At 50.7% G+C, this 121,896-nt stretch overlaps 9 protein-coding genes across 20 annotated transcripts in view; 2 read left to right on the forward strand and 7 right to left on the reverse strand.

Moving 5' to 3' along the window:
- LOC114607923 (GTPase IMAP family member 9-like) overlaps positions 1-4,890 on the reverse strand; it is an 8,017-nt gene extending 3,127 nt beyond the window's left edge. Inside the window, exons 1-2 of one of the 2 annotated variants that reach the window (XM_077916671.1) lie at positions 4,717-4,890; positions 1,097-1,161 (exon numbers count right to left, since the gene is read on the reverse strand). In XM_077916671.1, the coding sequence (XP_077772797.1) occupies positions 1,097-1,136 (40 nt within the window). In that variant the 5' untranslated portion in view covers positions 1,137-1,161; positions 4,717-4,890. Of the gene's footprint in view, positions 1-1,096; positions 1,482-4,716 lie in introns of those variants that run through there. The other variant, XM_077916670.1, reaches the window with a different exon arrangement.
- Positions 4,891-17,188: 12,298 nt separating this feature from the next.
- LOC114607294 (GTPase IMAP family member 8-like) lies at positions 17,189-21,851 on the forward strand. The gene is made up of 2 exons (XM_077916652.1): positions 17,189-18,034; positions 19,417-21,851. The coding sequence occupies exons 1-2, from the start codon at positions 17,227-17,229 to the stop codon at positions 20,058-20,060; spliced, it is 1,452 nt and encodes a 483-aa protein (XP_077772778.1). The 5' UTR covers positions 17,189-17,226; the 3' UTR covers positions 20,061-21,851.
- A 1,457-nt stretch (positions 21,852-23,308) lies between these two features.
- Positions 23,309-31,201, reverse strand: LOC114607316 (uncharacterized). 4 transcript variants are annotated; one of them, XM_028750419.2, is made up of 2 exons: positions 30,800-31,201; positions 23,309-27,552 (listed from the first exon to the last, which is right to left on the reverse strand). In XM_028750419.2, the coding sequence occupies exons 1-2, from the start codon at positions 30,882-30,884 to the stop codon at positions 26,645-26,647; spliced, it is 993 nt and encodes a 330-aa protein (XP_028606252.2). In that variant the 5' UTR covers positions 30,885-31,201; the 3' UTR covers positions 23,309-26,644. The 4 variants fall into 4 exon arrangements, with proteins under 4 accessions (XP_028606252.2, XP_028606251.2, XP_028606253.2 ...); XM_028750418.2 differs by lacking the exon at positions 30,800-31,201 and adding an exon at positions 30,617-30,793; XM_028750420.2 differs by lacking the exon at positions 30,800-31,201 and adding an exon at positions 29,827-30,594.
- An 11,266-nt stretch (positions 31,202-42,467) lies between these two features.
- On the reverse strand, positions 42,468-48,232 carry ZNF775 (zinc finger protein 775). Its single transcript, XM_028750361.2, has 3 exons — positions 48,132-48,232; positions 44,758-44,851; positions 42,468-44,295 (listed from the first exon to the last, which is right to left on the reverse strand). The coding sequence occupies exons 2-3, from the start codon at positions 44,837-44,839 to the stop codon at positions 42,611-42,613; spliced, it is 1,767 nt and encodes a 588-aa protein (XP_028606194.2). The 5' UTR covers positions 44,840-44,851; positions 48,132-48,232; the 3' UTR covers positions 42,468-42,610.
- A 2,997-nt stretch (positions 48,233-51,229) lies between these two features.
- Positions 51,230-62,600, reverse strand: REPIN1 (replication initiator 1). Of its 2 annotated transcripts, XM_028750364.2 has the most exons (5): positions 62,303-62,600; positions 61,217-61,336; positions 60,736-60,862; positions 59,009-59,113; positions 51,230-54,947 (listed from the first exon to the last, which is right to left on the reverse strand). In XM_028750364.2, exons 3-5 carry the CDS (start codon positions 60,767-60,769, stop codon positions 53,464-53,466), a joined length of 1,623 nt encoding a protein of 540 aa, XP_028606197.2. In that variant the 5' UTR covers positions 60,770-60,862; positions 61,217-61,336; positions 62,303-62,600; the 3' UTR covers positions 51,230-53,463. The 2 variants fall into 2 exon arrangements, with proteins under 2 accessions (XP_028606197.2, XP_028606196.2); XM_028750363.2 differs by lacking the exon at positions 61,217-61,336.
- Positions 62,601-69,458: 6,858 nt separating this feature from the next.
- Positions 69,459-87,072, reverse strand: LOC114607286 (uncharacterized). Of its 6 annotated transcripts, none has more exons than XM_028750343.2 (6): positions 86,976-87,072; positions 81,912-82,063; positions 80,594-80,706; positions 79,401-79,511; positions 78,856-78,969; positions 69,459-77,657 (listed from the first exon to the last, which is right to left on the reverse strand). In XM_028750343.2, the coding sequence occupies exons 3-6, from the start codon at positions 80,622-80,624 to the stop codon at positions 76,027-76,029; spliced, it is 1,887 nt and encodes a 628-aa protein (XP_028606176.2). In that variant the 5' UTR covers positions 80,625-80,706; positions 81,912-82,063; positions 86,976-87,072; the 3' UTR covers positions 69,459-76,026. The 6 variants fall into 6 exon arrangements, with proteins under 6 accessions (XP_028606176.2, XP_028606174.2, XP_028606171.2 ...); XM_028750341.2 differs by lacking the exon at positions 86,976-87,072 and adding an exon at positions 86,632-86,938 and having other exon boundaries at positions 80,594-80,703; XM_028750338.2 differs by lacking the exon at positions 86,976-87,072 and adding an exon at positions 86,632-86,938.
- Positions 87,073-89,989: 2,917 nt separating this feature from the next.
- Positions 89,990-95,749, forward strand: RARRES2 (retinoic acid receptor responder 2). The gene is given in 6 exon segments (XM_028750439.2): positions 89,990-90,083; positions 90,086-90,255; positions 91,991-92,095; positions 94,229-94,333; positions 94,613-94,722; positions 95,537-95,749. Coding segments are annotated over 6 exon segments (570 nt in total). The 5' UTR covers positions 89,990-90,004; the 3' UTR covers positions 95,538-95,749.
- A 2,238-nt stretch (positions 95,750-97,987) lies between these two features.
- Positions 97,988-106,641, reverse strand: LRRC61 (leucine rich repeat containing 61). Of its 2 annotated transcripts, none has more exons than XM_077916668.1 (2): positions 106,499-106,641; positions 97,988-101,631 (listed from the first exon to the last, which is right to left on the reverse strand). In XM_077916668.1, exon 2 carries the CDS (start codon positions 101,381-101,383, stop codon positions 100,598-100,600), a length of 786 nt encoding a protein of 261 aa, XP_077772794.1. In that variant the 5' UTR covers positions 101,384-101,631; positions 106,499-106,641; the 3' UTR covers positions 97,988-100,597. The 2 variants fall into 2 exon arrangements, with proteins under 2 accessions (XP_077772794.1, XP_077772793.1); XM_077916667.1 differs by lacking the exon at positions 106,499-106,641 and adding an exon at positions 106,223-106,411.
- Positions 106,642-110,348: 3,707 nt separating this feature from the next.
- Positions 110,349-121,630, reverse strand: ZNF467 (zinc finger protein 467). The gene is made up of 5 exons (XM_077916613.1): positions 121,007-121,630; positions 117,020-117,131; positions 115,658-115,771; positions 114,640-114,744; positions 110,349-112,998 (listed from the first exon to the last, which is right to left on the reverse strand). Exons 1-5 carry the CDS (start codon positions 121,028-121,030, stop codon positions 111,038-111,040), a joined length of 2,316 nt encoding a protein of 771 aa, XP_077772739.1. The 5' UTR covers positions 121,031-121,630; the 3' UTR covers positions 110,349-111,037.
- Positions 121,631-121,896: the final 266 nt, after the last annotated feature.

Here is a 121,896-nt window from a genome sequence, read left to right on the forward strand (position 1 = left end):
CAAAGAATTTTTTAAGAAAAAATTAAAATCCCAAAGGGGTGATTGAAATAAAAAAATTAAGGTCTTATATATGCAGTCATACCTCAGGTTAAAGAAGCTTTGGGTTAAATCTTTTCAGGTTGTGTCCCCGTGGCGACCCGGAAGTACTGGAAAGGGTTACTTCCGGGTTTTGCCACTCGCACATGTGCAGGCGCTCAAAATTACATCATGCTCATGCGCATGAATCATGACCCACGCAGACGGGCAGACATGGGTTGCGTTCTGCTCAGGTTGCGAACAGGGCTCCGGAATGGATCCTGTTCACAACCAGAGGTACCACTGTATAATAAATGTTCATAAATGTACCAAGCAAACATGTACATAAATATATAAACCACATGTCTGAAGCAGCACAGGAAAACAGCCATGAAGCCATTTTGGTTCCCAAACTGACCAAATGTTTTCTCTGCAAGGTCAAAGGAAAATGGAAAAGCGTCCCCTTTGTCTTTTCCTTCACAAATCCTGTCTTAAGGGTATGTCTGTGTGAATAGGGTGAGCCTGTGACCTGGCTCAGGAACTAAGTATTTATCATTACAAAAGACTGGCCAGGCTCCCCAGGGTATCCAATCAAGTGAGCATTAACAGGTAACCTGCCAGACAGGAGATAAACAACCCACTCAGATTTCTGTTGTAGACCACCCTTTCTTTGATGTAGGTATGATGTGTCTGGGGGTGGTCTGGGACTCCAAGGCGGGCAATTTAAAAATGTCTATATAGGGGCGGGCACACCTGGGTCCTGGGTCCTCCTCCTTTCCTGCATGAGAGGGGAGCAGCCTGTTGCAACAGTTCAATAAAGATCAGGCTTACGAGCTGCTTTGCTTCTCAATATTCTCTGGTTGGCCTCTGTTCTTTTCTCCGACCGATGGAGAACTTACAAAGGACTCTGTAAGGGCTCTTGTGTCTCCCATAAGGGAATAAGGGCAGATTTTCGTTTATTACATGTGTTTCCCCTGGGCTCATCCTTCTCTGCCAGTCTCTGCCATCTTGAAGTCATAAGCAAACCATGCAGAAATTTGTGGTGCTACCTCAGGATGGTCAGTATCAGGAAAAGACTCACCTTTGGCCATGTTGCCTGTCGCAGAAAGACAAGCTGCCATCAAGGTTCACAGTGGTCCAGAAATCCTGCATTAAAAACACCAAAAGTCATTTGCAGAACTCCTGAGGGTCTCTCAGTGTTGGAAACTCAGTTTCTCTCTGTGGACTTTCCTGCTACTGGAGTCCTTAGCCAAAAACAAAGTTTGGGGAATACGTAAATCGGTCCTCTCTGATACCTAAGACTGGTAGCTAAGGAAGCAACATTCAATGAGATAAAGGTTGCTGGCCCTCTACCTTGGCTCCAGTGAAAAAACATTGAACTCCTTGTGAGGGGTCCAAGTCCAAAAGGGAACCATAGAAACTGGAAGAACCAAAACTTAGAGGTCCTTCCATTGCTACTTGTTGTACAAGGCAAGAACATTTGCAGTGTAATAAAAAAATTCAAGGGTTATATATATATATATATATATATATATATATATATATATATATATGCAGGTTTTGGTGTCCTCGGGTGTCTTCCCGTGTAAAAGTTGGGGTGTCTAGGCGACGTTTCGACGAGGTCTCACTCGTCATCTTCAGGCTGGTGCTTTCGGCTTCTTGTTACTGGAACAGAGCAGGATCTCAGTGTTTGAGTTCCTATAAATACTGTTGAGGAGGTGTGGTGTATAGCCTCCAATGTTCTGGGCAGAGAGGAAGTTCCCAGGCTAGTGTGCCTTTTCTTCTTTTGTTCCTTAATTGCTTGAGGGATATCTTGAGTGATTTCTTGAGTGATATCCTGAGTACCACTTAGGTGGGTCATTAGGTGTGGATTAGTTGCTAAAGCCTTTGTGTCTTGACCTCTTGAACTTTGTGAAGAGTTTTTCTGAGAAGATGGCTGTACTGCATTTAGTTGTGCTCTGGCTTGGCTTCGTGTATAGGGGCGAGCTGTGGTTTTGTGGCCTGTGCCAGCCAGATCTGTGTAGGGATTGCAGGGGGGTGCAGCATCCGGAGGTGCCACCATGGTTTGGCTACTGGATGGTGTCTGTAATTTATCTGTGGAGAGGGTCTGGGTTTGGGTCTGGTGTGGTTGATTGGTGATGGCGTTCTGTGTGCCTCTGGATCTGGTGTCAGTTTTTGTGGGGAGGGCTAATTTCCAGATGTCTGGCAAGCGGGATGTGTCGTCACGCTTGTTCATGTTGTGAGGGTGTTTCTCTATCTCGATGGCTTCCATGATTATTCTTTTGTGGTGATGTTCCATGTTAGAGAGCAATTTGGAATCTGCAAAATTAATTTCGTTATATATATATATATATATATATATATATATATATATATATATATATACATACACACTAAATGTTCATAAATGTACCAAGCAAACATGTACATAAAAATATAAACCACATGTCTGGAGCAGCACAGTCCTGAAACCATTTTGACTCCCAGACTGACCAAATGTTTCTCTGCCAGGAGGGAGGGGGTGAGGGAACCTCCCCATTGTCTCAGGAATTAAGTGATTACCATCTCAAAGGAATGGGCAGACTACCAGGAAAGGCAATCAGATAAGGCATTATCAGATAACCTGGCAGACAGGGAAAACAACAACATTCAAATTTCTGTTGTAGATCACCTTTTCTGTGGTGTAGGTATGATGTTTGTGGGGAGTGGTCATGGATAACAGGGCAGGGAATTTAAAATGTCTATATAAGGGCAGGCACATCTTTGCATGGGGTCCTCCTGCGTGTGAGGGGAGCACCCTGTTGCAGCAGATCAATAAAGGTCAGGCTTACTAGCTGCTTTGCTTCTCAGTATTCTCTGGTTGGCCTCTGTTATTTTCTCCTACCGATGGAGGACCTACAAAGGACTTCCATAAGGGAAGCTCAGTTCTGGGTAAACAGGGTTACATATCAAACTCTAAACCGAATGATTTCACCTGAGAACGCCCCTTCTACATTCTAGTCAGTTTCACAAGAAGATCAAATCAGTCAACCCAATCTAGTCACTTTTACTGTGGGGTCAGTAAACTTGGCAGGCTGATTTTCAGCATTTCTTAATTGTGCTATTTTACAACAGCAGAACAATGAACAGAGGAGGAGAATGAGGAGCCCGCAAATCAGAGCCAGAGGACTTACAACCTCACAGGTTTGCAGCCTGAACCCCCAAACCTGTACTTTAATGTCACACCGGAGAGGGAGCAAGCTTGTTTTCTGTTGCTCCAGAGGGCAGGACCCAAACCGGTGGATTTGATTTACAAAAAAGAAGATTCTGACTAAGCCTTAGGAGGAACTTTCTGAAGGCAAGAACTGTTTGATGGTGGAACAGACTCCCTCAGAAGGTGGTGCAATCTCCTTCCTTGTAGGTTTTTTAATGGTCTGGGAATCGGGGGGGGGGGGCTGTGCCTTTTTGGAGGTAGGGCGTTTGTGGAAGCTTTTACCACCTGACCTCTCCTTCACACGCCTCCAAAAAGGGGTGAATGCTTTTTGTACATCCTGGACTTGTGACTTACAATTTGGCTGGCATGCATGTCTTTGGTATGGAAAGGCGAAAATTTATAAAAGTTTTATGGACCATATCCTTAGGAAGAATCTGTATAGAGTTTGGGAGAAATATAAAAATCTGCTGGAAAGGAAAACACCTTTATGGCTATCTCCTATCAAGGCTATTACAATTAAGAGAGTTAATATGGATAGACAGTGGGTGACTTACAGGGAATTGCTGTATTTTACAGGGGCAGAACCTAAACTGAAATCAATGGAAAATGTAAGGAGCCATATTACGGATTGGTTGCAATACCATCTGTCACGTGAAATGTTTAAAGTAGATAGAAAGAATGGTTTTTCAGACTAAAGCTCATAATTCAAAAAAGAACTTCTACAAAACGAAGAGGAACTTTTGTTTAAAATGTATAATCTGTTATTAGACTGGGAAACAAAAGACGAGTCCTTTCTGTTGGGGATAATTCAGACGGAAATTCCCAGGTGTCCGAAAAGGTTGTTTATGTGTGCCACCACTGCGGCCCGTGTTCTGTTAGCCCCTAATGGAAAACGAGCGAGATCCCAACCAAAGAAGAATGGCAACTTAAGTTGACAGAATATGCACAACTTACAGACTTAACATATAAAATAAGAGAACAAGAAGAACATACATTTAGAGAAGATAGGAAAATGTTTATTGAATATATGGGAAATAATTGTGTACAGCTGAAAACGCTGGCAGCATTAAGATAAATTCAGCAGTGTAAATAAGTCTTGATGGATGCAATAATGGAATACCGAATGGTTTAGTTTTTGTAAAATATGCAGGGATTTATGATATCCAAAAGGAACCTTGGAAAGAAAAGAAGGGAAGTCACTGATATTTTAAAGATGTAAAATGAGTATTTTCAATTGTAAAACAGAAAATTTAATAAAAATTATATAAAAACAGAAAGGGGTGAATCCTTGGCATGGATTGTGCCCCCCCCCTTCCCCTTCCTTTTAGAGCATCACCCAGAAGGGCAGACTTTGACTCCAACTACCAATCGCCCCTACAAAATCAGATGTGGAAGGAGCATTCTGGTATTTGTAAAATATTTTGCCATCCCCCACCCTCCATTTCCTCCTGCAGGAGGGATCCCCACCTCTGCTTAATTCCACCAGAACAGAGGGGTGTTTTCACTACCTTGACTTCTGCTGGACAGTTTTCTCAGCCTGGAGGTGTTGCTGGTCTGGCTGTTTCTCTCTGCAGCTTCTGGCAGCCTCTGACTCTCCCCGTCCCTCTCAGAGCTCTGAGTCTGGCGCAGGTTTTGAGTGCACATTAATAGCCGAATGTTGGACATATGGAAAGCGAAAGTGTTTTTTTTCTCAGTTGATTCATCCAGTTGCACATCCATAAAAGGAGAACACAATAGCATCGAAAGAGTCCGGCTGGTGGGTCAGGCAAAAGGGGTCTATCATTGTCCAGCAGCCTGATGGCTCTGCAAACCAGATGCCATGACAGGAAACTCACAAGCAAGACGTAAGCTCAGTGGCTTTCCCCACACTTGGTGTATTCAGAGGCAGTGTACTAAAAGCAGTGATAAAAGCCTGAATATAGTGGAAGCAACACAAAATATCCTCGATACAGCCGATGAGGCATCCCCGAAACTGAAAGCCAAATCCCAAGTTCCCCCCGAACCATCGTTAGATCAAAAAATGGAGGAACTAATGTTAAAACAAATTTCGGAATTGGCCTCGGGAAATATTAAACCTTCGAAAGACTCTTATCCTCATTCCCATGAGACAAATGAAGAGGATCTCTCAATCATCAAATGGCTAGTGCTCCTTACTGAGGACATTGAATCCATAAAGTCCTACCTGGACATTTGCACAAAATTTTTTACCATCATGGCTGACTCCTGTAAAACTCTCTGGAGAAAACACGCCGGAATGCCTGCAGAATCGGAAAGTAATCATGGCCTCACCTCCACCCTCTGTAGGAGTGGCCCATTACGGAAGGGTAAGAAAACCTGCAGAGCTAATGCTTGTAACAGGAGATCCATAGTTGTAAAGAATGTTAAAAAAAGTAAAAACATAAAAAATTTTAAGACAGTGCATTATAAAAAAATGGTTTTTAAAAAGCTTTTTAACTTACTTGAGAGCACAACAGCCTCTGGGACTAGAGGGAACCTGGTGAAGTCTTTAGCCAAGAAGTCAGTTAAACAGGATTTGCCCCCAAACGTCTGTGCTGATAAAGCTCTGGATTGTCTAAAACCCTCAGCGCATGCTCCACCACCAAGCGCTAAGCAAGACCTATTGCCCCAGGATCCATGGTCCTACGTTTTAACCATAGACAACTCCAAATCCAATAAGGAGAGCATTTCAACAAATAAGAACTGGAAGCTGGTGTTGCTTCAAAACAAGCTTGTTTTTTCAAGCTATCCTAAGCCTCCAGGATTTATATCACAAGAGGATCGCAAAGTCCATTTACTGAACTTCCTTAAGGCATATATGCCAGGTACTTTGAGTAATCCCTCGGAGTTGGACAAAGTGGAATATCTATATTTTGATGGCTTGTTTGCCAGGGCGGTGGCTACATTCCATGATCGGAGATTGGCAAAACTGATATATAAACACAGAGAACACCTAAAGACAAGTGGTGTAAAAATATCAAGATACTTTAAAAATGTGGCCTCTCCTATCCCACTATTCCCCAGTCCTGCAACCTCGACTGCAGCACCTCGTCAAAAGGCTGAACACCACACTTTAATTGATATAAAAGCCACTGAGCACTCGCCTAATCACCACCCAGAGTTACTTACTAATGATCTTCAAAGACCAGACTCTCCTGGGACTTTATATGAGGCGAGCCAAGGTAACGGGTTCGAAAGTTTTGAAAATAACTTAATTAACTCCTACTGCGCTCTCCCCCAAGAAACTCAGAACAAAATACTCTATAGACTGAATAACCTTCGTTCTTGTCTGACAAATCTGACGAAGGACCAACAGGGACTACACAACCAAAACATATCTGATTATGTCCCAGATCAGGTTTCATGCTTCTATCGTCACGAGCTGGATTTATGGGTCGGGAAACCCTCCGTCACCCCAGCCGATTGGTTGTTGCGGAGATGAATCCATCCTCTCAGATCTTGGAGCCGAAACGCCCCTCCTATAACCCAGCTCGCATACAACCCATCTCAGAGGCAAACCTGGTCACTACATTAGCATGGGATAAAATGAGAGAATTAAATGAGACTGAATTGGGCTCCCCAAATAAAGTGCCCAGCATGGGTGCGCCAGGTTGCAATCCTAGCATTCCACCCTCCTCAAATGTGAGCATACTGAATAAATCTTTAAACATCATTGAATTAGCATCTGAACTATCTGAACCCGCTGAAAGGGCTAATAGTAAGAACCAGAGGAACTTGGTGTGACATCCGGAATGCACCACGCATACCTCACTAGCACCCTTAAATCAAAGATCTTTCCAAACTCTTTCTATTATGTCCTGGAATGTAGCTGGACTCTCATGTAAATTAGCTGATTCTGATTTTATAAATTTTCTTGGGTCTTATGACATAATACTTCTGCAGGAAACCTGGGCTCTTAAACCTTTAAATATTCCTAATTTTATTACTTATAATTTACCTGCTACTAAAATGTCAACAAAAGGTCGCCCTAAAGCTGGTTTGATCTGTGGTATCAAACAGTCTTCTAACCTTAAAATTAATTATATCAGAAATATTGGACAGTATGCTCAACTGTTATCATTTTCCATTGTTTACCGGGAAATTATTCTTTTAAATATATATTTTCCTCCCCTAGAGTTGGAAAGTAGTCCAGATTATGGTTGGAATGTAGTCTCTGAAGAGTTGTATTTAATACGTAGTAAATCCCCAAATATCCCCCTGATTGTAATGGGAGACACCAATGCTCGAATTGGATCAGACAATACAGCTCTCTATAAACGCTATGTCTCAAATCTAGCTGAAGATGCCCCACTTCCATTGAGAATAGGGAGGAATTCAAAGGACATCATTATTAATAAAGCAGGAGGAAAACTCTTACAATTGGTTTTAGAATTTAACCTCTCATTTTTGAATGGCTCAATGTGGCCGGATATTCCAGGAAATTTTACCTTCAGCTCCAAAAGGGGTAGGAGCGTTATCGATTATTCTCTAGTTTCCATTGAAATGTTAAATGAAGTTGCCTCTTTTACAGTTGTACCTCGCTCAGAAAGTGACCACTTCCCAATAGTTTTAGAGATGTACAGGAATCCTAGAAATAATGGTATTAGTCCTCTTATTAGTATTGATAAGACTGTCTATGCCAAAAGAATTTATATAAGTGATAAAAATAGGGAGGATCTATTAGCAGTATTTGAAAATAACCCAGTTATTCTCGAACCTGCGACTAACCAAAATTTGATGCCCTTGGAGGATAATGATTGTTATTATAAGAGTATCCAGGAATTATTTTCTTCTTTTTTAGACCCTCAGTTCAGCAACAAACCTTCAAATAAGTATAACTGGTTTGATAAAGGTTGTATTAACTATAAGAAAGAACTTAGAACTTGTCTAAAAGAAGCCTATATTACCAACTCTCAAGGTCTCTGGAAGACTTATTTTGAAATGAAAAAGGCTTTTAAGAACATGCTCCTGGAAAAAAAATCTGAGTTTGCACTAGCCAAATGGTCTAAAATTGTTACTGCATTAGAAATTAAAGATACCAAAACCTTTTGGTCACTTCTCTCAATAAAAGATATCACTGATTTCCCTAATATAAGCGATGAGGCTTGGATTTCACATTTTACTGCTGTTTTTTATGATCACCAAGTTTGTAAAAAGGAAAATTTTAAATCTTCTCTGGCAAAAACCACACAATTTCAAATTACTGTTGAGGAGATGAAAAGGATAATCTTTTCGTTTAAGCAAGGGAAATCACCTGGTATGGATGGCATTCCAATAGACCTGTTGAGATTAGATGTAGAATGGTGGGCCAATAAACTTGTACCGCTTTTTAATTCTATCTATCACTCAGCCCTTGTACCTAAGTCGTGGAACAACTCAATAGTGGTACCGATCTTTAAAAAAGGTGATAGGAATTGCCAAGAGAACTACAGGCCTATAAGTTTGTTACCATGCATAAGTAAGATATATGCCAAATCTCTGCTTATTAAATTGGAAGAATGGATGCTGACAAAAGGTCTACCTGGTAAAGAGCAAGCTGGTTTTAAGGCAGGCTCGTCAACTCTTGACCAGTGTCTAGTGTTAAGTCATCTTGTGGATAAATATGTCATGAGAAATAAAAGAAAACTCTTTGTGGCATTTGTGGATTTAAAAAGTGCCTTTGATTCGGTCGACCGCAATAAACTATGGACTAAACTAGAACACCTTGGTATCGACCCATATCTACTTACACTGATTCAAAGTCTACATTCTAATAACCAAATATATGTTAAAGTATCAAAAGACGGTAGACTTGCAGGTCCTATTCTGAATAATCGAGGAGTTAGGCAAGGCTGTATCTTGGCCCCTACCCTATTTAATCTATTTTTATCTGACCTACCATTATTTCTTCAAAACGCAACCACTCATACTCCTTATTTAAACAAGAGCCCACTCTTTTTATTACTTTATGCAGATGATGCTGTAATTATTTCACTCTCTGTTTTGGGTTTAAAAAAATTATTTAAGAGTTTCTCAATCTACTGCTCTCTCAACAATCTCAAAATTAATTATGATAAGACAAAGATTATGCAATTCAGAAAGAGAGGGAACCCAAAAGGCTGTATAATTAATGGACATCTAATACAGGAAGTTAAGCACTTCAATTATCTGGGAATCACATTCAAAAATAATATGAATTGGAATACACATATATGTGCTGCAATAGTTAAGGCCAAAGTGACAGCCCACCATATTAAATCCTATTTTTTTTCTCAAGTAGGAAACCGATTTATTCCAGCTGTATTGCAAGTGATTGACATGAAACTCTGTGCCCAACTTCTATACGGCACACCAGTGTGGATTTCAGGTGACCTCAAGAGGTTGGATAAATTTCACGCATCCCTTCTGAGGTCATTATTAGGACTTGCAAACTCTGTAAAATATGAAACAATATGTTGTGAGCTGGGAATACTGCCTTTATCAGTAAGAGCATGGCTGAGGACCTTGAAATATTGGATCTTCCTCCATTATAGAGCCCTATCCCCTAATTCTATACTTTACGATCTTTTAAGTGATAGTGCAATCTACAATCTATCATTGATTTGTAGGAGAAAACTGGATTCGATAGGGCTCACTCTAACTGATTTTGAAATCTCTGATCCCAAAGATATATGGGAAATTATCAGGAAGACCCTCACAGAAAAAAGTGTTCTCGCCATGCTTGAGGTTGCAAAGCACAGCACCTGCTCTCCTATCCACCTAAATCTCCCTTTGTGTAGAGATTTCCAAAAGGGATACATGACAAATCTGAAGAAACATGAATTGTGTAGGCTGTTTATGTTGGCCAGATTTAACATGTTTCCCTCGGCGGTAGTGAGAGGAAGATACTTAGCTATCCCAGAATCAGAGCGTCTCTGCAAATGCAGAAAACAGGAACCCGATACTCTAGAGCATATATTCTTTTCCTGTGATTTTGGCAGCTATGCCAGAGGACAATTATTTGAGGCCCTAAAATTTAATAGACAGATTTTTACACAACCAACTGTTCAGGACCTGCTGGCGGACAGCGATGATCAAATTACCTTAATAACGGCTGAATTTTTAAGTGCTGTCCATGAAGAAAGAGTGGGCCATGGTAAAGAGACTTAGTGGTTTTTAATGGTAGGTGATGTTGCTGTGTTGTATTATATTATGTATGTACATCGATTTATTTCTTGGAGTTAAGAATAGGTCTGAGATAAATTGTGTTCACTGAGCCCGTATTTTATACAGTCTGTATATGATGTTTGTTTGTTAATGTGAGATGCGATATGCCTAATAAAGGATTTTGAATTGAATTGAATTGTATTCAGAGGCATAGGAGGCAGCCTTATACAGAGTCAGACCATGTGCCATAGACTCGTTTCTGCCCTTGATTGGGACACTAGACTTCAGTGGAGGCAGCGTGGAATAGCCTTAGCCTTTTTTGCTGCTGCATCACACTGTGGGCCCATGAGAAGCTTGTGGTCTGCCAAGGAAGGAACTGATTGACCGTCTCTTCTGTTGTGCCAGTTGCTGTCGGGATGCCATTCCTTTCCAGATGCCAGAGCACACCTGGAATACTGTGTCCAGTCCTGGGCGCCACAGTTTAAGAAGGATGTTGACAAGCTGGAAGGTGGGCAGAGGAGGGCGACAAAGGGGATCAAGAGTCTGGAGACCAAGCCTTGGGAGGAACAGTTGATGAGGTTGGGGATGTTTAGTCTGGAAAAGAGGAGACTGAGAGGAGATAGGAGAGCCATCTTCACATATCTCAAGAGCTGTCCCATGGAAGATGCACCAAGCTTATATTCTTCTTCTCCAGAAGGTATACTGGGCTGAGGCCATTTAGGGCTTTAAAGGTCAACACCAACACTTTGAATTGTGCTTGGAAACATACTGTGCAATAGAGCTAATTCCCAGGCTGCAGATCCCAAAGAGCAAGCTCTTTCCACTCTGGGAACGTGGGCTGGTTGCTCCATGAGAAGAACTGGACAAAAATCTCCAGAAGGGCTCATCCACCCTTCCACTGCTTGTGGGGACAACCATGCAGTTTGTAAAGAAAACAAACACAGAGGAGTCTTGCACTGAGTTGAAAAACCTCAACCGGGTCCTCAACCTGCAGAAGCTTCTCCCCACCTTTTTCTGGGTGTTTGTGCTGGTTGTGCAGACTCAAATTCGCCACTGAGTGCGTCCTGGAAAAGGATCTGTGGTCAACCCCACCCACACACCAGATAGCCTTCTTCATGTGCCTCCTCCACAAGAGGGTGGCAACATGAGGACAGGGCCTTTTCTGCAAGGGCTCCCCATTTGTGAAATGCTCTCCCAAAGAGACTCACCTGGCACCTTCATTATGCATCTTTAGGTGCCAGGCGAAAATGTTCCTCTCCAACAAGGCCTTTGGCAGATTGACATCCAAAGCTCTTTTATATGTGTTGTGCCAGGGGGGTTTTTGGTTTTTGTTCTTATTTTTATTATGTATTTCATCATCATCATCATCATCCTCATCAATGCCACTCTGACGAATATACCTGTATGCCAGATACGTTTACAAACACACATTTGTTGCCTTCACAGCGCATATGTTTCACTCTAGTTCTATGCATGTGAAATAATGTTTGTGCACAGCTGGAGTTAGCGACAGCTGGAGGCAGCGATGCTTCTGAATTGCAGCTGCTGGAAACTACAGAAGGGGAGAGTTGTTCTTGAGCTCAGCTCCTGCTTGCAGGCTTCCCTTGGGAGCATCTGGCTGGTCACTGTGAGAACAGGAGGCTGGACTGGAGAGCTCTGTTGATTAATGTGTGGTGCTGCAAACGCCAAGGTTGCAGGTTCAATCCCCGTGTGGGACAGCTGCATTGCAGGGGGTTGGACTAGATGATCCTTGGGGTCCCTTCCAATTCTTCAGTTCTATGAGTCTGTGACTCGATGGGCGGCTGGCCAGGTCCAGAAGGGCTCTTCAAATGTTCTTATGTTCTTACTGTTTGCCAAGAGCAGAGAGATTAGTATCCTGTTTTGCATTGAAAGGTCACCCAAACAAAAGAAGGAAATGGCCAGCAAGAAAAGCAACACACCCTTCCTGACTGTTGGTTTCTGGACCCAAACAGGGTGTTCTTTATAATCATGTGATTTCTCAGAAATGGCCCATGGCTGATCACTTTCGCATTCCCTCCTCCCAAAACCAACAAACCAACAAACCACACACACACATTTTTAAAAACCAGTTAAAACCATTAGGGCAAGACCACCCCCCTAGAAGACTTTGAGGAGGTGCTCCTTGCCCTTGCTCTCCCCCAAAGTAGATCTTCCCAAAGGGAGCACCTCCTTTGGTTCTGTCCTTTCTGGGGGCTCTGTCACCCATGTTGGCCCAGGATTTAATCTAGCCCCCCCTCCTCTGGTGGATTGAGGCCAGGTGGGCTCTCAAGCTGCCAGTCCTCATGGGGTGGGCAGGGCAGGCTTCTCTCTGATGACCAAAGGTGGGGAAAGACTAGCTTCCTCAGGAGCAGGAGGGCCAGGTAGGCAGATCACCTTCTCGGCTGCTCCGAGAGCAGAGAGCCAGGCCTCCCTGAATAGACCGTCCCCAGGAGAAGCCGTGGAGTTCCTCAGCTCCGCTCTAACAAACCCATAATGCCACCTCGATACTTTTTTATTCTTTCACTTTTCAGTGGAGGGGAAGTCAAATGTGAAACGGATGTCTACCTGCAAATTATGTATCCTCTGGTAAACTTTTGAAATTCAGGATTTATTTATTTTTTAAGATATAATGCAGTAGAAAAGGTTTGTGGGGAAACACAGTGGAAGGCGGGGTGGGAAGTCAATATATGAGACAATGTAACTGTTGGATATGCAGAATATTGTGAAAATGTTTAAAATTTTAATTAAAAATTATATTAACCCCCCCAAAAAAATTTTACTGCTCTTTTCACCTGAGAAGAGGTGGCCCTGTTGCCATAGAGACAAATGGATGGGCCTTTCATCCCCTTACCTGGCTCAACCCCACGTCATCCTAGGATGGAGAACAACAGGTGAGGGGGGCTGTGTATGGGAGAGTCAGGTGTCGGAGCTCAGCTGGTGCTGGAAGCAGGAGACACAGAGATCTGTCTTGCTCTGTGCTGGACCCAAAACTGACTTAGGGCTTTCCTGGAAAGCTAATGGGGACGCAGGATCTGTTGGGGGGGGCAGGTTTTTGCTGTGAGCCCCCCAAGACACCATGGTCTCCGTTGACCTTCATTCCTGGGTAAGTGCAGACATTCCTGGAGTCTCTTCCCTCTCAGAGACGGGGATGCACAAAACAATATTTCAGCTAATAGTCCTTGAATCACACTGTCCAAAATACTGAATGCTCCCCATGCATGGTGAATAGGCTGGACATGATTTCTGGAAAGTTTTGCACCTCTAGAGGTGGAAATCAGGTAGCGGACTTGCAGCATGATTTTGCATGAGTGATGAAAGGGGGGTGCCTGAGAGAGAATCTCCCACCCCCTTCCTTGCCCAGCTGCAACACAACAGCCCTGCAGTGCTGCCCATGGGTCTTATTCTCCAGGGGTTGCTGCTTTCAGCTCAGATGCAGAGGGACCTGGGATGCAATACAACTACTTTAAAAATCAATCAATCTCCTAGCCAGTGAACCCTGCGCTTTTGGGTCCAGGGGCTCCCAAACTGCTGGGGAGAACAGGGCCAGTTTCCAGCTTGGTTTTCAGAACAACAGAGAATCTGGAATGGCCTTCAACTGGGTAGCTGAATTACAGCAGCCTGCGAGGGCACAGAGACAGCTGCTTGCAGCTCTGACAGGAAGGGCGCTAGATTCAAGGCTGCGCTTGAAAGTGAAACTAGAAAGCATTTATCTCCGCGGAGTTCGCAGCCCAGAGAGAGAGAGAGAGAGACGCTGGAGAAAGATTCCCTTAGCAGAGATGGACAAATTGTAAGAAGGTGTTTAATTCCTTTTCATACACTTTGCTATGGGAGGGTAAATTTGTACAGGGGATGCGGAAAATACCCGACTAAAATAACTAAAAATATACAGGTGGAATTACAATGAGCAGACTTGCACTTCTGGAGCCGGACTGAGTGGTTTGAAGCCACAGCAACCTCCTCCTCCAGATCCAAGGCCAGTTTGGGATTCTGCTCAAAACAGAAGGGGAGGCTGAACTCCAAATCTCTCTTCCGGGGGCTTTTTGTAGATCAGTAGTTCCCAAAATGGGTGGGGTTATTTAGGGGGCACTAAGAGAAAGAGGGGGGAAGCAGGGGGGAAGGTGCAATTGACTGACTTTGAAAAGCTGGTGGCACTGGATCAAGTTCATCCATTTTGCTGAATTAGTTAAACTAAATAGTTTTAACTGGGTTTCAGACAAAGGTGGAATTAATTCTTACTCTTTTGAATTTCATTATGTTGTTTCCTTCCTTAGTGGGTCATGCAAGCCAATATTATGAATTATGCTTTGGGCAGAATAGGGCAGAGGGCACAGAGGATGGGTTTACAGAACCAAGTGGAGGGTGGCCCAAAACCGTTATAGATGTAAAAGGACAGGGCAAGGGGGGGCCACCCTGTGTTGGGTTCTGCTAATGGGACCTGATCTGAGACCCCACACCTGCAGCCTTAAGAACGTAAGAAGAGCCTTCAGATCAAGCCGGGGGCACAGCTAGTCCCACGTTCTGTTCTCACAATGCCAGCTGGGTGCCCCAAAGTGAAGCCCAGAAGCAGGATTCGAGCCCAAGAGCCCTCTCAAGCCTTCTCAGGCCTGAAGCCCTTCAGGAAAAAAACATAGAATGGTAGAGTTGGAAGGGACCCCGAGGGTCATCTAGTCCAGCCCCCTGCATGAAGGGATCTTTTGTCCAATGTGGGGCTCAAACCCACAACCCAGAGATAAAGAAGCTCACACTCTACCGACTGAGCTACAACTGTCATCACAGGAAGAAACCATGTTGGGAATTGCTAAATATACCACAATCTCTTTGGGTGAATATTGTAAGAGGATTATGAAACATAACATGACATGACATTTCCCTATAAGATACAGAAGGATATACTTTGCCCACAAACTGGTTCTGTACACAACTGCTTATTTCCCCGGTGAAACGTTAAATGGTCGAACATCTTGCTGGGTGAAAGGCAAAGCCCCCTCCTCATTCTTTCTTCTCCTCTCTACTTCTAGGGTTACAGGACTCTGGTCTTACATTTGCAGCAAGCTTGGTAAGTTTTTCCTCAAGAGTTTCCTCAAGAGCCCCCGAAGGTCATATGCAAAGTGTGGGGTTTCCTAGGGAGGGGTCACTACAAGGCAGGGGGCAGCAGCCGGGGCGCTAGAAGAGCAAATGACTATCGGACTCTGAAAAGTTGGAATTGCTGGATCAAGTTCATCCGTTTCATTGAATTAATTAAATAGTTTTAATTGGATTATGTGCAAATGTGCAATTGATTATTACCGTTTTGAATTTCGTTGTGTTATTATCTTCCTATGTGTGCCATGCAAACTGCTATTCTGAATAATGCTTTTGATAGGGTAGACTAGGGAGCACTGGGAATGAGTTTGTGGCCCCCAAGGAGGCGATGGCCGGAAAAAGGTTGGGAGCCACTGATCTATTCCATTAGACAGAGAATTCTCGTAATAATAATAATTAATAATAAATAAATGTTATTTATATCCCGCCCTCCCCAGCCAAAGCTGGGCTCAGAGCGGCTAACAACAGTAAAAACAGCACAGTGTACATAAAATCATAGTCAATTAATTGAAATACGTTCTAATCAATTCAGAATCAAATTAATGGCAACCATTGGGCTAGAGTTTTATGAGGATTACAGAAGGAAGGGGGTCAGACTGTGCCTTGGCCAAAGGCCTGGTGAAACAGCTCTGTCTTGCAGGCCCTGCGGAAAGATGTCAAGTCCCGCAGGGCCCTGGTCTCTTGTGACAGAGCGTTCCACCAGATCGGGGCCACGGCCGAAAAGGCCCTGGCTCTGGTTGAGGCCAGCCTAACCTCTCTGTGGCCCGGGACATCCAGGATGTTTTTATTTGAAAACCGTAAGTTCCTCCGTGGGACATACCAGGAGAGGTGGTCCCGTAGGTCATCAGCAGGACGAGGCTAGTGATCTTCCTGGGGTCAGCTAAAACACTTTTTTCAGGCCACAGACAGGCTGCGAGGGGAGGAGCAGAGCAAAGACTGGAATGAACTCTGTGCCAATCTCATCTAGCACTGATGAGAAACTAAGACAGAAACGAGACAGATCTCGAATACACACAGCCAGCAACTTTTCCCTGAGTGTGACTCTGGTCAAGGGAAGCGACATAATGAAGTTTCTAAGCTTCGGATAAATCACTGCAGAGGGTTAGAGACATCCATCATTCCAGTTGTGCATCTTTTGTGGGAACAGATTTGGAGCGAATGAACTGCCTTACAGAATCACAGAACCATGGAAGGTTCCCACAAAGATCCTCTAGTCCAGCCTTTCTCAACTTGTGGGTCCCCAGATGTTGTTGAACTACAGCTCCCATCACCCCTAGCTAGCAAGGCAGGAGCCTCTATAGCCGCGCGTCACCTCTCCAGCCGGGAGAGTGCGCGCGGGGCTAAAGAAGCCATAGAAGCTTTCTGCTGCTCCCCGACCTGCTCTTTGGGGCTGGCGGAGGGAAGCCCACCACCAGCCCCAAAGACCAGGTCGAAAGGAACCTGAAGCCTGGAGAGCGAGAGGGGTCAGTGCGCACCGACCCCTCTTGCTCTCCAGGTTTCCAAGGTAGCCACCTGAAGGCGACTGAACGCACCTTAAACGGCACCTTGTTTTAGAGGGGGAAAACAAGAGGGGGGCACTGGGCAGAGAGGGGGAGAATTTTTTTTTTTTCTTGTTCTCCCCCCTCTAAAACAAGGTGCGTCCTATTGTCCGGTGCGTCCTATGGTGTGAAAAGTATGGTATTTATTTTTTGCAAAACAAATGGACTTCTTCCATCTCTGCTTACAAGATATAACTTAGAGGGTCCTCATCCTGGGACCCCTCCTTCAAAACTACAGGGAAAACACCCCCATGCAAACCCCCCAAAATCAATTAAATGCACTGGTTTCCTACACAACCTTCGTTGCACCCTCTAATACCTGAACTTTCCTCAACAGCACCAAATCCTGAGAACCAGATTCCGACAGAGAGCAATGAAGTGCGGATTGTCCTCGTGGGGAAACCAGGAACAGGAAAAAGTGCCACAGGAAACACCATTCTCGGGCAGGAGGCATTTGAGGTTGGCACCGTGACGAGATCCTGCCAGTTAGGAATCGGGAAATGGGAGAAAAAGCGGCTAGTCCTCATTGACACACCTGCTGATTTTGACCTGGGGAGCGGCACAGCCAAGGATTCCCCTGACTCCCAGCACTGCCTCCGTCTATCCAGACCGGGACCACACGCTTTGTTGCTGGTCACCCACCACTGGAACAAAGCAGACTATAAGGCAGTAGAATGGGTTCAGGAGATATTTGGCTGTGAAGCCATGAAGTACATGATTGTTGTGCTCACTGGGGAAAAACTGGACAAAGCAGCTTTGGAGGAACATCGATCTCGCCCAGAATACCAACGCCTTCAAAAAAAGGCTGGTGACTGCAATTTGCAGTGGTTCTCGGTCAACAACCACAACCAAAACGAGAGAGTTAAACAGGCTAAGGAACTGCTCTCCTTGGTGATGGCCATGGTGGAGAAGAACCAGGAGAAGCCCTTCTGCAGGCCTGAAAGGGTTGGGAGTCCTACCTCGATCCCAAATGAAAAGGACCTTTCTGGGCACCCACCAGAGGAAGAGAAGCCGCAGGAGGCCGTGGAGATTCCAGGAACTGAGGGGTCTGGAGTGGGAGGAGGAGAGAGCCCCCCTGTTCAAAGTAAGCACTCCTGGCAAGGTTTCCTTCCAGCTTCAGCCTATTCCCCCTGTTTTGCAATGAGCCCTGCTGTATGTGTGTAAAGTTTTTTTTTAAGAAAAATAAAATAAAATAGCATATTTACTTCCCATATAATAGATGCTTTCCTAATCTACCTCTTCCTCGTTTCTCTCCTTTCTGGCAATATGTGCCAGAATCGATGTGCAAAACACTTCTGAACCCTTGGAAACAGGACTACAAGGGGGTGGAAGGGAAGAGTTCGTGATCATCATATTCTGTCTCAGAGTGACATCTAGCAGCCCTGGAGGGAATGGCAAGGAATGACATTGAGCACTGTTTTGAAATTAGTAGTAGTAGTAAAGGTAAAGGGACCCCTGAGCATTAGGTCCAGTCTTGGCCGACTCTGGGGTTGCGGCGCTCATCTCACTTTATTGGCCAAGGGAGCCGGCGTACAGCTTCTGGGTCATGTGGCCAGCATGACTAAGCCGCTTCTGGCGAACCAGAGCAGCACACAGAAACGCCGTTTACCTTCCCGCCAGAGTGGTACCTATTTATCTACTTGCACTTTGACGTGCTTTCGAACTGCTAGGTTGGCAGGAGCAGGGACCGAGCAACGGGAACTCACCCCGTTGCGGGGATTCGAACCACCGACCTTCTGATTGCCAAGTCCTAGGCTCTGTGGTTTAACCCACAGCGCCACCCGTGTCCCTTAGTAGTAGTAGTAGTATTTCATTATTTATATCCCGCCCATCTGGCAGGGTTTCCCCAGCCACTCTCAGCGGCTTATAGCACATAAACAATTTTAAAACATTAGACATTAAAGGCACAGGCTGGCCAGAGCAAGTGACACCTGCTTCACAGTTTAAATTCCTGTGTTTAAGCTTTAAAGCCAGTGGTTCCGAGGCTTTTGGGGCCACTGCTCTCTTGGTTCTGTAAACTCATTCCCAGTGCCGCCTTCCCCAACCCACTAAAAACATAATTCGGAATAGTGGCTTGCACCACCTACTAAGGAAGAGAATAACGCAATGAAATTCAAAACAGCAAGAATTAATTGCACGGTTCAGAATCCAATTCCCGTATTCAGTCAGTCAGTCTCTTTATTACTGTCCATGACCAATAGTCAAATAGAATCTTTGCCCAAATATGTAAAATAGTACCAAACAGAACAAAAGAGAGAACTTTAACATTAAAATTACTAGCAACTGTATCGTGCTGTAATAAAGAGATAGGTTGAACTTTCTGCATCCCATTCTATAGTTAACTGCTTGGGCAGTTCAGGAAATTCAGATTGCAAAAGTGACGCTTGACAAGGGCTCTAATCAGTGCAAAGTGTTGATCCCCAGGAGAAGCTTTAGGATTCCTCAGCTCTCTTCTTCTCTTTTCAGCAACATTAACAGACGCAGCTGTTTCAGCAGAGCAAAAGGAGCTTTGCATCGTCATTGTCGGAAAGTCCAGGGTTGGCAAAAGTGCGACTGGAAACACCATCCTTGGGAAAAAGAGGTTTGACTCCAGGCTTCAAATGACCCCAGTTACAAAGTCTTGCTGGTTAGGAATAAGAGAGTGGAAGGGGAAGCGGGTAGTTGTCATTGACACGCCTGCGATTTTTGACTCTGATGGAGCCCGAAATTCTACTGAGATTGAGCACTGCCGACGTCTCTCCAAGCCCTTCCTGCATGCTCTGGTTCTGGTCGTCCCAGTGGGCCGATTCACAGAGGAAGACCACCAAGTGGTGCAGCGGGTGAGGAAGACATTCAACAGTAGCGACGACCAGGAGCGCATGGTGGTTGTCTTCAGCCACAAAGAAAGGTTGCAGAATGAAAGATTGGAAGATTACATATCTTCCAGTGACAACAAAAACTTTCAGAAACTGAGAGATCAGTGTCGTGGACGGTTTTGCAGTTTCAACAACAATGAAACAGGAGGAGCCCAAGCTGAGGAATTGCTCTCCATGATTGAGAAGATGGCAGAGAAGAATCAAGGCGATCCTAAGATGACAAAGTTGGACAAAGTTGCTGAGGCAAATGCATAAAGAACATGCTCTGGTTTTCTCCCGCTTGGACTAGCGCTCTCTCTGTGGAGCTACCTTTGAAGCTGACTCAGAAACGACAACTAATCCAGAATGCGGCTGCCGGACTGGTGACTGGTGGCATTTCAGATGCGCCAATAAATGCAGAACACAGCGGCCAGGATTTTCACTTGCGCATCTCACTTGGAAAGAGCATTAATGGGTACCTATCCAATTCTGAACCCTTTTCAAAGCACTGGTGTTTACCTTTAAGAAATTGGGGGTCAAAGGCATGGATGAGGTCATCCAAGGTCATCCAAGGAGGTCCTTGTTCTCTTCATGCCTCCCCTGCTAAGAACCTTAAGAAGAGCTCTGCAGGATCAGGCCCAAGGGAGCAGTCCAGCAGTCTCTCCCCACAACGATTGACCAGATGCGCCCGAATGAAGCCCACAAAGAGCATGGACTTTGCCTCAATAACTGGGGCCAGCAATGACTCTGAATCCTGAAGAAGTGTGCATGCACACGAAAGCTCATACCAATAACAAACTTAGTTGCCCTCTAAGGTGCTACTGGAAGAAATTTTTTGTTTGTTTGTTTCGACTATGGCAGACCAACAGGGCAACCTACCTATAATCTGAATCCTGGCTGCTGGAAGCCACAGGATAGAAATCAGATTCTGCTTGCTGGTTTCCTACAGGCCAGAAGGTTTCAACCTTTTTGAGTCCACAGCTCCCTTGACCAACCTTCTTTCTGTGGCCCCCCTGTGGGACTCAGGAGCCCAGTTATGCCACCCCTTGCCTGCAGAGCCAGCAGCCCCTCACCCTTTTTCGAACACCCTTCCTTGTGGAGTATTCCCCTGGCCTCTTCCCTCTCCTTGGGAGTCCTCTGGGCAGCTGCAGCCCCTGGTCTCTGAGCTGCCCCTGTGCCCCATAGAGAGGTCCCTCCTCACCCTGCCTCACAGGGTCTGGGACTTGTCTGTCCATTCCCAACAGCAAGGGCTGGCGGACTGGCTGGCTGGGCTCCCTCGCCCGCTTGCTTGCTTACTCTGAGGCCGCCTCAACTCCTGGCACCCAGCACCCCTGGCCAGCCCCAGAGGCACCATTTGCATGGGGACCTTGTCGCCAGGGCTGCTGCAACAAACAGCCTTGGGGAGGCAGAGAAGCAAGAGGGCAATAGAAGAGGAAGGAAAGAGGGAGAGAGGCCAGTGTTTCCAGCGGCACCCCTGACCATCCTTCAAGGCACCCCAAGGTGCCACCACACACTGGCTGAAAACCACTGGCTTAAGGCGATTGGTTGCCCATTGTGAGAATGGAATGCTGGACTTGCAGCCATATCCCATGATGGACTTGTAGCTTAACAGGATAGGCCCCTCTGTCCATCCTGCTTGCCTTATCTTCCCTTTATTTACCTTCTCTGTTACCACCATCCTGTCAATCTGCGGAGTAAAAACTTAAAAAGCGATGCAGATCTTTTCTCTCTGTGTGAAGAGCCTGCCAGAGAGTTGATGTTTTGCTTAAACCTTCTGGGAAGCAGCTGGTTTCCTCTGCTTCTGTTATCTCTTCTGCAAGGTCACGCTGACTGGAAGAGTCAGGCCAAGAAGAGCCTGGGCTTCACTTCTGACTTTCTCTTTCTATCGCTTTGTTCTGATGTGATGTGGTGTGTTCTGTAGATAGTGTTAAGAGTTTATGCTTATTTTAAGTCCTTAGTTTAAGTTAAGTCTGCTGCAACTGGATTTTTATGGACTCTGCCAATCCTGAATGTATTGGATTTGTGACCATTATGCCTTCAACAACAGTAAAGCTCTTCTGGATGAAATATTGCCTCTGGTCTATATTTTGGGGGACTCTGCTACGTGTTTTTCTTCCTCTGGCAACATTTGACACATCCTCCTCCCGCATTTGCTGAGACACCCAGGCAGTTTTCTTTCTCAGGGTCTCCCAAGTGCCACCACTAAGGGGACCATGCAGGAGACATTCTGGCAATGACCATGTCCCTTACACCCATAAAACTGTTTTGATCCGCAGAAATATGAGCTTAAGATGCGGATACCAATGGGAGGTAGGATCAGGGTGTTGTTAGAGGAGACCCCTGCCCCCATTCCCTTCACAGGGACTGACTGTCAAGACCTCCTGCAAATTGTACCTCTGTGAGGGGAATGTAGGCCTCCGAACAACTCTTGGCACCCTCAACATGCTACAGTTCCCAATCCTGGCTTCCACCAAAGAACCCTGGGAGTTGTAGGGTGCCGAGTTGACCAGAGACCCCTTTGCAGAGCTACAATTCCCAGAGGTTTAACAGTAAATCACCTTTCCCAGGAAAGTCTGAGAGTTATAGCTCTGTGAGCGGCTCTAGGGCTTCCTAACTCCCAGCACCCTTAACAAACTACAGCTCCCAGAATTGTTTAGGGAAAGCCGTGACAGTTTAAAGTGGTATCATAGCACTTTATGGTGTGAATAGCGCCTTGTCACATGCATATTGCTTGACAAACTCACACAGACTTCCTGGGCTGGAATTCCCAGTCCCCCTGGAAAGAGGAATTTGTTAAAACCACTCTGGGAGGACAATATAAAGGACCGTCTTGCAACTTTTAGTACCCATAACAAACAACACAGAATCTTTGGGGGAAGAAGCCATGATTGTTCAGTGGCACTCTAGCGCTTTAAATTTACACTGCTGGACTGATGACTGAGAGCAGCCAAGACCACTGGTCCTGAAAGACCTACATTGGCTCCCAGTATGTTTCTGGGCACAATTCATAGTGTTGGTGCTGACCTTTCAAGCCATAAACAGCCTCAGTCCAGTATACCTGAAGGAGCATCTCCACCCCCATCGTCCAGCCCAGACACTGAGGTCCAGCTCTGAGGGCCTTCTGGCGGTTCCCTCATTTTGAGAAGTGAGGTTACAGGGAACCAGGCAGAGGGCCCTCTTGGTGGTGGTGCCTGCCCTGTGGAACGCCCTCCCATCAGATGTCAAAGAAATAAACAACTATGACTTTTAGAAGACATCTGAAGCCAGCCCTGTTTAGGGAATTTTTAAATGTTTTATGTTTTATTCTGTTTCTAATCTGTTGGGAGCCGCCCAGAGGGGCTGGGGATACCCAGTTAGATGGATGAGGTACAAGTAATATAATTAATAATAATAATAGTTATTTTTACTGCTACCAATATTATGGCATGGATGAGTTGAGAAAGATGACAGGGAACCATCAACCGGTGAAGAGTCAGGGATCCTTCTGCTCATTTAAGAGAAATCACCACAGCCAGGAGCCGAAGGAAAGGCAAACTTAATTTTATTCAACAAAGAGGATCAAGCAGTTGGGGGAATAAGGTGCATCATCCAAGCACTAGAGTTCTGCATCAAGCGTCTTCTGGGGAGAGACAGCTCTTGGCTCTCACGGCAGGCCAGAACCACCCCTGGGGAGCTGATCCACGTTGCCCTGAGGGGCAGAGAGGTCTTGCTCTGGGCCAATCTCTGCTCTCCAGCCACCATTAATGCTGTGCGCGTCCCGTCTGAGTGGTCGCCATCTGGGTGTCTGGAGAGGGCGCAGAAGGAGGGGAAGGATATTCCCAGGGGACCCAGAAGGCAAAGCGACAAAGGTTTGACGTGGCGTTCTTCTGCAGAGGATGCCGAGGGGTCAGGGAGAAGCGGGGAAGGGTCTCTCTCTCTCTCTCTCTCTTACTTACACACACACACACACACACACTGGATTTGACATTTCTCTCAAAGTTGCAACCTGAGTGACTATCTCCCAGGAATGTCTTCCCCCAGTAATTTTTAGGTTTGGGGAGAGAAACCAGAAGGCAACTTCCATCCCTGCCTTCTCCAGGCAGGACAACACTTCTAAAATGGACCTGGGTTGGAAATTTCTCATTTTCACAGCACATTAAGATGATCCTTCTTTTCTGCAAAACCACATCGCCATGCCAGTTTTGAAACGGCCACATCGACAAAAAACAAAACGAAAACCACTTTTCAATGTTGCCCTTTGCCTTTTAGAGTAAGAAGAGGCACTCCACAGATTGCTGTACGTGAATAAGCAGTATAACCACCAGGAGTTTCTTGTGATGGGACCATCTTGGGAGGCCGGTCATATGACGTTCCCAAAGGTGTCTCTGCAGAGGGAAGGCTGCTTCCTTGCCCCATCCATCTTCTGAGCCAGCAAAGGAAACCTTCAGCAATGTGGAAACACTCCTGAGCTTGTTTTGGACTACAACTGGCTGGGGGCTGATGGGAGTTGTAGTCCCAAAAAAACCTCAGAGGGCACCAGGTTGCTGAAGGCTGTGCTGAATGGAGACCCCTGACCACCCATATTGGATCACAAGATATTTGACAACCACCACCTTTTTTGCAGTTGCAGAAAAACAGCAAAAAAAAAAATGTGGTTTACCAAGGACCTAGTGAGTTATATTTGGACACAAAATATTCCCTGGTGGATATGTGGACAAGCTCACCTGTTTACCAGGACCCATCCCTGAAATAGGTTCTCATCTCACACATCAGTTAGGAAACCTTTTTTAACCTGTTCTGGCCACCCAGCAAAGGACACTGAGCAATACCATATCCATTCTGCATCAGGCACAACCCCTGAGGTCCCATCAGGTCCCAACACCAGGAAGGCCCTGCCCATCCTCATACAACACTTCTCATTCAGCCAAACCAAGAATGTGCCTGCCCAATAGCTTGGCACAGCCGCTGCCAATCTGGTGCCCTCCAGGTGTGTTGGGAGTACAAATCCCATCAGCTACCTGTCGGCAGGGCCCAGCACATTTGCAGGGCACCAGGTTGCAGAAGTCTGGTGCTGCGCTTTGGATTGAAACTTTGGATTGAAACTCTTTAAGTGATCGGTAACATGCCATGTGCAGATCTCCACAGAGGTAAATAACACTTGTTTTCTTTTCTTTCCGAATGCTGCTGCGGTGTGCAACTTCCACAAAGATCTCCACCCGTCACGCACACTTTGAAACAGGAGTGCTTAAAAACGCTTGAAACGTACGTTAACATGTTGAACGCTCAAGTTAAGCCTTGTGTAACAGAGAAACTGAATGCAGGGGAACATCTGCACCGTAGAAGACAGAGTCCATTCCAGGGAGGGAAGGACAGAGCTCAGTGGCACAACCCTTTTGCAGCTGCTGGGTACTAACCTGGTCAGGGGAGATCATCCGGGGAAGCCCCCTCAAAACAGGGTTTAAGGTTTAAGGATGAGAGACCGCCCCCCTCCCACAACTCAAAAGCATGAAGCAGGCGCATTTCTCAATCAGATCTTCGGAGCTCGCTTTTGCCACCCTCGCACAACCCAGATGTTTTCGACTCCCAGCAACCCTTGCTGTGTGATGCTGGGGCTTCTGGGACCACATCTGGGCCTGCTGGGGGAGAGGCTGGGAGCTCCAAAACATGTGGAGGACACAGCCTCAGTGAAGGCCACTCTAGTGTTTGATGGAAGGTTCTCTCCCGGCTCAAAACCACCCCCAAAATTCAGGGCATCTAAGTGGTTTCAGAACATTCAACTTTTACATTCACTTCTTTTTCTCACATTAAGCTATCCAAAAAGAGTCTAAACTCCCACGTGGTTTTTTCCTTCCGTGGATCTGGAAACCAGGCTCTGGAAACCAGAAGCTCAGAAGAGGATGTTGCTACAGCTCTTCAGAATTCCTCTCTCCTCCAAAGACGTTTTCCAGCAACAACCGGCAAACACATCTGCCCTCTTCCATGGGTTCTCTGGCAAATGTGTGGGTTCTCTGGTACATAGTGCAATCGCTCGCCTTCCTCCAATGTGTTCAGCAAGACGCAGCTGTCAACAGAAGGTTCTCCCCTGAGCTGCAGGTTCAAATCCACAGGAAGACGACGCACAGTGGGGCGAAATCTTCCGCAATCAAATACAAACTCTGTGTACCCCCGTTCTGTTCCCCCGGCAACCCCCGAGTTTGTGTCGACTATCTTTGGCACCAATTTCGACCCGCCCAGCCCCCCAAACCAGACGACTCTTCGTCACTCTGCTGTGGGACCAAAAGAACAGGGAAGGCTGTAGCTGGACATGCTGCGTGGATCTTAGGGGAGGGCAGGAATTAACCACCAAACGGGGTTTGGGGAAATAAACCTGGGCATCCGTACTTGTAAAACGGGAAGCAGAACGTAAACGCTGGGAAATCCCAGAGCGGAGGTAACGCTGCGTGGCGCAATGGCTCAGAACGGGAACTTAAGAGGGGACAACGTCGCGGCCCAAAATGGAAACCAAACAATGGCAGGGCGTGAGAAAAATCCCACCTATGAAGGTTCAGGGAACATCCAAGCTTGAAATGCAGCCGATGTGTAGAAAACGGGCTTTTGCTTCAGAAGGGAAGAGGGGTCCCCAAGCAACGTTTCAATGCCCCCGTCTGATGGGATCCCAAGTTCTTGGAGCGGTTATGGTCCATATCCCTGGCAGGGCAAGCACTGCCCTGCTGAGAGGCCCTTGACCTGCCCTTCTCAGGCATTATCCCAAAGTCCCCATAGCCCCTCCGTGATCCCACATCCCAAACAGGCCCTTCAGCTTCCAGGACCCCCCACGGCCGCCCCCTTCCCCCTCCGACCTCCCCGCCCTGGCGAGGCCCATCAGAGCAGCAGCCTCGCCCTCAGCCGAGCGCCTCCTGCCCCAGATGGCTCTTGCGGTGCGCGGCCAGGTTGCCCTTCTGCGCAAAGTTCTTCCCGCAGGTCAGGCACTGGAAGGGGGAGTCTCCAGCGTGGAGCCTCCGGCCGGGGCTCGCGGGGGCCTCCTTAGGGCGCCTCCGGCCCTCCTCGCCCTGCGGCGGCAGCGGCCTCTCGGCCTGGTGGTGGGTCCTGCGGTGGCCAGCCAGGCTGCTCCGGCGGCCGAAGGCCTCGCCGCACTCTGGGCAAGGGAAGGCTGCCCCGTTCTGGCGAGGTTTCTGCTGGTGCTTGACCCGCAACGGCCTCTGCACGTCGCCCTCCTCGCTCGGCGCGCGGGGCCTCCCCCGGGTGTGCATGCGCGGCGGGGAGTGTGCCCCCGGCTTCTCCTGGGCAGGGGGCCCGCAGCCGCCTTTCTGGCGGTGGGCGAGGAGCAGGCGCTGTTCCCGGAAGGTCTTCCCGCAGACGGGGCAGGAGGGGGCCCCCTCTGCGCCCCCGCCATGCACCCTCTGGTGGGTCAGGAGGTTCTGCTTGAGGCTGAAGCGCTTGCCACAAACGCCGCAGCCGAAGGGCTTCTCTCCGGTGTGGATCCTCTGGTGGATGATGAGGTTGTGCTTGAGGGTGAAGCCTCGCCCGCACTCGGGGCACACGAAGGCCCGCTCACCTGCGTGCTGCTGCTTCTGGTGGCGCAAGAGGCTCAGCGGGTGTGGGAAGCTCTCGCCACACGCCGCGCATTTGTGCTCCTCCTCCTCCACCTGGCTGTGGATGACCAGGGCGTTCTCGTCCCCGGAGCCCTCCTCCCAGGCGGGGAACGGGAAGGGGTTGTCACCCCCCGGCGGGGAAGCCTGGTGGCCCCGGGCAGGTGGCTCCTTGTCTCCCTCCATGCGGCCCTCGCTTCCTGGAGGCAGAGAGAAGAAAGAGAGAAAGCACAAGGAAGTTATTTCATTTTAATTTCTTCCCATATTTCATTTCACTTTTAATCTGCATGCCACCTTTCTCTAGTACAGTGGTACCTCGGGTTATATACGCTTCAGGTTACAGACTCCACTAACCCCGAAATATTACCTTGGGTTAAGAACTTTGCTTCAGGATGAGAACAGAAATCGTGCGGCGGCAGTGGGAGGCCCCATTAGCTAAAGTGGTGCTTCAGGTTAAGAACAGTTTCAGGTTAAGAACGGACCTCCGGAATGAATTAAGTACTTAACCCAAGGTACCAATGTACAGTGGTACCTCAGTTCCCAAGCGCCTGTTGTCGTACATTTCTGTTCTCAAACGCTGAAAATCCGGAAGTAAATGCTTCCATTTTCAAACGTTTTTTGGAACCCGAACGTGCGACGTGGCTTCCACCGAGTGCAAGAAGCTCAGTTTTCGAGCGTTTCAGAGGCCGAATGGGCTTCCGGAACGGATTCTGTTCAAGAACCGAGGGACCACTGTATTACACGCAAGGCGGTTCACAAGCTGCAGAAACAACAATGATCGCACGCCTTATAACAATCTGGCCCGATACAAAAAGTAATAGAAAACATAACTTTTTAAAAAAAAACAGCTTATGTCAAATAAAATAATATTCAATAATCAATTAAGAGTAGAATAGTACACAATAAACTTAAACATCTGCAAATAATATTTAAACAGAAATTCACTCTCAATAAAAACAGCAAGTCTCAGTGCATAAAATAACACAATACAAATTGAGAAGCAAAGACACACAAAATTGTGGCTTTTTAAAAAAAACATCCGTGAGCTCCTCTCTTTGCAGCTGCTTCTGCTGTTCCTCAAGTCATGGCCTGGAAAAGGCTCTCAGGGCTAGAGGGTGGGGGCAAAGAGGTGGAAAAAACCACTGCCTGGTGAAGAACAGAAAGTCTCTCTCCCCTCACCATATGATTTTGATTGATGTTTTAAAAGTCTGAGAAAAGGCACCAGGAAAAGAATAACTACAGTAATGCAGGCGTCAAGGCAGTTATGAAACATGAGCGCAGCAGAATAGTTCCATAGAATGGTGGGGCTAGAAGGGGTCCCCCCAAGGACATCTAGCTCAACCCCCTGAAATGGAGGAATCGCAGGTGAAAATTCCCTGGCAGACAGCCAACTTCTGCTTCAAAACCTCCAATGAATCATAGAATGGTAGATTCAGGCAGGTGGCCGTGTTGGTCTGACGCAGTCGAAATAAATAAAAAAGATTGTCCAATAGCACCTTAGAGACCAACTAAGTTTGTTCTGGGTCTAAGCTTTCGTGTGCATGCGCACTTCTTCAGTGTGTATCGGTGCTGCTGCAGAGCTCCAGTCCAAAATAGCCGAAAGGGACTGACAGCTGACAAAACCTCTCCAGGCGTGGTCAGGGGTCGAGACACCCGCAGGCCCACCCCAGCCCGCATTTTCCCAGCTCACCCAAAACCTCCCCTAAATGTTAATTACAGGGGGCACGCTAACAATTAATTTTAATTTTTATATTTAAATCCTTGTTATTGTCATACTGTTCCTTGTATTTCTGATATTTTTTATGATCTGTGATATTGTGTGTGTTGAAGCTGGTCTGTGACCGTATTAATAAATTCATTCATTCATTCATTCATTCACCCAAAACCTGGATTTTGGGGGGCAAAGTAAACAGGATAATGTCGAACGCAAACGAGTCCAGTTGCAGGATGTCTGGGCTAGGTCCTAGCCTCCAGATCAGGAGAAAACCAGCTTGTTTCATCACACACACCGCATCTCCACATAGTGCCAGGAACACACACATTCCAAAAGACTCGGAGAGCTTCTGCCAGTCAGAGCATGCAACACTCACCACGTGGTCTGACTCGGCACAAGGTGCCAGCTTCCTAAATCCCAGCAGCTGCACCTTCAAGGGACCCCTGGCCCCCACCCCACCCCCGGCACCCGAGGCTTGGTCAACGCTCCTTTTCCCCGGGCGGAAGGCAGACCTCGCAGGGAGGGCGCTGCCTGCAGGGAAAATTGTGCCAAAAGCCGCAGGGCTTTTGCAGAACCAGCTCAAAGTCAGAGAGCGCCAAAGCTCCCTCCTTATAAGAAATCATGATTATATTTTTAGATATTTATGCGCACACACCTGCCCAGACAAGACTCCTCCAGCTTCCACACAACCTGTCCTCCTTCCTTTTTCCCAAGGGGGGGGGGGATAAGTGTGATGACGTCAGCCAAATCACAGCCTCACCTTAAGTCCAGGGAGGGGGGAGAAGAAACTGCAAGTCCCAGAATGCAACCGGGCAGCTCTACCTGTGCGGCTGGATTTGCAGCCAGGCCTCCGTGGGGCCTGCAGCCTGTGGGGCTTTTGGGGGGGTTTTGCAAGGGCTGTGGAAGATTCCTGCCGGCCTTGCGCCTTCTCCAAGGCTTTGCACAGCGGGTCCTGCTTTTGCCAGTTGCAGATGCACCACCAAAAAATAGGGGGGGTGCCCAAATGCACACCGTGCAAGAAACAAATCCGCCCCCGGGTTCCGATTGATTGATTGATTGATTGATTGGCAAAATCGGGGGGAATTGGGGCCCCCTCGCCTGCGCGCCCAAGGCGGAGCAAAAGGGCCCCTTGCCAGGGCCAAGGTGGCGCGGCGAGCCGGTGGCAGAGGCGCCCGCTGCTTGCTGCTGCTGCCGTCCTCCGCGCGAGGCTGGAGACTGGGCGGAGGCCGGATTGCAGCGAGGCGCGGGCCGCGGGGAAGGGAAGGAAGCGTCGCCGGCCGGCCACGTGCGCCCGGAGAGGAGGCAGCCCAGGCCCGAAAGGAAGAAAGGGAGGAGGAGGAGGAGGGGAGGCAGCCTGGGAAGAGGAAAACTGGGGGGGGTCCACTGCTTCTATCCAACACCCCCCCCCCAAAAAAAATAGGCTCGCTCCGGATCGCCTCCCCCACGCTCCGTTCACACGGCAGCTGCGAGGAGGGGGGAAATGGGGTGCAAAGGGGTGAGAGAGGAAAGAGGGGGCGACCCCTCCGTGTCCCCCCCTAGCGATGCCTCACCGTGCCCGGGCTGCTGCTGCTGCTTCTCTCCGGCCGCCCCGATCCCCCGCATTGGCCGCCGCTGCTGCTGCTCCTCCGCTTTGCACGAGGCACTGCAGGCAGGATCCGGCCCGCAGGGGAGGGGAGGGCCGGCGCTGCCTCCCTTCCTCGCCCGCTCGCCTTTTATTTGCTGCAACAACGTACCTTTTGCAGCAGCGGCAGCAGCTCCGCGCTCCTCCTCGGCTTCTCCCAGCAACGGCCCCGCCGCGCGAGGTTGCTTGCAAGACATCCCAGGCAGGCAGGCGGCGGCGGCAGCAGCAACTGCAACCGCAGCCTCGGGGAGGTGCCACTTCCTGCAGCTGCGGGAGAAGCCGCGGCGGCTTCTGGCAAGAGCTCTGCCCTCCCCGCGCCGCTTTCCTCTGCTGCGCTGCGCCCGAGATGCCTGACGCCCAGTCGCGGTGCCAGTAGAGCTCAGTGGTGCCACACGGACCGGCAGCAGCAGCGGCTCGCCAAGGGTTGGGCCATCAGCTCTGCCCCAGTCCCCTAAATATTCTAGTCCTCATGATCCCGAAGAAAGGGTTGAGCTATTAAGGCTTTGCATCAAGTCAGAACCACTGGCCTAGCCTACCAGGAGATGCTGAGGTTTGCACCTTCTGCTTGCAAGGCTCCACCACTGAGTTACGGCCCAGGAGCCCCCCCCCCCCAAGGAACTGGGGGTGTCCACAATGCCCCACAAGCCTATAGGATTGTAGCCTTGGAAGGGGCACCCCAAACGTCTATCCCACCCACCCGCTGCAGTGCCATATTGAGGCTTTGTAGGATAAAGCGATCTGCAAGTCAGAGCCAGGCAGTGTGGGGTAAGGGTTAGAGCAGGGGTCAGCAACCTTTTTCAGCCGTGGGCCAGGCCATTGTCCCTCAGACCTTGTGGGGGCTGGACTATATTTTTTTGGGGGGTGGGAATGAATGAATTCCTCTGCCCCACAAATAACCCAGAGATGCATTTTAAATATAAGGACACATTCTACTCATGTAAAAACACGCTGCTTCCCAGACCGTCTGTGGGCCGGATTGAGGAGGTGATTTGGCCGCATCCGGCCCTTGGGCCTTAGGTTGCCTACCCCTGGTTTGGAGTGTTGGACTAGGACGTGGCAGGGACCAGGGTTCGAATCCCCAGCTGGCCACGAAGCTCGCTGGGTGGCCTTGGGCTACAGCCGCTTCCTCTCCAGCGAAGCCTGTGTTTTGTTTAAGGCTTCAAATCCGAGCAGAAACCTTCCTGTGTGCGACTAGGCGAAGTGTTTTGTCCTTGTCCTTGACACAAGGGAGCAGATTCGGCACACCGCCCCCCTCCCTGCCATCTGCAGGCTCTGCCAGGGTGCAGCGCCGTCACGTGTGCCAGGGCTGCTGATCCGAAGCCTTGGCTCTGGGGAGGGTGGCCTTGGCAAGCGGGAGAAGGACTGGGCCCCTCGCTCAGGGTGATGCAAGAAGCAGAGGGAAAACAGCATCTTCCCAGCAGCATTTCGCCAACGACCTCGCTCCTTCTCCAGGCAGACAAAATAAAGTCTTTGTCTGCCTGTTTGTTGCATTTATTTCTCACTGTTCCCCTCGCTGTGGCTTATCTGCTTCTCCCTACTCCTCCTTTAATTCCCATAAGGACACCGTGAGGTCGGTGGGGCCGAGAGAAGGGCAGAGACTGGCCCCCGGGGTCACCACTGAGTGGGTGGGGGGCCATCTGTCATGGGTGCTTTAGCTGAGATGCCTGCATTGTACGGGGGTTGGACTAGATGACTCATGGGGTCCCTTCCAACTCTAGGATTCTAGAATCCTTCGATTTGTGGGAAGGGGGGGGTTAGGCTGAATGGGGTGTTAGGGGAGGGGTCGTACCTCTGGGTCATGCTCCTTCTGGGATGGTGGCTCCCAGATGCTCTGTGCATGAGACAGCGGCCCATCCCAGGAATGGCTTCGACTGGCTGGCTAGACCAGGCATAGGCCAACTCGGCCCTCCAGGTGTTTTGGGACTACAACTCCCATCATCCCTAGCTAACAGGACCACTGGTGAGGGATGATGGGAGTTGTAGTCTCAAAACATCTGGAGGGCTGAGTTGGCCTATGCCAGGGCTAGACCAAGTGAGGGTAGCCAAGGGGTCTTAAAGCCTCAGTGAGTTAGGGGCTTTCCCTGTCTGTGAAGGCAGACTCCGGCGGACGGCGTGGACGAGGCCAAGCGTGGGTCCAACAGTCAAGAAGGCGGTTTCTGCACTTGTTGTAGACGTGGGCATGGCCAATCTTGCCCCTCCAGATGTTTTGGGACAACAATTCCCATCACCCCTGACCACTGGTCCTGTTAGCTAGGGATGATGGGAGTTCTAGTCCCAAAACATCTGGAGGGCCGAGTTTGGCCATGCCTGTGTAGAGGGAAGGGAGCCCAACTAGGAGAAGGAGAAACCTCTGCTGCCTTGTGGGACACCTTTAGGAGAGGGAAAAAGAGTAAACCATACACAAATCTGGACTCCCAAGATGGTGGGATGACGCCTTGTACGCCTCCTTCCGGCAATTTCCGCAGCCAAGCTGGTTCCAAACATCTTGCTCTGCTTTCCTTTGGACCCCATCAGCGAGGCCAAGAGGGGGGTCTTGTTGTCTGGGCAGCCCAGGACCTCCAGACACACTGCCCAGGCCTGCACCCCTGAGAGGTCACCTCCAGGCTGCTAATGCAGCAATCTGACTTCACCCCTGGAGGCGCACTCCATTGTCTCTGGAGACAGGAATGCCAAACACTCCCCCTTCTGACTTCCCCTTCTCATTCCTGGACCCAGTTGCTGGGATGGGCAGGCCAGGCTGCTAATGGCCTTCTAAGTACTTAAGTCCTTAAGGAAACAAAGAGTGCAGCTCTGTGCCAGAGGGCAAACAGGTGGGCTCCCTTTCTGGGTTAGTTAGAAAGACAAAAGGGAAGAGAAAAAAAAAAAATCCTTCCAGTAGCACCTTAAAGACCAACTAAGTTAGTTCTTGGTATGAGCTTTCGTGTGCATGCACACTTCTTCAGATACACAGAAGTGTGCATGCACACGAAAGCTCATACCAAGAACTAACTTAGTTGGTCTTTAAGGTGCTACTGGAAGGATTTTTTTTTTTGTTTTGACTATGGCAGACCAACACGGCTACCTATCTGTAAAAGGGAAGAGTTGAGAGTTGAACTGTGAGCTAGAAGCTGGAGGCCGGAAAGGCAGAGAAAAAGCCATGCCTGATTTCTGCTGATTTCCAAGGCTGTGGCCATGGGAGAAGCAAGGCCTTCTTGGGGTGTTAATTCTGTGAACCCCTCCATCGTAGGCTCAGGTTGTGTATATGCGTATACTATAAATCTTAGAAACACCACATTCTCCCCTATCCCTCATTCCCAAAAGGAAACACAAACCGTGGGGGAGTCCCGGGAACCCCTGGAATCTTCCACCGCTCAGAGATTGGTGTGTAAGGAGAGCCTGCAGGATCAGGCCAAAGGGGGCCCAATCTTGTCCAGCATCCTGTTCTCACAGTGGCCAACCAGATGCCCGTGCGAAACCCGTGAGCAGGATTCAAGCGCAAGAGCAGCACCCTCCCCTTCCCGTGGTTTCCAGCAACTGGGATTCAAAAGTATTGCTGCCTCCGACCGTGGAAGCAGGGTAGAGCCATCGTAGAGAGTAGCCATCAACAGCCCTCTCCTCCTCCATGAATTTGCCTAATCCTGTGGGAGGGAGTTCCGCAGTTTAACGATGCACCAGCCTCATTGGGCTTCATGCATTGGTCTGTGATAAGAATTTTAAAGTCTTAGATATATAATGTTGTTGTCGTTTAGTCGTTTAGTCGTGTCCGACTCTTCGTGACCCCATGGACCAGAGCACGCCAGGCACTCCTGTCTTCCACTGCCCCCCACAGTTTGGTCAGGCTCATGTTTGTAGCTTCGAGAACACTGTCCAACCATCTCGTCCTATATATATATATAATAAATGTTCATAAATGTACCAACCAAGCACGTACATAGATCAGCTCAGGAAGACTGACCTGAAACCATTTTTGATTCCCAAACTGACCAAATGTTTTCTTTGCAAGGTCAAAGGGAAATGGAAAATCCTCCCCATTGTCTTTTCCTTCACAAATCCTGTCTTAAGGGTATGTCTGTGTATGAATAGGGTGAGCCTGTGAACTGGCTCAGGAACTAAGTATTTATCATTACAAAAGACTGGCCAGGCTCCCCAGGGTATCCAGTCAAGTGAGCATTAACAGGTAATCTGTCAGATGAGATAAACAACGCACTCAGATTTCTGCTGTAGACCGCCTTTTCTGTGATGTAGGTATGATGTATGGAGGGGTGGGCTTGAGCTCCAGGGGAGGGAATTTAAAATGTCTATATAAGGGCTTGCACGCCATTGTTCGAGGTCCTCCTCCTTTCCTGCGTGTGAGGGGAGCACCCTGTTGCAACAGATCAACAAAGATCAGGCTTACTAGCTGCTTTGAGTCTCAATATTCTCTGCTTGGCCTGTTATTTTCTCCTACCGATAGGGAACCTACATAAGGACTCTATATGGGCTCTTGGACACCCCATAAGGGAACAAGGGCAGATGTTTGTTTACAACAGGTCCAAGCCCTTTTCCACACTGCTCAGGCTGGCAGCCAACGCTGCCTTGCTGTGAGTTGTTCCCAAGAGACCGGCTGCCGATATTTCACAAGGTTTTCTTAATTCCCTACTAATTGGGATTCTCACGGAGGCAGCGTTGGCCAACCTGTTGCCCTTCAGCAGTTTTGGGATACAGCTCCCAAACGCCCCACCCCCCCCCAGCCGTGGGAAAGAGGAAGGCACTGCCTGAGCCTGTGGCAACAGGAGATCTGGGCTGGAAACACACTGGCGGGCGAAAATCAACGGTGGAGATTAAAAATGTGCAGGAAAGGGCAAGCCAGAGGATTAAGGAGCAGCTCCCCAGTGAAGAAAGGCTGGAACATTTTGAGAGTTTAACAAATAGAGAGGAAGCCAGGAACTGCCAGTGCTCCTTCCCTGAGTCACATCCCTTCTCCTAAAGCCATTACAGGTCAGGAAGGAGCCAGGGGGTCTTCCCTGGCCCCCATTGCCCCTGCAGTGAGGCCAGCTCCCACCCAGTGAAGCAGTGTTGGCCTTACCCTTCAGCCCATAAGAATGTGAGTCTTGAGCCTGATAGCTCCATTGGTTGGAGCGCTGTGCTGAGAAGGCCAAGGTTGCAGGTTCGATCCCCATATGGGGCAGCTGCATATTCCTACATGGCAGGGGGGTTGGACTAGATGACCCTGGGGGTCCCTTCCAACTCTACGATTCTATGAAGAACCTCTTGGATCAATGGCCCATTGAGTCCAGCATCCTCTTTTCACAGTGACTGACCAGGTGCCCATTAGGGGAAACCTGTAAATAGGATGCGAGCACCAGAGCATCTCTCCCCACCTGTGGCTTCCAGAAACTGGTACCCAGAAGTGTTTGCTGCCTCCGAGGGGGGAGGGCCCAGCAGAGCCATCATTCTGGCCGGGTTACCTGCTGGAGGGTTATTTGTCCACCTCCAGGACACTCTCCTATGCTGGGAATCCCACAGGGCAAAGCATCTGATACCCCACCAGGTGATTCTTCCTCCTCCTCCTCCTGCTCACCTTCCTCCATTTCGTGGGGCCTGGATCCCTCATCCCCCGGGGGCCCAGGGACTGCAGCGGCAGCTCTCAGGCGGAGCTGACTTGCTTGCCAACCGATTTACGCTCAGAATTTGGAACTTGCCTTCCAGGCCAGAGCCAATGCCCAGGGCTCTTCACACAGATTTATAAACGACACTGATTTATAAAGTCCTCACTGCAACCGAGGATTTATTAAAATATGCAAAGGATGCCATCCATTAGCATATGCAATGCAGGTTTTGAAAGACTGTGTTTGTCCTGCAGAAGTTATTATCCGCCCTCCCTTCCCCACAGGTGGGCGGGGTTTGCGGCACAAAGCGGGACTCACCTGGGCAGGTGCCACCCACCTGCTTGAGCCGGCCTTTGACCCGCCCTCGGCCAGGGAGGACAATGGACAGCCGGCCAAGAAAAGAGGCTGACTCCGTTGGCCAAGCATCTTTTGCTGTTCTTCCTTCCAGGATCACCCACCCCCCTCCCTCAAATTAATAATTTCTTGCCTCCATAATTTCATCCTAGGTCAGCGGTCTTCAAGTTAATGATTCTTTCCTTACAGGCTAATATTTTGCAATCAAGGTCAGCGGGCGCTGCTGCGGTCGTAAAATGGTTGCTGTATTCAGAACCGGGAAGGAATTTCCCCCGCATTGTCAGGTTTCGCCTTATCACAACTTTGGCAGTTTAGGCCTTGACAAGGTATCCTTTAGTCCAACATCAAGTTGGGGGGGATGCATTTATGCTCCCCCCCCCCCATGCGGTGGCGCTTGCAGGGCCCGTTAAATAATAATAATAATAATAATTTATTATTTATACCCCGCCCATCTGGCTGGGTTTCCCCAGCCACTCTGGGCGGCTTCCAACTGAATATTAAAAACAGTACAGCATCAAACATTAAAAACTTCCCTAAAGAGGGCTGCCTTCAGATGACTTTTAAAAGTAAAATAGTTGTTTATTGCTTTGACATCTGCTGGGAGGGCGTTCCACAGGGCAGGAGCCACTACCGAGAAGGCCCTCTGCCTGGTTCCCTGTAACCTTACTTCTCGCAATGAGGGAACTGCCAGAAGGCCCTCGGCGCTGGACCTCAGTGTCCAGGCAGAACGATGGGGGTGGAGACGCTCCTTCAGGTATACTGGACCGAGGCCGTTTAGGGCTTTAAAGGTCAGCACCAACACTTTGAATTGTGCTCGGAAACGTACTGGGAGCCAATGCAGATCTCTCAGAACTGGTGTTATGTGGTCCCAGCGGCCACTCCCAGTCACCAGTCTAGCGACCGCATTCTGGATTAATTGCAGTTTCCGGGTCACCTTCAAAGGTAGCCCCACGTAGAGCGCGTTGCAGTAGTCCAAGCGGGAGATAACTAGAGCATGCACCACTCTGGCAAGACAGTCTGCGGGCAGGTAGGGTCTTAGCCTGCGTACCAGGTGGAGCTGGTAAACAGCTGCCCTGGACACAGATTTGACCTGTGCCTCCATGGACAGCTGTGAGTCCAAAATGACTCCCAGGCTGCGCACCTGGTCCTTCAGGGGCACAGTTACCCCATTCAGGACCAGGGAATCCTCCACACCTGCCCGCCCCCTGTCCCCCAAAAACAGTACTTCTGTCTTGTCAGGATTCAGCCTCAATCTGTTAGCCGCCATCCAGCCTCCAACCACCTCCATGCACTCACACAGGACCTTCACCGCCTTCACTGGTTCTGATTTAAAGGAGAGGTAGAGCTGGGTGTCATCCGCATACTGATGAACACCCAGCCCAAACCCCCTGATGATCTCTCCCAGCGGCTTCATATAGATATTAAAAAGCATGGGGGAGAGGACAGAACCCTGAGGCACCCCACAAGTGAGAGCCCAGGGGTCTGAACACTCATCCCCCACCACCACTTTCTGGACACGGCCCAGGAGAAAGGAGCGGAACCACCGTATAACAGTGCCCCCAGCTCCCAGCCCCTCTAGACGGTCCAGAAGGATGTTATGGTCGATGGTGTCAAAGGCCGCTGAGAGATCCAGCAGAACTAGGAAACAGCTCTCACCTTTGTCCCTAGCCCGCCGGAGATCATCAACCAGCGCGACCAAGGCAGTTTCAGTCCCATGGTGAGGCCTGAATCCCGATTGGAAGGGATCCAAATGGTCCGCATCCTCCAGGCGTGCTTGGAGTTGTCTGGCAACCACCCGCTCAATCACCTTGCCCAAGAATGGTAAATTTGAGACTGGGCGATAGTTGGCCAAATTGGCTGGGTCTAAAGATGTTTTTTTAAGAAGCGGTTTAATGACCGCCTCTTTCAGCGGGTCTGGGAAGGCTCCCTCATAGAGGGAAGCATTCACCACCCCGCAGAGCCCATCGCCCAGCCCTTCCCGGCTCGCTTTTATCAGCCAGGATGGGCAAGGATCCAGGAGACAGGTGGTCGGTTTCACTTGTCCAAGCAGCCTGTCCACATCCTCGGAGGTAACAGATTGGAATTGATCCCATGTAACAGGACCAGACAGAACTCTAGCACTCTCCCACCCTGGCCCTGCTCCCACGGTGGAGTCTACCTCCTTCGTTAAAGGGCAAAACCAGGAGTCCCTGGCCCTAGAGCGGCGGCATGTAGGTCAAACTCCCCGGACGAGGTCGGTGGAAGGGCAGGCTGTCTAAGTTTGCGCTTTGCAGTCCCCTCTCACTGGACCTCATCTGCCTGCACATCCTCAGCCAGGCGGACTGAGAGGGTTGGCCTGCCAAGGCCTGTGCCAAGTTTCCCAAGTCTGAAGCTCAATAAAGTTGTGGCCAATTTGAACCCATACTCTGGTCTCTTGTCTCATCATTTGGGGTAAAGGGGGTGGACACCACAGACAGGGTTTAGCGCATGTGTCCGCAAGCAGGGTTTACTACCTCTTGACATTATTATTTTTTTTAAATCCCTCTTTCTCCTACACAGGCATAGGCAAACTTGGCCCTCCAGCTGTTTTGGGACTACAACTCCCATCATCCCTAGCTAATAGGACCAGTGGTCAGGGATGATGGGAACTGTAGTCCCAAAACAGCTGGAGGGCCAAGTTTGCCTATGCCTGGTCTTCCAGTTGATTGCAACCATCTCAATCACTTACTTTAAAAATATTTTGCAGATAATTTTTATGTTTCTCTCTTCCCTCCCTCCCCGGCTACCTGCCCGCTAACTGCTTTCAGGGTTTTATTCCAATGAGGCAGGTTTTTCATTTTGTTCAGTAAATAAGTGTCTATTTGAGAGGCAGGGTGGTGTAGTGGCTAGAGTGCCAGGCTGTGACCTGGGAGGGACCCGGGTACGAATCCCCACTCGGCCAGAAAGCTCGCTGGGTGGGACTTTAGGGGCCAGCCACTTCCTCTCAACCTCTTGCCTCCCTTGCAGGGTTGTTAAATGAGGCCATGGAGAACCATGTGGACCATGTTGAGTTCCTTGGAGAAAAACGGTGGCCTATAAATGCAATAATCAATCGATCTAGATTGCATGGTGCAAATGTGGCCCTAGAAAGCCAAGATTCTGGCTCAGCTCCCCATCAATCCTGAATCTAGTCCACGGTTTCCCAAACTTGGGTCCCTGGCTGTTTTGGGACTACAACTCCCACCATCCCTAGCTAGCAGGACCAGTGGGTCAGGGACGATGGGAACTGTAGTCCCAAAACAGCCGGAGACCCACGTTTGGGAAACCCCGATCTAGTCTTATTAACGTGGATCCTAAATGTCAGTCCTGCCTGTGGCCTCCCCAGCCGCTCTCTGGCGTCAGCGGGCAGCAGATGCCCCACCCTTGTGGATCTGGTCCAGGAACTGGCGGCCACGAACACAGAAGGCGGGAGCCCCAATACCACGCCTGCGGGGTTGGCCTTTGGACATGCCAATCAGGGGAGGAATCCAGACCATCATCCTTGCATGCCAGCCCAAGCTATGTCTCCGCACAGTCGCCCACAATCAGGGAGACTTCAGAGGTTTTTTGAAAAGGAAAATCAAGGTGGTTTTTTTTGGTCTATGCAGCTTGGAGGGGCCCAAATGACAAGGGATTATAGATGAGATGGAAGACCTCTGGGAAGGTGTATTATATTATTATTATTATTATTATTATTATTATTATTATTATTATTTACTTATACCCCGCCCATCTGGCTGGGTTTCCCCAGCCACTCTGGGCAGCTCCCAAGAGAAGAAGGAGGAGGAGGAGGAGGAGGAGGAGGAAGCGATAAATCATCAAACATTAAAAACTTCCCTAAACAGGGCTGCCTTCAGATGTTTTTTAAAATGTGCTGCACTTTCCCTGCTACACAAGGCAAGAGTGGGGAGCCTTGGGCCCTCCAGTCGCCGCTGTACTACAACTCCCATCAGCCTCAGCAAGCATAGGGGCGGAATCATAGAATGGCAGTTGGGACCCCCAAGGGGCATCTAGTCTAACCCTCTGCAAAGTCTAACCTCGCTGCTAAATGATGATGGGAGGTGTAATCTGGCACACCCGCGACTAACAGAGAAGCAAGATCACCTGTGTCCTATGCTCAGGTTGTATATATGTGTAAATAAAACCATATACCCTGAAGACATCGCGGTCTCTGCTGACCTTCCAAGGAAACTGAACCTTGGGCTCAGAACCCCGGGGGTCTCTCAGCTCTCAGAGATCGGGGGGGTGGGGGCGAAAAAGTAGCAGGAGAAACAGAGGCACATTTCACAGATGTTTTAATGGAATCTCCACCCACCCCCCAAGGAAAGGCCCCGCTCTCAAGTGACCGATGGTCTCCCTGCGGTAAATGCACTTGAGGCACGGATTCACACATGACAGAATGAAGGCGTGTCTGAATGAGCAGGAGTGGATCTGCCCTTTGGAAGAACGTCGGTCCTCTCCGCGGGTCTGAAACGAGCAAGTTGTTAAGATTTCTTTCCAATCTTTAGAAATGTAACGCTCGATGGGCACCGAAGACTCTGCCCTAAGGTTCGGAAGAAACCTTCCTTCCTTCCAGAAGGGGGTCCCAGTGGGGTCAGCGATGTGAGGAGCCGGGCAAAGTTTGGAGTCTGTTAGAAACTAGGAGCGCCAAAACTCCGAACTTTTGCTGGATGCGGAAAGGATGCAAGAGGCAAGTTTTAAAAAGGAACTTTTAACAGCCTTTCCGTCTTTCGCCGCTTGGTTCCCTACTAAATGCTTTGGACTACAACTCCCATCATGCTGTGCTGGCTGGGGGCTGATGGGAGTTGTAGTCCAAGATACCTCAGAGGGCACCAGGTTGCTGAAGGTTGTGCTACACTGAATGTAGCCCAGCCAGAATGGATCACAACACTTTTGACAACTACCTTATTTTCGCAGTTGCAGAAAAATGGCAAAAAACAGGTTACCCAGCTCCTGGTGAGCTATATTTGACATGGTTGGTCACATGCAGTGCCCTGGTGCCTGGTCTGAGGTGGCTGTCCCCTCCATACTTCAGTTAAGCTCAGGGATATGCGGACAAGCTCACCAGGAAATAAGTTCACACCTCACACATCAGCCAGGAAACTTCTTTTGACCTGTTCTGGCCACCCAGCAAAGGACACTGAGCAAGACCATATCCATTCTGCATCAGGCACAACCCCTGAGGTCCCATCAGGTCCCAACACCAGGAAGGCCCTGCCCATCCTCATACAACGCTTCTCCTTTGCGCCAACCACGAATGGCCACCCTCCAGATGTGTGGGAGTACAACTCCCATTAACTGACACAGCTCAACACACCTGGAAGCTGATGGGAATTGTAGTCCAAATCTTTTGGACCACGCTCAGGCTGCTTAATGTTGTGACTACTATTTGGGAGCCCTTATGCAAAGGACATGCTCTTGACCTAAGTCTGGGGTGGGGAAACCTGCAAAAGAGCAGCAGCTGAGTCCATGTTGTTGCCCTTTACCCAGACCTGGTATCCCAACACAGCATGGGGAGGCAAACTAAGGCCTGGGGGCCAGATCTGGCCCAATCGCCTTCTAAATCCGGCCTGCGGATGGTCCGGGAATCAGTGTGTTTTCACATGAGTAGAATGTGTCCTTTTATTTCTGGGTTATTTGTGGGGCCTGCCTGGTGTTTTTACATGAGTAGAATGTGTCCTTTTATTTAAAATGCATCTCTGGGTTATTTGTGAGCATAGGAATTCCTTCATTATTTTTCCCAAAATATAGTCCGGCCCCCCACAAGGTCTGAGGGGCGGTGGACCGGCCCCCGGCTGAAAAAGTTTGCTGACCCCTGTGGTACAGCATTGGCGCAGCAGATCCCGCAGCAAGACCCCACTCTTGCAAACCACAAACGCAAAGTAGAAGATTACAGTTGAGCAGAATGGACGGACGGACGGACACACACAAACGCACACGCACACTCTTTGTCCTGGCCTGCAAGAAAGTCAAGTTTTGGCAACGACCCGCCGAGCCGGCGGTCCCTATCGCGCCTCCACCTTCAGAGCGGGTGCCGGCCCTTGTGGGGCGCCCTTCCTGTGCACCCGCTGATGCTTGGCGAGGTGGTGCTTTTGGACGAAACGCTTCCCGCACTCGGCGCAGGGGTAGGGCTTCTCCCCCGTGTGGTAGCGCTGGTGCCGGACAAGGTTGGGCTTCTGGCTGAAGCGCTTCCCGCACTCGCCACACTGGTAAGGCCTCTCGCCGGTGTGGATCCGGCGGTGGATGGTGAGAGCCGACCACGACACGAAGCCTTTCCCGCACTCGTTGCAGATGTACTGCTTCTGTTCCGGGGCGGGGGGCTTGGGCAGCTCGGGCTTCCAGAAGACCCCCTTCTTCGTCTGTGAGAGAGCCAGTGGCCGAGTCCCCGGCTCGACGATCAGGACCGGCTGGCCGTCATCGCCCTGCGACCCAGAGACCTCAGCGGGACGGAAAAGGCCCTGCCCGCCGGCCATCAGCGATTCCACCACTGCCTCCAAGCTCTCTGGGTGTCCCAGAGCAAAGCGCCCTGCGCCCCGCTCCGCCAGGGCCTCCGACCCCGCGTGGCCATCCCTCTGGTGCCCCGTGAGGCTCCCCTTGGTGGGGAAGGTCTGCCCGCAGGCGTGGCACTGGAAACCCTTCTCCGCCGCGTGGGTCCGCTGGTGCTTGAGCAGGTGCTGCTTCTGGGTGAAGCCTTTTCCGCACTCGGCGCAGGCATGAGGCCTCTCACCGCTGTGGTACCGGAGGTGGCGCAGGAGGTTGGGCTTCTGGGTGAAGCTCTTCCCGCACTGGGCACACGGGAAGGGCTTCTCACCCGTGTGGATGCGCTGGTGGATGCTGAGTGAGGACCACCAGGTGAAGCCTTTGCCGCACTCGCTGCAGATGAACTTCTTCACCCCCCGACGGCGCCCCGTGGGCCGCGCTGGCGCCCAGCCCAGGCTGGCCCGCGCCTCCTCCCGCTGCCTGGCCACCGTCTCCCGGTAGGCCTCCTTCAGCTCCTGGAAAACCAGCCGGCGCTGGCGGGCGTGGGTCCGTCGGTGGAGGCGCAGCACCACCTTGTTGCTGAAGCTCCGCTGGCACTCGGGGCAGGCGCTTGGGCTTGGCCGCGCCCAGAAGTGGGTCCGCTGGTGCTTGGCAAGGTGCTGCTTCTGGCGGAAGCGGCGCTCGCACCTGGCGCACTGGAAGGGCCGCTCCCCGGTGTGGTGGCGCAGGTGGCACAACAGGTTGGGCCTCTGGCTGAAGCGCCTCCCGCACGCCTGGCACCCAAAGGGCTTCTCCCCGGTGTGGGTGCGCTGGTGGGTGTTCAGCGATGACCGCCAGGCAAAGCCTATCCCACACTCCCCGCAGGTGAAGTCCCCCTCCGCGGCGCCCGTTCTCTGGGTCGCTTTGCCCTGCCCAACTCGGATGGCGCTGCGCAGCTCTTCACCCGCCATGTCCGCTCTTCCTGCGCCATAGGTGCGCAAGCCCCTGCTTCCTCCGGAGTTGGGGTCGTCTTCTTCCTCCTCCTCCCCTGGGGGCATCTTCTGGTTCCTCACGGCCAGTCTGTGCCATCGAGGGAAACTCCTTCTCCGGCTGGCGAACTGGAAAATGGCGCCTTTCACTGCCCGCTTCCTGTCGCTGGTTCCGTTTGGTTTCTTGGCCTCTTCTGCTGGACAACTTCCCTCTTCGGTATATCTGGTCGTGCAGAGGACTTCTGGAAGACAAAAGGGAAGTAACAGAGCCGGAGGCTGGTGGTTGTCCTTTCGAAGGAATAAAAATAAAATAAAAAGGAATAAAAATAATAAAAATAAAAAGGAATAATTAGAAAAGGGAGGGTCTCATTCCTGCGTACCAGATAGAGCTGGCAGACAGCTGCCCTGGACACAGAATTGACCTGCGCCTCCATGGACAGCTGTGAGTCCAAAATGACTCCCAGGCTGCACACCTGGTCCTTCAGGGACACAGTTACCCCATTCAGGACCAGGGAGTCCCCCACATCTGCCCGCCTCCTGTCCCCCCAAAACAGTACTTGGGTTTCTAGAGACAGAGGTGTACCCAGGAGAACCTCCACGCTATGCAGTTGCTCCTTCAGAGGGAGCGTGACCCCAATTAATATGGGTAACTTGCCTCCCCGCTGGGCATGGGGGCTCCCCACATCTTGGAGGACAACACAAACCTGAGCTGACGTTCCGGGATGCTTCGTTTTCTCCAGAATCTCTCTTACGCAGGAGACCACCATTCTCTCTCCTCTCCTCCATCCTCTGGGAAGCCTGGAAAACGAAGGAACAGCCATTAATTTGGGAGGAAGAGGCAGCCCACCGTCTCTTGCGCGGTCAGGAGAAGCAACTGCAGAACGTCATAAGAACCAGAATGGCAAAGTACAATGACGAAGAGGACGGTAAATATAGGCCTGTTCCTTGGATGGACCACGTCAGCTCTCATAACAAATTCTTCCCCCATGAACTTGTCCAATCCTCTTTTCATAGAATCATAGAATCCTAGAGTTGGAATAGACCGCAAGGGCCATCGAGTCCAACCCCCTGCCAAGCAGGAAACACCATCAGAGCACTCCTGACATATGGTTGTCAAGCCTCTGCTTAAAGACCTCCAAAGAAGGAGACTCCACCAAAGCTATCCAGGCTGGTGGCCATCATAGCTTCCTGTGGCAAGGAGTTCCACAGTTTAACAATGCAGTGCATGAACAAGTCCTTCCTTTTCTACATTCTGAATCTTCCAACGTTCACCTCCACTGTATGTCCATGAGTTCTAGTGTTATGAGAGAGGGAGAACAACTTTTCTTTTTTAGTTTTTTATTTATACTTTTCAAATTTATACATTTCATTAGTTTTACAATCAATCTGACATTTCAAAAATCGACATTCTTCCCCCTCTCTTTTCTCTATCCACTTTCTCCTTGCCAGGAGTAATTTTACAAACTTCTAGTATGTTGACTCTTCCTCACCTTTTCCCTAAACTCAAACCAAACGCTGCGCCCTTTCCTCATCAGAGAGTCGCTCCATCCCCTCAATGTATTTATTTGCCCTTTCCTGAACACTTTCACAACTCTATAACATCATTTTTGAGGCGAGGCAACCAGAACCGAACCCAGGGCTCCCAATGCAGCCACACCATAGATATGTTTCACAGCATTACTATATTGGCAGTTTTAGTTTCAGTTCCTTTCCTTACGATCCTAATGTTAAAGAAACAGGAGTCTCTTGATTATCCAAAGATAGAAAACATTGCCTGATCTCAACAACTCATTAATGGTGGAATGAGATATGGGAAATTGCATTACATGAAAAACTTACCTGGTGGTACACCTATTTTCTTGAAAGGCAAAACAAAGGTAACCTCTTTTGTCTCTCTTTGGTGGGATTTAACTGAAGGAAGGAAAATGCATTTTCTCTTCCACAAATCTCTCAAGAAATTTGGAATAAGTAACATCAAATTGGTTGAATTTCTTTTCCTGGTGTAAGATAGAGCCTTTTCTTCTTGGTGCTCCTTATGTCTCTAAAGATCGCTTTTAAGGTTTCATATTTTTATGTTAGGTGTGCTCCATCTCTTGTTCTCTCTCATTTCCTATGACGGTATCTTCCACTCACCTGTCTGCATCTCGTGGCAAATATCCAGGTAACCAGCTTTATAACTTCTTCTTGTGAATGTAACATCCCATGGCGGCCTTGGCTTGGTTGTGGTTTGGTTTTCATGTGTTTATCCCATAAAGTTCTATTTTGTTATTTGGGCTACATTGATAAAATGGAATCATTATTTATATATATAAAAAATTAAAAGGTCCAGCAACCACCTCTGGGCCAGGAATCGTAGCTGGAGAGACCTTTGTGGACCTTAGTGCCCAATGCTGGCACAACGACAGCCATTTCTGCACCCTCTGCAAGTGACCAAGGCAGCAAGATAAACTAAAATATAATCTGGCCAGCTGTCAAGCACGACAGGTGGACGTCCCCCCACCATGGAGAAAGCTCCACCTGTTCGAGTCCTCCTTGTCCTGCAGCTGTCCGAAGTCACAGTGCCTCTGTCTAGGGAGGGGAAGTGGCAACCCCCGTGAGGTACCTCTATAGCCACAGGCAAAATACGCATCATATAATCATATATAATGTTTAACATACCACTGTATTTTAATACTTTGTTGGAAGCCACCCAGAGTGGCTGGGAAAACCCAGCCAGAAGGGCGGGGTATAAATAAATTATTATTATTATTATTATTATTATTATTATTATTATTATTATTATTTTGGAAAGGACCCCAAGGGCCAATCTAGTCCAACGCCCTTCAAGGCAGAAATCTCAGCTAAAGCATCCATGACAGATGGCCACCCAACCTCTGCTTAGAAACCTCCACAGGTTCGAGTCCCACCCTCTGGAGGAGGAGAAAACATGCTTGCTACATTTTCCAGATATTGGAAGGTGGCTCTCCTATCTCCTCTCCGTCTCCTCTTCCAAGATAAACACCCTCAGCTCCTTCAAACGTTCCTCTTAAGTCTTGACCATCCTGGTCTCCCTCCTCTGCACACCTCCCAGCTTCTCCAAACCATCCTTAAACTGTGGTACCCAGAAGGAGACACAGGACTTGAAGGCAGAAGAGAGCGGGGATGCGACTTCCCTTAATCTGTACACAAGACATCACTCCCATATAGACTCTTAGCAGCCTGGCTCAAAATCCCCCTGGGGCAGCCACAAGGAGCGAGGCTTTTTTCTCCACCACTGCGGAGAAGAAACAAGGGGAAGGAATGGCTTGAGCGGCTGAATTGATGGCTGTCAGAGCAACTAAGGTCCTGGGCCAGAAAAGTTGACAGCGCGAGCAAGAGGACACCTCCACCGTTTTCCAGCTCTAAGGACAATCTGTTTTGGGCATGGGGAGTGCCTTTTTAATTTGTGGCAGATACACAGCATCCTGCATGAAGCTCCGGCGCTGCTGCCAGTCAGTGCTGACAATACTGAACTCAGTGGAGGAATGATATGGCTCTGCATAAGGCTGCTTCCTATATTATTACATTACATTATATTCTTATTAGGGAAGCTTGGTGGTAGTGGTTGCTTAGCATGCAGAAGGTTCTGAGTTCGAATTCCTGTAGTATGTCCAGGTTTGGGTGGGGTGGAGACTCCCCTGCCTGAAATGCTGCCGGTCAGAGGAGGCGGCCCTGAGCTAGGAGGACCCATATGGTCTGACTCTGTAGGCTGCTGCCAGCTGGGCACGACCTCCTCCGCCTCCTGCACGGGCTGGCAGCCCACACTCATCGGTGCCAGCTGAGCCCGGAGAGGAGGCTGCCCCTCTTGGATCTGGCAGCTGCTGCGAATCTGCAAGTGCCCCAACCAAAGGAAGTCGCCGGAGGACCCGGGAGCCAAAGGCCGAGAGCACCCGCTTGGCTCGGCTGCGCGCCTGGGCATGGCAGGCTCCCTCCAGGCAGCCAGCAAAAGGCTCCGGGGGCTTTCTCCTTGGATCCCTCCCAACAGATCCCGGGATCCTGCTGGGATCCAGTGGATCTGCAGCGCTGAGCATGCCAAACCCCCCCCCCTACCTGCTCCTACCTGGTGACTTGGGCTCTGCAAGGCAATCCCCGCCTTCTGCAGCCAGCTGGCTCCTCTGTTTGCACTGGCCGAAGAGAATGCAGTGCCACCTTAAGCAGCTCCGGTGCAATGATTGGCCGCGGCGCCTGCCAATCTCATCCCCGGGGGGGGGGCGGGACCGCGGAGGAAAGACTTCGCGCAGAAGCGAGAGAAGAGAAAGGACGCCGGCGCGCAGGGAGCAGGAGGCGGCGCCTGCGATTGGCTGCGGCGCACAGCCGGGCCGGCGCCATTGGAGAAAGGGAGGGCCAATAGGAAGGTGGCTTGTGCACCTCGCTCCTCCCCCTCCTCCGCAGGTCAAAGCTTAACCCCTGCGCGTCCAGCGGAAAGTGAAACTGAATACAAGGAGCAGAATCGCGAAAGGCGTAGGAGATAGATGATAGATAGATAGATAGATAGATAGATAGATAGATAGATAGATAGATAGATAGATAGATAGATAGATAGATAGATAGATAGATAGAGATAGATTTCCCGCAGATTGTTATTATTTTAATAACCTTTTAAAAATAACTTTTAATAACTTTTAATATTATTTTTAATAACTTTTAAAAATAGAATTGTGAAGTTGGGACCCCCAAGGATCATCTAGTCCGACCCGCTGCAATGTTGGAATCACAGCTAAGGAATCCTTGACAACCTCTCTTTAGAAACCCCCACAATGCTGCCTGCACGCCTGCGTCCTTGAACCTTGGGGCCCCAGGTGTTGTGGGTCTGAAAGCCCCATCGTCCCCAGCCAGCATGACCAATGGTCAGAGCAATGGGAGTTTTACTCCAACCACATCTGGGGACTCAGGGCTGGAGAGCAATGGAGTCTGCACTGGCTGGCAGCAGCTCTCCGGGGTCCAGGCAGGACTCTCTCCCAGGGATTGGACCTGGGACCTTCTGCTTCGCAAACAGATGCTCTCTGCCACTGAGCTATGGCCCTTCTGGATCAATGGGGCTGGACTCCCTTCAGTCAGACCTCCAAGAGTGAGGGGTCTGCAACCCAGGAAGCCCCCTGTTCACAATCCCTCTGCCATGAACTCAGACTCACAGGGCCTTGGGAGAGATCACCTTTTCTCAGCTTGCAGCTCCCGTCTGCTCAGGTGGGGCTAAGAGGGCATTCTGCATTCTCATTTTGTATTTTCCTGATGTGGACTGTTCAGATGAAGGGCAGTAGACTAATTAAATAATTAAATTAATAACGATGATGGTAATAATTATGTCTGGATGGAGAACCCGCAAACCCCAAAGTAGTCCGGGCTGATTTCTGTTGAAGAAATGTGGGCTGGCACTGACATACACAACATCGATGCCAAGTATTCTCACGATCAGCCTCTGTGCTACACAGCATTCTTTAGCAGGAAGGCGACTGTGGGCTTCGTAAGAACGCTGGCATTAATGCAAAGGATATTTATCGTACAGTGGTACCTTGGTTCTCAAACGCCTTGGTACTCAAACAACTTGGAACCCAAACACTGCAAACCCAGAAGTGTTCCAGTTTGTGAACTTTTTTCAGAAGCCGCACATGCTCCTTTTTGAGAGTTAGGCTGACGATTTGAGTGTTACGCTGAGGTCTGTTTGATTTTGCTATTTATTTTGCGGTTTTGCGGCTTTCTTGTTTTGTTTTTGTGACTGTGTGTAACCCAGTTCAGTTCCTGATTGATTGTGTGACTGCAGTAGAGTGTTTATTGCTTTCATTTTATGAATCAGTGTTCTCGTTAGATAGCAAAAATCATGTTAAATTGCTGTTTTAGGGGTTGTTTTTAAAATAAGGTTAACCGGGGACAGTCCCCAGTTTTACCAATCAGTCCCCTGGCAAAATCCATTGAAGTTGAAAAGTGTCCCCAGATTTTCATTGAAAAAAATCTGGTAACCATATTTTAAAAGTCTGAAATGGATTAATCCTTTTTGCGTTACTTTCTATGGGAAAGCGCACCTTGGTTTTGGAACGCTTTGGTTTTGGAATGGACTTCTGGAATGGACTAAGTTTGAGAACCAAGGTACCAGGAAGAAGGCTGCCTGTGCACAGACTTTTAGCGCCACTGTACAGATAAACTTGACCCACAGGAGTGATCCAGGTTATTGGGAATCTTTATGAAGAATGCTGTGCAACCCGGAAGCTCACATCCCCTCATTGCTGTGTTTCCTCCTGTTAAAAAGAGGTCCTTCTGACATTTCCGTGGTGGGATTGGGGGTATTCCCGTTAATTCAGAGATGGGGAACCTACAGCCCTCCAGATGTTTGCTGGACTCAACAACTCCCATTAGCCCCACAACATTTGACCACGCTGGAAGGAGCTGATGGGAATTGCAGTCCATTGCATCTGCAAGGCCCCCCAAGGTAATAATAAAAAATTATTATTTCTACCCTGCCCATCTGGCTGGGTCTCCCCAGCCACTCTGAGTGGCTTCCAACAGAAGGTTAAAAATACATTAAAACGTCAGTCTTTAAAAACTTGCCTAAACAGGACTGCCTTCAGATGTCTTCTAAAATTCAAATAGTTGTTTATTTCCTTGACATCTGATGGGAGGGCGTTCCACAGGGTGGATGCCACTACCGAGAAGGCCCTCTGTTTGGTTCCCTGTAACGTGGCTTCTCGCAGCGAGGGAACTGGCAGAAGGCCCTCAGAGCTGGACCTCAGTGTCCAGGCAGAACGATGGAGGTGGAGACGCTCCTTCAGGTCTACTGGACCGAGGTCGTTTAGGGCTTTAAAGGTCAGCACCAACACTTTGAATTGTGCTTGGAAACGTCCTGGGAGCCAGTGTAGGTCTTTCAATACCTGTGTTATATGGTCTTGGCGGCCGCTCCCAGTCACCAGTCTAGCTGCCGCATTCTGGATTAGTTGTAGTTTCTGGGTCACCTTCAAAGGTAGCCCCACATAGAGCGCATTGCAGTAGTCCAGATGTTTGCTGGACTCTGCAACTCCTATCAGCTCCACAACATTTGACCACGCTGGAAGGAGCTGATGGGAATTGCAGTCCATTGCATCTGCAAGGCCCCCGACGTGGCTTTAATTCAACTGGTTTTGGGAAGAAAGCGCGAGGCCACGTGGCCACAGTCGACACACTGCAAGGAGCTGTGTTTTTAAAATTAACATCTACCGCTTTATTCGTTTTAAAAGAGTATACAATAGGAAACCGCTTGAAAATGAAACTGGCTTGTGTCTAAAACAAGGGCACCTAGAAAGGGCAGTGTTACTACCTTGCATTAGGAGTTTAGGCTGTGGTCTCCTTGTCCACAAGTCTTGCACACACGCACACACACACGACCCAATCCCATAGCCTGCCCTGGGTATAAATAATGCCGAATTAAGCAAATAGATGCAGAGAAGCTTTTCCCCCTTGCTCCGTTTGCATGCGGTGCTGCAGAAGCAGAAGGTAAAAAGTTGAAGGAGGCTTTGAGGACAGAGGTAGGACAACGGGACTTGGAAGTCAGGCGAGAGGAACAGGTCACCATGCAAGACCGGCCGGCAGCTCCTCCTCGCCGTGGATTTTGAACCTCGTGCAGAGACGACACACACATCTTCGGATCGTGTCTCGCCAGGAATGAGGACTAGCCACCTGCTTATTTTCTAAAATAATTAAGCTGCAATCCTAAAAGGGGGAAAAACAAACCAAAAGAATCTTGCCTGCTTCTGCGCGGAATTTCCCCCAAAGTCACGACAAGACAGGCCTGCTTCTAATTATTTTAAAAATCTATCATGCTGTGTCAGTTGTGGATGAGAGTCCTTTTTCTCGCTCCCTCGCTCTCTGTCCACAGGCACATCCCTGCCCCAAATTCTGCCGTTCACATAAACTGTCCGTCTGCAAAGAAGCAGCAAAGGTCCGGATTTTTTATTTTATTTTTAGAGCTCAGGCTGGCTTTTGTTGGCTGCAGGGCCTCTGCAGTCCCTCGACTCTCGTAGTTAATCTGCGGAACTCCCTCCCTCAGGGGACGGCGACAGTCGCCAACCTAAATGGCTTTAAAAGGGGATTAGACAAATTCTTGGAGGAGGAGGAGGAGGAGGAGGAGGAGGAGGAGGAGGAGGAGGAGAGAGCGAGGATGGTTCTGCTGTCCCACCACTGCTGAAGCCTCTCTCCCCAAGCATTTAGTGGCCATCGCTGCCGGAAACAGTAGGAGGGCGTCTTATGGACAGCGGAACCTCCATGCCCAGGGGCAGTCTACCTCTGCATAACCAGATACAGTGGTACCTCGGGTTAAGTACTTAATTCGTTCCGGAGGTCCGCACTTAACCTGAAACTGTTCTTAACCTGAAGCACCACTTTAGCTAATGGGGCCTCCTCCTGCTGCTGCTGCTGCCCCGCTGGAGCACGATTTCTGTTCTCATCCTAAAGCAAAGTTCTTAAGCCAAGGTACTATTTCTGGGTTAGCGGAGTCTGTAACCTGAAGCGTCTGTAACCCGAGGTACCACTGTAATGGGGGACAACAGTTGGAGGGAGTTGCTGCCCTCTGGACCTGCTTGCTCTGGTCAGCCGCTGTGAGAACCGGATGCTGCGCTAGACGGGCCGTTGGCCTGATCCAGTAGGCTTCTCTTATCTTCTAACCTTCCCAAGTCTTCCGCTCTCGATCTCAGTCTGCTTGCTGCCCCTGCTGGAGACACCGAGCAAAGGAAGCCCCCCAATTCGAACTCAGCCCACAGGACCAGAGCCGAGAGCCGCCCCCTCCCCAGATCCATTTGAGTGGAGATATCGGGGACTGAGGCTGCAAATCCTGCGCCCCACCTGGGGACCCCTGCTCCCTTTTAAGCCACGTGCCCCCTTCTCCGTCAGAAAGAAGAGCGTGTCGCCAAACACGTCCTCAGCAGCCTCTCCAGGACAGCAGGAAAACACTCCCAGGAGGCCAGACCCATGGCGACTCTCTTTCCAGAAAAGAAAGTCTGGGGTCCTTCCTGCCTTGTTTGATTTCTCAGGACGGGGCAAAGTTTGCCAAAGCAAAATTCCGAAGTTAAGGCAGGGTGGGGGCAGCGAGAGGAGAGGACATCTTTCTGGTGGGAAATCTGCAGACTCACCAAGGGACGGAAGGGCACCCCAGCCTTTGCCCAGTTCACGCGGACGCAGGAAAACGTGGTTGTGTCGTAGATCTGGAGTGTTGGGACACCCCGGAGGTCATCCAGCCCAACCCCGCTGCGATGCAGGAACTGCACCAAATAGAAACATGGGTGCACCGTAGAACCGTAGTGTTGGAAGGGGCACCCCGGAGGTCATCCATCCCAACCCCGCTGCAATGCAGGAACGATTCCCCGGCAGGCAGGGAGGGCGGAGGGCCAAGAGGCAGCGGCCAGCCCAGCTATGGAGGAGCAGGCCCCAGAGGCCTAGTTTGGCGGAGGCGGTGGGGGCGGCTGGATCTGCCTCACCACATACCCCTGTCGGAGGCTGACGCCCGTCTCTCCCGGGGCGGCCACGTTCCTGTGGCTCCTCTGGTGGGCGCGCATGTTGGAGCCCTGGCTGAAGACCCTGGGGCAGAGCGGGCAGGCATAGGGCTTCTCCCCCGTGTGCAGGCGCTCGTGAGACACCAGGTTGGACTTCTGGGAGAAGCGCTTGGGGCAGCGGCTGCAGGCGTAGGGCTTCTCGCCCGTGTGGATGCGGATGTGCGCCACCAGGTAGGGCTTGCAGCGGAACTGCTTGGCGCAGACGGGGCACACAAAGGGGCGCTCGGCCATTGCTGCGGGAGGGGGCGGCAGCACGCCGGGCAGCGGCGGCAGAGGGGTGTCGCCCTGCGCGCAGGCCAGGCGGGCATCGGTTGGCACCGGCGGCACCGGCGGCAGCGGCAGGGGCCGGCGGAAGGCGTCCAGCCCGAGGGCGTCTGCCGCGGTGCGCGGGTTCTGGAAGGCGTCTCCCTCGAAGGCGTCCAGCGGGTGGCTGGGCGGCAGGGGCTCCCTGGTGTGGATCTTCTGGTGGGAGATGAGGTTGGGCTTGTGGCGGAAGCTCTTGCCGCACTGGGCGCACACGTAGGGCTTTTCGCCGGTGTGGATGTGCTGGTGCGACGCCAGGTAGGCCTTGCTGCCGAAGGACTTGCCGCACTCCTGGCACTGGTAGCGGCGCTCGCCCGTGTGCACCTGCCGGTGCGCCAGCAGGTTAGGCTTGTGGCGGAAGCTCTTGCCGCACTGGGCACAGGCGTAAGGGCGGTCGCCCGACAGCTGCGCCAGGGCTCCCGCTTTGGGCACGGAGCCGGCGATGCCCTCGGCCGCCATGTGCGCCATCTGGTGTGTCACCAGCTCCTCCCAGCCGTGGAAGCTCCAGCCACACTGGTCGCAGATGAACTCCCCGTTGCTGGGCAGGCCGGGCGCCTGGTGGCCGGGCAAGGGCTGGGGACCGTAGCCCAGCGACCAGGGGTTGAAGCCATGCGTCAGAGGAGACTGCTGGTGCAGAGCCATCTCCGGCCAGAAGGGCAGGGTGCCCTCGCCCTGGCTGCAGGGGAAAGGGCTGGGGCTGGCACCCGGCTGGCCTTCCTGGGGCACGGCAAGCTCCGGCGCCTGGGGGGCCCTTCCCGCGCTCTGGGGGCCCGGCCGGGGCCACTTGCGGACGTGCAGGCGCCGGTGGGCGGTCAGCGCCAGGCGGCCCAGGAAACGGCGCTGGCACTTGGGGCACTTGAAAGGCTTCTCCCGCTTGGGGGTCTTTGACCGGTCTGCAGGGGCCCGGCCGGCCCCCGAGGGCTCCCGCGTGGCCTGCGACGCCCCTCTCTTGGGGCCCTTCTTGGCAGCCCGAGGGCGGGGGGTCTTTGCCGAGTCTGGACCGGGTCCCTCAGAGGCCACTGGGGTGTCCGGCCCCTTTTGGGGCTGCGTCTCGATCACGTCAGCTGCAGGAAGGAAACAGGAGAGAGGGGAAATGTGGCCATTAATCTGGACACCTCCAAAGGGGACACTTACACCGTTCCATCGCCTAGTCTTCTCTAAAAGCAGAAGGCAGACCCTCCAAGTGCCCCTGTTTTCCAGGGACATTCCTGAGTTTCTCATTTGATCACGGAATGTCCCGCTTTGTCTTAAAAGGTAAAGGTAAAGGGACCCCTGACCATTACGTCCAGTCGTGGCCGACTCTGGGGTTGCGGCGCTCATCTCGCTTATTGGCCGAGGGAGCCGGCGTACAGCTTCCGGGTCATGTGGCCAGCATGACTAAGCCGCTTCTGGCGAACCAGAGCACACACGGAAATGCCATTTACCTTCCCATCGGAGCGCTACATGCACTTTGACGTGCTTTCGAACTGCTAGGTTGGCAGGAGCAGGGACCGAGCAGCGGGAGCTCAGCCCACCGCAGGGATTCGAACTGCTGACCTTCTGATCTGCAAGTCCTAGGCTCTGTGGTTTATGACTTATTAAATCCATCCAAAACTATAATTCAGAAACAATGGGAATGCTTAAATGAATATTTATACAAGCAGGGCTCAAGGTTGTGCTTAGACTAACCTTGTGAAAAATATAGAGAACATAAAGATTTGACTGATTATGAAAGAACCCAAGGAAGGGAAATGATTCAAGAACAGATGCAAAGGCAAGCAAGATAACTAGGAGACGTGTGGTGAACGCGGTGGAAGTCTTTTATCATATTTTAACTAGGATGTATAAATTGTAACGTTTGAAGCATGAATTTGGTAATATTATTTGTTATGAAAAGGTTTTTTTCTTTTTCTTTGTCTTTTGTCTTTTTTTTAGTTTGCATTTTGGAAAACATGTATATAAATGTGTTTACAGTGTTATGTATTGTTCTTTGTTTCTCTTTCTCTTTCTTTTTTCTTGTAAAATTCTATAATTATTTTTTTTAAAAAAAGAGGCTCTGCAGTTTAGACCACAGCACCGGACGTCCCTATTTTCATTGGAGAAATGTTGGAGGGTATGGAGTTATCCGACCCCCGAGCCAAGGAGATAAGGAAGTATACAGCTTTTAGAAGACATTTTAAGGCAGCCCTGTATAGGGGAGTTTTTAAATGTTTAATGCATTATTATGTTTTTATATGTGTTGGAAGCCGCCCAGAGTGGCTTGCGCAACCCAGGCAGATGGGTGGGGTACAAATAATGAAATTGTTGTTGTTGTTGAGTAGGACATCCCTACGTTGAGTAGGAATGTTGGAGGGGATGAGAAGGGGAGCTCTTTACGTGGATCAGGCCCAAGGGGATCCATGCCCTGGAAGCCACAGGGGGTTTGGCATGGGTGTGACTAGGATTTTTGTCATAATAATAATAATTAATAATAATAATAATTTATTATCTATACCCCACCCATCTGGCTTAGTTTCCCCAGCCACACTGGGTGGCTCCCGACAGAATGAAAAGCACATTAAAACATCAAACATTAAAAACTTCCCTAAACAGGGCTGCCTTCAGATGTCTTCCAAAAGTCAGATACAGTGGTACCTCGCAAGACGAATGCCTCGCAAGACGGAAAACTCGCAAGAAGAAAGAGTTTTCCGTTTCTCGAGGTGCTTCGCCAGACGAATTTCCCTATGGGCTTGCTTCGCAAGAAGAAAGCCCATAGGGAAATCTCCGGGGACCTCTTTTAAAATGCTGGCGGTCGGGAGCAAAGACTTTCGCCCACCGCCGGCCTTCAGAAGAGGTCCTGGACCTCTTCTGAAGGCTGGCGGGGGGCAAAAGTCTTTGCTCCCCCCCGCCTGCCTTCCCGGGACAGCGGAGACTTCTCCTCTGTCCCGGGCGATCTTAAAATGCTGGCGGGCGGCAGCGAAGCCCTCCTGTTCCCGGAGCTTGCGGGGCGGGAGGTGGGGAGAAGGGCTTTTCTTCCCACCGCCAGCCTTCAGAACAGTCTTCTGAAGGCTGGCGGTGGGAAGAGAAGCCCTTGTCCCCCCCCCCCAGCCTTCAGAGGAGGTTGGGGGAGAGACTGTCCCCGGACCTGGTCTGAAGGCGGTTTCCATAGGAACGCATTGATTGATTTTCAATGCATTCCTATGGGAAACCGTGCTTTGCAAGACAAAAAAACTCGCAAGAAGAAAAAACTCGCGGAACGAATTAATTTCATCTTGCGAGGTACCACTGTAGTTGTTTATTTCCTTGACATCTGATGGGAGGGCGGGCAGGCCCTCAGCCTGGTTAGGGGGACAGAACCTCAGTTTGCTATGATTTTTATTGATTTTTATTTATTGGGGGTGGCAGCTGCCCCTCCCTGCCCCCGGGCTACGCCCATGGGGAGCGGTGCAGCAGTAAAACTGCCAGCACATTTGCAAAGCTAAGCAGGCTCTGGCCTGGTTTCAAATTGGATGGGGAAGCATGTGCTGAGATTGCCGCTTTGCAGGACTAGAGAACCCTCAGTCTCTCTTCCAGATTGACAGTTCTATTATTCTATGGGGTGCTGAAGACAGATAAAGTAAAGTCCTCCTTCACACAGCGCAGCGTTAATCTGCGGAACTCACCGCCACAGGATGCAGGAATGGCCGCCAACCCTGATGGCTTTAAAAGCGGGTGAGACAAATTCATGGAGGACAATAAAGCCATTGATGGCTCTTAGCCAGGACGGCTCTGCTCTGCCTCCACATCTGGGGAGAGCGGCTCCTGGGTTCAAATCCTGCTGGTTCCCCCCGGGCATCTGGTTGTCCACTCTGAGAACAGGGGGCTGGACTAGGTGGGCCGTTGGCTCGATCCTGCAGGCGCCTCTTATGTTCTTAAACTCACAAACCGGACCTGAGCGGAACAGCAACACCCTCCCCACTTGTGAATCGCAGTCACCATTATTCAGGGAGCAATATTTGGCCCCTGGGGCTACCAGGAGACATCGATCGCCCTCTCCCCCATGAATTAACCCCACCCTCTTTTAAAACCACCCAAGGGGGTGCCGTCACTACGTCTTGTGGGGAGTGAATTTCAAATTTTAGCTAAGCACTGAGTGTAGAAAAAAAGTCCTTTCTTTTGGTCTGCCCTGAATCTTGCAGCATTCATCTTGCACTGCCTGTCCCAAGTGTTGCTACGACTGCAGAATAACTCTTCTCTGTCCCCTTTATTCATGCTGTGCATAAGTTTATACATCTCTCTCAGGTTCAGGGCCGGTGCTTTCTTTAGGGCAGGCACCCCCAAACTCGGCCCTCCAGATGTTTTGGGACTACAACTCCCATCACCCCTAGCTAACGGGACCAATGGTCAGGGATGATGGGAGTTGTGGTCCCAAAACAGCTGGACTGACTGGAAGAGTCCGCGACCAGAAGGAGGAGGAGTACCAGGAAGAATGGAAGAAATTTAAAGACTATTTAGCCAAATATGTCAAGATAACTTAATTGGAAAAGCTTGCAAATACTAGATAAGCTTAGGATTTAAGCATGTAAGGATAGGATTTAAGATGTTAGAAAGAATGAAAGAAAGAAGTTAAGTGATTAAGTTAATTTTTTGAGAAAATTGATTTTGGAAAACTGTTAAAATGATACATAATGAAATTCAACCAAGGGGATTTGAGGAAGTCATTTAATAATGTTACCAAGATTCTAACAGGATGTATGTATGTGTGTGTGTTTGTTTGTATGTTTTAATAATAAAACATTTTGAATTTTAATTAATAAAACGTTTTGAAAAAAACAAAACAAAACATCTGGAGGGCCGAGTTTTGCAATGCCTGCTTTAGCGCAACTGGGCAGCTGCAGAGGGGTGCAGTTTTATGCAGATTAACTTTCGTTATATCTTACAAATTCCCGATAATGCATATCAGGCACGTGCTCTACTCCCTGAGCTGCAATGGGGCAGCCTGCCGTGATTCCTTGCTAGACCCCTCCCTGCCCCACTCTTAAAATCATCCTTCTTAGAATTCTTAGTGCTGTAGAGTTGAAAGGGACCCCGAGGGCCATCTAGTCCAACCCCATGGAATGCAAAATTATTTTTGCCCGACATGGGGCTCAAACCCACGAGCCTGAGATTAGGAGTCTCATGCTCTTACCTGGGGAGTCGGCGTTTCCCGCAGAGGGTGGGGGGTCTGCAGCAGGGTGGGGCGCCTCTCCCCGCGCCAGCCGGGAGAGCAATTCAGGGATAGAGAGCAGGCATTCTGCAAAGGACAGAAGCAGAGGCGGGGGGTTAGTTGAGGGGGGTAGAAGAACATAAAAGAGCCCCCCCTCCACAATGGCCAAGCAGCACCTGAGGGCAGCAATGTTCCCCCATTATCTGGTTATTCCGAGGTAGACTGCTCCTGGGTATGGAGGTTCTGCTATCGTAATAAGACCTCCATTAGAAGACCCCTCCTGGATCAGGGCCTCCCAGAAACCCTCCAGCCAGATGGGAGCATAAGAGCAACTCTCCCCTGATGGGGTTTCCCACCAGCTGAAATTCGGAAGCATCTCTGTCTCCTGCTGTGAAGGCAGAGAGGAGCCATCCTGGCTGGTATAGAATAATAATTTATTATTTATACCCTGCCCATCTGGCTGAGTCTCCCCAGCCACTCTGGGCGGCTTCCAACTGAATATTAAAAACTATACAGCATTAAATATTAAAAACTTCCCTAAACAGGGCTGCCTTCAGATGTCTTTTAAAGATAAAATAGCTGCTTATTTCCTTCACATCTGAAGGGAGGGCGTTTCACAGGGCAGGCGCCACCACCGAGAAGGCCCTCTGCCTGGTTCCCTGTAACCTCATTTCTCGCAATGAGGGAACCACCAGACGGCCCTCGGAGCTGGACCTCAGCGTCCGGGCAGAACGATGGGGGTGGAGACGCTCCTTCAGGTATACTGGGCCGAGGCCATTTAGGGCTTTAAAGGTCAGCACCAACACTTTGAATTGTGCTCGGAAACGTACTGAGAGCCAATGTAGGTCTTTCAAGACCGGTGTTATATGGTCCCGGCCGCCACTCCATCGCCCGCTCCTCCTCTATGAATTTGCCTAATCCCCTTTTAAAGCCATCTAGCTTGGTGGCCATCCCTGTGGCAGGGAGTTCCATAGTTTAACTCTGTGCTGTGTGAAGAAGGGCATCGAAAACCTCTCCTGAATCTCCCAGCGTTCAGCTCCCTCGGATGCCCCCGAGTTCTGGCTTCAGGAGAGAGGAGGAAAAACTTCACCCCTCTTCTAACGCGTCTGCTCTTCCTCACCCTTTCCCTAAACTAGAAAGTCAGGCCCATTGGCCCATCTAGCACAGTATTGTCTGCACTGGCTTGCAGCAGCTCCTCTGGGCTTTCAGGCAAGGAGCCTTCCCAGCCCTAACTGGGGAAAGGATGGAAGCTGGGACCTTCTGAGCTGCAGCCCTTCCTATTGAAATGAGCAAGGTTCCAGTCCTCATGTCTCTGAATCCCCAACCTCTGCTTAAAAACCTCCAACGAAGGAGAACCTGCCGCCCCTCCCTGGGAGTCTGTTCCCCCGTCCAACAGCTCTTTCTGTCCGGACGTCAAAGAATTGGAAGGGACCCCAGGGGTCATCTAGTCCAGCCCCCTTTCAAAGCAGGAATTGCCACGTCTAAGGTCGGTAGTTTGCGCTGGCTGTGGGCAGGACTCCTGCATTGCATTTGGGGTTGGACTAGATATACGCTGAGGGTCCCTTCCAACTCCACAATTCTGTGATTCCTCGTGTTTACTCTCCTTTGGGGTCATTTGAACCATCTCTCTCTCTCTCTCTCTCTCTCTCTCTCTTTCTGGCCAGCTCCCCCCCCCCCCAAAAAAAACCCAGTATATATGTCGACTTTACCCAGTGAGGAGACCAGCTCGTAATTCTCTGCCATTACGTCTTGGTATAGCTCCTTCTGCCATTCTGCCAGCTGTGCCCACTCCTCGCGCGAGAAATAGACCACCACGTCCTCAAAGGCCACGGGCACCTGCAACGAGGAGAAGCCCCCTCTCTCAGCACCGCAGGATCCAGCCCTGTTTCGGGAAGACTGCCGCCACACCAAATCCCATACTGGAGGAAGGACCGCGTATTTCGGGGGCCGCAGAAGCCACCGATTGCGGCCCTTTCTCGCTCAATGCCAGCCTGCCTGCGAACCGGGTTTCCTAGCCCTGCCTGGGGACGGGGTCTGGGGCGTTCTGCATGCAGGGCAACTGTCCTGCCACAGAGCCACTTCTGCACGGAGAAAGGCCCTGGGAGCACCGCCTAAGCTCAGCACTGTCTCTCTCCACCTCTCTTTTTGGGGGGGCGTTTTGGGCAAGGGGGTGGGCATTTCCAGTCCTACCTGGCGATGCCATCGGGGAGGGAGCCTTCTGCATAGAAAGCGTAGCTCTGCCACAAAGCCCGGTCCCCGTCACCCCGGCAGGTGTGTGGCACGCAAGTGGCCCGCCGGGACCGCCTTGACCTTGTGGACAAACAAAAGGTGTCTGTGGTCGCTGCAGGGCGGGGGGCACACCTGTCACAGGGCCACTCCGAGGGGAGGGGGCTTCCAAAGCCTTTCCCAATATTTCTCTGCTTTTTCCCCAGCTGATTTTTCCCCCCTGGTGGTGGCCCTTTCTCAGACCATCAACAATAATATTCGAGCAGAACCTGCACTGGGCTTTGGGGAATTAACTCTGACCATTTGGGGGGGCTTAGTTTCTGATATTTTGGGGGAGAAATATGCCAGGAAGACCCTTCTGCCTCGTTTTCCCAGCTCCCTCCTCTGCCCTGGCCTGCCTGCAGGTTATGGCACCGTCAAGCACCCGATTCCTTCGAAGATGGTGGCGTGGGTCGGTGGGAGGGGGTGGTCTTTACCCAAAAGGGAAATGAAATCCGTGGTTTTGGGGTGCAGCCTCCTAGCCTGGAAGGGGGTCTCCGCTTCCGAACGGCCCCCTTGGGTCTCGTTTCATCCAAACGCCCCTCGCTGCTAACGCAGATCCATCCATCCCCCGTGAAGTTTGACGGGAAGACCGGGGTCCCGGGGGCTGCATTTGCGCCCCTCTCCGGAGCACCCTAAATCGGGGGCCGGGCAGCGCAGCTCGGGGGTCATTTTCAGCTCTGCTCCCGGTGCCAAAAACGCATTGAGACGGGTGTTTCCTCCGTAGGAAAAGCAGGAAGTCTGTGGGGTGGGGGTCCCCCCCATTGCGTGCCTTTTAAGAACCCCAAAGAGCTGCGGGTGGGGGGCTGGCAGCGGCTCAGGACGCACGGAGAGGGGCCCCCCTTTCCTTTCGCTGTAATTTGATATTCTCCCTGCAGGAGGAGGCGCATTCGGATCCTGCACCCCCCGCCACCCCCGAGCCCCTTTTGCAGGAGGGTCCTTGTTGTGAGGTTGGGGGGGGGAGAGATCAGGCCCCCCCCCCCCCGATGCTGAGGTCTCTCCAGGGCCTACCTGAGCCAGGCTCCCTCCGGCCATCCTCCAGAGCTTCCTTTGCAGCGGCCGGGGCGGGAGGGGGGCGCCTTCTCCCCCTTCCTCCCCCTCCAAAAGCCCCCCAGCTGTCAGGGAGGAGGGCGGGGCGGGGGGGGCGCGGAGAGGCCAGCTGCGGTGCGCGCCCCGGTCCGGCTCGCCTCCTTCCTCCGCCTCTGCCCTCCGCCTGTCAGGTTTGCCGGCTGCTCTTTTGTTAGCCTTTGAAGATTTACGCTCCGGCGCTGCACGCTGGGAAGTGTAGTTCCTCCGCCAGCAGGAGATGGCAGCCTCGCCTGCAACAGAAGGGGGGGGTGGCGAGGGGGGGGGGATCCCAGGGATGGGGAGCCAGCGCGGACTCCCCAGAGGCGCGCCTGGGCGCAAAGGGAACCTTCTTCGCTTCGTGCGCAAAGAAAACCTCCTCCGCCTCCGCTTCTTCGAATTGCTCAGCGCAGCCAGATGCAGAGAGAGAGAGATAAAACTTTATTCGCATTAGCCAATGGCCACAACAACAGTAAAACATCACAGTCTATGCAGAAAAGGAAATTGAAGAAGAAGAAGAAGAAGAAGAAGAAGAAGAAGAAGAAGAAGAAGAAGAAGAAGAAGAAGAAGAAGAAGAAGAAGAATTTATTATTTATACCCCACCCATCTGGCTGAGTTTCCCCAGCCACTCTGGGCGGCTCCCAATCAAGTCTTAAAAACAGTACAGCGTTAAATATTAAAAACTTCCCTGAACAGGGCTGCCTTCAGATGTCTTTTAAAGATAGGATAGCTGCTTATTCACATCTGAAGGGTTCCACAGGGTGGGCGCCACTACCAAGAAGGCCCTCTGTCTGGTAACTTGGCTTCTCGCAGTGAGGGAACCGCCAGAAGGTCCTCGGTGCTGGACCTCCGGGCAGAAGATGGGGGTGGAGACGCTCCTTCAGGTATACTGGACCGAGGCCGTTTAGGGCTTTCAAGGTCAGCACCAACACTTTGAATGGTGCTGGGAAACATATTGGTGCTGGGAAACATACTGCAGATCTCTCAGGGCTGGTGTTATGTGGTCCCAGTGGCCAGTCACCAATCTAGCTGCCGCATTCTGGATTAATTGCAGTTAATCTTCAAAGGTAGCCACAATTTGGTATAAGAGCACAATTTAAAGTCCTGAATCAGCCGCCAGTTAGTGGCCCTTATTCTGATTGCCCCTGCTAGGAACCTATACTGTACAGTGGTACCTCAGGTTACATATGCTTCAGGTTACAGACGCTTCAGGTTACAGACTCCGCTAACCCAGAAATAGTACCTCGGGTTAAGAACTTTGCTTCAGGATGAGAACAGAAATCGTGGTCTGGCGGCGTGGCGGCAGCAGGAGGCCCCATTAGCTAAAGTGGTGCTTCAGGTTAAGAACAGTTTCAGGTTAAGAACGGACCTCCGGAATGAATTAAGTTCTTAACCCGATGTACCACTGTAATAATATTATAATAATAATTTTTTATTTATACCTCGCCCTTCCCAGTTCAAAAACCGGGCTCAGGGCGGCTAACAACAAAATTAAAACACTTTAAAACAATTATAAAAGCAGCATAAAATACAGTATAAAAACATGAATAACAACAACATTCCAAAATCAATTTAGGGGAAATAAGCATTAGATAATCCCCAGGGCTAGCTGGCTGAATTGGTCCTACTTGGGCCAGCAAGGAGGCCAGGGGAGAATTAGCTGTGGGGTCTCAGAGTAGGGGATCTTCATAAAAGGGGAGCGGTAGGGAAGAGAAGAGAAATAAAAGATCAGGCTGGATTCAAATTAAAGGCCAGGCGGAATCCTGCAGGGCCCTAGTCTCGTGGGACAGAGCATTCCACCAGGTTGGAGCCATCACTGAGAAGGCCCTGGTGGAGGATAGTCTGACTTCCTTAGGGCCAGGGACCTCTAAACTATGGTTATTCATGGACCTTAAGGTCCTCTGCAGGGCAGACCAGGAGAGGTGGTCCCATATGCAGTATTACAGTATACGCAGAAAAGGAAATTTGATATAAAAGCACAATTAAAAGTCCTGAATCAGCTGTCAGTTAGTGGCCCTTATTCTGCTTGCCCCTGCTATGAACCTAGCAACCTTTGCTGTTATCTGTTCATTTTGATCTGATAGAAGAAAGGGCATTGTGGCAGTGGCTGAGCGCCCTGGGATGGTTAGTACGAGTGGGGTGATGGTCTCGTTCCTCAGGGCTTTGTAGAGGGTGCAAGACAGGAGGGCGCTGTTTTGGTGCTACCATCTCCACAGGGGCAAGGAGATAAGTACCGGTAACTACACAGTCAAACCTCGGTGTTTTTACATGAGTAGAATGTGTCCTTTTATTTAAAATGCATCTCTGGGTTATTTGTGGGGCATAGGAATTCGTTCATTATTATTTTTGTCAAAATATAGTCCAGCCCCCCGCAAGGTCTGAGGGACCGTGGACTGGCCCACGGCTGAAAAAGTTTGCTGACTCCTGATGTATGCCACCACTGCGGCCCATGTTTGGTAGCCCCCAAATGGAAAACGAGTTTGGATTTGGATTTGATATCCCGCTTTATCACTACCTGAAGGAGTCTCAAAGCGGCCAACATTCTCCTTTCCCTTCCTTCCCCACAACAAACACTCTGTGAGGTGAGTGGGGCTGAGAGACTTCAGAGAAGTGCGACTGGCCCAAGTGTGACTCCTCTGCATGTGGAGGAGCAGAGACGCGAACCCGGTTCCCCAGATTACGAATCTACCGCTCTTAACCACTAGACCACACTGGCTCTCTTTGGTTGAGTGAGGTCTCAAACAAAGAAGAATGGCAACTTAAACTGATGGAATATGTGCAGCTTGCGGACCTAACATACAGAATAAGAGAACAAGAAGAACATATGTTTAAAGAAGATTGGGAAATATTTATTGAATATATGGGGAAAAATTGTGTACACTTGAAAACGTTGGCAGCACTAAGATAAATTAAACAGTGTAAATAAGTTTTGATGGATGCAATAATGGAATACTGAATGGTTTATATAAAATATGCAGGGATTTATACTATGCTAAATGAACCATGGAAAGAGAAGAAGGGAAGTCATTGATATTTTAAGGTTGTCTAAATGAATATTCAGGGATGCAGGTGGCGCTGTGGGTAAAAGCCTCAGCGCCTAGGGCTTGCCGATCGGAAGGTCGGCGGTTCGAATCCCCGCGGCGGGGTGCGCTCCCGCTGCTCGGTCCCAGCGCCTGCCAACCTAGCAGTTCGAAAGCACCCCCGGGTGCAAGTAGATAAATAGGGACCGCTTACTGGCGGGAAGGTAAACGGCGTTTCCGTGTGCGGCTCTGGCTCGCCAGAGCAGCAATGTCACGCTGGCCACGTGACCCGGAAGTGTCTGCGGACAGCGCTGGCCCCTGGCCTCTTAAGTGAGATGGGCGCACAACCCCAGAGTCTGTCAAGACTGGCCCGTACGGGCAGGGGTACCTTTACCTTTTACCTTTAAATGAATAAATTGTAAAACAGAAAATTTAATAAAAATTATTTTTAAAAGGGAAAAAAGAAAACTTGGTCTGGGCTCCATCAAATGAGGCATACCAGTTGCTGCTCTGAGAAATAGGTGGTGGACGGGAAAGGAAGAGGCGACACAACTGAGGATTACGTTATGCATGGCACAAAGTGGGTAGTTTTTCACCCTCCCTCATAATGTGGGAACTTGAGTCCAATGAAGCTGGAAGAGTCAGGACAGGTAAAAGTTCTTCATGCAGCACATAAACTATAAACAGCACGGTCTTGTAGAAAGGTTGAAGCTTACTGGGAAATGATATATAAGGAATTGAAAAGGATGTTTAAAATAACTTTTGTTAAAAAAAACCCCCAGAAGCTTTTCTTTTGGGAATTCTAGGGAGAGAACTACCTAAACTTGTATAGAAATTTGTTTATGTCTGCTACTACAGCAGCAAGAATGTTGCTTGCCCAAAAATGGAAAGAAGTCCCAGCAAAGGAAGAATGGATAGAAAAACTTATGGAATATGCAGAAATGGCAAAACTTACCGGAAGAATAAGAAGTCAAGATAACGAACTTTTTATAAAAGAATGGAAATGGTTTATTGAATATTTACAGATAAATTGTAAACAGATAAAAACACCAGCAGGATTATTGTTAACAACCTGCAGTTTTATAAGAGTATATAATTAAAATGGATGAATAAATGAGCAAATTAAGTTGATTTGGATATGCAGAAGGTATTAAAAATAAATTTAAGGAGCCACGGAAAGGGGAAAGGAAGTCAAGTTTTGAAATGTTAAGGTGATTGTAAATTTGATGAAACATATTAATCTGAAAAGTATAATAAAAAACAAAAAACATGTAAACGGCGTTTCCGTGCGCTCTGGATTCCGTCACAAATGTCCCGTTGCTCCAGAAGCACGTGCTCCAGACCACGACCCAGAAAGCTGTCTGCGGACAAACGCTGGCTCTCTCAGTCTGAAAGTGAGATGAGCGCTGCAACCCCATAGTCGCCTTTGACTGGACTTAACCATCCAGGGGTCCTTTACCTTACTATCTAGTTCAACTGTGGAACTCCCTCCCACAAGAGACAGTGAGGCCAATCGAGATAGCTTTAAAAATGAAGAGAAATTCAGGGAGGAGAGGGCTATCGATGGCTCCTGGCCACAATGGCTATGCGCTGCCGCCACAGTCAGACACAGTGATGCTTCTGAATCCCTGTTCCCAGGAAACCCCAGGAGGGGAGAATTGCTCCAGTGCTCAAATCCTGCTTGTGGGATCTGGTTGGCCCCTGTGACGCCAGAAAAATGCTGGATTAGATGGGTATTTGGCTTTATCCAGCAAAGCTCAGATCCCACATCAGAAGCCATAAATCACCAGGCCATAAATGCAGAGTGAAGCTGCCCCATGTAGCAGCCAGCCTTGGGGGGAAAAGCACTGAAACGCACCTTATTCACTTTATGAAATAGATCGCTACACACATGGAGATACAGTGGTACCCCGCAAGACGAATGCCTTGCAAGACGAAAAACTCGCAAGACGAAAGAGTTTTTCGTTTTTTGAGTTGCTTCGCAAGACGAATTTCCCTATGGGCTTGCTTCGCAAGACGAAAACGTCTTGCAAATTTGTTTCCTTTTTCTTAAAACCGTTAATACCCAGGGTGCATTGCTTGAAGAGGTGCTTCGCAAGACGAAAAATTCGCAAGACGAAAAAACTCGCAGAACGAATTAATTTCGTCTTGCGAGGCACCACTGTACAGGAAGCATTGCTCCCATTTTAAAGCTTTTCTGCCTGTGGGAAGGATGCTTCAAATCAACGTTCAAGGGCTATTCTGATTCCCACGCGGAGATTAAATCTCAGTGGGGGGAACACGATTTTTCTCTCGGTGGGCGGCCACTGAAAAGCTCTATCAGCCAAGCCAGCAGCAACACACCTCCCCAAAATGTAATCCGGGAAACCACCTCGGAAATAGCAGATCCAAAGGAAATTATTATTTATTTTTATTTTTATTAATATTAAATCAAGGTCTCAGGAACTCCCAGGACTTTTCTGAGCTCGTCCACCCAGATTCCTGGACTTGCATCTCTTGACATTTTCTTCCCAAGATGGGGCAGCCGCCCACGTCCATTAAGACCCCATTCTCTGCCTAGGTAGAATGTCCCATCTTCTTTCCAGCAGAGAGGCAATGTTGCCAAGTGGTTTGAGGGTCAGGCTAGGACCTGGGAGAGACCACGGTTCAAATCCGCAGCCGGGGATGAAGGTCGCAGAATGTGGACTCAGGCCATTCACCGACTCCCAGCCTAACTTACCTTGCAAGGGATTGTTAAAGGGGTTGTTAAAGGGATTCAAGCAGCAGGTGGAGAAGCATGTCCACCACTTGGAGCTCCTTAGAGAAAAAGGTGGGGTGTGAATGCAGTAAACAATTTCCTGGGAGACCCTTGTCTCCTATCGGAGCATTTGAGGCATGCAGGTTACCCAGGCACTGCCATACTTTGAGGGAAGTTGCACCTGGGTGTTCCTCAAAACTCTTGGAGAAAGGGCCACCCTAGCCTAAAAATCAGTGGCCTCTTCTTTTTATGTTACACCAAATAGCAAATAAGGTTTTTTCTGCTGCTCCGGGGGGGGGGGGGGGGAGAACCCAAATTGATGGGTTCGAAGAAAGGGAATTCTGACTGAACCTTAGGAAGAGCTGACATTAAGAGCTGTTTTGACAGTGGAAAGGACCCCCTCAGAAGGTGGTGGACTCTCCTTTATTAGGAGTTTTTTAAATAAGAGGTTGGATGATAATAATATAATAATTACTTATACCCTACCCATCTGGCTAGGTTTCCCCAGCCACTCTGGGCGGTTCCCAACAAAATATTAAAAACTTACTGTCAAATATTAAAAGCAGGGGGCTGCCTTCAGATGTCTTTTAAAAGTCAGATAGTTTTTATTTCCTTGATGGGGAGGGCATTCCACAGGGTGGGCTCCACTACTGAGAAGGCCCTCTGCCTGGTTCCCTGTAGCTTTGCTTCTCTCAGGGAGGGAACTGCCAGAAGGCCCTCAGAGCTGGACCTCAGTGTCTGTGGGGCTGAAGGATGGGGGTGGAGACGCTCCTTCAGGTCTACTGGGCTGAGGCAGTTTAGGGCTTTCAAGGTCAGCACCAACACTTTGAATTGTGCTCAGAAATGTACTGGGAGCCAACGTAGGTCTTTCAAGACCGGTGTTATATGGTCTCGGCGGCCGCTCCCAGTCCTCAGTCTAGGTGCCGCATTCTGGATTAGTTGTAGTTTCTGGGTCACCTTCAAAGGTAGCCCCACATAGAGCACATTGCAATAGTCCAAACGGGCGATAACTAGAGCATGCACCACTCTGGCAAGACAGTCTGTGGGCAGGTAGGGTCTCATCCTGCGCACCAGATGGAGCTGGTAAACAGCTGCCCTGGACAAAGAACTGACCTGCGCCTCCATGGACAGCTGTGAGTCCAAAATGACTCCCAGGCTGTGCACCTGGTCCTTCAGGGGCACAGCTCCATCTGTCAGGGATTCTTGAGCTGCGATTCCTGCATTGCAGGGGGTTGGGCTAGATGACCCCCAGGTTCCCTGCCAACCCTACAATTCTGGGGCTGTACGTCTTCTACCCACAAGACCATGCCAGTGTCTCACACACAAGCAGGACGCTCACTCCAGCAACTGTAAGAAAGCCTTTATTGCAAACAAACATAGCTCAGAAAATAATAATAAAACATAATAATTATTATAATAATAATACATCTGGAATAGCCCTAAGGGGCCCGTCTGGGTTAATGGGGATGAAGATATCAACATGTCGTAAAAGGAGGCAACTTATGGAGGAGGCAGGGAGAAGGGGGGGGGCAAGGGAGGGGGCTTTCTGGCAATGTCACAGAAATGTTTCCAGCCAACTATTGTTGGCTTGTCCGTCCCCCCCCCCCCCCGTCTCCCTCTCCAGGCTGGCTGCCTCCCACCCAACTGCAACCTCATTCCATCGGCTGGCTGCCTGCCTGGGCCAGAACTTGGAGGACCCCAACACTGCCAGATAGAAACCTTCCTCCTCCAGGCTACAGAGGGAGTCATGATTTATACTGGGGGGGTTCAGGGATCTCCCAGCCCCAAATGTCCAGCTGAAATCCGGATGGGTCAAGCAAGTCCAATGCAAGCGGTCGGCAGTGGGTCCGGGATGAACAAAAAGTATTTTCAGCACACGACGAGGCTATTCGCTCGTGGGTTTTGCCGCGCTTCCGTGGGATGCCACGATGGCTGCGAATGTAATGTCCTTTATCGAAAGGAGGAGGCAAGTTAATGGGGGGTCAGGACAGGCTAAATGAACCCTCCATGTGCAGAGGCGATATAGGATGGGCCCCCTTGGCCGGTGGAGGGGAGACACACACAGCGGACAACAGAGAAGAGCCATTGCCATCACGCCCAGGAGCCTGGCTGGCTGGCCTCTCTACTGGAGACAGAGTGCTGGGACCCGGTTCTGACCCTGCAAGGCAATGGTGTTCTTCGGTCCTACTTAATTTTTGTGGGTTCACCTGCCGCGGACACCTGCAGCGCCCAAACTGCAAATGTCCAGGGCAAGGGGGTGTCAGGCACGAGGCTTTGGCTTCACGCTCCAGAGGACAGAGGGGGCTGGAAGTGGTTCTTCCCCAGCTCGGCTGGGCCCACACTGCTCCCCAAAGATTCCCAGCCTCTCTGGCCTTTTCTGCCTCTGCCTAGTCACCCCTCCAAGCCACAGAACAAAACGACAGACAAACACAGAAGCTACAAGGAGCTGACATTGGCGATGCACAAATTAAGCCTGTTCGAAACCAGTTTAAGCCACTGGGAGGTCCTGCACACAGGAATCCTGGAGAAATGAGGTTTTGTAGAGGTTTATATTTTAGGGAGCCTCGTCTTCATAGAAGCAACAGTCCAGATCAAACTCAAGTTGGCCATGATTGAACTGGGGCTGGGGAAACTGAGTTAAAATAACACAGAGAAAATATATATATTTTTTTATTTCAGCGGGGGGAAATTATCACAAAGAGACCTTCTGCTGGAAATCCTTAAGGGGCCAAATGTTTCCGTAACACCTTCATTGATGGCTTTGTTAAAAAACCTAGCATCGCAGTTCAATAGGCTTTGATTTCTGATTTGCAACTACATAAAGGAGAACACAAAACATTTTGCTCCAACATGCAAAGGAGTTCTGGTTTGCTAGCACCATGACATGCCCAACAAATCAACTTCCCCGAGTCAAATATTTCCAGTATCCTCCACCTGAGGAGGCTTAAAATGTCAAAGGCCTCCACTGGGACACTTCCCAAAGTGCATTTGGGACACGTTTTGCACACCGATGCAAGTTTGCTCTCCTCTTTTAAGCAACTGCAAATCAGAAATCAAAGCTCTATCACAGTGCATTGCGATGTTTCCAACAAGGCAGCCAATGAGGAATTTTGATTTTGTCAAAAGATAGCTTGGTCCATCAAGGATTTATATTACTGCATTTATAAGATGTTAATGTCATTGTAATATAAACTGCATTTTCTTTACACACTTTTTACCTTAACGGGGGGGGGGGGGGGCGTGAGTCACCTAGTTTTCGTGAAGGATGAAAGTCCCATCGCTTTCAATGGGTCTTTGCCACAACTAGCTGAACTGGGACCCCAGAGAGTCTCCTACTCAGGTGCAATGACAGTTAAACAGGTTCTGAGCCAGTTTAAAATGTACGATGGAGGCAGATCCAAAAAGGGAGGTTCTAACTGAAGCACGGCTGGACTTGGGAGCAGGGGGCGCTCAGAACCATCTGGCCAGGGTTCCCCACACGCCCAGCCATCGCTCAACTCATCCTGTCTGTCAAACTGCAGGGCAGGAAGAAGCGAGGACCACTTCGACCCAACCACCAACAACCCTCCTTCTCTTCCAGTTACACTTGCTGAAGATGTGCGATGCTGAGGCCACTCCAAGGCTGCTGCCTGGTTGGCGAAGCTCCTTATAAGCAAAACCAGGTTGAAAGAGGGCTAAGATCCTGCTGGCGGCTGCAGCAGGGATCCCGGCGACTCGGGGTCTCTCTGCAGCCGCGAAAGAAACACTCAAGCTACTATGGGTCGCAAGGAACCAAGGGGGGTGGGATGCCAGTGACCCAGAGCCTGCAACAGAAGTCTTCTTGATAAGCTTTGCATCAATCGAGGAACTAACGCCCCCCCTCCCCCAACACAAACACAATTGACTGGGTATTGCCGACGGCGAGGGGAGAAATGTAAAGTTAGAAGGATCCAGAAACTCCTCGTCAAGGTCCAAGCAACCAGGCCTTGAGGAAAGACCCACCAACACCCCTTTGCCTACCTAATCTGGGCTATGAGCAAGAGGGCAAGTGCACTTCAGGAAGTTTTGTCTGCAGGACAGAGAGCGTCAAGAGGCGGCTCAAGCAAGCTGGGGTAAGCAGAAATGCATGGCAAGGAAGGGTGGGGAGGGAACAGCTCCCCGTAAAACAAGACGCATACACAGGCCCCCCCAAACGCAACAGAATTTCACTGGGGCACACAAGAGTCCACCCTATCCGACACCCCACCTGCGGCTCTGAAGGGAGACGAAAGAAGCACGAGTTCTTAAGTGGCCTGTGCCAGGGTCCAGGGATGCCAGCGCTACTTGAAGTGGGGAGGGTGCCTCTGTCACAAGCAAGTACCATCTTGTCTGGTTCTAAACGGGCCAGAGATGGACTGACACACTGACGCAGGGGGCTGGGCAGCCCACCTCCCACGTCCTTGGACTGAATAGTTTTGCAGTCAGCACACCACAGGCCTGTCCCCAGAGGCCGGCAGCCGGCTCCCTCTGCTTCTGCCTCCCCCTGCCACCGCCCCCTCTCACGCCCACCCGCCCTGGCCAGAACAACCCACTTGGGTTTCAGCATGCAACCGGGGAAATGCCAAGCAAGCACGTCTGCGCCAACGTGTTCCCCCCCAGAACACTCCCTACAGCACAGAGCAGGAAGGTGAAGGCCAAAGAACCGGACACAAGCACAAGGACCGAAAAGAGCTTTCTTGGCTGCCGATAACATCAATTGTTCTTTTGCTCCCTCCTCCCCAAAGGGGTTGGCGCCCAACGCCTCCTCCCAGAAAACACACACATTGCATTTAAGTCACCAGCCCCAAAAGATCCGTCAGGCACAAGCAGAGCATCTCTTTTCCCCACGGCTGCCCTGGACCCGGGATTGCCAGCAAGGCAATCTCTAAAACCCTTCTCCAAAACCCCTGCGCAAGAAGGGGCCCTCTGCAGAGTGGAGAGCTACCTTCTCCAGTCGGGATCCCTCCACAGCAGCTCAGGTGGTTTAGGAGTGAAGCCTTAGCCTGGAACAAATGCCCAGCCTGGCGAAGGGAGCCTGGGAGGGAGGTGGGGCGTTTGACGTTCCTGAGGCCAGAGCTGACCCAGGTTTCTCTCCAGCCTCCTGGGGAAGGGGTGGCTTTTACTCAGAGCCAGGAAGCTGCACAGTGCAGAGGTCGGGGCAAGGGCTGCATCCCTCCCAACTGCAGAAGACCCTTGCATCTTGGCACTCCAGGTACTTCCCCCACCCCCAGAGACATCAGAGCGGGTCCTTGAGAGGTGGGAACAAACCATTCCCCAAACACTAAAGGATCAAACATTAATTCTCCAGCCTCGCTCTGGGTCGGGGGCAACGTGTAACAGGACGAGAAGAATCAGCCACAGGGTCTCCCGCCTTTGCATTGCAGCCACAGGGAGCTTCCCCTTTGTTTGCACCCATAAGTACATAAACCCTTTGCACTGCCCCCCCCCCCCCGCCCAAGCCACACACAAAAACGGCCGATAGCCAGAGGGATGGCGAGATACAGACACCTTAGAGGATCCACTCACTTTATCAGCTGTGTTGCATGTATCCTGGCTCTCTCACGCTTCTCTTTCCACCCACTTTCTCCTTGGGCATTTTGCACTTTTCTGGCACGGGGGGGGGTCTTTGCCCCCCCTCAGCCACCTGGGCCTCCCCCCCCCCCCAGACTCACACAGATTCTCTTCCTTTGGGCAACTCAGCATCTCAACCAGCCTTTGCCTGCTGGGCCTGGCGGGAGCTGGGAATCCAAGAGCACTTGCGGGGCCTCAACTGGGCACAGTCTGGCCAAGACGACCCGACAGCCTGCAGCCCCTCAAGGAAACAGAGCCAGCGTTGTCTGGGGCATGCAGTTTCCACACCTCCTGGACTCCTTTGGGGCTCTCATGCCTCTTGTATCCCACAACTCTCTCCTCTGCCACCCGACTGTGCCCTGCCCACGGCTTCTAAAGCACCTGGCCCAGTTTTATGTGCAGTCAACACCCTCCCCACCACGACGCCACCCTCCAACCAGGACTGGTTGACAAAGTGGGCCGAGGATCTGAGAGCTTAAGGCACAGATTCCCCCTCTCGTTGCCCGGGGTCCTTTTTCTAAGGGGTGGCATCCCTAGGGGAGGTTTGGGGGCCTGCTCTGCAAAGCAGGGGAGGAACAAGCAGCCCACCAACATGGCTGCCCACTGAGCCAGTGCAGAGAGCCCTCTAGCCCATCAAGCCAGCGCGGTCTCTGCAGACCAGTCAACACACGGTGGGGAAGCCAGAGGGGCCACGCGGCAGAAGGCAGAACCAAGGTCAAGGGGGCCTAACGGGGGTCACATGTAAAGTGCTTCGGCTGCTTCTCCTGCCCCACAACCCAGCCTTCCCGAGAGGAGGGACCCCTGGACATCCCTCCCCTCCTCCTCCTCTTTGGTCAACGCTTCCATACCTCATCCACGCCTACACTACAGACCGGCCTTGGTCCCAGCCTGGTGCCCTGGGGGGGGGGGGGGTTTGGAGCACAACTCCCACCAGCTACGGGATTTCTGCTCCAAAGCACCCGGAGGGCACAAGGGCCTGGAGAAGGCAGCTTTGGACGCTTCTAGGCCACCAGTTGCACCCAGGTTTGGGGACAAGGCAGGTGCCTCTCCTCTTCACAGCTGCCCAGAGCTCGCTGGACGGCCTTGTGGAGGGGCTGCTTCCCACCAGCGCCGCCTCCCCCTCCGCAGGCTGAAGACGAAGGAAGCCCAGCTCTCCTCGCAGAGTGGACTTTGCTGCTTGCGCCCAGGATCCGGACCGCTCCGTAGCAACGCGCCGCTTCTGAAGCATGCTGAAGTCCTCCCCCCCCCCCTCTGCCAGTCTTTGGAGGGGCGGGGCTTCTTCCCTTCTTCAACCACCCGCCCCACTTTTCCGTGAAAAGGCAAAGCATGCAGAGTGCCATCGGGCAGGAGAGGCGTCCAAGAGTCTGCTCTGCCCGCGAGGAAGCAGGGGAGCGTGGAGATTATGGGCAAGGGTTCTTGGCACAAGTTTGCCCCCTCCCCACCCCCGGAAAATCCAACCATCCGTGTTGCTCCTGCAGCAGACTGATAATGTTCCTCGTCACCCGAATCTCCTGCATTCGGTATCCTCGGTTGCACAGGGCAAACGAGGGAAATGAGCCCGGGGTCTGGTAGGCGAGATCCCCAGGTAGACCGTTGCCTGCAGAGTCCAGCAGCGGCTGTTCCTGTGGTTCTTTTGTGCTGGTCAACTCTGGCTGGCCTCGCACGGCAGCTAAGGCATCTCCCAGTTTCACACGTAGGACGCTGTCCTCTCCTGCACCCGCCACTCTGGACCCCGAAGGCGAGAGATCCCAGGTGGAATTTGCTAGGCGACAGCAGGCATGTGGAAGGAGCGGAAGAAAGCAGGTCCTCTCCAGAGTCCTCTTTTCAAAGGAAGACCCTATAACGTTGCTGCCTGCCAGTCAGGAGATGCTGCCTGCTTGCAGGGCCCCTTTCGCCTCCCCTGGGGGAGGCAGATTTCCGCCGCATCTGTGCTGCACGAGGCGGTTGAGCAGAGTTCCGCTGGTTCCTGGGGTGGGGGGAGGAGGGTGTGGTACATGGCGGGGGGGCGGGGCGGGATTGTAGGGATGAAGAAAATACACTTGGCACAATGACACCCCCGCGGGCGCAAGCTTCTAGGGGGAGAAGTCTGGTGGTGCTGCAAGAAATCTTGATCTTTTTCTGTGCCAGGAGATGCAGGAGCGAAGAGGGGGGTTTTGCACGTGTCTCAAGATTTGGGGGGGTCGGTGCAGGCTGAGGGCTCTCCTGTCCACAATACATGCATGAGCCCCACCGCCTTGCCCCACCGCCGAGGGCTGTTTATGTGTGGGAGGTCCTTTGTGGGGAGGGCCAAGCCCAGCCCCCACCAATCTGTGCTTGCACAGCGCCCGTCTGTGGGGAGGAGGAAACTATCGCAGGGAATCCGGGATGGAGCAGAGTCTCGGGTTGGGGGCGGCGGGGTGGCCCTGGGCCCCCTGCTGGAGCTGCAGGGTGCGGGCCGGGCAGGGGATGCCCAGCCAGGCGCGGCCAGGAGCATCCCTGGCGCCCGCCTGGAGCTGCCCCAGGTGCGGCGGGTGAGGAATGACCAGGGAGGCCCTGCTGGCGTGGCAGAGGCAGTGGAGCATTTCGCTGGGGGCATCCAGCCGCGGCCCCACCAGGCTCTTGGGCTTGGTGGTGATGGGCTGCGGCTGCCCCATGGGCACCACGGAATGGGCGCTGGAGGTGGGCAGGGCCGGCAGGCTCAGCCGGCGCTGGCAGTGGAGCATCTCGGCGTGGGGGTCCATCACAGCCGGTGGGGCACTCAGCTTCGGCCCTTGCTCCGAGCCGGGGGCCACACCCTGGAGGTGTCCAGCGGGGCCCGCTGCTGTGTGGGGACCGGGTGGAGGGTCCGCGGGAAGAGACTGTGGCCCATGAGGGGCTCCGTGCTGTTGCTGCTGCTGCTGCTGGGGCTGCTGCTGCTGCTGTTGTTGCGGCTGCTGCTGCGCCTGCTGCCCGGAGGGGGCAGCCCGATGGACGCCCGGAGTGGGGTCCCCGGGCAGATCCTGGCGGGGGGCCGGCGTGGCCCTCTGCGCGGCCGAGGCGGGGTCCCCGGGGAGCGGGGCCTGCTGCTGGAGGCCGGGAGCCACCGCCAAGAGGGCTCCGGCCAGGGGGTCAGCTCCCAGGACCTGCCGGTGGGTCCTCTGGTGCGCTCGGAGGGCCGACTCGCCCTTGAAGCGCTTGGGGCAGCAGGAGCAGGCGTGGGGCCTCTGCTGGGAGTGGGTGCGCTGGTGGGCGGCAAGGTTGCCCTTCTGGCTGAAGCGGCGGCCGCAGGTGGCGCAGGGGAAGGGCCTCTCGCCCGAGTGGATGCGGCGGTGGGTGATGAGGTTGGCGCGCTGGTTGAAGCGCTTCCCGCACTCGGTGCAGGCGAAAGGCTTCTCGCCCGTGTGGATCCGCTGGTGGGTGATGAGGTTGGGCCGCTGGCTGAAGCTCTTCCCGCAGACGTTGCAGGGGAAGGGCTTCTCCGTCTGGCGGCTGCCCCGCGGCACGGGCGTCTTGGGCTCTGGGGCGATCAGCCCCTCCTGGACGGCGTGAGTGCGCTGGTGGGCCGCCAGGTTGGCCTTCTGGCTGAAGCGCTTGCCGCAGCGCAGGCAGGGGAAGGGCCGCTCGCCCGTGTGGACCCGCTGGTGCGTCAGCAGGTTGGGGCGCTGGCGGAAGCGCTTGCCGCACTCCAGGCAGGGGTAGGGCTTCTCGCCCGTGTGGATGCGCCCATGCGTGATGAGGCCCTGCTTCTGGCGGAAGCACTTCCCACACACCACGCAGGCGAAGGGGCCCGAGCCCAGGCCCTGAGAGGGGCGCCCGGGGCCGCACAGGCCCGGCTCACACGAGGCCGCTTCCTCCTTCTTGACACGAGGCTGCTGCGCCCGCAGCTGGGCAGCGTTGGGCGCCAGGAAAAGGCCCGCTCGGGAGCTGTCGGGGAAGAGCTGGTAGCGCTCCAAGCTGGCCACAAAGCCCTTCTGGCCACCTTCCTCCTCCTTGATGGCCTTGCCGCGGCCGGCTGCTCCTGAAGGGGGCAGGAAGAGAGAAAGGGAGAAAAAGAGGTGGAAAGGAAGCATGAGAAGGGGCGAGAGGAAGACAGCACAAGGAGGCCTTTGCCGAAGAACGGAGTAGCTTCGTTTTGGGCACCAATTCTCCGGGAGAAAGCATCAAAGGCCACTCCTATGAGAGAATGTATAAAGCAGTCTGGGATATGGTAGGCATGGTTAAGCTTACATATATGAAAAAATTCCTTCCAGTAGCACCTTAAAGACCAACTAAGTTAGTTCTTGGTATGAGCTTTCGTGTGCATGCACACTTCTTCAGATACACCATGCACACGAAAGCTCATACCAAGAACTAACTTAGTTGGTCTTTAAGGTGCTACTGGAAGGAATTTTTTGACTATGGCAGACCAACACGGCTACCTATCTGTAACTTACATATATGGTGAGAACCAGACAGGGCAAGGCAATGTATTTATCAATTAATGGGCTGTTTTTACAATATACTGAAGTAATAAGGTGCAGGATAATGTAAGCCCACTTGTGTTACTTGGAACCTGGTGGTATTAATTTATTATTTATTTATTTATTTATTTAGGTATGGAACTTTGCTCCTATATGTTTATTTCTAGATATTCCTTTCTGCTTTTATCAGGCCTCTGTTGCTATACTTGCTATGTTATAAATATATGTAAACAATAAGAAACCAACTAAATATGAAGAATAAGGAGGTATGCCCTGAATGTTTGGGGCAAGGCTGCTGGGGGAGTGAAAAGGTCCACAAAATGCCGTATTTCTGCACAGGCAACGATCCAGACAACATCCAGCCTGTACATTCAGGGCTGGGAGGGGGGCAAACCATTTTTTATAAAGAATAAATGGGTTGTTCTTATCCGCCTGTCTCAAGAGACAATGGAGTGCACCTCCAGGGGTGAGGTCAAATGGCTGACGAATCACAGCACCTGCTGTGGCTGCAGAGAATGGTAAGTAAATGTGTGCCTCATTAGTTATTATTTTAGAACAGAAGTGGCTCTCCCAAATATCGTCAGGCTCCCAGCTCCCATCAGTCCCCTTCACCAGCATAGTCCCTGGCCAGGGATTATGGGACTTGAAGTCCAGCGTCATCTGAAGGGCCACAGGCTGCCTCCCCATTGGCCTGGCAACCAAAACTGCTGCTGGAGTCAACCAATAGCCAACAGCCTCTGCTGGATGGCTCCTCACCTTGGCAGGAGCCTGTGCACAGCTTGCCTTCCTCCAGCTTCTGGCGATCCGTGACGCCAAGCTCTTCCCACCGTTCAATCCAGGATAAGCTCTCGGGTTTGAAGAACCGGTAGCCTGGCACAGGGAAGAAGCGGTTAGTTTTGCTGTGCTCTCTGTGTGTGAAAAACCTGCCCTTGCCTTCTTGGCCAACAGGAAGACTTGGAAGAAGAAGAAGGGGCCACACCTGCAGAGTGACCAAAGCCAAAAGGTACCACAGGCATTGTCTGCCAAGGGCCTCCACAAACTCTGGTCGTGGCCTCCGTGGCTTTTATCTCTGTTTCAGCCCCCTTAGTTCCACACACTCAACCCCAGCACCCCCAACCCTACTCTTAAGCACTATTCAGAACAGCAGTTCTGAATACAACCCACTAAGAAATATAAGAATGCAATAAAATCAGAAACAGTTATCAATTAATTGCACAAATATTCCAAACCAAATTTAGTTCGATTAATTCAACAAAACTGATGAAGGTGATCCAGTGCTCCCACTCTGCTTAGTGGCTTACCTGGGCAGGGATCTGTTGGAATCCCTCTGCTAGAGTCCAGCTGATCACCAACACACTGCTCTCCAGCACGCTCGATCCGAGACAGGAGATCAGGTTTGAGAACCGGGTAGCCTGGAGAAGGAGGAACACCATTACGCTCCATTGCGGTGGCTTTTAAAAGGCTGACTCAGGTTTCCACACCTGGCACAGAGAAAGGAGCACTCCTTGAATGCAGATGCGTTGGAGAGGCGGCCCCTCTGTACCCCACCACACCCCAGGACAGGATCTTAAAGGGAGAGGGTTTCTTTCCGGTAAAAATATCTACCACAGAATCACATCTGCACACAGAGGCGAATGGATGGCAAACTGATGGAGGAAAGGACTATTAGTGGCTCCTGGCCGTGGTGGCTCTGCTCTGCCTCCACATTCAGAGGCAGCGATGCTTCTGAATCTCAGTTGCCAAAGGACAGGGGAGAGCGGCTGTTGTGCTCAGATTCTGCTTGCGGGCTTCCCGTGACGGGCATCTGGTGGGGCCATCAGGATTCTGGGCTGGATGGCCCACTGGCCGGATCCAGAAGGCTCTTCTTGTGTCAAGTAGCCCCAAGAGACTCCTGCACCAAAGCAGACTCAGCCAGCCGCCACCAAACATGGTCCTGAAACCAGAGAGCTGGGCTCCAACATCACATGCTAGGTGGGAGCTGTGCTGGCTGGGGGGCTTCTGCCTGGAGTGGAGACCTAACAATTAGCAGGAAAGAGGCTGACAGACCCTCTGGCCCTCACAATACAGTTGTACCTTGGATCCCAAATGCCTTGTGACTCAAACATTTTGGCTCCCGAACACCGCAACCCCGGAAGTGAGTTTTCTGGTTTGCGGATGTTCTTTGGAACTCAAATGTCCGATGCAGCTTCCAATTGGCTGTAGGAGCTTCCTGCAGCTAATCAGAAGCCACGCCACGGTTTCCAAATGTTTTAGAAGTCAAACGGAGTTCCAGAACGGATTCCGTTCAACTTCCGAGGTACCACTGTATTAGCTATCTGAAGTTGCATGGCAGTCTCTCTGCCTCGTTCTGCATCCTCTGGTGAGGGGAGCTCGCCCCTCTTGAGCAGAGCCAGCGTGAACGAGGAGCCAAGCCTTTCTGAGGTGCCCTACAGGCAAGCCAACAAAGCTTTTGGCAAGCAACTGCCTCCCCCAAACAAAACCAGTGGCGTCTTACCCAGGGAAGTGACCAGCTCGTAGTTCTCCATCACCACACCCACCGACTCCTTGCGGATTCTCCGGGACCTCCTCCGGGGAGACGCAGACCAGGGCAGGCTCAGACGTCACCTGCTGCGACAAGATGGACCGGTCAGCGCTTGCCCAGCTCTGAGGAAGCCGCCTCAGGCCAGGAAGCCCAACCCAGGAACAACAGGAGCTGCCTTATACCAAAGCCACAGCCTCGGACCAGCAGGGATGGGCAGCGAGATGCTTCTCAGATGAGGCTGGACTACAACTCCCATCAGCCCCACCAGCATGGCCAGGGTGGCTATGCCCCGCCTCAAAAGTTGAAGGCAACAATGCATTCAGAGGGCTCATGCTCTGCTCCCTGGTTTCCCACTGAGGCATCTAGAGGGCCACAGAGCGAGCAGGATTTTTATGGCCAATGGCCAGGGATGACAGGAGATGCTTTCAAGGACTGAACCTGGGGCTTTCTGCATTCAAATATAATAATAAATAATGATTTATTATTTATACCCCGCCCATCTGGCTGGGCTTCCCCAGCCACTCTGGGCGGCTTCCAACCAAATATTAAAATACAGCAAGACATCAAACACTGAAAGCTTCCCTAGAGCAGGTGTTGAGCCACTGAGGACCCAGCAGGAACGCTACAGGTTCATGATGGGGAGAAAGATTAGACGCAGCACCTCAAATAACTCAAATGTGGAATTGCTAACAAAAAAATATGTCACTTGTCCCTCGGATCAGCCTCCATGCCTGAGGACTGGAAAGTATCCATTGTGGCAACGGTTTTTGTAAAGGGATCTAAGGGGGATCCTGGAAATTACAGGCTGGTTGGCTTAACGTCTGTCCTTGGAAGACTGTTGTAAAGTATTGTTACAAGATAAAATATCAAAGCTTATAGGAGGAGGAGCCATACCAAAGCTGGACTGGGTGGGTCATTGGCCTGATCCTGCAGGCTCTTCTTAGGCTCTGTGCATATGTTGTGTGTGCTTCACATTTGTGGGAGGAAGCCCTACACGCCTAGCGCTAGTCACCATCAAATGGCTGCATCCAATGGGAGCCAAGCCATGCCCATCAAAGTGCACAGGGCGGGGATAGTCAACATGGCGCCCTCCAGAAGATGATGGCATCCCATCAGCCCCAGGCAGAATGGTCAATGTTCAGGGCTGATGGCAGTCCGATGACATCTGCTGGAGGGCCAATTAGGGCACAGGGACTGAGGAACCTTCCCCAAGCAAGGCGTCGGGAGGCAAGAAGCAGCTGCCCCAGAGAGCTCCAACCCACGGCTCAGACTTCCCCTGCCCTCACCCTACCTGGGCAGCCTCCTTTGCAGGCATTTCCTAGGACAGTGATCCAGGGAGGGGAGACCATGTTTCTCCTCGGCAAGTGAAAGGCAAACGGGATTCGTCTTGCGAGTCTGGCCATCCTTCTGGTGGTTTATTTTTGCTGCTCTTTCCGAAAGGCCCTGCATCAACCGGGAGGAGAAGAGGTTAAGCAAACAGGGTGCTGAGGCCCAGTTCAACCCAAGCCCCCTGCAAATCATCTAGCTTTGTTCAATTTCTCTGAGTCTCTGTGCAAAGCTAACGGCTTGTTTTTTTGCTGTTTTGAAAGCACTAGATTCAACCGTTAGGGCTCTGGCCGGCCGCCGTGAGAAAAGCAGCTGGACTAGATGGGCCACTGGGCCAGGAGACTCTTCTTATGTTCATTGCTGCATGCTGAACACAGAAACTCAAAACAAAAAAAATTCCTTCCAGTAGCACCTTAAAGACCAACTAAGTTAGTTCTTGGTATGAGCTTTCATGTGCATGCACACTTCTTCAGATACACTGAATGCACACGAAAGCTCATACCAAGAACTAACTTAGTTGGTCTTTAAGGTGCTACTGGAAGGAATTTTTTTTGTTTTGACTATGGCAGACCAACACGGCTACCTATCTGTAAAAGAAACTCAAGAAAGAATATACATTTCATAAGCTCATTTGCAGCCTCTGGGAGACAAGCCGGCCCAATAAAAGGCTGCCAGGTCTCCTCTCTGTTTGCAGACACACAGACACCACTTGGGGAGTTGGGGAGAGAGACATGTGAACTGCAAGACCATAGAGAACGTGAAAAAAAGCAGCAGCAGGTGCCAAATAACAGGCTGAGGACTACGGTAGCAGAGTCAGGGACTAGATGGCCTTGGGGGTCCCTTCAAACTCTGCAATTCTACGGTTCCTGCCCAGAAATAGAGATGATGCTATAGCTGCTGCGTTCCGTATGCTAAGGAGTCTGGGTCACTCCGTATCAAAAAACAAAGGAAAGGTGAAGGAAACCACAACCCAAACGAGCAGAAGCCTCTTCCTGATGAGTTTCCTGGCTGTACACTACTTGTTTTTTTTTTTTTTTATATGGGATGACCGTCCACTATTTAAAAAAATAGTAAGAAGGGATATGGTGGACGGTTATAAAATTATGCATGGTAAAAAAAATTATGCATTGCAGCAAGTTGGACTGGATAACCCTTTGGGTTGTTTCCATGCCTACAAATTTATGATTCTATAAGAAAGTGGAGGGAGGGAATCTCACACACACCCACCCAGATTACCTCAGGCAATGATAGAGGGCAGAGAAGGCAGGCCAAAGTAACACCCTCTGCTCCCAAACGCTGCAGAGAATTCTGCCACCAATGATGAGGTTTTTTAAAAAACGCTTTGCCATTGCTTCATGGCAACCACACTGTGTGGTTTTTATTTTACTTGTACACCTTGAAAAGGATTTGTAACCTTAGAGGCATAATATGTGTAATAAATAACAGGACAATTCAATGAAAATTACGAGCAAGGGATTTAAGACAGGAAACGGAAAGGACTTCTTTGGACGACGCACAATTCACTTGTGGAATTTGCTGACAGAAGACTTAGTGGTGGCCACTAAAAAGAGGATTAGACAAATCCTTGAAGGCTACTGAATGGCTGCTAGAAATGGTAGCTTTCTGCAGTCTCATGGATGCCACAGAATACCTTTGGCTGTGAAGCACTAGCCCACAAGAGAGTCCTTGCTTTCGTTTCCAACTTGGGGGCTTCCCGACACAGCAAGACTTCTTTCCCTGAGCCTCTGCAGACACATCTTTCCCTATAGCCTCAGCTGTCTTCTGATCCACCGTCTTTCAATCCTTGCTTTAACTGCCTGATCCCAAGATCTCAGGGCACTGCGGAATCTGACCCAGAAAACACAGCCTTGGAATCTTGGACAAAGAATCCAGCACCCTGAAAGTCAAGATTATTTTTTCTTCAAAAAGGTTCCTACAGAAGTCCCTGGCCCTTAGGAAAGTTACTTTTCATTCATATGGTGGCTTAGGCAGAGTCAAAGGTAGCAAAGCAAATGTTGGAGCTGAGCGGGGAATCACAGCATCATAGAATTGCAGAGGATCCAAAGGGTCACGTAGTCCAACTTCCTACCATACCAGAATCGCAGCTAAAAATCCCTGGCAGGTGGCCATCCAAACTCTGTTTAAAAACCTCAAACAAAGAAGGGAAGCCCACCACCTTCCAAGGTGGTGAACCTGGGTTTCAAAACTGAAACTTAATAGCCTGCTCACTGAACGGCAGCTGTACTCAACACCCCCAGAGTCGCTCAACAAGATGGGGTCACAGCAGAGAAAGTGGATACACGTTAACTGGAAGAGCTTTGGCAAAGGAAATTGAAGAATGTGAATTCTTGAAGAAGAATGTGAAGGACACAGTGAAACACTCTGACCAAGAGAGAGGGGGTGCCTTGTTCCAAGGACCAAGAATCAGCACAAAAGATGGTCTGCGGGGGGTGGGAAAAGGACGGAGTTGCCTCCAGCAATGCCACCCCAAGTCCCCACTCTCTCTTGGTCCAGCCTGGCAGACAGAATGAGGAGGGAGCAGCTGCCCAGCCTGCCCCTTACAGTCTCTGGAGGTTCCCATTCCAAAACTGCCTTCTCTGGATACAGGTAGGAGCAGGATCTGCTGTTGCGGCCATTCCACAGTTCTTCTGCCATGTCCATTCAAAGGCACAGACCCATTCCCACAGCCAGAGGAACGCGTCTGGCCAAGATAGTTTTTGCCCATAAGCAAATTACAAAAACTTTCACATAAGGTTTCTTCCACTTGGGAAAGGTGCTCTCTTTCAGACAAAAGCTTTGAAATCTGAACTGATTAATGAGGGGACTAGAAAGGCAAATCCCTTCTTAGTACAAAATGTTTAAGGAATCGAAAGTTGTGCAGCAGTTAACCTTATCAAGCTGAGGTTAATCGCTTCCTGCCACACTTTGCTGTCAAGATGGGAAACCCAAACCACGGCCAGAAGCACTCAAGGAAAATTTAGAAGCCAGTTAAGGATCCAGGAAAGAAACTGGAGAACTGGCCCGACAGTGCACAAAGCTCCACTCCTGACAGCCCAAGCTCCTCCAACGCAGCCCCAAAGCCCCACCCGCCAGCCAGCCCCACTGCAGCCTTCCCAGCACAACCCACAGAGCAGAAAACAAGCCATTTTTAGCAGCGGACCCAGAAATACAACAGCAATTCCCTCTCTTGTCCCCAGAGGCTGCAAATATCTTTTTGACCTCTGCCATCCGCACGTTTTCCAACTGAACTGCAAGGGCAACTTTCTGCCAAGGCTCAAGGGCTAGAGAGAAATCTTTGCTTTCCCCCCCACTCTGGCAACTACCTGCTTCTTTTTTCCAGCACCAGCCTAGCCAGGTTGGAAGAAACCCTCATGTTCTGATCACCAGCATCACATTTCAAAGGCGACTAGGCAAGTCAATTTTCAACTATTTTTCAACTTGGCTCTGATTTGGGGTTGGCAAATCAAGAGAGTCAAAAGAGTTGGCCATTTAAGGCTGCAATGCTGCACATGCTTTAGCGAGGAAGATAATTTGCTGGACACAATGGAATTTACCTCCAAGTAAACGAGCACAGGATTGTGCTGAACATCAACCTTTGAAATTTCCAGTTCTCTAGAAGCTATATCCCACCAACTTGGGACCCTGAATCTTGAAATAATAGGTTGCGGGGTTTTCACACTCAACAGCTAAAACACTTACCCAGGAGAAATTCCCACTTAATTTGATTAAACTTGCTTCACAGTAGACATGCAAAGGATTGTCCTATAATTCTACCACTACTGCCCTGACTCCAGGGGCAACCAGAGGCTACGTCCATCTATGGGAAAAGTGCGAATGGGCACCTAATAACCCCCATTTTACAGGTACAAAGCTGCCAAAGTTCAGGGTCCTTTTTGAATTACAGGCATTTCCAGGCTTCCCCATTCAGACAAAAAAGGCCGCTGTCTCCCTCTTCCCCACTGCAGCCATCATTTCCACAAGTTCACAAGGCCCCCCAAGCCCATCTTGGCAGGGCAGCCAGCCCTGTCCTCTCAAGGCCCAGGAGGAGGGCTGGGAAGCCTCAAGCTAAACCCTGAAGCCCCAGGGCAACGTTGGCTCAAAATGAACGAAGAAGGCGGGAAGGGGGCACCACCCAAAGGTGCCCCAGGGCCCACCCATCGACCCTGGCTAGGGAAACGGGCGATCTGCTCCGGAGCCAGCCTTTTGTGCAGAGGAAACTTCAGGAATTCGGGAGGAATTGGGGAAGGGGGGGGGAGGGAGAAATGCATTCAACGCCCGCGGTCGCAGAGGGGAGCCCACACCGCCCTATAGGGGTGCCATGGGGGGGGGTGGAGAGCAGCACTCCGGGGGGGGGGCAGAAAGAGAGGAAGGAGGGAGGGGCTTTGGAGACCCCCCCCAGCAGGACCCTCTGAGGGGGTGGCTGAGTGGGAAGGGGGGGTGAAGGGTCCAAACCCGGGTTTTACCCAGCTACGCAGAGAGGGGGCCCCCTCCCTCCTCCCGCGGAGGGGCTTCCCCTGCGCCCCCCCCCACCTCAGGCGCCCCCCCACGCGAGGCCTCTCCCTCTTTCGGGGGGCTGCGCCTTGCCTTGCACCCCCCGGAGCCCCTCGGCCCGCCCTTCCCTCGCCCCCGCCCCACCGCCCGGGCGGCCCCCCCCGGCCCTCTCCCTGCCCCCCCGCCCCGCTCACCAGGCCCTGCGGTGACCCCCTGACCCAGCAGGCGGTGTTGCCATAGCAACACCGTGACGGTCCCCGGCCGTGGCGGACGCGAGGCCCGCGTCACCGACGCATCATCGCCGGGCCCGGTGACCTCACGCGATGACGTCACGCGGCGGTGGGGCGAGGCCTCGTCTTTCCTTTTCCCTTTTTCCTCCCCCTTCTCCCCGTCTTCTGTTATATATACATATAGGTGTATATATAGATTATTTTTTATTTTAATAGAGCAGAAAGGACCCGGATGAAGGAACCGGAAAGGCCCGCTCGCTCTCTTTCCCCCAAGCCCCGCCCCTTTTCGCCCTCCACAATACACGCACTTCCGCTTCCCTGCTTCTCCTCACGGGCCTTCTTCCTCTTTCTCCCTCCTTACCCCGCCCGGACTCGGAAAGGAGATTGGCGCGCGGCATCATGGGAGAGCGAGTTCCCGCCGGGCGCAGAGGCAGGAAATGGGGCGCCGTCCCGTTTGCCCGAGAAGCGTGGGAGGGAAATCTCGCGATGGCGGCCGGGTTTCGCGCCTTACCTCTCGCGAGAGGCTCTTCCGCTCAGGGCATCATGGGAGGAGGAGTTCTGCGGGAAGCGCATGAGGCCTACATGGGAAGGCCTCAACTCTTTTGCTGCGGGGCGAGAAAGGAGGAGGAGGAGCCGAGCCAACGCCTTACCTTTTAAGCGCAGCGAGACAGTTAAACCGCGTGACTGCTAAAGAATCCTGGGAGCTGCAGTTTGCTAAGGATGCTGGGAATGGTATCACTGTAAGAGAGGAAACTACAGTTCCCAGAGTTCTTTGGGGGGGAATCCTGTGCTTTGAATGTGTGGTGTGGGATTGTCCTTTCTGGAGGGAATCTCATGTTTCAGTTCCAGTGGCTGCCAAACAATCAGGGAGCACACTGGCACCTCCCTTCCATAAACTCATCCCCAGTTAAAAAAGCATTCTTCAGAGCAGTGGTTTGCACGACCCACTAAGGAGGATAACAACACAATAGCATTTGAAATGGTAATAAATGATTGCATATTTATTCAAAATCCAATTAAAACTATTTAGTTCAATCAGTTCAGCAAAATTCCATCAACGGCATCTCCGGGAAATTTTAAACATCACCTGGGAAGACAGGTGAACTAATACCAGTGTACTGGAAGTAGCCAAGATCACCAGTGTTGAAGCGATTATTCTTCAACATCCACTTCATTGGATTGGTCATGTTGTGTGGATGCCTGATTGCCGTCTTCCAAAACAACTACTCTATTCCGAACTTAAAAATGGAAAGCGTAATGCTGGTGGTCAACAAAAGAGGTTCAAATACTCTCAAAGCAAATCTTTAAAAAGTAGTATAAACACTGACAACTGGGAAATACTGGTCTGTGAGTGCTCCAAGTGGAGAACAGCCTTTACCAAAGGTGTCATGGGTTTCGAAGATGCTCAAACTCAGGACGAAAGGGAGAAACGCACTAAGAGGAAGGCACACTTGGCAAATCCACATTGTGATCAACTCCTGCTCGGAAACCTATGTCCCCACTGTGGAAGGAGGTGTGGATCCAGAAATGGTCTCCACTGTCACTTATGGACTCACTGTTAAAACCTTGTTTAGGGAAGACAATCTTACTCAGCTACGAGTGATTGCCGAAGAAGAAGAAGTTGTTACCATATTTACACCTCCAGAGCCCCACTCCCCTCCCTGCCCCGGCTTGATATCACCCCACTGGGTAATCCCACCAGCTTTAGTGTTTCCCACTCTGGTTCCAAAGAGGATACTGGACTGGATAGACCACTGGCCTGATTCTGCATGCTGTTCTTGTACAAAATGTACTAACCTTTTATGTTTTCCACAAACATTCTAATAGAACATAGCCAGCAAAACTTGTGGATTCTAAATACCAGCGTGCATGAATCATTGAGGCCATTCCCCACTTTAAAATAAGAACAAACCTGCTTTGGGCTTTGTCACTGCCATCCTGGCTTCTCTGGCTAGGAAGGGGACCAAACTGGCCACCGGCAACTTGACCTCCAAAATGCCAGGTTCATGAAAGAGGCTCCCCAGCAGGCGTTGGGAAACTGCAAGGCTCCGGACGTTTCTGTTTGCTTATGTGTTCCTGGAGTGAAAGCTGTGGACTTTGTAGATCAAACACTGAAATCAGTTGGGGGGTGGGGGGCACACAACAAAGTGGCTGGTGGAATGGGAAAGGCCAAATCTCTAATATCAATATTGCCTTTCAGAGCTGTTTCAGGGGAAACAACCTGGATAAATTCAGCAGTGTAAATTCATTTTGATGGATGTAATAATGGAATACTGAATGGTTTAGTTTATGTAAAATATGCAGGGATTTATGATATGCAAAATGAACCGTGGAAAGAGAAGAAAGGATGTCATTGATATCTTAAGGTTGTTTAAATGAATATTCTAAATTGTAATGAAGAAAATTGTTTGCTGATTTGCTACCGGGCCAGGATCAAGGTGTGGCAATAAGTCTAAAGGTAAAGGACCCCTGAGCAATAGGTCCAGTCATGGCCAGCTCTGGGGTTGCACTGCACATCTCGCTTTATTGGCTGAGGGAGCCAGTGTACAGCTTCCGGGTCATGTGGCCAGCATGACTAAGCCGCTTCTGGCAAACCAGAGCAGCGCACGGAAACGCCGTTTACTTTCCCACCAGAGCGGTACCTATTTATCTACTCGCACTTTGATGTGCTTTCGAACTGCTAGGTTGGCAGGAGCAGGGACCGAGCAACGGGAACTCACCCCGTTGCGGGGATTCGAACCGCCAACCTTCTGATCGGCAAGTCCTAGGCTCTGGCAATAAGTCTACAAAGCCCTTAAAAACATGGGACCAATTTACCTGGAAAATTGCCTTACCCTGTAGACATGCACTCGACCCTTTTGATCTGCAGAACCAGCACTGTTACAGGTGCCATGCAATACCCATTTGTAAGAACTCAACATTTTAGTTTGGTAGTGCCTGCACTTTGGAACTCCCTGCCTATTGATGCCACTAGGCGCCTCCTCTGTATTCTCTGTGCTCTTTCTGGCACCTGCTAAAAACATTCTTCTTGATTCGGCAGGCTCTTTTGCAGCAGGTACCACCCACGTTGGGAGCCACTGGCATCAATGAGAGATCCTGCGACTCCTGTGCCAGCCCGAAAGAGAAAGCAGACCTGGGGAAAAACACCCTGCATCTTTGGCAGCTGGTTGGGAGGGGTGGCCAAAGGGACCCCTCCTCCTGTTGTTTTCCTGCACAGGTGCCCTTTGCCCACCCCTCCCTTTCATCTCCTGGGCATCAACCAACCAACAGCCAGGGGAGAGGGCAGAGGGCAGGCGAGGGGGCCTGCGTCTGGGACAGCTCTCATGGGAACAAGTTAATGACCGACCAAGATCAACAGACCGGCAGGGGAGTTCGCAAGGGCAGGGTGTGGGCAGCAGATCCACTGGGGACGCGGGCAAGGGGATGAAGGGGCTTCTAGTGCTGTGCTTGGGCCTCCTGGCCCTGGCGGATGCCAACCAGTCGCCCCTCCAGCAAAGGGCTCTGGAGCTGGTGCTAGATTTCTTCCACAGCAGGGACCTCGTTCAGGCAACATTCAAGGAGCAAGCTGTGACCCATGTCACGGAGACGGTGAGCAGGACATGCGAGGGGGGAGCGTGCGTGGGGCTGGAGGGGGAGGCGGAGGATCGTCACCCCATATAACAAAGCCCCACGGACTGCCATCCACTTATGCCCAATAGTGTGCAATAGTGGCGGGGAATGAACTTCCCAATTTGTTGGATAAGCTGAGGACGTTAGCAGACCCTCCAAGCGTCCTTGTTTTCCAGCGACAGTCCGATTTACAGAATCTGTCCCAGTTTCTGAGTCCTGGAATGTTCTGCTTTTCCTATTTTCATTGGAGATGTGTTGGAGGGTGTGGAATAGGATCATACAGTAGCTGTCAACTTTTCCCTTGCGAGGAATCCTATTCGGAATAAGGGAATTTCCCTCTTAAAAAGGGAAACGTTGACAGCTATGAATAGGATGCCCCTATTTTCATCAGAGAATTTTGGAGGGTGTCCCTGTTTTCCTCGGATAAATGTTGTCAGGTATGCATTCGACTTAAGGGGGTTCTAAGACTCTGCTTCTCCTTCTGCACATCTGGGATTGGATCCCTGGTTCCTAGATTATCAGTGTTCTACTGATCACTACAGAATCACAGGATTCTAGAATCGGAGAGCAGGAAGGGACACCCGAGGGTCATTTGGCCCAACCCGCTGCAAGGCAGGAATCGCAGCTGAAGAAGTCCTGGCAGACGGCCGTCTAACCTCTGCTTAGAAGCCTCCAAGGAAGACGAGTCCACCACCCTCTGAGGGGGTCCATTCTGCTGTCCGACAGCTCTTGCCATGAGAGAGCTCTCCCTGTTGTTGAGTCGGAATTTCCTTTCTTGTCATTGAATCCATCGGTTTGGGTCCTCCCCTCTGGAGCAGCAGAAAACAAGCTTGCTCCCCCTTGGCCGGCCTCTTCCCACCTGGCCTGGGAGGGTGGGACCTGGACTGCAGCTGCAAAAGCTGAGGCTGTTGATCAGACTCATTGGCTGCATTATTGCTTAGGTTGGGTTTTGGTTGGGGCACCGGAGCTGCTACTGTTATTATTATTGTCCCTTTTAGATGTGGAAACTGTTCAGTCTGGTTGTGTATTCTTTGATGTTTTACCGTCATACCTCAGGTTACAGACACTTCAGGTTGCGTTTTTTTCAGGTTACGGACACTTCGAAACCCAGAAGTACCGGAACGGGTTACTTCTGGGTTTCATAGGTCGCACATGCGCAGAAGCACCGAATTGCAATCCGCACGTGCACAGATGCGCCACTGCGGGTTGCGAACGTGCATCCCATGAACGTGCATCCTGCACCGATCATGTTCGCAACCCGAGCATCCACTGTATTTATTGTTCATGATCAATGCAAACCAAGCCATGAGGAACAGTTGAAGGATCTGGGTATGTTTAGCTTGGAAAAGAGGAGGCTGAGAGGAGATATGAGAGCCATCTTCAAATAGCTCAAGGTCTGTCCTGTGGAAGATGGAGCAAACTTGTTTCTTCCTGCTCTGGAGGGTAGGACTCAAACCAATGGCTCTCTCCAAGGACAGTCCACCAGACCGTTCCCCTGTTGAATAGCTCTTACTGTCAGAAAGTTCTTCCTTAGTGGGAACCTCCTTTCTTCTCATTTGAATCCATCATTTAAACATCCCCAAGTCCCTCCACCGTCCCTCCAGACCTTTGACCGCCCTTGTCACTCTCCCATGCAAGGCGATTCTCCACTGGGGAACTCCTAGTTTGGCAAGGAGTTCTTTTCCACATTGAGCTCGGCTTTCTGTGGTTGCAGGAATTCCCAAGGGGAACCTATGTCCAGCTGGAAGTTGACCTTGTGCAGACCATCTGCCGGAAGCAGCAACGGGGGACGCAAAACTGCCGGATCAAGCCAGGCGGGGTGAGCCAGGAAGGTGCTAATTTATACATTGCCAAGCTGGACTCTCTGTTCCTTTTAAAATGTATTCGAAGTCTAAAACATCATAAACAAAGAGGCAGTAAGCCTACAGAGGAGGAACCCACAGATCCTCATGAGGGTCCCCCCCACAGTGAGCAAGTTATGTGGGATTTTGGTCAGCTTCACTCATTTGTACAGTGCATTGTTAGACTGTGGAACTCAATGCCACAGGAGGCAGCGACGGCCACCAAACTGGATGGCTTTAAGAGAAGATTAGGCAAATTCATGGAGAAGGAGAGAGCTCCTGAAAGCTACTAGCCATGATTCTGAATACCAGTTGCTGAAGCCACAGGAGGAGAGAGAGATGTTGGACTGGGCTGGCCACTCTGAGAACAGGATACTGGATTCCTGGCCAGATGCAGCAGACTTGCTGTATGTTCATCGGTTACTGTTCATAGAATCATAGAATTGTAGAGTTGGAAGGGACCCCGAGGGTCCTGTTATGCTGTGTTGTTATAAATAATAATAATAAATTTTATTTATACCCCGCCCTCCCCAGCCAGAGCCAGGCTCAGGGCGGCTAACACCAATAAAATCACAGTAATAACATAGTAGGGGGGAAAGAGTAGGGGAAAAAAACCCAATTTAAAATGCAGGTTAAATGCAATTTAAAATGCAGCCTCATTTTAAAGTAGCCGATAAATCAAGACTGTAAGGGGAGGGAAACATAAGGGTCAGACTCAGTCCAAACTAAAGGCCAGGCGGAACAGCTCTGTCTTGCAGACCCTGCGGAAAGATGTCAAGTCCCCCAGGGCCCTAGTCTCTTGGGACAGAGCGTTCCACCAAGTCGGGGCCAGTGCTGAAAAGGCCCTGGCCTTGGCCTTTTATGCTTATGTTATGCTGGTCTGGCTGGGAGTTGTAGCTTAAAACCTTTAAAGGGTTCCAGGTTGGTGGAAGCTGGGCTAGCCCCAGTAGAACAAGAGTCACAAAGCAAAAGGATTTGAGGAGGCACAAGCTGCTCTTAGGAACGTTCAGTGTTTTTAGTATGCAAGTACACTGACCACAAGGTTCATTTTGTTCCCCCCCCCCCCCCAATATTTTATTTTCAATTTTCAATAATTTAACAATTTAATATTCAAATTAATTACTTATTCATCCCTCCTAGACTCCCCCCCTTCCAATTTCTTTCCTTTGTTACCTTACATATTCTTAGTTTTCCATTCATTGATAACCACAATTCACATCGCTTCATAGATGCTATATCAATCCTGCTAATGTTTTGAAGTCTTTACAGTAGATTTATATTCCATAAATTAAATCCAGTCTTGTGTAAACTTTTTTTCATCTTGGTCCCAGATTTTCACGGTCATCTTTGCCATTTCGGCATAGTCTATCATCTTAGTTATTCATTCCTTCTTCGTTGGTACTTCCTCTTCTTTCCATTTCTGGGCAAGTACCATCCTGGCGGCTGTAGGTACATACATAAATAGTCTTTTAACATTTCTTGATATGTCTTCACCTGTTATTCCTAATAAAAAGACCTGTTTTTTTTAAACAAAAGTTATCTTAAACATTTTCTTCAATTCATTATAAATCATTTCCCAGAAACCTATTACCGTAATTTTTTGCACGACCACCACATATGATAAAATGTACCCACTTTATCTTTATACTTCCAGCATACATTGGACAAATTCTTATACATTTTTGCTCACTTTACTGGAGATAAAATACCAGCGGTACAACAAGGTTCATTTTGGATCCCGATTTAGCGTTTCAAAAAACCAGCTGGATTCAGATTGGACAGATTTAAGACGCAGGCCTGTTAGCTTTGAGTCTGAATCCGGGTCCTGATTCAGACTGAATCAAAGCTTTGTACCTCCCACTAAACCATTACGTGGAATTTTTAAAATCGCTGCTCCTCTTTGGATGGAATTTGCAGGCATTGTAAACCCCTTCTGGGGGCACAAATGGAGACGCATTTCAGAAGGCAGGCTGCAGGGATATTCTTGCAAGAGCAGCCTTTGCCGTTTTGGGGTGTTGCTCCTGTTATAGTCTGGGGGCAAACCAAAACCTTATTTGGGCCTCTCTTGTGAAAACAGACCTCGTTCCTTTCCCTTCCTTTTCTCTGCCTAGAGGAAACAGAAGTGCCTGGCTTGCTTCAAGTTTAACTCCAGCGACCCTCAGAACATTTTGGACGAGTCCAAGCGGTGCCTCTCAGAGCAGAACCCCATCTTCCAGGTGGGTCACGTCATACTTTGACAGAAATGCTCCTGGACCTGAGTTCTGAATAATCTGATTTTGAATAAACCTGTAATTAATTGTGACTATTTTGAATCTTATGGTGTTATTATCTTCCTTGGTGGATTGTGCAGGCTACTATTCTGAGCAATGACTTTTATAGGGTAGGGGGAACTGGGGGTGAGTTTATGGAACCAAGGGGCAGGTAACCCCAAAAAGCTTGGGAAGGACTGGCTCAGGAGCTCATGGCACACCTTTTCCCTTCTGAGTGTCCTGCAGGAAGTGAGGAGGAAGCAGAATCAGGAATGTGAGGCAGTCAAAGAGGCGTATGAGGAGCAACGGTACCATATCGGACAGTTTGCTTTTCTCAAGGGGCGCCCAGAAGAGTGGTGAGTGCTCAGCTTCAGTTCCTGCAGCCCGTATTTGTTTTCCGTTAGTTGCATTTATCGATCGCCTCGTCAACAATGCATTCTTGAGGTGGCATGCAGTGATGATATGAAACATAACTGAAAAACACAACAAAGCAACAATAAAGCAAAGTGCGCCAACCTCCCAGCAACTATTCAAATCCAACTCAGCATTAAAAAAAATGTTGGGCGCCAGCAGGCAACCTCTGTACGAAAGCTCAAGCCAACCAATTGACATTAGTCTGCTGAGACGAAAATAAATGATATTAAATGGTATCTAAATATGATCCAAGCTGTTCCAAGGCCTGGGAGTTGTTGTTTTTTAAAAAGTCATTGCCCAGTGCCCAAGATATCTTTTCGGCAGCCTTCAACATCTCTAAGTATCACAAGGAGGAGCGAGAAAGCTTGTTTTCTGCTGCTCTGGAGGACAGGTTCAAATGACAAGGAGATTCTGGCTAAATATTAGGACAAACATTCTGATGGTAAGAACCGTTCGACAGTAGAACGGATGCACTCGGAAGATGCTGAACTCCCCTTTGTTGGTGGTTGGATGGCCGTCTGTCAGGTATCCTTTAGCTGTGGTTCTCGCATTGCAGAGGGCTGGACTGGATGACCCTCAGGGTCCCTTCCAACTTTACAGTTCCATGATTCTAGGATGTGCTGTTTTGTCTGCCTTGCAGGCAGAAGGTCCCAGGTTCAGTCTATGTTGGCATCTCCAGGTAGGGCTGGGATAGACTCCTGCCTGAAATCCTTCACTTCATCTGTAATAACCACCTTCATTCTCCTCCCTGTCTAGATGGGATTCACATTTACTGGGCTGTTCTCCGACCATCAAGGAAACAAGGCACCCTCTTCCTTCTGGAGACAAGCAGAACATCCCCCAGTTTGGGTCTCGGTGCCACAGGAATGGAACCACTCTTGGTCCCAGAGGAGACTTCTGTCTTCCAAGCTTGACTTTCCTTCCTCCTTTCTTTATTTCCCTAATAAAGGTTTAAGTGGATGCTTCATAGCCATGTTGTATGGTTATTTCAGGAGCAAGGGGGCTCATCCCTCTTCCCCTGATCTGTGGGCATCTGTACCCTGGTGGTCTCTTCTGGTCTGTTCCAGAGCCGGTCTAGCCATTGAGACAAACTAGTCAACTCATCTTGGGGGCCAGAATTCCTGGGGTCCCTGTCTCAGCTATGGAAATGTCTTGGGGAGGAAAGGGAGCCTCCAGCTGAACTTTTGGAAGTGGGGTTTAGCAGGCCATTGGGTGGGTGGATGCCTTCTTGCCTTTTAGCTGTCACGGTCTGGTTCACGGGCGATCGAAGTCCCGGCTGGGGACGTCAGGACCAGGGGCAAGATGGCGGGGTGGGAGCAGGAACGGGAGTCCAGAAGCTAGGAGTCAGGAAGCCAAGGGCCAGAGAGCCAGGGGTCAAGAAGCCAAGGGTCAGGAAGCAAGGAGTCATGAAATCAAGGGTCCGAGGATCAAGAAGCAAGGAGTCAGACACAGCAAGGCAGAGAACGAGTTGCTGTAGCAAAGAGCTGAAGGGAAATGCTGACCTTATATCCCTTCCCGGCTCTTGCCACCAGGTGCTGTGAGTTACCAAGTGGCCTCACCTGTGCGGCCGTGCTTTGCCTCTTCAGAACAAACTTAGGAAGGCCCCAGTCCTGCAAAGTCCTATTGGTCACGGAGCCTGGCTCCTGCACACACACCTGACATTAGCCTGGAGAAGAGAATACTGAGATGTGAAAGGACAGCCATCTTCAAATATCTGAAGGAAGATGGAGCAAGCTTCTATTCTGCTGCTCCAGAGGGTAGGATCCAAACTGATGGATTTGATTTTGATTCCCGCATTGCAGGGAGTCAGACTAGATGCCCCTCGGGGTCCCTTCCAACTCTACAGTTCTATGATTTTATGAAATTACAAGGAAGAAGATCCAATGAAACAAGAGGAAGGACTTTCTGACAGTAAGAGTTGTTTGACAGTGGACTGGGCTCCCTCGGAAGGTGGTGGACTCTCGTTCATTGCAGGTTTTAAGCAGAGGTTGGCTGGCCAGCTGTCATGGATGCTTTATCTGAGATTCCAGCATTGCAGGGGGTTGGACTAGATGACCCTTGGGTTCCCTTCCAACACTACAATTCTATTATTCTGTAGCCCTGGGGGACAATCACAAGTCTGTCATTCTAGAGACACTCAGGCAGTGGAGGCAGTTGTGAAAGGGAAGTGAAAAGTGAGAAAACTGAAAACAGGACAACAGATTTCTGGCCAAGCCAGTGTGTTATAATGGTTAAGAGTTCCAAACTAGGACCTTGGGAGACCAGGGTTCAAATTCTGACTCGGCAATGAGTGAGCTCCGGCCAGTTGCTCACCATCACCCTAACCTACCTCACAGTTGTGAGGATTAAATGGGGAGAATTACATATGCCCCCAGGAGCTCCTTGGGAGAAAGCGGGGATAGAAATGTACCAAATAAAATAATGTGTTGCTGCTGCTCTGCATAAAATAAGACACAGACGGAGAGAGTGTTGAAGTATGAATTTCCTAAGGCAAGCAAACCATTGGCCTGCTCAGTATCCTGGGAGCCTCTGCTCTCGGTTTTAAACCTCTGCGTTTGTGTGTGTGTCTTTTTTTATTTTATGGAAGATAAAAAGGATAAATCCTATAGCAGAGCTAAAGGAGTACATGCAATTACATTTAACTAGCGTGACTTGCTTCAATCGCCAATCTCCACGCTACAAAAATCCGTTGTAAGGGCTGCCTGCGTGTGCAATTGAACTGCATGCATGCACAGAGGCTGGTGGAATCTCAGAAGCCAGGGAGCAGGGCTGGGGGGGTGAACAAACTTTCTACTGTTTGGCAGAATTTATTTGGCTTCACAGCTCCTTATCCCGCCTCTTCATAATCAAGAGAAGCAGATGTGCAAGACGCACAAAGGCAGACGGAGCTTTGCTTAATTTGCAGCTCCCGCTGCTCAGAATTTGGGTTACCTTGGTGAAGACGGGGAATGTTTGGTTTTCCAGGGAGCGCACAAACATCCGGCTGGCGTGTGAAGAAATGGATAGGAAGGAGGAGGGCCTTTGCCAGGTCCTCTTGGCAGGCCTTTGCCAGGTCCACTTGGCAGGCACCAGCTTCTGGAAGAGGCTCAGTTGCCCAGGGAAGGGCATCTCACTCTGGAGCACGTCTGAATCGGGAGTGGACTACGGGGGAGAAACCAAGCACTCCACAAAGCAGGCAGCTCTGCGCCCAACCAGGAAGCAGAAAAGCAAGGGAGGCCATTGGGTTTATTTCACAGGCAAATAACTGCACGGCATTCCCATGTCAGGAGACCCAGCATGCAATCCCCGGGTGGAACATGCAGCGCCCCAGATGCCAAGCGCTGGCTCAGCATCCTTTCTACACCTCTGCTTCAAAGGTGTGGGTTCCCTCCCCCTGGTCAGGGATCTCCAAGTTCTCTTCCAGGAAACTTCCAGCCCATCTTCTCTGACACGCACAAAAGTCAGATCAACTCTCCTCTTTATGACCTGACCATGCTACCCCTGAATCTGCAAAAACCAAGTGAAATGTCACACAGACTGGCGAGCTGTTCTTTTCTTGCCCTGGGGCAGTTTGAAGGGCTTTGGAATAGTAGGGCCCTTTATAAATATACAGTAGCACCTTGGTACTCAAACTTAATCCATTCCGGAAGTCCGTTTGACTCCCGAAACCGTTCGAAAACCAAGGCATGGCTTCTGATTGTCTGCAGGATCTTCCTGCACTGAAGCAGAAACCACCTCAGATGTTCAGCTTCTGAAAAACGTTCGAAAACCGGAACACTTACTTCTGGGTTTTCGGCGTTCGGGAGCCAATTTGTTCGACAACTAAGCCGTTCAAGAACCAAGGTACCACTGTATATATGAGCTGGTATTGCGTTGTATTTAGAAATGTGTTTTTTTCAGATTGTATTTCTATGTTGTTCGCTGCTCTGAGCTCCCGTGGGAGGAATGGCAGGATAAGAAAAGGAAAAGACGACAAAATAAAGAAGATTAGATCCCTAAGCTACTGTATTCTTGGAGAGAATAGCAGCATGACCCGGACATCATAACTGATGCCTGGAGGGGTTTGGGGAAGCATGCGAGGTAGAGAATTTGGCTGAAGTCAAGGCCTGTGAAAACAGGGTCACTCCTTCGTAGGATTGATGCAAAATGTAGAGGATCTACAACACATCATTTTGACTCTTCTGGCTGCTGCAGTTGGGATGACACAGTTCACAAGGGGACTTTCAGCTCAACCCTGCTGGTTGGGCAGCTGTGAAGGAAACTCCATGAGTTGGTAAGGACCAGTTGGACAGTATGGAAGCTGCCAGCTGAGAATTAAGGCCCCATCTGCACTGTAAACTTAAAAGTAGTATCATACCACTTTGAAGCATCATAGTTTTCCCCAAAGGATCCTGGGAAATGTAGTTTAAGAGGGGTAAGAGCTATTAGGAGACTCCCTTTTTCACACAGAGTGTTCCATGAGAAGAGGGATTTGGTTCATAAAACTACTTGTGGGACTAGGGGTCTCCTAACAACTCTCAGCACCCTTAACAATCTGCTGCCCTCTAGATTCTTCAGGAGAAACCATGACTGCTTAATGTGCTATGATATTGCTTCAATGCAGATGGGGCTTTCAATATCCAGAACAAATTGTTTAGCATTACTGAATGTAAAGGTAAAGGTAAAGGTACCCCTGCCCATACGGGCCAGTCTTGACAGACTCTAGGGTTGTGCGCCCATCTCACTCTATAGGCCGGGGGCCAGCGGTGTCCGGAGACACTTCCGGGTCACATGGCCAGCGTGACAAAGCTGCATCTGGCTAGCCAGCGCAGCACACGGAACGCCGTTTACCTTCCCGCTGGTAAGCGGTCCCTATTTATCTACTTGCACCCGAAGGTGCTTTCGAACTGCTAGGTTGGCAGGCGCTGGGACCAAGCAACAGGAGCGCACCCCGCCATGGGGATTCGAACCGCCGACCTTTCGATCGGCAAGTCCTAGGCACTGAGGCTTTAACCCACAGCGCCACCCGCGTCCCATTACTGAATGTGGATGTTCCTTAATATGTGGGTTCACACTCCAGCCGGCCACTTCTGCCCAGCCCCACAGTTCTCAAAATATTTTTCTGTGGATTTACATAAATGCCACCCAGCTAACCAGCTTGGTGGGGTGAAGAAAGAACTATGGTGCATGCTCTGACATACCAACACACAAAGGTCCACGCATGTTGGGAATCTGTCACCGACAAGGTTTAGTCAGGAGGATGTGGGGACTTGGTGGTCTAAAAAGACAAGTGAAGCTGATTCTGTGTCTGCGTGCTGGATAAGTCAACATGCTGTGGTTTCACTGTGTGGGGAAAAGGGCCGTGAGAATCACCTCGGAGGACAAGGCCTGAGAGGCACTGCACTGTGGCCCCTTCTCTTGAAGACAGACATCCTTGAGGGTGAATGGATGTAGATCCAAGATGTCAGCCTACTAAGAAAGGGGGCTGGATGAGGAGCACCACACCAGTCCACACCGCATTAAAAAACTAGGCTCCACGTTACACCGAAGTAGCCCAAAAGGTCCCAACACGAGCTGAGCTGTGACTTGATAATCCAGATTTCAGAGTCCGTTGGCCGAAAACTTCCTCCCGATGCTCTTTGACTCGGACCTGAGGGTCACACAGCTCCTACAAGCTTTCTCGGGAGCTGTGGGAAACAGGTTCAGTTAAGGGTGTTAAGCAGTACCCGCTGCTTTCAGAAGGGACAGAGGTCAGGGCAAAATAATGGCTTCACAGGCCAGAGAGTGACAAGGATGATACTGAAAGAACAATGCCCAGCTCGGCAACGCCAAGGGAAGGGCGTCGAAGTGCAGGGCGGCTCAAAAGACGAACGAGCTGGAATCGGAGCGGGCGCTCAGGGCCCTCTCCGCTTGGGAAATGGTGTCGTCGGCGCGCTTGCTCAGGTCCCGGCACTCCTGGAGGGCCTCGTTGAACTGCTTGTAGGCCTCTTCCACAATGGAGCTCCTCCGGGCGGGGCGGACGTCCCAGTACCCCTCCTCCACCCAGGGCTTGGCCAGGCCGCTGAGCTCGCCGGTTCCGGTTCCGTGGAAGCGCTTGAGAGAGCTGTCAATGTCCTTGCAGAGCTGGTAGAGCTCACTGCCGCGCCCGGAGACCCGCTCCCCGTCGATCACCTTGACCCCCGGCAGCATCTCTGACATGGCGGTGCGGTACCCGGCGGCGCCGCAGAGCGGGTTGCTGAGGCGCCCCACCGGGTCGCTGAAGCGCAGGCTCTCGAGGTGCCGCAGGCCGGCCAGGCACTGCAGCTGCTGGAGGCTGCTCAGCAGGTTCCCCGCTGCGTTGAGGCTCTGCAAGTTCTCACAGCCGGCCAGGGGCTCCAAGCTGGAGATGCGGTTGGAGGAGACGTTGAGGACGGCCAGGGCTTTGAGGGAGGAGAGGGGCCCCAGGTGGACAATGGCGTTGCCCGACAGGTCCAGCCACTCCAGGCCGGCACACTCCCCAAGGCAGCCCAGGTCTGTGATGCCCAAGCCCCGGAGCTTCAGCAGCAGGATAGACTCCAGGTCAAACTCACCCGTCTTGGCCTTCAGGAGCTGGGAGGTGATCTTCACGTTCTCTGTCTCCTCGCCCTTCTCCATCCGGGGTTCCATCTTGGGCAGGGCAGCCAAGGAGGCAGTTCCCACGACAACCTGGCTCCAGCTCTGTGCTCACTTAGCTCCAAGGCACCTTGATCATATCACAACTGGTGTTAACGGCTACTGTTGGGAGGGAAAACTAGGTAGATCACTTCCTTTGTCTCTGGAGAGAGAGAGAGAGAGAGAGAGAGAGAGGGAGAACCTGGAGGGTGCAGGATATGGTTTTCTGCTTCAAATGGGTATCGATGTGGACAATGGAGCTCCTGGAAGGGGAGAGGAAAAAGGATGTCGCATCAAGATGGGGTCAAATATTTATTTATCTGTTTACTTATTTATAGTGTGAGGACCCCACTCTTCAGCCACAAAAGCACTTTAAAGGGAACCTAGAATCCTGTGTCTTTTGACAATGGAAACCAAAAGAAATAAACTAACGCATCAAGCGTTCTACCCTGCTACCTCTCCCATGAATGCCCAAGGAAGTAAGCACTGCTAATTTGGATTTGTTAATTTAACTCAATGCAGGTACATTTTAAACTCCACACTGCCTGACACTGAGGAGGCTTCCAGACTGTCTCCATGTTCAGGTGAGATTCAGTCACAAAGCAGCAAATTCAGTTTTGAGCACTCATTGACCAAATATGATATGATACGAAAGGCAAATATCTGAAGGGCTGTTGCGTGGAAGATGGAACGATATTGTTTTCTCCTGCTCCGGAGGATAGGAACCGAACCAATGGATTCAGATGACAAGAAAGGAGATTAGGAATAACTTTCTGACGATAAGAGCCGTTTGACAGCGGAATGGACTCAGAAAGTGGTGTTTGTATAAAATGTTATCTTGGTGGCAGCAATAATTATTATTATTTTTAATGGTGGACCCTTCTCCACCAGAGGTTTTTAAACAGCGGTTGGATGGCCATCTGTCAGGGATTCTTTGGTTGTGATGCCTGCACCACCAAGGGTTGGTCTGGATGACCCTTGGGGTCCCTTGTAATCCCACAGTTTTTTGATTCCATAGGTTGAAGTAATCTCTCCATCAGTTTAGCACACAGTACAGTACATGCCACAGCAACCAGACCCAACCCATTTTGGCTACTATAGACTGCCAAGTGACAAGATACCGTACTTGATATGCAACCATAGAGCACACACAGTTTTCCATACACCACAAGACATTGTGATTCGTTATTATATGCAGCTCTGCAAACCAGATGCAGGGCTGCACTGAGGGTGTCTTCCGAACGTGCCAGCTGATGTGTGGAAATTGGCTTCAAAGCAGACACCAAGATGTGGGCTGGTGTGCGCACACTGCCAAAAACATTGGCTTCATCTGGATGCAATAATCCCAGCAGCCCTAGAATCAGATACCACCAAATAAGACCTCCCTTCAGTGCTACTAAGCAGGCAGATGTGGAAACCTGGAGCACAACAGCTCAATGCACAGAATCCCCTGAATTCAATACATCCCAGGCAGACACATGGGTTTAGTGTTGCATGATGCTTCTTCCACAGAAGCGGGGGGGGGGGGGCATTTTCTTCTGGGCCACCTCTAGCTTTTCTCAACTTTTTTTTTTTTGGCAAATAACTGTATTTGCAATTACAGTGCTAATAACAGCAGCAATAACCATCTCACTTGCACACCAATCCATTGCTCCACATAGCTGAACTGCAAAGCCTGCAATCCTTTCCATGTCTACTTGGGAGAAACATCTCCCCCTGTGAGCATGGCAAGGCTTACTTCTGAGTAAAAGCATATGGGCTGTAGAGACCCACCCCTCTCCCAACACACGCCTTGTACACATCCATGTATATAGTATTTTGCAAAGAGCACTGGGTGCTGCTAACGTCTTCATGCCTCTAGCCATTGGGGGCCTGCTATCACCCCCACATTTAGGCATGTGCATGGGTACATATACAGTGCCAAATATACACCTGCTTACATGTGCACATGGAGGGGGGTTACAGAGGCAGGAGGAGTCCCTGTCCCCACTTTGCAAATAGTTATCCACCATCTCTGCTTTGAATCATTGTTGTAACCCTGATTAAGGATTCAATAATAATAATAATAATAATAATAATAATAATAATAATAATAATACCCTACCCATCTAACTGGGCTGCTGCAGACACTCTGGGTGACTTCCAGCATATACAGAAACATATATATACATGGCAGGGTTGTTACAAGAATTCTAAGGTCTCCAGTGTACAAGGCAAACACATACATAAATATATAAACCACATGTCTGAAATAGTACAGGAGAACAATCCTGGAGCCACTTTGACTCTCCCAAATTGACCTCAAATATTTCTCTGCCAGGAGGAAGGCAATGGGAAAAGCTTTCCCATTGCCTTTGGACTGTACGGGCTTACACCTCCCTTTTCAAATACAGTCTGGCAAGTGAAGCTGAGCAAACTATCACTATGCTTAAGAGCAGTGTTTCCCAACCTTTTTTGGGCAAAGGCACACTTGTTTCATGAAAAAAATCTCGAGGCACACCACCATTACAGCCCCGTGACGTCAGCGCGCAGCGTCACGCCGGGAGGGACATCAATTGCTAGCAAATTACATAATCACCTCCTTGAGGGCTGGCTCATCTTCTCCGAAGGCAGAACCCCATTAATTAACAGCACAGACTCACACCATAGCCAAGACGAGGGGGGAAAACCTCAGTCATGCACAGTCATGCACATGTGGGGGCTAAATGAGGACGAAGACCGGGCAGAGAGCAGGGTTCAAATCACCCCACCTGGCCAGGACAATCCCTGGGTGCTCCCTTGGGCCACTCGCCTGACCCACCTCGCAGGGCTGTTGTTGCGAGGATAACACGGGGAGAACCACGCGCGCCCCCGGGAGCTCCTTGGAGGAGAAAGCGGGCGATGAATGCAATGCACGAAATATATGAGAGGCGACCAGGTTTTGCAGGTGAGGGCCCCCCGCCAGCCTCCGCTTCCAACACCCGGCGCAACGACGCCAAAGTTTTCCCCCGGGCTCGGCTCGGGGAGAAGCGCTGCTCCCCCCCGGCTCCCCTTCGCCCTCCCGGCTCTCTCTGCCGCCCACTGGGGACCCCCCACACCTGCCAAGTCCGGAGCGCCGGTGGAAGTTGCATGCATGCATGCAGGGCGCCGCGTTGCCATTGCATTGCACTGCACTCCATGCAACGCCTGCACGCATGCATTGCCTTGCACGCCCGCCAAGGGGTCTCCCCGCGATCCGATGCGTCCCCTCTGGCGCGGATGCAGCATTGCAAAAATAAAAAAACCCCGATGCAGCCCTACCTGGGGGGCAGCCTCCGCCTCCGCCGCTCCGCCTCCGCGGGGATCCCCGGGCTCCATCCTGCCGCCCGATCTCCGGGGGGCGCAGGCAGGCTGCGCGGGGTCTGCGCGGAAGAGCCCCTGCCCGCCCGGCCGCCGCCGCTGCGCTCATTCCATGGCCGGGAGAAGAGCGCTTCAAACAAAACGCCCGGCCCGCCAGGCCACGCTGGGAAACGTAGTTCGCGCACCCCGCGCGGGCGCGGAGCCCAAGGGCGAGGGGACTACGGATCCCGGCAGCCCCCGCGCCGGGGACGGAGGGGGAGAGGCCGGGTGCAGGGATGGAGGGACGGGTGGGCGAGCGAGTGAGTGAGTGGCAGCCGCCAAGCCTTGGCCGAGAGCCAGGAAGGGCCTCCCCGGAGGAGGAGGAGGAGGAGGAGGAAGGCGCAGAGCGGGAGGGAGGGAGGGAACCCCAGGGGTCATCTAGTGACGGCGCCCCAATCGAAAATTTGACTTAAAAAAAAAAATCAATTTTTTAATTTTTCCCGCGGCACACCAGGCAACATCTCGCGGCACACTAGTGTGCCGCGGAACAGTGGTTGGGAAACACTGCTTAAGAGATTCAGGAACTAAATTATTTGCCATCTCAAAGGAATGGCCAGGCTACCGCAGAAAATGCAACCAAGTAAGGCATTATCACGTATCCTGGCAGACAGGAGAGAAACAACACTCTCAAATTTCGGCTGTAGACCGCCTCCTTCTGCGATGTATGTATAATGTTTTGGGGTAGTGGTCTCTGGCTACAGGGTAGGTAATTTCAAAAGCCTATATAGGGGTTTGCACACTATTGTTCAGGGTTCTCTATGGGCTACTTTTAAAATGAGGCTGCATTTTAAATTGCATTTTAATCTGTATTTTAAATTGGTGTCCGTCCATCCCCTATTATGTTTTTACTGTAGTTTTACTGGTGTTAGCTGCCCTGAGCCCGGCTCTGGCTGGGAAGGGCAGGGGAGGGTATCAATAAAATTTATTATTCTTATTCTTATTATTCTCCTCCCTCCTGCGTGTGGTGAGTTGTAGCAGTTCATTTCCTTTAATAGAGATCAGGCTTACTAGCTGTTTTGCTTTCAATATACTCTGGTTGGCCTCTGTTATTTTCTCCGCCTGATATAGATCTCCTGAGGAACTCTAGACTCCAGATACCCCATTAGGGAATTTGAGGTATTTTCCTTATAACAGTGTGTTGGGCTAGATGTCTCTGGGGGGTCCCTTTCAACTCTCTCCCTTCCGCGGGTGGGGGCAGTGCTGGATTTGCATATAAGCTAAACAAGCGATAGCTTAGGGCCCCACTCTCTTGGGGGCCCCAAAAAATTTAAAGGAAAAAAAAACCTTGAATGTACATTTCCAAAACATAAGATAAAAAAATAAACCCCACATACAGCCACAGTGTTTTGTGTTGTGTAGGCTCCTATTTGTTATGTTCAAATGGCCTTGGATACTTATTAGGTCCATAAATGACCCTATAGCATATATTCAACACAAAAAAACAGCAACAATTTGTTGTTGACAAAGGACAGCTGGACATCTAAAGGGCCCCATTACCTTCAGCAGCTGAGGGCCTCATCCAACCTCAATCCGGCCCTCGTGCGGGTGGAGAGGAGACACAAAGAGAGGCAGAAGCATCCCTGCCATCGCCATCCTCCCTGGGCCCTCATCCCGTTTCCATGGCAACGTGGACCAGAAGGGCATCCCCGAGATTCCTCTCCCCCCCCCACTCACCCACCCCCCCAAGCCTGGCCCTGCCGGTGCTAGATTCAGTATTGGGGGGTGGGGGTTTGGGATCGGGGGTCTCCCCTCCCCACGCCGCGTTTCCCTCACCGCCGCTGCGACGACGAGGCCGCCTCTGCTCCCCTTCCTCTCCCAGGCCTCGCTTAGGAACCCAGCGGCAGGCCGCGTTGCCATGGCGACGCGAGGCCTTGCCCGGGACGCCTCGCTTAAAGAGACAGGAGGTCGCAGTTCCCCTGATATTATATGGTGCCTTTGGGGCTGCACCTCGTCAACAGCCCTGTAGCCTCTGGTGGTGATAATGATAATGATAATGATGATGATGATAGAACTGTAGAGTTGGAAGGGATCCCCAGGGTCATCTAGTCCAACCCCTGCAATGCAGGAATCTCAACTAGATCATATATGAAATAATAATAATAATAATAATAATAATAATAATAATAATAATAATAATAAATAATTTTATTTATACCCCACCTTTCCCGGTTCAAAAACCAGGCTCAGGGTGGCTAACAACAAATTTAAAACACTTCATTGTAAAAGCAGCATTAAATACAGTATAAAAACATGAATAACAATAAAATAAAAACATGAATAAGAATAAAATTCAAAAATCAATTTAGGGGAAATAAGCATTAGATGATCCCCAGGGCTAGCTGGCTGAGTTGGTCCTACTTGGGCCAGCGAGGAGACCAGGGGAGAATTAGCTGTGGGGTCTCAGAGCGGGTGATCTTCATAAAAGGGGAGCGGTAGGGAAGAGAAGGGAAATAAAAGATATTTTTATAAATAAATGTGTTGCCTTTTTTTACAGATTTGGTTTTTCAAATTAAATGTTTACAGATATATATCAATCATAAATTGTAAAAAACAAGATTCCACAGAATCTCCTGGACTTCCATCCTCCCCTTACCGTTAATCATTTCCTCCCACATCTTTTATGATACTCCAAATCCTTTACCTCTTTCACTGTGTCTTCACCTTAAACTACAAGTGGTATTCCAACCCTACTAACGATTTTAACTGTTTACAATGGTCTTTGTAAACAGTGTGGTGTAGTGGTTAAGAGCGGTGGACTCGTAATCTGGTGAACTGGGTTCGCTTCCCCGCTCCTCCACCTGCAGCTGCTGGGTGACCTTGGGCCAGTCACACTTCTCTCAGCCCCACTCACCCCACAGAGTGGTTGTTGGGGGGGAGGAAGGGAAAGGAGATTGTGAGCCGCTTTGAGACTCCTTCAGGTAGTGATAAAGCGGGATATCAAATCCAAACTCCTCCTCCTCTTCTTCTTTAAGATAAGTTATCAATTTTCCCCTTTCCGTATTAAAATTTTGGTCTTCCTGATTTCTGATTCTTCTGGTTATTTAAGCCATTTCAGCATAGTCCATTAACTTGAACTGCCATTCTATAAATAAATTCTACAGCAGAACAGAGTCTTGCTCAAGAACCACTATGATCAACGCATCCAAAATCATGAACGTGGCTTGAAATCCCCACATTGACCTGTAACTAATCTTTTAAGTTTTGCAAGTCCTGGGGGCGGTGTGGCCTGCCTGCTTTTAGCAGGGTTGCAGGTGGGGGAACCCCTCCTGAGCCCTGACCCGCGGCCAGCTGGAATCGGGGTCCTTGAATGCTGACCATCCCTCTTGCTCCGCAAATGGAATTGAGGAATCTGACTTGCATGTCTGGAATGTGCCCTACTATACATTGTTAGGATCTAGTTCCGTTCCACCTTAAAAGGAACAGGCATGACTGGTGTGTGTCACATGCCTGTTTACTTCCAGCACAATCTGCTGGGAACTTCCGTTTGTAGATTGCTTTTGCTATCTTGATGTGTGCTTGGACATGAAGGGATGCAGACATGTTTTTCCTTTGTTCCTGAACTATGCTGAATAAACGCTTGTAAATAATGCTTACACATGTCTCTGTCCGCCACTTCCAATGTGAGGATTTATCCACTCTGCTGACTAGAGCGTGCCAAGCTCCTAAACGTATAGGAGGCTTGTGTCGCTGTTTGATGCTGTTCCAAAGACTGGAGATCGCCCGGCTGCCGGCCGGTGGCTGGAGCTAGCTGGGGGCCTGCCAAATGCCCCCGTCTCCCCGGCAGTATCCCAACATACATAGGGGGTGAGTCACCTCCATTGCCCTGCCCCCTTTGCCCACGCACAGCTTCTGGCCCCTGCAAGGGTGCCCATGAAGCAATGTGGCCCTCTAGCAATTTTATACTCACCACCCGTGTGCACGGGGTGATGTTTTTTATGGCGACCAAGATGGTTTAAGAATGTGCGAGAGTCCCCAAAATATGCGAGAGAATAGACCTATGGACTTGCTGTGGGCGATACCCAAGCCAAGCATATTCCTCAGAGTAGACCTACTGATTCCAAGGGGCCTCTTCAGAGTAGGACTACCTTCACATATCGCCTGATGCATGCAGTTTGTGTCTGTAACAGGGATTTTGTTTCCCCCTGACAGGAGCGAGCCAGCAGCAAATCACAGGGAGCAAGTGGAGTTAACTCTTTAATGGCAAAAAACCAGGATCTGCACAGGAGCGTCAGGCCTAATGAGCGCACTTGGAAGTCCCTGCCTCCCCACAGATGCCTAAATCCCCTCCTCTCCTCTTCTAAGCATCCTAGGCTGCATGACACTAACTTCTCCAGCACCCTCTTCATGCCTCTCCTGGTTCTGGGAGACAATAGCAGAGGAGAGCTTGTTGCAGCAGGAGGGGGAGACGCCTCTTCCCCAGCCAGACCCATCTCTGCCTCTTGGCCCCCCTCCTCTTGCGATACAATACGATAATCTTTATTGCCATTGTCCCATACAGAACAACGAAATTGAAAAATCTACATAAGAAATTCGAAACCCAACAAGCCTGCTATCCCAGCTATCCCAACCTGGTTAGCCCCCTAAAAATTTTGATACCCCATTTTTAAATACAATATACTCCCATACAGACTTCTTACAATGCGTTTAAAACCAAAATCGCATTTGGGTAGAAACTTTCTCAGGCAGTGGGTCCTAGTCTTTATAACCCTGGACCTTCTTCCAGAAGGCCAAAGCTGAAAGAGATCATTTCCAGGGTGCGCACTATCCTGCACTATCTCTGTAGCTTTCTTATGGCACCTGGAAGCATCGATTTGATCCAGGGTGGGAAGAGTGCACCCAATTATTCTCTCCGCAGTCTTTACAACCCTGGACAGCAGTTTTTTCCCTTACCGTGCAGCTCCCAAACCATACACAGAGACCATAAGTTAATACACTCTCAGCAGTACAATGGTGAAATGCCATCAGCAGGTCCTTTGAGAGATTGTTTTCCGGAGAATTCTCAGAAAATATAACCTCTGCTGTGCTCTCTTCATCAGGTCTTTGCTGTTTCCTCCCCAGGTTAGGTCAACTCTCCTGCTTCAGCTTCTGCCTCCGAGTCTGAACTTCTCTCTGCCACAGGCTCTCCCCGCTCACTAAGCCCTGTTGCCTCCTCAGCTTACACCTCATCCTCTTCCCAATCTCCTCCCTCTGACCCTTTCATCATTGTCCCACCACCCATCCGTGGGCTCTGAGCCTTCTTCCCTGGGGGGGGGGGTTCCCCAGCTGGTTCTTCCCCCCATTCCCCTACGTCCAACCCTTCCATGACACCCCCTTGCATGGAGCAGCATCAGTAGTCACATGGGACCCTATCTCACACAGGGTCGTGAAGGATCCCAGTCAGTCATGGGGTCATCAGAACAGGACCCTAACGGATCCGGGCCAAGCTGCATGTAGCTCAGCTACTTGTGGCAAAACTACTACCAAGAAGGAGGTGCTGCCTAGTCCTCTGGAATTAAGGCAGCAATTTACTCAAGAGTTGTGCGCTGATGGGCATGCGCAGGGTGAGAGAGGGAGCCAACCAACCAACCCGTAAGGTGCTTAATATTAGACATTACCCACATCATCCAGATGCAGACACACAAAATATTATGAAGGATCATTTATTTCTGAAAGCATCAGGGCTAAAGTCAGAACTGACATAACTTTTTTTTTTCTTTTCTGTTTCCAAGGCTTTACAAAACATAATGTACATTCACTTGAGGATGCTACTAAAATGATTTGTTGGCAATATTTTTTTTAAAAAAATGTTTCCATTATTATTTAAAGCTGAAAAGGTCTGGATACTGAGACGTTTTGCCCACTCTGAGCCAGTGGCCAGGTTCGTGTATCTCAGGTGCGTGTTCAAAGAATCCCTGCAAAACGTGCGCCATTGAGCTTCTCCCGGATCTTATTCATTCCCCGCCCCCCACAAAAAAGCCCAAGCTTCTAGCCCTTATGGAGGTGGAGTTAGGCTTGGATGTTGCAGAGAGAGTCTGGAGAACCCTCAGAAGCCACTGAGAATATATCCCAGCAGCTGTGAAGCAAGGCTTTCAATGCCTCAGGGAGTTTATTGCCTATATGAGTGACTAGCAAGAATAAAATAAATTATGAAAAGTTTATTGTCTTAGCCGGTGTGGGGGGGAGCATAGCTTTCTGAATTATGAAAAATATGATTACTTTTCAGTATAGTTAGGCTGCAGACACTGGTGTGCAATTTATTTCTGCATGGCTTGTTTTGATTCTTTATAGCACAGAATACACACTTTCCTGCAGCAGAGTTACGTGGCTTTTGGGTCATTGCCAGGTGGCCCCAAAAGCCATGGGGAAAATGAGGGGCTGCTCTTGCTGCTGCTGCTGCTGCTGTGGGAGGGAGCCCTGGTGCAAGGCAGCCGGCCACCCAGTGGGGCTGCTGGGCAGGGGCGCACTGGTGTGTGTGCGCTCGTGGCGCAAGAGGTGGGTCTTGCGGCTGAAGCTGCGGGCACAGTGGGTGCAGATGTAAGGGCGCAGGCCGGTGTGGACGGCCTGGTGGCGCACCAGGTTGGTCTTGGAGCTGAAGCGCCGCGGGCACTGGGCGCAGGCATGGGGGCGCAGGCCCGTGTGCACTGCCTCGTGGCGCGCCAGGTGCGACTTGCGGCTGAACGCGCGCCCACACAGAGGGCAGGCGAAGGGACGCTGCCCGGCGTGGGACTTGACGTGCGCCAGCAGGCTGGCCCGGGTGCCGAAGGCGCGCCCGCACTGGGCACAGGAGAACGGGCGCTCGGCCGAGTGCTGGTTGCGCCGGTGCCTCTGCAGGTGCCTCTTGTGGGCGAAGCAGCGCCCGCACTCGCTGCAGGAGAAAGGGCGCTGCCCGGCGTGCCCGCCGCACTGGTGCGCCGCCAGCCCGGCCCGGTGCGCGAAGCTCCTCTCGCAGTGTGGGCAGGCGTAGGGCAGCAGGCCCATGTGCCCGCGGAGGTGCGCCGTCAGGTGGCGCTTGTCGCTGAAGCCCCTCCCGCACTCGGCGCAGGAGAACGGGCGGCCGCCCTCGGCGTGGAGCCGCTGGTGCGATGCCAGGTTCTTCCTCCAGGCAAATGCCTTTCCGCAGTCGGAGCACAGGAATGGCTTTTCTTCTGGGCGTTGGCATGGGTTCGGTTCCTCTTCCTCCTCCTCCTCCTGCGGTTCGATCTTGCCAACTTGCTCCATGCAGGGGACTCCACCCTCTGCTTCCCCCTGCGCCCTGCAGAGGGCACCGAAGTGGCCTTGCTCAGGGTAGACCATTCCGGGAGCTGCCATGCCACCGTCCCTCTGCCCGGGGTGCTCCATGCCAGGGACTCTCCCCAACGTGGGATCCGCCTGAGCCTTAAACAGGACTGCACTCGGATACGGCTCCGCCTGCCCCACGCAGGAGGCAGGAAACTGCCCCAGTCCGACCTCATTGCTGTACGAAACGGTCGCCAGCCCAAGTCTGCCCTGCTCTGCGCAGACATCGGCTACGTGCCCGGTTTCGACGGTTGCAACCTGCCCCATTCCACCGTGCTCACCACTGCAGATGCCCACATCCTGCCCAGGTTCAGCGCCACCCCTGTAGACCCCGGTCGCGGCTTGACCCGCCTCTGGAAGCTCCCCATGCGCCGGAGGGGCCCCCTCTTCGTGGAGGCGCTGGTGGCGCAGCAGGTGCCTGCGGTGCACGAAGGTGCGGTCGCAGAGTGGGCAGGCGTGGGGCCGCTCGCCGGTGTGGGTGAGCTGGTGGCGCACCAGGTGCGTCTTCTTGCGGAAGCTCTTGGCGCAGCGGTCGCAGGGGAAGGGGCGCTCGCCGGTGTGCACCCGCTCGTGCGAGCCCAGGTGGATCTTCTGTGAGAAGCGGCGCCCGCAGTGGGCGCAGGCGAAGGGGCGCTCGCCGGTGTGCACCCGCGCGTGGCGCGTCAGGTGGGCCTTCTTGCCAAAGGCCTTCCCACACTGCGGGCAGGTGAAGGGGCGAGGGCGGGGGTCCCCAGGGCCGCTGGCCGGCGGGGGTCCCGGATTTTCGCAACGGGGGCAGCCCAGCGGCTTCTCCTCGCTCAGCATCTGCCACTGCTGCAGCGCCAAGCCCGACAGCTCACCGAGGCCGCCTCCTCCTCCGTTGGCGCTGCCGTACTCCTCCGCGGGGTTCAGGCCTTCGGACTTGCAGACTCCCGCTGTGACGGGCAGTCCCGAGAGCAGCACCTCTGCGCTCAGGCCCGCCGGCCACTCCGAGTACTCTTCCTCCGCTTCCACCTTCACCGCACGGAGCAGCCACCCGCCTGCCAGGATCGAGGGCACAAAGAGAGAGGCGTTAGGGGACCGATTCCCAGGGCGATCAGATGCGGCATTCACAATCCCATCGTTCAGATCTATGGTGAAATAAGGTGTGCCGTTCTGGTCGCCTCGCCTCCAAAAGGGTATCGAGGAGTTGGAAAAGGTTAAAGGGGATGGAACAACACCTGTAGGACGAAAGGTGGCAGCATTTGGGGGGCTTTTAGGTGACCTGATAGAAGTTTATGAAATATTACAGTACAGTGGACCCTCCGGTTACGGATTTAATTTGTTCCAGGGGTCCGTGTGCACCCTGAAAAATTTGTAACCAGAGGCAGCGCTTCTGCACATGCATGCACAGTGCAGAGCGCTTTTGAACATGCGGTGGCGGTGAAACCCAGAAGAACACACTTCCGGGCTTGCCGCGTTCATAACCTGAAAGTTACGTATCCAGAGTAGTAAGTAACTGGAGGGTCCACTGTATATGGCTAAAAATGAAAATAGAGAACCCTTCACACTTTATAAACTTTTGGGTTAACTTAAACTGTTGATCACCTTCTAGACAAATAGTATGCTGGGATAAGAACTCACATTATTTTGTTGTTATTCTTCATGCATTGCCTAAACTCTATCTCCTAGGTGAGAGTGGGATATTTCATTATTTATCCGCATGAGGTTGTTATATTTTGGAGGATTTTATTTTATTTTTTAAAGTGAGTTTATAAAATGAAGTGAGGGATGGAGAAAATGGACAGCTTCTCTCCTTCTTCCATTACACTAGAACTTGTGAACATGCAATAAAGATAAACATTGAAAGACACTGTGCAGAATTCTCCTTCAGGAGGCACAGGGATTAATACTACTACTACTACTAATTTTATTATTTGTACCCCACCCATCAGACTGGGTTGGCCCAGCCACTCTGGGCGGCTCCAACAAACATAGGTAAAGGTAAAGGGACCCCTGACCATTAGGTCCAGACGTGACCGATTCTGGGGTTGCGGCACTCATCTCGCTTTACTGGCCAAGGGAGCCGGCGTACAGCTTCCAGGTCATGTGGCCAACATGACTAAGCCGCTTCTGGCGAACCAGAGCAGTGCACGGAAACGCCGTTTACCTTCCCGCCAGAGCCGTACCTATTCATCTACTTGCACTCTGATGTGCTTTCAAACTGCTAGGTGGGCAGGAGCAGGGACCGAGCAACGGGAGCTTACCCATCATTGCGGGGATTCAAACCGCCGACCTTCTGATCAGCAAGTCCTAGGCTCTGTGGTTTAACCCACGGCACCACTCGCGTCCCTTCCAACAATCATAGAAGCTTAATAAAACATCAAACATTAAAAGCTTCCCAATATAGGATATTGTAGCACCTGTTAGGAGTGCCAGTTGCGAGTGGGCATTTATTGGGTAAGGCTATCTTGAAGCTAAACTGGTCCCAAGATGTTATGGGCTTTGTATACTAATAGCACCACCTTGAACTCGGCCCCAGAAGAGATCGGCAGCCGGTGCAGGTCTCTGAGCCCAGGCCTCATACGCCAACGAGGCCAGCAATCGTGCTGCAGCATCCCGTATTGACTGCCGCTTCTGGATCAGGGGTGAGGGAAGCCCCATATCGCATTGCAATAATAAGAATAAATAAGAGTCCTCACCTCTCTCTGGGCCTCTGGGGGCTTCTCCTCTCATCCTCTGCTCCTCCCCGGCCCTTCGCTGCTCTTCGCTCTTCCTGGCATCCTCAGTCTCCAGAGAGACGCATCCTGCAGAGGGGAAAGAAAAACAGAATAAAAGCCACACTTTGGTCAGGACACGGAGGTAAATAAACAGCTCAGGGGCCTTCCAAACCCTGAAGGTGGAAAAGGGCGACTGAAATTATCCTGGGGATTTTAACATTTTGAATTTTAACCTGTATTTTAAATTGGTGTTTTTTTCTCCCTCTCTTTTTCCTCTATTATGTTTTTACGGTGATTTTATTTTATTGGTGTTAGCCGCCCTGAGCCCGGCTCTAGCCAGGGAGGGCAGGGTATAAATAAAATTTATTATTATTATTATTATTCCCCTATGAAAAAGGCTGCAGCATTTGGGGCGTTTTAGTTTGGAGAAAATTCGAGGAAGAGGCAACACGAGAGGAGTTTGTGAAATTATTCACAGACTGGAGGAAGTGGAGAGAGGAAAGCTTTTTCTCCCTCTCTCTTAACACTAGGACTTGCGGGGGTGCGATGAAACTGAATGAGGGACAGAGAAAAGAAAGTTATTCGCACAGAGGAGGGTTAGACCAGAGGTCAGCAACCTTTTTCAGCTGTGGGCCGGTCCACCGTCCCTCAGACCATGTGGGGGGCCAGACTATTTTTTTAGGGGGGGGGGGGTTGAATGAACGCATTCCTATGCCCCACAAATAACCCAGAGATGCATTTTAAGTAAAAGTACACATTCTACTCATGTAAAAACATGCTGATTCCTGGACTGTCTGCAGGCTGGATTGAGAAGGTGATTGGGCCGGATCCGGCCCCCAGGCCTTAGGTTGCCTACCCCTGGGTTAGACTGAGGAACTTCCTGCCACAGGAGATCGTGAGGGCCGCCAACTTAGATGGCCAACATCTCACCGGACACTATAAGAGTGTGCTTGACCCAGGAACGCACTTCTGCCAATAAGGGTTTGTTGGCTTCTCTAACCTGTGTCGGCAGCATCCGACCGCTCCCTGGGCTGGACATCCCCCTGACCATTAAGCAGCAGCGGGCCGCCTTCCTCAATCTGGGCAGCCATCTCGGGCTTGGTGACTGGCGATCCTGCAAGAGAGAAAGCGTAGATTATCCTGGCTTCTGACTCTTCGGTAAGGACCAAAGGGGCAGATTCGGTAGTACCTCTGTTCAGAGTGAATGGCTTTGCTCCTCCTCAAAATCCCTTGTTGAATTCACTAAACTGCAGCAGTACCTTGGTTCTCAAACTTTTTTTAAAATTAATTTTTATTGAGTTTTCATGTTTAATTACAACTCATTACACAAATCTATAACATAAAGCATTGCTCAAACAGAGCATCGACTTCCTTCCCTCCCTCTTTCTGACTTCCAAACATCTTTTACTAAATTCTCGCATTTCTATAACCACTTTTTTTTACCTTAAATGTTTTTCTTTTTTATTAAAATTACCTCCTTATATGTAAATCAGTTCCTTATTTTCACATTACAAAGCATTTCAATTCAAACCTACAAACATTTTCAAATGTTTACAATTTTCTTTCATATAAAATATAAATTTGCTCCAGTCCTTTTGAAACAGTTCGCTTCTCCTCAAAATGCCTTGTTGAATTCACTAAAGTACAGCGGTACCTTGGTTCTCAAACTTAATCCGTTCCAAAACCAAAGCGTTCCAAAGCCAAGGCGTGCTTTCCCATAGAAAGGAATGCAAAAGGGATTAATCTGTTCCAGACTTTTAAAAACAACCCCTAAAACAGCAATTTCGCATGGTTTTTGCTATCTAACGAGACCATTGAGCCATAAAACGAAAGCAATAAACAATGTACTGCAGTCACGCAATCCATCATTCAGTAGCTGAACTGGGTTCCACATAGTCACAAAAACAAAAGAAAAAGAGCTGAAAAAAGTTTGCAAAGTGGAACACTTGCTTCTGGGTTTGCAGTGTTCTGGTTCCAAGTTGTTTGAGTACCAAGGCGTTTGAGAACCAAGGGACCACTGTATACAAATGTCTCAGATAAATACATTAATGCCTAGAACACCTGTGTCTGCACAATGAAGAAACACAATTGGGTTCTGGGGCAAATTTGGATTCTAAATAAATTAATATAAAGATAATATAAGAGGCAGAACAAGAGATGACTTGGCCAATGCACCCCATGCTCAGATTAGACTGCTGCAATGTGCTGTATGTGGGGCTGCCCCTGAAGACTGTATTTGCCCCCCACCCTCCAGGCTTCCATTTCCCCATATCAGGTCTGGAAAAAAGCTCCACACATTCATTCCACAGGAGATCAGGTTGTGGGCAGGGAGGAGGAGGGTGAAAAAGCGTCCTTGTTTTACCCAAAGCGATGGTGGCGCCGTAATTCTCCCGCATGGCGTCTTCATGTGTTGCCCACTCCTTCCAGCGCTCAGGGGCAAGATACAGGGCCGTGTCCTCACACCGCACTGGCACCTGCAAGGAAATGGGGCAAGTCAGGAATCACGGCCTTCTCAGTGGTGGCTCCGACCTGGTGGAATGCTCTGTCCCACGAGACCAGGGCCCTGCAGGATTGAACTTCCTTCCGCAGGGCCTGTAAGACAGAGCTATTCCACCTGGCTTTCAATTTGAACTTAGCCTGATCTTTTATTCCCCTCCCCTCCCTTTTTATGAAGATTACCCGCTCTGGGATCCCACAGCTAATTCTCCCCTGGCCTCCTCGCTGGCCCAAATAGGACTCATTTAGCCAGCTAGCCCTGGTGATCATCTAATGTTTATTGGATGGATTTCCCCCCTAAATTGATTTTTGAATTCTGAATTTATTGTTATTCACATTTTATACTGTATTTTATGCTGTTTTTTGTTGCATCAATAAATTTGTTGTTAGCCGCCCTGAGCCCAGTTTTCTGAACTGGGAAGGGTAGGGTATAAATAAATAAATAAATTATTATTATTATTATTATTATTATTATTATTATTATTATTATCTGTACTGGTACCCCTGAGCTGGGGTGGAAACTGGGAAATCTCAGCTCTGCTATTCCCCCAGCTCCTGTTTCCATAATCCCACTTTTTCCTCCCAGGAGCTCTGGGTGGCGCACGTGGTTTTACCTGCTCCTTGTTTAACCCCCACAGCAACCTGGCAAGTCAGGCAGGGTGAGAAATCAGCCGGGTGCCAGGCACATTTTACGACCGGTTGACAGGCTGGCGACTGGGAAAAGCAAGATGTCCCTTAAGAGAAGCACCTGAAATACCCTCCTTGAAGCTTGCATTTCTTTTATTCTGGATCACTGTATATTTGATGTTTTGATGTGTTGCAAACAGGGTGGATTTGATTAAAATCAAACCAATTTAAATCATGGTTTAAATCACTAGTAAGACTTGATTTAAATCACTAGTCAGAAAGACTTGATTTAAATCTTTTCTTTTTTTTACAGAAAGACTCATTCTTGCTGGTATAATATTAATATTTACAACCAGAGGAAGGTTTCATTTTCGGAATAATAAATTTCCAGAGTAGTTTTTACAGTTATATCAAAAATTATTGATTTGGTTATACTGTTAGAAATACATAGACAGATAATTATGAAATTATTGTGAGGTTTAATAAGTGAACTGTTTATATGTGGACAACTTTTCTGCAGTACTTTATTGGAAGGAGAGAAATAACCATTTCCTTAAAAACAATTTAAACAATTCATTTAACTAAAGCAATAACAGTATAGCATATGTATCCATGTTTGTTAACTGATGTGGTTAAACTTTTTTTAAAAACAAACAAACTTAGACTGAGTTTTAGCATAGATGAAAAACTTAAAACAAATCCTTAAAACAAATCTGAGTGTTTTTGTATGTGTTTTGCAGTATTTCTGCAACTGGTCCGCCAGCGACCGTTAAGGGGGCCTAGCATGGCTCAAATCCAAATAGGTATTTTCTTTGTATTTTTGCATATCCCACCCTATCCCCAGGCAGGGAGCCCAGGCAGCTTTCACAAAAAGCCAAGGTGTAATGGTTACAGCAGGGGTCAGCAAATTTTTTCAGCAGGGGGCCGGTCCACTGTCCCTCAGGCCTTGTGGGGGGCCAGACTATATTTTTTTGGGGGGGGGGGGAAATGAACGAATTCCTATGTCCCACAAATAACCCAGAGATGCATTTTAAATAAAAGCACACATTCTACTCATGTAAAAACACGCTGATTCCCAGACCGTCCACGAGCCGGATTGAGAAGGCAATTGGGCTGGATCCGGCCCCTGGGCCTTAGTTTGCCTACCCATGTCTTTACCCATAAAGGTAAAGGTACCCCTGCCCGTACAGGCCAGTCTTGACAGACTCTAGGGTTGTGCGCTCATCTCACTCTAGCCGTTTACCTTCCCGCTAGTAAGCGGTCCCTATTTATCTACTTGCACCCGGAGGTGCTTTCGAACTGCTAGGTTGGCAGGCGCTGGGACCGAGCAACGGGAGCGCACCCCGCCGCGGGGATTCGAACCGCCGACCTTTCGATCGGCAAGTCCTAGGCGCTGAGGTTTTACCCACAGCGCCACCCGCGTCCCTGTCTTTACCCATAGGAACTATTAAAAGAAAAACTTTACATAAAGTTAAAGCTTAGATTGGGGTCAGCAGACTTTTTCAGCAGGGAGCCAGTTCACTGTCCCTCGGACCTTGTGGGGGGCCAAACTATATTTTGAAAAAAAATAATGAGCCAATTCCTATGCCCCACAAATAACCCAGAGATGCATTTCAAAGAAAAGGGCACATTCTACTCGTGTAGAAACACGCTGATTCCCGGACCGTCCGCGGGCCAGATTGAGAAGGCGAATGGGCCGGATCCGGCCCCCGGGCCTCAGTTTGCCTCCCCATGGCTTAGATCCTCAAAGGTCCAAAAAGGCTGTGAAATGAGCTTCCTAGGTTCTGTCGCCTGCCATGTTTCCCCAAACGGAATGGGGCTCAACGCCCAACCTCTGCCGAATCTCGCTTTATAAACTGCAAGCGGCTGTTCGCTTGAGCTGGAGCCTCGTGATGAGAAGATGCCACACGAGTTACAGCACCGCGGTTAAGTAAACGCCAAGGTTATTATCGCCCAGGACACCTGAACAGCGGTTGGCTTCCAACTCCCCACCTGAAATATCCCTTGAGCAAAACAGCGATATTCATAATGACAGGCTGGAGAAAGGCATATAATTAAGCGCCCTCGAGCGCGGGGCAAACAACTGATTTATGCTCCACTTGTATAAAAACCTCTGCTTTAAAAAGTGCCTTCGAATCAAGATTCCCTTTCCATTTAAGCGCCCAGGCTGCTGCATAAAATATTATTCATGGCCCCAAACTAACGAGCCGTTGCACCCGTGACGCATGAAGGTTAGAAGGAAGGGTTTCTGAGGGCAGGGAAAACCCAGAGCTTCCTGCAGTTCACCGCTGAGAAAATAAGGGGCAGTTTTTTACTTCTAATGTTTCTTTGAGCTTCTTTTCCCCTGCCCCACTGGGAACAGATTCAACTGAAAGGAGATTCTGGCTCCAGAAAGAACTTTCTGAGGGAGGTTGTGGGCTCCCCTTCCGTGTAGGCTTTGAGGCAGAGGTTGGATCCGTCAGGGACGCTTTAGCCGAAATTCCAGGGGGGTGGACTAGATGACACAGGGGGTCCCTTTGAATTGGGGCAGACTTTGCTCATATGGTGCCCTGAGCGAAGCCAAAACTCAGTGGCCCCAAAGGGAAATTCTCAATTACGGATCGCCTCAAATTTGTGTCCCCTGGGCTTGGCGACCTGCGATTTTTCCGACTACATTTCTATGATTCAGGTGCGAATCCTGCCCTGCCAGGCGGGCTGGGCCGGGTGACCCCTGCGGGTCTCCTCCTGCACCTCTGTGGAAGTTCGACCCTAAGGCCACGGCCCTGTTGGGACGCTCCGCCATGCAAACCTCCCCGTTGGTAGTGCGCGAGACTCTTCATCTCAGGGTGGCGGGTTCGAATTCCGCATTGGGCAGAAGATTCTGCATTGCAGGGGGCTGGAATGGATGACCCTCAGGGTCCCTTCCAACTCCACCATTCTAGGATTCATTGCAAGACGACTGGTGCAGGATCGTGGCCTTAGCCATGTGCACTTTGAACCAAAAGGGGGGGGGGGTGGAGTTATTTTGACACTTCTCCTCTGCCGGACGACCCCTGCGCCCCTTTGCCAACGCGCAGCCGGGATGCCCGGCTCCGGGGCCCCCCGGGCGCCCCTCCCGAAGATTTGCCCCCCGAGGGCTGATTTTCCTCCTCCCTGGGTGGCATCTGGGGCCCGGAAGACATGCAAATGAGGACTAATTGCCTCTCGGCCACATCAAAGCAGCTGAACTCCTCCGCCTCCGCCTTACCTGCGCGGCAGCCCCGACCGCCATCCGTGGGCCCGGATCCTGGGGGGAGCGGCAGGCTCCGCAGCGCGCCCACCTCCTGCGCCCGATCCTGGGCTGAGCGAGGAGAGGGAAGGGCGCGAGCGCGCGCACACACAAACACACACTCCCCTCCAAAAAACTGTGGGTGCGCGGGGCGTGGGAAGGAAGACCCTGCAGAAAGGGAAGGTGCGCGCACCCGGGCCCTACGCCCCAAGGGGGTTGCCGCGCGGAAGGATCGGGGCCGGCTCCTCGGGAGAAAGCTTGCACCGCACCCCCACCCCGCGATCCCGCTTGCAAAGACCCCCCCCAAAAAAAAAAAATATGGGAGGAGGAGATAGACGGTTTTTGCAAAACGGGCTGGTTCCGCCTGCTGGCCGTGCGCGCCGCCGGATTGCCCTGCTCGGCGGACGGAGAGGGGAACTACATCTCCCAGCAGGCACCGGGCTCGGGGGGGGGTGTGGGGGTGGAGAAAGAGAAAGAAAGAGCTTTGCAATTCAGCGCTTCGTGCTTCCGTCGGCTTGCGAGGCGGCGAGGGGCGCGCGCGGAGGGAGCCAGCTGGAAGCAGCTGCGCGCGCACGAGGAACCGGGGGCTCCTTAAGGACTAGTGGATTGAGGAGGAGAGCAGAAGCGCACACCCTCCGCCATTTGAATAGCGACGTCCTATAATAATAATAATAATAATAATAATAATAATAATAATAATAATAGCAGCTGACTGGGTTCCCCAGCCATTCTGGGCGGCTTCCAAAATATATAAAAACATAATAAAACAATAAACAAGTTCCCTATACAGATGCCTTCGAAAGGCTGCATGCTGTACTTACTTATCTCCTTGGTTATTCTACAGGTTATTCTCTCCTGTATAGGGAAGT

Source organism: Podarcis muralis, chromosome 12, assembly GCF_964188315.1.
Source record: "Podarcis muralis chromosome 12, rPodMur119.hap1.1, whole genome shotgun sequence".
In the NCBI taxonomy this organism is placed as follows: Eukaryota; Metazoa; Chordata; class Lepidosauria; order Squamata; family Lacertidae; genus Podarcis; species Podarcis muralis.

What these genes read in the sequence shown, in the direction of transcription:
- LOC114607294 (XM_077916652.1), top strand. Translation starts at nt 17,227, where the DNA reads ATGCACTGGTTTCCTACACAACCTTCGTTGCACCCTCTAATACCTGAA. An exon ending in AGAGAGCCCCCCTGTTCAAA is followed by an intron (nt 18,035 to 19,416) that starts GTAAGCACTCCT and finishes TTCTCTTTTCAG; the next exon opens with CAACATTAACAGACGCAGCT.
- LOC114607316 (XM_028750419.2), bottom strand. Translation starts at nt 30,884, where the DNA reads ATGTCTTGCAAGCAACCTCGCGCGGCGGGGCCGTTGCTGGGAGAAGCC. An exon ending in TGCTGCCGCTGCTGCAAAAG is followed by an intron (nt 27,553 to 30,799) that starts GTACGTTGTTGC and finishes CTCTGCCTCCAG; the next exon opens with GAAGCGAGGGCCGCATGGAG.
- ZNF775 (XM_028750361.2), bottom strand. Translation starts at nt 44,839, where the DNA reads ATGGAGGAGAGGAGAGAGAATGGTGGTCTCCTGCGTAAGAGAGATTCT. An exon ending in ATCCCGGAACGTCAGCTCAG is followed by an intron (nt 44,296 to 44,757) that starts GTTTGTGTTGTC and finishes TTTGTCTTCCAG; the next exon opens with AAGTCCTCTGCACGACCAGA.
- REPIN1 (XM_028750363.2), bottom strand. Translation starts at nt 62,326, where the DNA reads ATGGCCGGAGGGAGCCTGGCTCAG. An exon ending in CGAGCTGGTCTCCTCACTGG is followed by an intron (nt 59,114 to 60,735) that starts GTAAAGTCGACA and finishes TGTCCTTTGCAG; the next exon opens with AATGCCTGCTCTCTATCCCT. An exon ending in GGGAAACGCCGACTCCCCAG is followed by an intron (nt 54,948 to 59,008) that starts GTAAGAGCATGA and finishes TCCTTCCTGCAG; the next exon opens with CTGACGTGATCGAGACGCAG.
- LOC114607286 (XM_028750343.2), bottom strand. Translation starts at nt 80,624, where the DNA reads ATGGAGAACTACGAGCTGGTCACTTCCCTGG. An exon ending in CGAGCTGGTCACTTCCCTGG is followed by an intron (nt 79,512 to 80,593) that starts GTAAGACGCCAC and finishes CTCCTTCTCCAG; the next exon opens with GCTACCCGGTTCTCAAACCT. An exon ending in TCCAACAGATCCCTGCCCAG is followed by an intron (nt 78,970 to 79,400) that starts GTAAGCCACTAA and finishes TCCCTGTGCCAG; the next exon opens with GCTACCGGTTCTTCAAACCC.
- LRRC61 (XM_077916668.1), bottom strand. Translation starts at nt 101,383, where the DNA reads ATGGAACCCCGGATGGAGAAGGGCGAGGAGACAGAGAACGTGAAGATC.
- ZNF467 (XM_077916613.1), bottom strand. Translation starts at nt 121,030, where the DNA reads ATGGCGGTCGGGGCTGCCGCGCAG. An exon ending in CGGTCGGGGCTGCCGCGCAG is followed by an intron (nt 117,132 to 121,006) that starts GTAAGGCGGAGG and finishes ATTTCCTTGCAG; the next exon opens with GTGCCAGTGCGGTGTGAGGA. An exon ending in CGGCGCCACCATCGCTTTGG is followed by an intron (nt 115,772 to 117,019) that starts GTAAAACAAGGA and finishes TCTCTCTTGCAG; the next exon opens with GATCGCCAGTCACCAAGCCC.